At 41.9% G+C, this 144,179-nt stretch overlaps 1 protein-coding gene and 1 long non-coding RNA gene across 2 annotated transcripts; one reads left to right on the top strand and one right to left on the bottom strand.

Moving 5' to 3' along the window:
• Window positions 1-63,987: 63,987 nt before the first annotated feature.
• On the bottom strand, window positions 63,988-116,100 carry MTPN (myotrophin). Its single transcript, XM_044989673.1, has 4 exons — window positions 115,672-116,100; window positions 90,832-90,945; window positions 89,518-89,601; window positions 63,988-66,152 (listed from the first exon to the last, which is right to left on the bottom strand). Exons 1-4 carry the CDS (start codon window positions 115,741-115,743, stop codon window positions 66,066-66,068), a joined length of 357 nt encoding a protein of 118 aa, XP_044845608.1. The 5' UTR covers window positions 115,744-116,100; the 3' UTR covers window positions 63,988-66,065.
• Window positions 88,413-103,821, top strand: LOC123350868. Its single transcript, XR_006573863.1, has 3 exons — window positions 88,413-88,531; window positions 90,152-90,267; window positions 103,504-103,821. It is a non-coding gene; the product is annotated as an uncharacterized LOC123350868 (long non-coding RNA).
• Window positions 116,101-144,179: the final 28,079 nt, after the last annotated feature.

Raw genomic sequence — 144,179 nt, 5'->3', positions numbered from 1 at the left:
CTCTCAAGAGTGGCAGCAAAACAGCCTCCCATCTACTCCTGTTCCTGTCACAGTAACTCAGAGAGATACAGGGCAATGCTGAAGCTCACTGAAGGGAAACCAGACTTTAAAGAGGGACATTTTTCATGTGAAACATACAATACTTCAGTAGTCTGAAATAATGTCTGTATTCTATATGCATGTTCTCATTCTATATGGGTGTGTTTGTGACATCGCTGTTACTCCAGAAGGATGGGAATATATGGGGGTACATCGCAAACACAAGGCTGGGATAACACCACTGTGGGTTTTTAACCCAGAAAGTTTAGCTTTTTAATAGTGTGATCATCTCAGGAAAATGACAATTTAAGATCTCAATGTTTTTGTTTGTTAAAGCATCCTGGCATAAAAGTGTTTTAAAATCCCTAAATCTACCACCTGCCCTAGCTCTGTTTCTACTCCATCATCTCCAGCTCCATCTATCCCCCACACACCTGCTCTCTCCCCTTTTTATTTTTCCTGCTTCCTCCTATTCTCTCACTGTGTCCCAGGCTGACTGTTCCTGCTCATTTTCTCTTTATGACCCAGACCCATCTCTTGTCCTGTCTCTGCTTTTAACTTGCCTGAAATGGAACAACTAACCTAAGGGTCTGGATTCCCATCTTCACGTCCGTGCTTGCTACTGATAACATGCAATCTGCAGTAGTAGCCTGAGTCCCGTGAGCTGACACTGCCCAGTGGCGGGTTTTTTATTGCAGTGTCGGCATACCCTAAACCCCCAAATCCTAAAGACACTGGGAGCATCAGGATAACTGAAAAGCCCCTTCCCTCCCCTCCCGATTCTGTTTGTGGCTGTGTGTATGCTACTAAGAACATGAAGAGCCAGTGAGTGTTCCTTGTATGGGTATGAGGTAATATGGGGGGAGGGAAGAAGTAGATGGCACAAGAAGCCTCTCTCCTCACCCTTTGTGAACCTTACTCAAGGGTCTCTCACCACTGTAGTCCCTGCTCTCTAGGGGCACATGTCATCCAGCTACCCCCTGCCCCTCCCCTTCATGAAGAGGTCCAGGTGCAAAGAGAAAGCAGGAATCACTATTTTAAGGGATGATTCAACCTTTGCATTCCCCGTACACCTGGCCGATTAGGGCAGAAGCAATCCCTCCTTCAGCTCCCAATGGTGTGAGCGGACTCTGCACCATCCTCAAAGCAAGCCAGTGGCTGAATGTCACAATTTCTCCCTATGAACAATGCACTCTGTCCTATCCTTACTACAGTTTAACCAAATGTATTCAGCTAATTCTGTGTGTAAGTGCTCATCTCATGCCACTACCAATTTCTGTTGGACAGCATCAGCAACATTGCACTTTAATGTACCCATGGCTGTGAAAGGAGCATCTGTAGTGAGTACTGTCCATTTATTCACTACGGCCAAAATCCCAACCCTCCTACTGATTAGGCAGGGAGCTGGACCAGACCTCCACAGCTTTTGGGGCTCCATTGCTGCAGATCATCACTGGTGCCATGAGGGGACAAGCCCAGTTAGGCAGCAACAGTGGAGCTACTCCATGTTTACTTAGTCCCTTCCCTCTCCCTGAGGCAGAGAGTTTGAGACTCCATCTCTGTGCGTTCAGATATTTATGCCACACATCACTTGGCTACGTGAACACCGAGTGGAACTGTGAATCCAAGAGGGGTTTAAATCTTTTCTCCCTTTCTGGTTCTCTTGCCTCTTCCCCATCGCAGGGAAAGTAACTTTAAAATAAAAAAGTATATTATAAAGGACTATTAATCTTATTTCTGTGAGGAAAGGTAAGGCAAGGAGATAGGCCTTACTTTTCGTTCAGACAGTGCTAAGGTTTGGGATCAATCTTAGCTCCTGTGGGAGCAAGTTCCATATGATGAACCAGGAGCTGAGTGGAAGCCGGAGCCTTCTAGTCTCACTCGACTGCAGATAGTTTGATTTGTTCCTCTGGCTTACAGCTAGCAGGATGGGCTTGGGCACCAAGGGAGAGGACAGGTGGTCCTTGAGTAAGCCCAAACCTAGTCCATTGAAGACTTTGAAGTTCAAGATGAGGACCCTGAATTTAAGTTGGTATTGGACAAAAAGTCAATGTAGAGATTGGTGCACTGGAGTGATGTACAGGTAACCCTAAAACCCAGGGTGAAATTCGCCAGGCCCTGTGCTGTTACTGTACATGTGACTAAACTGTCTGTCGCTCTTGTGTGAAAAAAAGCAGAAACCTCGACTTGAGCTCTCATGTGTGTCTCAAATAAGAATTCAAGCAGAAATCACTCAATCGCGTCCTATGAAAGTAGATCTCTCCTTGTATTTTGGGGTGAAGATTGAAGCCACTGAGACTTCCATAAAGCTGTTAGTATTCAGTGCTGGGCTGAGCTTACTGTTCTGGAGTCTGGAGGGGAAGATCATACCCCTCTCCTGTCAGTGATGATGTTTCTCCAGCAGGGAGACTGCTGTTGATGAATTACTTAATCCTGCTGTCCAATCCCAGACAATCTCTCACTCTGTTTAGGATTCCTCCTCTCCTGTGCAATTTACAGGGTCTCTGAGATGCAGGGCAAAAATGTTGATGAAGTGGTCAGATTCCTCCAAGATGGGGTGAGCAGGTGGAATTTTAAACAGTGGGGCACGTGGGGACCTGCAGACAAACAGCTTTTGTTTCAAACTAATGGCAGTGTCAAGTTATTCCAGCAGGACCAAAATTACAGCTCACTGTGTAGTATATCACAGGGAATCAGTTCTTTCTGAAAGCAAAAAGGACTGGCACGGAGACTCTGTAAGCACTTCTATTAGGTTACCAAGGGTCACCTAGTGACAGATTTCAGCTGATGACTAGATTGCAGAGAGAGAGAGAGAGAGAATGACAGAGCATATAAAACAAACCTTGCAAGCAGGCAGTGCAAAGCCAAGAAGGAGTGCTAGGTTTGCAGATACTGAAATGTCTTCCCTAGGAAGGCTGACTACTGCTCTTTGGGGCCTATTTTCTTCTTATTACTTCCCTGCTACATTTCATCTCTTCTCTTCATTAAAAAGAAATTCCATTATGTGGTGGGGTGGGGGCAGGAGAGACTGAGCCTGGAGAACATAATCAAATAAAGAGAGCAGAATTTTTAAAGAGAGAATGAATGAATGAATGAATGAATGAGAGGAAAAATGAAAGGGGGGGGGAAGGGTAAAATAAAAGCCTTTCCACATTTCAGATTGAAAGCAGGGTTTTATCCAGAAGGATCTCGCAACGCTCTACAGTGTATATACCATGCCCAGTGATCCCGCCTCCTCTTGGTAAAATGATGTAACTGCTTAACACCAAAACACCAAACAACTTAGGGCAAAAAAGTGAAGTAGTGTTGTGTATTTGGTTGTCATGGGTTTTATTACTATGGCAACTGAGTTAGACTATTAAGGGATAGCTCAGCCGGTTTCAACCGGCTGAGTGAGCTCTCTGTGTCTGTAAATAAAATGGAGGTTTTGGTTAGCTGTCTGCTCTCTGGCCTCAAGTGATTGCTTCCTACACCGGCTGCCCCAAGGACTCAACACTGGCGACGAGGATGGGATTCCGGTGCTGCTCCAGTAACAGAAGGAAGTAGAAGTCAAGATAAAGACCAAACAAAGAAAAAAAGCTGCTTGTTTGCACTGACTGTGAAAGTGAAACTAAAAATCATGGCTACTCTGACCAGGCCCCTGGAGCCTTTTGATGAGAATACAGAGCAGTGGCATGTGTATACTGAGCGTTTTGAGCTTTTTGGTATTGCAAATGACATTACAGAAGCGAAGAAGGTGCCAATATTCTTAACTGTTGTAGGGGCTAAAACCTACTCTCTGCTACGCAGCTTACTACACCCTGTTAAGCCTGAGACTAAATCTTACAGTGACATTGTGGAAATCCTGGGGTCCCATTTCTCCCCAAAACCACTGGTAATTGCAGAAAGATATAGGTTCCACAAAAGAGACCAAAAGGAAGATGAAACAGTTGTACAATTTGTAGCCATTTTAAAAAAGCTAGCAGAACACTGTGAATTTAAAGAGATGTTAAATGATGCCCTGCGTGACAGGTTAGTGTGTGGCCTCTGCAGTGAAGCTATACGGAAGCGCCTACTGACAGAGGCTCAGCTTACATTACAGAATGCTGTTGATATTGCTGTCTCCATGGAACTGGCTACAAGGGAGGCACAATACATCGGTGCACCCCCTAGGGTGCAAAAAGTGTCACAAGAACCGACCCACAAAACTGTGCAGAGTCAAGAATGTTACCGCTGTGGTAAGCCAGGACATCAGGCATCAGAATGCTGGTGTAAGGACCTGGTGTGTCGACACTGTGGCAAAAAGGGACACATTGAGTGTGCCTGTAAACAAAAGAAAAAGAGGCCTGTGGTCTGGCCGACAAAAAGAGGAACCTTGCATACCCTAGAGCAGACCCAGGATGATCAAGGTGACACCGCCTCACAAGAGGAAGTGCCACTGCATGTTTTGTCTTTGGCAGCGGGCTCACATGAATACTGGGTAACCCCCTTATTGGAGGGCAAACCTATACGCATGGAACTAGACACCGGTGCAGCTGTCTCGCTGGTTCCTGAGACTGTGTATAAGGAAAAGCTACAGCATCTTCCGCTTAAGGCAACAAAAACTGTTCTGAAGACGTATACAGGTGAAGCTGTGCCCATGTTGGGCACTATTGATGTTAAGGTGGAGCTCAATGGACGGGCGGCTAAATTGCCACTGTTTGTGGTGAGAGGTAACTACCCAGCCTTAATGGGTAGGTCTTGGCTTGGGAAGATTCAGCTGAACTGGGCAGAAGTGCACCGGATGACTAAAGAAGAAACTAGTCTAACCCCTATACTAAAGAAACATGCTGCTGTTTTTGGAGATGATTTGGGAAGTATGAAGGGAATCACTGTGACATTGAACATTAAACCTGGCAGTCCACCAAAATATCTGAAAGCCCGAACTGTGCCATATGCCATCGGGCCAAAAGTTGAAGCAGACCTGGAGCGCCTGGTCACCAATGGAGTCCTAATACCAGTTACCCATAGCTCATGGGCCACTCCTATCGTTCCAATAGTGAAGAAAGATGGCTCTCTCCGGATTTGCGGTGATTTTAAAGTCACTGTCAACCCAGTGTTGTGTGCAGAGCAATACCCGCTTTCCCGCATCGATGACCTCTTCGCAGGCCTGGCTGGGGGACAAAAGTTCAGTAAGATTGATCTGAGTCAAGCATATTTACAGATGCACGTCGATGAAAAGTCCCAAGAGCTGTTGACTATTGTGACTCATAAGGGGCTTTATCGATACTGTCGCCTACCCTTCGGAATCACATCGGCTCCCGCCCTGTTCCAGAGGGCTATGGACCAGATCTTGTGTGGCTTGTCAGGAGTTCAGTGCTATCTGGATGATATCCTGGTCACTGGAAGAAATGAAGAGGATCACTTAAAGAATTAAGAGGCTACCCTACAAAGACTGGAAGAGTATGGCCTACGAGTTCGCAAAGACAAGTGTGAATTCTTCAAGCCCTCTGTTGAATATTTGGGACACATCATCGATTCTGCAGGTCTTCATAAGGCCCCTGCAAAAGTTAAAGCTATTGTGGAGGCTCCCCCACCTCGAAATGTAAGCCAGCTGCGCTCATTTCTAGGACTCCTGAACTATTATGGAAAGTTCATCTCACAGTTAGCCACACTGCTAAAACCACTTCATGAGCTCCTTGGGCAGAACAAGGCCTGGAAGTGGACTGAAGCCTGTGATGTTGCATTTAACAAAGCTAAGGATGCATTGTTAAATTCTGAAGTTCTAACGCACTTTGATCCATCCTTACCCCTGCAATTGGCCTGCGATGCTTCCCCTTATGGAGTGGGAGCGGTCGTGTCACACATTATGCCTTCGGGAGAAGAAAGACCTATTGCTTTTGCTTCACGCACTCTAAGCAAAGCAGAAACTAACCCACAGTGGTGTTATCCCAGCCTTTGCCCAGCACGAGCTGATACCACCTCCTCCCCTATTCGTGCTGCGGACCCTGAGCCCCTAGTACTTTCGGGTGCAACAACACCAGAAGTTCACCGTAATCCACCTAGAGACAGAAGGCCTCCTCATCGGCTGGATCTTTAGTTAGGGCGAACCCACGGTTATGGGGCAAAATAATCCCCAGGGTTTAGCCGGGAATGGAGGCAGTCTACCCTCCTTCTCTAGTTTAGTGTGTGTTTTATTTTGGGGATGTTCTTATTAGGGGGGGAGGGATATGTTGTGTATTTGGTTGTCATGGGTTTTGTTACTATGGCAACTGAGTTAGACTATTAAGGGATAGCTCAGCCGGTTTCAACCGGCTGAGTGAGCTCTCGGTGTCTGTAAATAAAATGGAGGTTTTGGTTAGCTGTCTGCTCTCTGGCCTCAAGTGATTGCTTCCTACACTGGCTGCCCCAAGGACTCAACAAGTAGGAGGGATGGTCTTCTGACTAAGGCACCAAACTGATACTCAGGTAATCTGGATTCAGTTTCAGGCTCTCCTGCTGACTCTTGGGACCTTGGGCAAATCACATACTCTTTCTGTGCCTCCGTTCCATATCTGTAAAATGGTGATACTACTACTACTTCCTTCCTCGTGGGTTCTGACTTGCTTATTTAGACTGCAAGCTCTTTGGAGCAGGGCCTGTTTCTCATTATGTGTATGTACAGTGCCTGGCATAAGGGGCCCCAATATCAGTTAGGGGTTTAGGCACTACCACAACATAAGTAATTAATAAGTTAAAATACTCTGGCTCCCTCCAGCAATGGTATGGGTTGGGCAGGATAAAGCGGCCCTGCAGCTGCCACAGTAGAATGGAGTTGGTGCTGGGAGCTCCAGGATTCCTAGAAGGTGATGGTGCCAAAGTGGAAGGTTTGTAAAGTAGGAGCTAGGGACAAATACTCCTGCATAATCACCAATATTTGGCAACGAGGGAGGGAAGGGATGACCAGGAACCTTGAACAGAGGCAAATGGATCAGGGATTCCCCTCACCACACGTTCACCTATCTAGGGTGGAATACTGTCAAAGATGTGTCTTGCACTGAGGCCTCCAGATGAAGACACACAGGTTCTAGTGAACCAAAAAAGGGTTGAGAACCATCCTTCATTAATAGTGCTTGGAGTTCAAATCTAGGGGCCGGCCAAGCAAGCACCTCAGTGGTCCTAAATTGTTGGGATGGTGCTTGGGGAGAAAAAGAGCTTTTAGGTAGCTAGGATCCAGACTATGTAGGCTTTACAAATGTAAGCCAGCATGTAGAAGCTAATAGTGACCCAGTGCTGCATAAAGATTACAGGTGTTGTCATAACTATGAAGGGAAGGGTAACAGCCCTCCTGTATACAATGCTATAAAATCCCTCCTTGCCAGACACCAAAATCCTTTTACCTGTAAAGGGTTAAGAAGCTCAGGTAACCTGGCTGACACCTGACCCAAAGGACCAATAAGGGGACAAGATACTTTCAAATCTTGGTGGGGGGAAGGCATGTGTTTGTGTGCTCTTTGTTTTGGGGGTTGTTTGCTCTTGGGACTAATCCGTGCTCTCTAAATCTTTTTGAACCAGTCTCTCATATTTCAAACTTGTAAATGAAAGGCGTGTTAGTTTTATCTTTGTTTTCTCATCTTGTAAATGTTCCTTTTTGCTGAAAGGATTTCATCTCTGTTTGCTGTAACTTTGAACCTAAGGCTAGAGGGGGTTCCTCTGGGCTCTATAAATCTGATTACCCTGCAAAGTTATTTTCCATCCTGATTTTACAGAGATGATTTTTACCTTTTTTTTTATTAATTAAAAGCCTTCTTTTTAAGAACCTGATTGGTTTTTCCTTGTTTTAAGATCCAAGGGGGTTGGATCTGCACTCACCAGGAATTGGTGGGGAGGAAAGAGGGGGAATGGTTAATTTTTCCTTGTTTTAAGATCCAGGAGTTTGGATTTGTGTTCACCAGGAACTTGGTGGAGAAGTCTCTCAAGGTTACTGGGAGGGAGATAGTCTGGGGGGAAGGTAGACAGAGTTTCTCAAATAACTCTTAAAGGATTTGGGTGGTGCAGTAAAACCAGATCTAAGCTGGTAATTAAGCTTAGAGGTTCTCATGCAGGTCTCTACATCTGTACCCTAGAGTTCAGAGTGGGGAAGACAGGTGTAAAGAGCACATTACACCTGACAACATTAAGCAAGGGGGTTGCCTATGTTCTATAGTAGCTGAAGCTCTAGAATGGTCCAGAACACATTGGACTAGATGGACCAATGCTCTGGCAATTTCTATCTTTCTAAGACTTTTCTGATTAAAAGTGAAATTCTATTCCTGTCATTATAGGGTTAAATGTTACTCATAAATCCAGAGCTGCCTCCAACAGGGAAGGCAAAAACAGCTAAACTTGCAGTCATACTGTACACAGAAAGTGAAATAAATACATAAATTATGCACACACACACAGTTGATCTTGTTAAATATTAATGCTCATGATATTTTACCCATCTCATAAAAAGAGCATTATATCTGAGCTCCTCATATTGGTAGAAATCAATATGTACCTGAATATTTATGGGATCTCACATATTTTTAGTAAAAAAAAAAACATCTTAACATGACAGGGACATGTTGCTATATTTATCCTTTATTCCTAAATTCCTTCTCAAGCCTTTGTATCCATTTTTTGCCCAGCCTTCCAACCCTATGTGTTTGTGAGAAAGATGCAGTATCATCCAATTCAAGAAGTCCCTTAGCTCCATGATGTAACTTATGAAGCTTTGATTAAGTAACAAGAGAGGACAGTACAAGGAGAAACCCTGATACTAAGGTTTAATATCAGATAACACAAAACTCACTTCATGTGTTACCCAAACAGGTTTTGAACCAGTTTTTTATTATTATTATTTTGGCAGGGAAATGGCTGGTGCACCAACCACAGTACCTTCAGTGTCTCCACTAATGCTTATCTCATGAGATGAGATGCACCTGCTTTGGCTGTCTATGTAAATATATAAACAGATCTGAGCTTTCAAAGACACGTCTCTCTATATTTTCTTTTCTGTTTGCAAGTTGAAAATATAGATGCCTTGAGACGCCTAGTGTCAGTCACCTGATTCTGAACTGGAGACAGGATTTAATGACAACATTTAATCTTCCCAAGTCTTCTACATCAATGTAATATCATGGCCCTAAGATATTTCCTGGAATGACTCATTTGTTGAATATTTTTTACTCAGAAAGGCCTTGCACTGTACATGTCTATGTATTCCAGGAAAACGTCATTAGTGACGTTTAAGCACCAGAAAATGAGGATGTCAACACCAGGGCCCTGCTGCCTTAAGCCAGTCCAAACTCCAGCTGGAAGAGGGGATGTTAGTTTTCAATTAATGCCAATGTTCTTGGAGACTGTAATGCTTATTGTATTTTACTTTAGGGATTTGCCACTTCTAGACATCATATGACCTAAAGCACCACAAATAGAAAGCGTATTGTTTTCTTCCATAAGCTAGACTTTCCATTTGTGACAAGCATGAACAACAACTTGCTGTGTGTTTATAGTCTTCCCAATGCAGGCACACAGACAACTGTTAATGTGGCATTGCTTATCAATGTATAATCCTGAATTTTGCTGTTACACACAGGGATGATCTCTCCTATATAGTGAAATTACAACTGAGAGACTACTTATAGAGACAAGGTGGGTGAGATCTTTTATTGGACCAACTTCTGTTCGGTGCAAGAGACAAGCTTTTGAGCTACACAAAGCTGTTCTTCAGATCTGGGAAAGGTACTCAGAGTGTGACTTAGGGAATCCCACTGCAGCAAAGCCATCCACTATGACCTACACATTTCCCAGAGTCACAACCTTTTGTAGCAGCAGCTTAATGATTGCTTTGGCTACTTGCATCACAGCAGCCCCCACAGTAGATTTGCCCACTCCAAATTGATTCCCGACTGACCGGTAGCTGTCTGGCGTTGCAAGCTTCCACAGGGCTATCACCACTCACTTCTCAACTGTGAGGGCTGCTCTCATCTTGGTATTCTGGCATTTCAGGGCAGGGGGGACAGATAGCTCAGTGGTTTGAGCATTGGCCTGATAACCCAACATTGTGAGTTCAATCCTTGAGGGGGCCATTTAGGGATTGGTCCTGCTTTGAGCAGCGGGGTTGGACTAGATGATCTCCTGAGGTCCCTTCCAACCCTAATAATCTATGATTCTAAGTCACAAAGTTCCATGAAAGTGCCCATACACATGCGAAAGTTTCACAGCCACTGGGAATCATCCCACACCTGCAACACTATGTGGACCCACCAGTCTGTGCTTGTTTCCCGGGCCCAAAATCTGCATTCCACGGCATGAACCTGCTCCATTAACACCATGATCTCCTAAGCGCAGGGGCCCACGCTTTGAGAGAATTCTGTGTCCATGTCCTCATCACTCTTGTCGCCGCACTGCCATAGCCGCCTCCTCCTCGCCTGGTTTTGCAGGTCCTGGTTCAGCATAGACTGCACGAGAATGTGCAAGGTGTTTACAAGGTCCATGACTGCTGTCTTGAGCTGAGCAGGGTCTATGCTTGCTGTGCTATGGCATCTGCACAGTTCACCCAGGAAAAAAGGCACGAAACGGTTGTCTGCTACTTGCACGGAGGGAGGGGTGAGGCTGTACCCAGAACCACCCACGAAAATGTTTTTTGCCCCATCAGGCACTGGGATCTCAACCCAGAATTCCAATGGGCGGGGGAGACTACAGGAACTATGGGATAGCTACCCACAGTGCAACACTCTGGAAATCGACACTAGCCTCGGTACATGGACGCACACCGCCGAATTAATGTCCTTAGTGTGGCCGCGTGCACTCGACTTTATACAATCTGTTTTAAAAAAAACAGTTTCTGTAAAACTGGTATAATCCCATAGTGTAGACATACCCAGAGTGTTTCCCTGACCTTGTCTCTCTAATATTCTGGGAACACGACTACAACACTGCAACACTCTAGTTATGGTCTACTGCCAGAAAGGTGTTGAATGAAATTTTTAGGAGAACAAAGGGAGAGCTAATTGAACACTTTGCAAAGGATTTTGTAATTTTCTTTAAAGGTTGGAGAGTCCTTAGGATTATATTTAAACAGGGAGACAATGGGAAAACCCATTTGAAATGCACAGAGATATCAGTGTAGATTAGTATTAGTTCATTTCCCAGTTATAGGTCAATGAAGGTTGCAAGAAGAAAAAGCTAGTAATTATCACATGTATTCTCTAAACTTCAAAATAGATTGGTGACTGCAACAAAAAGTTAGTGTGTCTTTTGTCATTCAGATCAAAGGAATAAGCTGCAACCACAAAGAAAAACTCACTTTATAGGCTGGATTTTCTAAAGCTCAGGGCATTTGTTTCTCTGAAAAGAAGCCACTTTCAGATGTAGTATAGTCCTGACATGATTTCAGAGGCCAAACTTCTCTCTACAAGTCTGCACAGTTCAGTAATCTTGCATAATGCGCCTTAAGTTAGAGTCCATTTCCTTGGTCTCAAAGACGTCCTGTAAAACCTGTTCTGCTTTTTAACTACTAGTTACTTCTGTTTTCCCTTTTTCCTTTAACTGGTCCAAAATAACCTCTTAACTGAATTAAGTTTTCACATATTGGAGTGAAGGTTTTAGCTGGAACCCTCAAAGAGAACAAAGGCTCTTTAGCGATACTGACAGGTGAATGTGACTCCTTATGTACAGGATCAGGTAACCAGGGAAGAATGCTCCCTTCCTCCAGAACAGTGCTGCAGATGGCTTGGTGACAGGTATATGGGCCCTGATCCAGAGCCTACTGGAGTCTAAACTACTCTCTCTCGTCACTAGAGGCCAAGGTGCATTGGTGGGACAGTGTGAGGTAAGCTTGTACTGTAGCTTCTTGTCCTGTGGCTAAATGAGACTCAGTCTCCCAGGCTGTTAAGATGCTATTTTTCACTGGCAATAAAATTCACTTAAAATGAATAGTTGGTTTTGGAGATTGTGGGCGTGGAGGGGCAAGATGTAAGTTGATCTTTTCTAACTCCCTCAGATAATATTTAGGGGTGCTGGCAGCAAGTGAAGAGAAGTAGTGGATTTTCAAGGTGCTTGGACCATACCTGATTTGAGGTTAAACAAATGATTCTGACAGAGGAAATCTCTTGAGAAAAGAAGCATGAAAGAAGACTAAGCAGTCCAGGGAAAAGTCCCTTTTTCCATTGTTTGTAATAGACTAAACGGACTCCATTTCCCAGGGCAATAAAAAATATTCCTTCTATATGTAAACTATCTTCTTATTTCTAGTACAGTGATTTGATCTATTATACTACACAGATAAATGTAAACCTCTTTGATACACATTGAGGAATATTGTACTGATTCAGTGGACAAAATACAAACAAAAATCCCTCTCCATCACTAAATTAAGGGGGTTGAAAAATTGGAGCTTGAAAACAGGGGAACCATGAGCTAACACTATAACTAATCTATTTGTTGTAGGCAACTGTTTCTCCCTTGTCTTATACTTAAATTATAAGCTCTTTGAGGCAAGGCCTGTCTTTTTGTTATCTGTCTGTACAGTTTCAAACACAATAGAACCCTGCTTGGGGCCTGAAGGTGCTACAACTATACTAATAAATAATAATTTAAAAAACCCACAATAAATGATGAGGACATATGATAGAGAGAACGTGGAACAACCAAAAGTGAAAAATAGTGGGAAACTTCTTTCACAAACTTGAAGCAATTTTAATGAATGCTTGAGAGGAAAACCTCTTATTGAACTCCTTGATTTTATAGCTCAAGAATAAGCAGTAAATATCATGGGCCATCACAGAGGATATCCTGAACATGAAATGGGGGAAAAAAAACCCACAAACATTTATAAGCCTTCTGCTTCTCAGGCATTCCTTCCAATCAAACTCTCCTGAAAAAATACCTTTGCCATTGACCATAAACGTACTCTACATAGTAGACACTGTCAGGAAAACTAAACATAAAAGTTGGATTAAAAGCTTTTTCCTGTTCTAGGAAGATGTGTTACATCCATAGTAGAAAAGAGAAAAGGCAATTCATCACCCTGTGTCACAGGACAGGATGAGATTGCTGAATTAGTATGGGGTTAGGAGGTTCCTCCTCATGCTAGGAAGTGGAGCTCTATTTCACAGAAATCATTTATAACAAGAGACAAGCATTTATTGGTCTGCAGCTCAGGTCTTTTATGAGACATTTTGCTGTCCTACAGATCAAGATGAAATTAGCAGCACTCTCTAGGGGTATGTCTACACTACGGAATTATACCGGTTTTACAGAAACTGGTTTTTTAAAACAGATTGTATAAAGTCGAGTGCACGCGGCCACACTAAGCACATTAATTCGGCGGTGTGCGTCCATGTACCGAGGCTAGTGTCGATTTCCAGAGTGTTGCACTGTGGATAGCTATCCCATAGTCTCCCCCACCCATTGGAATTCTGGGTTGAGATCCCAGTGCCTGATGGGGCAAAAAACATTTTCGTGGGTGGTTCTGGGTACAGCCTCACCCCTCCCTCTGTGCAAGTAGCAGACAACCGTTTCGTGCCTTTTTTCCTGGGTGAACTGTGCAGATGCCATAGCACAGCAAGCATGGACCCTGCTCAGCTCAAGACAGCAGTCATGGACGTTGTAAACACCTCGTGCATTATCGTGCAGTCTATGCTGAACCAGGACCTGCAAAACCAGGCGAGGAGGCGGCGGCTACGGCAGCGCGGCGACGAGAGTGATGAGGACATGGACACAGAATTCTCTCAAACTGCTGGCCCCTGCGCTTTGGAGATCATGGTGTTAATGGGGCAGGTTCATGCCGTGGAACGCCAATTTTGGGCCCAGGAAACAAGCACAGACTGGTGAGACTGCATAGTTTTGCAGGTTTGGGACGATTCCCAGTGGCTGCGAAACTTTCGCATGCGTAAGGGCACTTTCATGAAATTTTGTGACTTGCTTTCCCCTGCCCTGAAACACCAGAATACCAAGATGAGAGCAGCCCTCACAGTTGAGAAGCGAGTGGCGATAGCCCTGTGGAAGCTTGCAACGCCAGACAGCTACCGGTCAGTCGGGAATCAATTTGGAGTGGGCAAATCTACTGTGGGGGCTGCTGTGATGCAAGTAGCCAAAGCAATCATTAAGCTGCTGCCAGAAAAGGTTGTGACTCTGGGAAATGTGCAGGTCATAGTGGATGGCTTTGCTGCAATGGGATTCCCTAACTGTGGTGGGGCAAAAGATGGAACCCATATCCCTATCTTGGCACCGGAGCACCAGGGCACCCAGTACATAAACCGCAAGGGGTACTTTTCAATGGTGCTGCAAGCACTGGTGGATCACAAGGGACGTTTCACCAAAATCCACGTGGGATGGCCAGGAAGGGTTCATGACGCTCGCATCTTCAGGAACACTACTCTATTTAAACGGCTGCAGCAAGGGAATTACTTCCCAGACCAGAAAATAACAGTTGGGGATGTTGAAATGCCTGTAGTTATCCTTGGGGACCCAGCCTACCCCTTGATGCCATGGCTCATGAAGCCATACACAGGCAGCCTGGACAGTAGTCAGAAGTTGTTCAACTAAAGGCTGAGGAAGTGCAGAATGGTGGTAGAATATGCATTTGGCCATTTAAAGGCACGCTGGCACACATTACTGACTCGCTCAGACCTCAGCCAAACCAATGTCCCCTTTGTTATTGCTGCTTGCTGTGTGCTCCACAATCTCTGTGAGAGTAAGGGGGAGACCTTTATGGCGGGGTGAGAGGCTGAGGCAAATCAACTGGCCGCTGATTATGCGCAGCCAGACACCAGGGCGATTAGAAGAGCACACCAGGAAGCGGTGCGCATCAGAGAAGCTTTGAAAACGAGTTTCATCACGGGCCAGGGTACAGTGTGACTGCTGTGTTTGTTTCCCCTTGATGTACCCCCTCCCTTGATTGACTCATTCCCTGTAAGCAACCCACCCTCCCCCTTCGATTACAGCTTGCTTAAGGAAATAAAGTCACTATCGTTTAAAAATCATGTATTCTTTATTAATTCATTATAAAAAGAGGGAGAGAACTGACAAAGTAGCCCGGGTGTGGTTTGGGAGGAGGATAGGAGGGAAAGAAAAGGCCACTAAAAAAAATTTCAAAAAATAATGACAGCCTTTTGATTGGGCTGTCCACGGGGGTGGAGTGGGCGGGTGCACGGAGCCTCCCCCCACACGTTCTTACACGTCTGGGTGAGGAGGATGTGGAACATGGTGAGGGTGGTTATACAGGGGCTGCAGCGGCACTCTGTGATCCTGCTGCTGTTCCTGAAGCTCCACCAGATGCCGGAGCATGTCAGTTTGATCACGCAGCAGCCCCAAAGTTGCATCCCGCCACTGCTGATCTTCCTGCCTACACCTCTCATCTCGAGCGTCCCTCCTGTCCTCACGTTCACTGGCATCTTTCCTGTAATTTGATACCACCTCCTTCCACTCATTCAGATGAGCTCTTTCATTGCGGTTCACTTCCATGATTTCCGAGAACACTTCATCTCGCATCTTTTTTTTCCGCCGCCTTATCTGAGATAGCCTTCGGGATGGAGTAGGGAGGCTTGAAAAATTTGCAGCTGCATGAAGGAGGGGAAAAAAGGGAGAGAAGTATTTAAAAAGATACATTTTACAGAACAATGCTTATACTCTTTCACGGTGAACAACACTATTCACCTTACATAGCACATGTGATTTCACTACAAGGTCGCATTTTGCATCTTAATATTGAGTGCATGCGGCTCTGGTGTTAGAGATCTCACAGACGCAGGTCCGGGCATCAGAATTCGGCTTGCATGCGGCCATGGTAAGCCATTGTCTTTCGGCTTCTGCAGCCTTCATATATCCAGCGCCCTCCTTTCCCAAATAGCAAGCAAAGCCCGTTGAGTGCTGCTTCTTTCCTGTTAACATGCAGCAGCAGAAACCACCCCCCATCCAATTCTCTGGGATGATCGCTTTACCCCTCCCCGCACCGCGCGGCTGGTATCATGGAAGATCACTGCTAGCCAAACGCGAAAAAGGTCAGCGCCAGTCACCACCCCCCTTCCCCCTGCTCAGCTACCTGCAAGGAAGGATTTCTTTTAAGCAACAGGCAAACAGCCCAGTAGGAATTGCCATCCCTGTCCCCTTAATTAAATTCCTGAATTTCATCCAGGTTACCATGAACGATATCACTCTCCTGAGGATAACACAGCGAGATAAAGAACGGATGTTGCTTGAATGCCAGCAAACACCAGGACCATACGCAGCTAGGCTTTGTCATGCAATGATACCAGATTACTTGGTACATGCATGGCATGGTCAAGTGTCCTACCGTGGAGGATGGAATAAGGCTGCCCTGCCCAGAAACCTTCTGCAAAGGCTTTTGGAGTACCTCCAGGAGAGCTTCATGGAGATGTCCCTGGAGGATTTCCACTCCATCCCCAGACATGTTAACAGACTTTTCCAGTAACTGTACTGGCCGTGAATGTATCCCAAGTCCTCAGGGCAAATTAATCATTAAAAAATGCTTGCTTTTAAACCATGTTTTATATTTACAAAGGTACACTCACCAGAGGTCCCTTCCATGGCTTCATTGTGTGGGATAGTGGCTTGGGAGGGCTGGGAGGGTAATTCCGTCAGGGTGAGAAAAAGCTCCTGGCTGTTGGGGAGAATGGAGTGCTGTGTGCTCTCCGCAAGCTCGTCCTCCTCCTCATCTTCCCCGTCCGCAGAATCCTCAGCCATACGCTGCGATTACCACCCCCACCTCAGAATCCACGGACAGGGGTGGGGTAGTGGTGGCGGACCCCCCTAGAATTGCATGCAGCTCAGCGTAGAAGCGGCATGTTTTCGGCCCTGCCCCGGACCTTCCGTTTGCTTCTTTGGTTTTCTGGTAGGCTTGTCTGAGCTCCTTAACTTTCACATGGCACTGTACTGAGTCCCTGGTGTGGCCTCTCTGCATCATGGCCTTGGAAATTTTTTCAAATGTTTTTTCATTTTGTCTTTTGGAACGGAGTTCTGTTAGCACGGAATCCTCTCCCCATACAGTGATCAGATCCAGTACCTCCCGTGAGGTCCATGCTGGAGCTCTTTTTCGATTCTCAGGAGACTGCATTGTTACCTGTGCTGATGAGCTCTGCGTGGTCACCTGTGCTGGTGAGCTCTCCACGCCAAACAGGAAATGAAATTCAAAAGTTTGTGGGGCTTTTCCTGTCTACCTGGCCAGTGCATCCAAGTTCAGATGGCTTTCCAGAGCGGTCACAATGGTGCACTGTGGGATACCGCCCGGAGGCCAATACCGTCGAATTGCGGCCACACTAACCCTAATCCAACATGGCAATACCGATTTCAGTGCTACTCCCCTCGTCGGGAAGGAGTACAGAAATCGGTTTTAAGAGCCTTTTATATCTATATAAAGGGCTTCATTGTGTGGACGGGTGCAGGGTTAAATTGGTTTAACTCTGCTAAATTCGGTATAAACGCGTAGTGTAGACCAGTCCTAATATGCAGTAAATTAGGTCTTCAACTGGGAACCCTTGAATGTCAGGTGAAATGTGTGCATTCTGGGATCATGTTGCTTTCACAGACTGTCACTGATTTGCATGGGATGTAGAGTATATTGTACATCCATAGAGCCACAAGAAGAGAGCTGAGCTGTAGGAGCATTGGTCAATAAAGGGTTAGGGTAGAGATGGAACCCTGACAGTTGAGAAGAGAAAATTGGCTCCTTTCTAATGTTGTCTCCTATGGAGCAATAAATGATATCCTGCTTCAAGGACTCTATTGATATAGAATTGCCTGGAAAGCAGAAAGCACCCTGCAACTTCAAACACTGTCCAATGAGGCCCACACATAGGACATTGCAAAATACCCCACAATTTCGCAAAATAAACGAGAGCTAAAAATCCTCTGCAATCCATTGGTCACCTGTCCCCAGGGACATGCTGCACTGTGAATTAAATTTTGTGTTATACATGGGTCAGCTCCCTGTGTGCACAACAGACTGCTGCACTATAGTCTTTTTTCAATGTGGCAATGTAAGTCCCAAATCCTTTCTTTTAAAAGGAGAATGGTTGTGACGAGGAAGCCATGTTTTTTTTAAAATTGATTTTTTATTTAAATAGGATTTTTTTAAATTTAAATTAAATATAAGTTTATTTAAAAAACTATTTAAAATTTAATTTTTAATTGACAACCTATGTTAAGGCCTGTACTTATATAATCTATTAAAATTGTTTAAATTAATAACAAAAATAATTAGACAGTACATGTATGCTGCCAAGTTGTAAAGAAGGTCAAACCACTGAACCAGAGGAAATCACTGGCCAAGCATCTGGAACCAGAGTCTGTTGATGCACTAAATCAGCTTTTGACAGCAGTAGCCTCTTCTGCAGGTTCAGAGAGACTATTTTCTTCATTTCAGTTTATTCAACTAGTTCAGTTCAATTACTAATTCATTCAAAGTTAAGAAACCAGTTAGGAATTCAAAAAGTAGGAAAGCTTATTTTCCTCTTCCAATCTATTAATATAAACTAGGTGTGAGAGGATGAGATCTACTAGCTCTAAATTCTGGAAGGACATGGTGACCAGAACCAATGCGTTCAGTATACTAACTGCAGATAATGCTTACTTTGTTTAATAAATCGGTTAGTTTTAATTGCTTATTTTTTTATTTCTTATGTGTCCAGCACATTTAAGGTAATTTTATTCAACTAATAAATAAATAAAATGCTGTTTCAGTGCATTTTTAATTGAATTCTAATTTCCATCTACATGCAGTTTAACACAAATCATGAGTAGAAAATTAATCTAATACATAAAAATATCATTCACCATTTTCTAATATAATAAAAATGTAAACAATAAAACAATAAAATGTAAGCACTAAAAATCTGAACAAGTTAAAACTATAAAATTGCTTAATTAAACATTAATAGTGCACAGAAATAGTGTATTTTCCTGGCTAGCAAAAAGAACCACATTTAATATGAAAGCTATATTTAGTTGCAGTGCAACATGTTTTAATGATTACCAACCAATGAAAATCAACCTTTCTTTAGAAAAATAGCTTAAAAGTACAAATGCAAAACATGATTAAAATTGATGATTTAAATAAAGATTTCCTGCTTGCTTATTTAAAATCATGATTAAAATTATTATTTTGATTTAACTCAATCCACCATGAAGCTATGTACCGCATGAGGTCAGAAACACAGTGTGATGGTAACATTTGTGGTATTGTATCTCAATATCCACCTATCCATTCTACTGTTCCCAAGCTCCCTCTTATTTTTATAACTCTTTCCTCTTAATACACACTCGACAGGACAAATCAAGAAGGTCCCTTCTATAGTTTCAACAAATACAACAAACACTCTAAAAATAGCACCACCCTCATATAACTGAGAGCCAGTTCACTCTGGTGTGGCTGATGACTGTGATTGCCAACCTCAAGGTAGACTGCCAAGAAGCAGGGCAGAGACCCCAAACTGGTTGTATGTTCTATAATTAGTTTTCACCAACCTTGTAACAAGTGTGAACTCCTAAAGCATTATAACAGTCTTACCATGGAGTCACAAACAAACCCCTTGGGCATTGCAGTCTATCCTGCCACCAAAGCAAGCTGGACTTAGTGATAGATGGTTGCTATACACCAAAGATCAAAATATTCAGGCCACTCCCAGTCCCAGAGGACCAGTCACTCACCCCAGGTCAACTTGTACCTTAGATCTTGCATGAAAGACAACACTAGTAGCCAATCCTATAGTGAACTATCTAAGGATTTATTAGATAAGAAAAGAAATGAGAGAGTTATTACAAGGTGAAAGTAGGCAAACATATGTTCACAAATGTGTTATACTCTATGGTTTCAAAAGGTGACGGTTGTTGTAATCTGTCAGCCCTGAATGTCTTTTAGTTGACAGTGAAGATCTCTGCTTCTATTTTGTAGCTCCAGTCTTTTGAGGGTATGTTTACACAGCAAAAAAGAAACCCACAGCTGGCCTGTGCCAGCCAACTCAGGCTCACAGGGCTCGGGCTGCGGGGATGTTTCATAGCATTGTAGACTTCTGGACTTGTGCTGCAGCTCAAGTTCTGGGACCCTCCTGCCCTGCAGAGTCCTAGAGCCCGGGCTCCAGCTCAAGCCTGGAAATCTACACAGCAATGAAACAACCCAACAGCCCAAGTCCCGCAAGTCCAAGTCAGCTGGCCTGGGCCAGCCATGGGTTTTTCTTTGCTGTGTAGACATACCCTGAGAGTCCAAAAACCAAAAGAGGTGAAATTTTCTTGTCAGCTATTTTTATTTCCTTTTTCCACAATTCAAGCTGATGGGATGAGCCCTTTTGAACCTAGCCTCTTCATGAGTGAAAGGGGATAATTAACAGTCTTTATATTGTGACATCCCACAATGGCCCATTTAGTTTTGACAGGCCTTCTTGATGAACGGGCTCTAAGCCCTCCTGACTGGGTTCACAGTTTAAGAGCAAACATTTTTTACAGTTAGAAAAGCAAAAACTTAAATATTACCTCAGAAGTGAGATTAATGCAGGCAGCAATTTATGAGCATTACATAAGGTGTACACACTAAACACATTGTTATAAGTCCAATACCCATCTTAACCATACTAACACACAGGTGAAACAGACTGGTTTCCAGCAATGAATTTGCCAGTGCTCAACTGAGGCCTAAAACCTTGGCAAGAGCTGGTATCTGGGCTGCCAGCATCACAGTCCGCTATAATTTGAGAGAAGAGGTAGGAATTGATTATTGAATGTATAACTGCTGTCAATTACATAAAATAAAAATAAAGTCTTAAGAATGTTTAGCTATTTGAGTTCTCCAGCTGATTGCACACTCCTTTGTGGTTTACAATTGCATAGCCTAGCATACCACAGCATAATTATCCTACGTTGTCTTTGGACACATTGGATGGTGTATCACACAATAAAGTGTGCCAAATAGTCTCAGGTATTTTTCCTGTTTGTGGTGACCATTATATCATATTTAAGGTACTTGAGGCATTTCAAATTGGCTTAACCTCAGGAGGTCAATCATGGAAACGTAGGGCCTGATCCAGAACCCATTGTAGTCCATGAGAGTTTTGTCATTGTCTGCAATGATAGCAGAATCAGGTTCACCAATAATATCTTTCATAATTAACATTTCCCAAGTTGGTGTAAGATAACTTCAGCCACAGGGAACCTGCAGCAGGAGTTTAAGAAAGTGGTAGGCAAGCATGGGTGGGACCAGACTCTGAATCCTGATTAAAGATGGACAAATACGCTTAACAAAATAAGAATGAACTAGGACCTCCGACCAAAAGTCAATGGCAAAATAGCCTACAAAACACTTGACATTGATTAGATATCATGTCCGCTGTGATCATTGCTTATTAAAAGTGGGGCTAATACTGTAAACTTCCTATTATAAGACCCTGTTTTCAGTTGCTCATAACATTGTCAAATTCAACCATTTGGGCTGAAATTTTCCATGCTGGATGTCTACCTCAGGCTGAATGGTTTTTCTGTTTGTTTTTTAAAATTTCAGCCAAAACTTTTCAGCCAATTCTGAGACTGAGACTAAGGGAAAATACATTGTTCTGGAATGTTAAACAAATTCTCTCAACCTTTTCTTTGAGCAACTCTATCACCCCCATGGTTTGGATCAGGGACTTGAAATTTGACAAGGAGGTAGCTTTTCTGTCAAGGACATGCCTTTTGCTGTTCCTGTGAAAATCTGCTCAAATTTGACCAAGTGTATAAGCCTTTGAGAAAATCTCAATTTGCACATGTTCAGTAGAGACTTCTTAGCATTTAGCAGCTAAAATCTCTGAAGATTCCATATGCACGGAGCATGCTGGAGCCTCTTACAGCTTCTAATGCTGATGAGACTCCACAAGCACCATCCCCACAGAGCAATTGGGCAAATTCAATCCCCTCACAGCTCTAATGTGACCAGACTGTGTATGTGCTATCCCCACAAAGTGATGTAACATGGGTGGGGTCAGGGTCTGGTACTAAGAGCAGAGAGCCTGTCTCTCCTGTGCTTTCAGTGACACCGCCCCTCCCACAAGTCAGCAACCAGGTAAAGTGGAGGAGAAAGCTGCCTGATTCAAATCCAGAGGAGACAAGAACCAGACTGGGGGAAAGTGAAAGTAATAGATTGGGACAAGGAGCCTGGTGAGCCTGGGACTGGAGTGGGGAAAGAAACTGTGACTGTGAGTCAGGTGATGAGGGAAACTGAGCCTGGGAATGGGGGTTGGGGTAGGGGTAAGAGGCCAGCAGACTGGGACTGGGTGGGAAAGAAATGCTAGGGTTGGTTGGGCAAGAAGACTGGGAGGGCCAGTGAGGAAACTTGGGTGGGAGAACAGTATGGGGAGGAGGAGAAACTGGGAGTGGCTGGGCAAACAGACTGTGCACAAGATGGACCTGTTCTGGGGGGTGGAGTAGGGTTGTGTAGAGAAGGAAGCTGTTATTTTTAGGGTCCATTGCCTCATCTGTTGCAGAAGTTGGGTAGCAAATGAGGCAGGGGACTGCAGGAAAAGAAAGGGTGAACTCATGGTTAAAGCAGTTGAATGTTGCCCTGGAGATCTGCATTCTATCCCTGCCTCTGCCACAGAGTTCCTGTGTGATGCTGGACAAATCCCTAAAGCCAAATATTTCACAGGTGGTCATTAATTGTGTCTTCCTCATTTTCTGGGTGCTTAACTTGAGACCCTGAGGTCTGATTTGCAGAACTGCTAAACACGCACAGCTGCAACTGAAGTCAATGGGACCTATGCTTTGAATCTATAAAGTGCTATATAATGCTAAATATGCTGAAAAATCAAGTCCCAGGCATCTCAAATTGGAAACCCAAAAATTAGTTGATATTTGTTACCATAATCTCTCTGAATCTCAGCTCTCCATCTGTAAAATTGGGATAATACCACCTCTTCACATCACAGGGATTTTATGAAGATACATTAATTAGGGTTTATGAAGCTCTCAGACACTGTAGTAGTGAGTGCTGTGGAAAAGTCCATGAGGAAATTAATAATTCTGTCTTCCAAGCAGGATTTGAGTAGTAGGCAGTAAATAAAGCCTGGGGCCACACATTGAAGAATGAAGATAAAATAAAATATTGAACGGCTCCTGACTAAGTGAGCACCATCCACCCTGTGCACTGAATAAGGCAGGTGTCCTGTGGAAAACTAGTTTGTGATCATGTAATTCAAGACTGACATCATGTGCAGGCAACCTTCATTTTGGCATTTCATAACTTTTGAACACATGACTCTACAACTTTAATATAGTTTTGTGTGTAATTATTAACTAAAATTGTCTCACTGTCTGTCACCTTGTGTTACTCCCCTGTGTTTTTTGTATCCAACTGTTGTCCCTCATCCCCTACTTAGTCTCTGTCCCAAAGAGCTTAAGTCTTTTAGTTGTATGTACAGCATCTTGCACAATTCCTGACTGGGGACTCCAGGCTCTACTACAGTAAAAATCATTAACAATGATAATAGGTACTTATGAAAATTGTACCCAAGTAGCTTAAGTGCCTAAGTCCCATTGACTTTCAATGAGATCGGTTCCAACGTGGCTAAGTCAACATTGAAAATGGGGCTTAGGTTCCTAACTCACTTAGGTGCTTTTACAAATTGTACCCAATAATAATTAACTTTAAGAGAATTAGGTTGCATTCAAATGGAACCTTTCACCATAGTTTTTTGTTTTTTTAAAAAGAGTCAGTCTGGCTAGCTTTCAAATAGCAGTTTTTCATTTTAAAATGTCTCTGCACTTCCCAGTTTCAGTCAAGTCTGGAAACAGAAGTGTTGAAATATCTGTTAATACAGAACCCTAATGGTATTTGTGGCCTGATTAGCAAAGGGAAGTACAAAATGGGAAATACTCTACATATCTTAAAAGAACCTGCTCCTGTGCAGTTTCCAGCCAACCCTATATTTCAGAGTCAGGAGGCTCACTGTTGTTTAGGTAAAGGCTAAAAGAGAATTCAAACCGTTGGGTGCTTACCCAAACCAAACCTCCAAGTCATTTGAAATTTGCTTATTCCTAGACATGTTGCTCAAGGCCGTGGCAACAGTAACCCTTTGAATGAAAAATTGATATGATGAAGCCTAGTCCTGGGTCAGAAACACCTGGCATTATACAGGTTGAGATTATTCTCCTCTAGCTCAGAGTATGTGTTGCTAGAACAAAGTTGTATTACTTACTTAGGTCTCTGATTCATCCAGCTAGATGAGCGGATGAACTCAGCTGCACTCTTACGGCCAGCGGATGTCCTTTATAAATATGCAGCTATTAAGGTGGTTGTTTTAAGAGCTGTCAGACATAATCAGGACTAAGCCAGACTTCCTGCACTTACATATGTGAGTAATAATTATTAAAGGAGCCCTGCAAAGGGGGAGGGAGAATATTTATTTGTGACTATTATTTGCATTAATGTAGCACGTAGGCGCGCCAGTGATGGACAAGGACATGATTGTGCTAGGTGTTGTACAAACATAGAATAACAACAAAGTCCCTGCCTCAAAGTAGGCTTAAAGTTTGAGGTTTTCCAAGTACTGTATATTTTTTTCTTTTTTACTTTAGAAATATTATCCGAAATGTCAAGTCTTGTCGTCTCTTTTTCTTGGAGGACTCTTTAAAGGGCTACTGAACTAGAATGAGAATATTTTCACTCCTTGAATGGCTGTTTGAATTTTCAACAGAGATCTTTCCCTCCCAAGAATGTGTTAGGGTCTGAGTTAAATATATGAGTAAAAACAAAGGATTTTATACAGTCTGATTAAAAATCCCTTCTCCTTTCAACTGGTCAGTTTCAGTCTGTTATGATATTATAATCCTTTTAATTCTCCCATCAGCGATAGCGTTCCCTGCAAAACTTGATATTTCTAAACTGAGAAAAACAAGCAAGGGAAAAAAATACCTGAAAACATATAAACCTCGAGGACTTCTTTATACATCATAAAGAAGCAAAAAATGGTTTCATGTACAGATTACATTTCATTACACTTGGAACTTGTGGAGAACTTTTCATCCTCAAAACATGTATACATTGAATAATTAATTGCTCCTATTATATTAACTATGAGGGCATATGGAGCAGTTCTGTAAATGATGAAACACTCCTTCCACCCCCTTCCCCTGTTTTCCAAATGCTCATAACAATAAAAATAATTTGGGGAACCTACAGCAGCTGGTTTGGCTTTGATTAGTACTGCTGCAAGCTGCAAAGATTGTACCTTATTTCTTTAGATTTGCAGCCTGGCATGTGAGGTGGCCAGAGGCACCTAAAGTGAAAACATACATTTGCCACATGACAAAAAAGCAACACATAAGGAGCACAACCTAGGTTTTCATGGAGTGAAGGCCAGCAAACAGTAGAAGCCAATTATCCCAAGCTGGTCAATAGTGTGTTTGGTTTGATTACTTCTGTGAAGTAAGAATATTGGCAGAGCCACATACAGCTCCTGACAGGCAGAGAATTCAAAGCACGCAGTTATAGTGAATACCCACTTGCTTTGAGTGCTCTGTGAAAGGCCAAAATGTCTTCAGCAAAGTGAAGAGTTTACATGCTGTATCTTGTGTAACTGCATGTATTTGAAATGTATTAGTGCTTTTATAAAAGCTCTATTTGGAATTGCTCCTAAACTCCTGTTCTCTTCTTACTACCATCTCTGCCTCCGCTTTTCTGCTGATTGTCTTGCACTTTCATAACCCAAGGCTTTTGGTATGAAAAAAGCTATAATAAAAAAAGGGGACTTGTTTGTTAGATGCTGCTGATTTTGTTAGCACAGTGAGTATATACGGTGTTTAATAAACACACTAACAAAAGCACATTCAGTGCCTGGAAGAGCTTACAGTCTAACTCAGGCAGATACAATATTAAAAAAAATAGTTCAAGCAGAGGAATATGTTAAGGACCTGATTCAGGAAAGAAAGCAGTTGCCATTGATGTTAAGCATATTAAGTGCTTTACTGAGTGGGGTCCTTATTGTGTCTCCAGACATTCCTATGCTTGAACTGTATTTCTCTGCATTGTTTTAATAATAAACTTTATTCCTATAAATTAATGCAATCCTTAGAATATAGCAGAAAAGCTGTTTGTTTGCCTACATGTTACCTGTATGGAGATAATTAATACTGCATAACAAAGTCATAAATTAATGCTGCGACCTTATCGCAAATCGAGGGGAAATTACCATTCAGATGCTATATGGCACAAGCCTCACTTCGGAATAATTTAGAAATAAATCCAGGCTAGTCATTCACACATGTGGGGTGTCCAATTACACTGGATATTAAAGAGAACAATATGTTATGCCGAAGATTAACAATAATTATTATCAGTGACAACTGCTGACTCCTCCCTCCCTCTTATTCCAGGAGAGGGTAGTACCACCTCATCTGAAGTAACTCAAGCCCTGTATATAGCAGGAGGAAGGCAATCCTTTGTGAGCCATCCTAAGTTTAGCAGGTTTCATTTCTGGCACTAATTTGTCTGAAAATACTTGGCAGTACTGGTCTCTGGCCTGTGTGGGCGTAGTGTACATTTTCTCTACTCATGGGAGTGCATGGCTAATTAACATTAAAATGGAGTAGGCTGGTGAAACTTCAAGTGAGTCAGTGAAAGTTCCTGCAGTCATGCTGGAGATGTGTCTGTCACAAATATTACACATTATTGCTCATTTGTTGCACATCTGCCCCAACTGAACTACATTCTCCAAACAGGTCTCTGAAAAATGCTCCACACTCCCCTGCCTCTTTATTTCTTCCTTCTATGTTTGTGTGCTGGGGTTTCTAAAATGAAATAATAAAGCCCCTCAGTCTCACTGTGTCACTCTTCAGATTATCTGAACATCTCTAGGGGCAAGAGGGAAGAGAGTCAGAACATCAGAAAGGGGATGATACATCACCCCTTTGGAGGAAGTCTGGAATGGTTAGAAAGACTACTAGGAATAATTGCCTTTCTGTGTATAAATTCAAATATATTGGTAAAGGAAGGGAATTATTCATTGTGTAAGGTACCACAATCTGACCTTTTTATTTAAGAGGTACTTGGGCTATTAATTTTTATCTTTTACCTTTTCCCAATTACCATTTGGAGCCTGTCACACTATTCCCTGATTGGCCAGTAGGGTCACTGTTGAGCACCATCAGCCACTCCCCTCTCTCAGCAAGGGACTAACCATGCAGCTTCTGCTGCACTCCCAGCCCTTGATAAACATTTAATTTTTACAGTTAAATATTCCTACATAAGAATACATAAATATATTGCATATCTAAATAAAGCAAATATTTATATTATATAAACATTCTAAAGAGAGTTAAATTTAGGCTTGTCCAAATTCAACTTTTTGTGTGTGTATATATAATTACAACAGATAATACTCGTTTATTTTTAAGCATTTTTTTAGATTTTTATCTGTTGACATTTTCATAAATGCAGGAGATAATGGGGGGAGTCGAACAATATTTAATGACAGATGCTGAGATTCAATAAGTTAAAGCTTTATAGTCATTAAAACACAACTTATCAACATTGCATGTCAAAATACAAAGTAAATATCCTTAAATCAAACTCCAAGTTCTCAAGAAGCTTTCTTCTTACTTTGCTTATTTGTAAATTTTGATGATTATCGATGGAAATATTTGTCAGTTTCTGTGTGTACCGTGAAATGGATGTTTGTACACAATTACCGATGAAAATCTAATCCTTCCAAACCTAGTTAAATTAGATCCAGAACAAAAAATGAACACTAAGGCTGACCAGACCACTACAATCAAAGTGTTAGACTAGTATTTATCTACTCCCAAACATAACTATTATACTCTGCAACAAAATCAATGCACCATCTCTCTCACCCCTCACCCCCCTTCTTCTATGAGCTCTCCTCTTCTTACCTATGTCTACTCCTCTTAATATACCATGATCTCTTCATTCTTTTACCTTCTGAACTACTACTCTCTTTCAGCTCTCCTTGTCATCTTCTTTTTCTTCATCACTTCTCCTCTGTTTTCTCCTTTTCTCTCCCTGGAGCAGATCCTTATCGAGTGTAAATTGTCATCGCTCCACAATTTGCACCAGTTGAGGATCTGCCCCCCGCCACCCCCCACATTTCCCTATGTCTCCCCTATCTGTCCTCCACACCTCTTCTGGTTTTCTTCTTTTCTCCTCTCTTAGGGTATGTCTACACTACCTGCTGTATCGGCAGGCAGCGATACATCCAGCGGGGATTGATTTATTGCATCTAGTCTAGACGTGATAAATTGACCCCCATTTGCTCTCCTGTCGGCTCCTGTATTCCGGCACCACAAGAGACACAGGCAGAGTCGACGGGGGAGTGGCAGCAGTTGACTCACTGCGGTTGACTTTGAAGACACCGCAGTAAATCTTTCTAAGTACGTCGACTTCAGCTATGTTATTCACGTAGCTGAAGTTGTGTAACTTAGATTGATCTCCTCCCCACAATGTAGACCAGGGTCTGGACTCCCCTGCAGGATGTCACTTGGCACTCAAAGCTCACCAGTTTACTTATTTATTTACAATTGCCCCCATCAGAGCCTTTAGGCACAGACACTACAAGTCACAAGCAAAAAAACATGTTAAATTAACCATACTAAATACATATCTAAAAAAAATCACCTTTCCCCACCCACAGACAAACTCTGTTCCAACAGCCCCACACATCCCCTGGAACACAGTATGAAAAAGGTCAACTCCTGCAGCATATCCTAAACATCACCAAATCTTGGCTCTGACCAGCCATGTTTACTGGATATCTCATTACTAGAGGTGGTCAACACTTTTTTCATTAAAAAGTTTTTTTTTAAATGGCTGGTTTTTTGAAAATGAAAACTTTCACCTGAAAATTTCAAAAGCCACAAAACTTTTCCATTTTTCAGCAAAAACCTGAAAACCTGACTGGGTCTTCTATTTTTGTCTCCTCCCCCACCCAACTGTTTTACCATAAAAAAAGCCCAAAGGGGGAGGAAAAAAATAGGAGAAAGGTGGTCAGAAAAAAACCAGACAAATACTCAAAACTAAAATTTTGGTTTCAAAAGCTGAAAAACGTGCAGCTTTCAGAAATGGTCATTTGTTTTGCTTTTTCCATTTTTTTAATGGGTCAAAAATCAATTTCTCAGCAGTATGTCTGCTGATCACTCCACCAACCCTTTCACTTGGGATCAGGGTGGTCGAACCATAGAGAGGTCCTTTTGTGGGTGAATGTTGGTGGATTTGATTGGAAATTGCTGGAACACTGGGACTTCTAGGTCCATCTTTACTGGCAAAATTTAAGCAAAGGCATCTTGGGCTTATTTTGTTTCTATGTAACTCCACAAATCTCCTCATATTGTTATGTTTTTACTGAGATGGACATCAGTCTAATGATAGACCTCATATGGGAACAAAATGCAGGATCAAGGCACTTGAAGATTCTTGTCAAGAGAGGACTAGCTTCTGCAGCTTCACAGGAACTCTGGGAAAAACTAGCCACCCTGTTCCTCTACTTCCATCCTGCTCCAATAGAACATGAGGAGATTTGTGGAGGTACAGGGTGGGGAGGAACCTAATGATGGTTTCTAAGTACAGCTCTGACTACCTGCTGCCTAGATACTATGGGCCAAGTACTGACCTCACATCCAGTGCAGTCCTAGTAACATCAGTGTGATTGAAGTGTGTAGGTGAAGGCAAAACTGGAGAATGGAAATTTGAACTAATAATATGGAGGAGATAGCAGAGGATGGAAATGTATTTGTGCATGGTTGAGAAACAGGATAGAAGTAGAAATAATTGTATACTTTCTGGTCTTTTCTGGCAGTCATGAATCAAATGCCCTTTTACCCCAGAGGAAAGGGGGCTAAAAAGATGGGGAGGAAGCTAGGGAAATTGGGTAAGCATATACTTAGCCTGCAGTCAGCATGGTCCCGCCTCATCAGATGGCAACTCTCATTAAAATCTGATTTTATTTACAGCCTGTCATCTCCCATGCAGTATCCTATTAGCTTCACATTACCAGTCTATTTATCATGAATTAACTATGGGCTGACAAACTCTGTCCCTGGCATAAGCCTTTGCTTTCCCTTTAGATTGTTTACCATGATGTAGGGGAAACAAGTACTCGCCTCTAATTTTGTGCAAAGGGCTGGTGTGTTCTCCAGATCAACAAAAAGGGAGGATTTGAAGCAGAAAGACTATGTTCGTATTGATTGTGCAGGAGTACATTCCCTATGTAGTTTCCTGCATGACAAACTGTAGTTTATGACTGTTAAGATATACATGTATTGTGGCAAAGTACCTTCTTCTCCTCCTCAGCAGGCTCAGTCCTTTTTAGCCTTGGAGACACCAGCTTGGGCAAAGCAAATCCTTCCAGGTAGCACAGGGTCCAGCTAGTCCTTTCCTCAGTCAGTCCCTTGTGCTTGTTTCCCTTCCCTTCTGAGAAGGGAATACAGCTTTCCTTCCTAGAAGGGTTCAGTGTCTTGCTACACCCAACATACTTGCAACTGCAACTTCTCTCTCTCACCCACCCCCTTCCATGCAGGGGAGAGTTTAAAAAGGTCTCAAGCAGTTGGAGCCAGCTGAACCTAATTAGTTCCCTAGTAACCCCTTTTCCAGATGAACCTTATTTCCCCGTGGTTCTCTCTCCTCAGTGGATAGGCCTTTTAACCCCCTGGGGCTAATTACTACTGCCCCCACCCCCACCCCTTGGTAGCTGTTTGTCCTGGGTTTACCACAGTATGCATTAAAGTGTAAACCCTATATATTTTAAACATTGTATGTTTGATGAGCACTTGTGCTGTATTTAAAATACATGGTTCAAGTAAATGCATTGAGATGTCCAGTGGCAAAGTAAGGGAACATGTGAGTACAGTATAATAAAACAGGGACACACCACCAGAGTTTCTTTAACATTAATTAGAATTATTAGATAGAGTCAACAGAGGGGCATACAAAGTAGTTGTGATATGTGGAAAAGGTTACTGTGTTAAGATACAGACTCTTGTTTATTATATATGTTTGGACAGTGCCCAGCAAAATAAGACTCTGATCCTTGATTGGGGCCTCAAGGAAGTACCATTAAACAATAATAATTATTTGGAAAGGCAGAACCATCCAGCAGATAACAAACTAGACAGAATCCTGGAGACCTGGATTCTTTCCTAACTCTGCCACTGATCTTGGGCAAGCTACCTTGCCTATCAAACTCCATTCCCATCTGTAAAATGGGAATAATTATACTGACCTTCCTTTGTAAAGCACTGAGATCTCCAAATGCAATGTGGTGTATAAAAAACTAAGCATTAGTATTTGTGAATATAGTATCCCTCAGCTGATTGGCCAGAAATAGGTGATCAAACAAGAACTATATTGGTGAACTCTCGGCATAGATGGACTTAAAATATCTATCTATCTATCTATCTATATATCACAGAGAGTATTTGACACCAGAAAAAAATGTTTATGGCATATACAAAGAATAATGATACATTATCGAAAGGAAAGACAGACATTAGCATCTTTATATATGGGGTCTGGAACTGCTAGATTATTTTCAAGGTGCCTGGCTGTTTCATGTCAAAGCTATTAAATAGAGTGGAGATATAAAATTTGCTTCATCCATAGGTCCCTAGTATCAATGTTCTATCCACACTTGGTTTAGATGGATATAAAAGTCAAATGCTCTGAAGATGCCCTAATAGAAGCTTGTAATTGCACTGTGTGTTACTGCAGGAAAGAATTGATTCATTTATTGGTTAATTCCTTGAGTGCACATTTACCATGAAAAGGGCAGTTTGGAGAGTAAGGGCTCCCTCAGGACTTTTGGGAATCTCATAGAAGTCTTACTTGGGATTTTAATTGCCCAGGCACCAAATCTTATGAGACACTTGTCCCCACAGCTTCCACTGAAGTCAGTGCTCAGTGCTTTCAAGGACTGGAAGTTGCAAAATAAAGTATGAATTGCTGAGGGAGTTTGTGTTTTAAAAACATTTTGTCTAAGTTGGTTTTAAAAAAAAAAAAAATATATATATATATATCTTTTCCTCTGCTATCTTACAGATGTTAAATAAAGCAACTAGCAGAGAGAATTTATTTAGCCTTTCAAACGGCTTTTGATAAAATCTCTCACAAGAGTCTATTAAAGAAACTTGGTAAGCAGGATGACAGGTAAAGTCATGGCATAGTTTAAAAACTAAATAAGAGATAGAATGGCATAAATGGCCATTTCTCACCGCTGACAGAGGTTAATACTGGGGTTCCCGGGACCAATACTAGGAAGGTGTTCAATATACATATTAACAGCCTTGAAGTGCAGGTGAATAGTGAGGTGACTAAATGTGCCAATTATTTTAGCTACTCATAACCAGAAAGAATTGTGAGGAACCCCACAAAGACCTAGCAAAACCCGGCAATGAGCCAGATTCAATTTATCCAGGAGCGCTATATAAAATTTGTCCTCACTAATGTGTCTCAGGGCTGCATCTACAAAGTCTAAATAGTAAAATTTTCTTCTAAATAGTAAACATCAACCAAAATCCCTCACAATCTTTAATGAATTTTGCCTCACAACACCTCAGTAATGCAGGATAGTGCTATGATCCCCGTTTTACAGATGGGGAACCGAAGCATAGAGAAAAAACTAAGTGACTTGCTCAAGGTTACACGGGAAGTCCGTGACAAAGCAGAAAAGTGAACACAGATCCCCATGAGTCCCAGGCTAGAACTCTAATCACTAGACAATTCTTCCTGTTTACCGCAGAAAGCAGGACAGTCTGAGGCATTGTCTACTCAGGATTTTTTCAAAGTCTCCCACAGTTGCACTAGGCCGCACTGCAATGGCAGGAGTGCTAGGGTGGACAAGCTGCTGTGGATTTTATCAATGTGACACTTAGCTCTGCTGAGAGCAAAACTAGACATGATGGTTAAAAATAAATGCAGCTGGCCAGTCAACAATTGTGCACTCCCACCATTGCTAACACTGGTGGAGCTGCACCAATGCTAGAGCACGGGTAGGAGAATTGAAAACGGTTAAGCTGAGTTTGTTAACCTTCAGGGTATGCTGCCAGGTTCATATTTTCTCCCTGGCTTGCAAGGAGGAGAGTGACTTGTGATGTAGCATAGGGGGAGGGGTTGCTGATGATGTATTTTGTGGAAAGGCTGAAGTTTTAGTTTATCTGGAGTATTGGGCTAGAGTACTGATGCTCAACATTTTCCATATTGTGACAGTGTTGCAGTAGAAAAAAGTTTCAGGACACCCATTTAGCAGGGCTGCCCAGAGGATTCCGGGGGCCTGGGGTCTTCGGTGGCGGGGGGCCCCCGCTTCGGCAGTAATTTGGCGGCAGGGAGTCCTTCTGCCCCGGAGCAGAAGGACCCCCACCGGCGAAGACCGGGAGTAGAAGAAGCTCCGGGGGCCCAGGCCCCGCAAGAGTTTTCTGGGGCCCCTGGAGCGAGTGAAGGACCCCGCTCCAGGGGCCCCTAAAAACTCTCGTGGGGGCCCCTGCGGGGCCCGGGGCAAATTGCCCCTCTTGCCCCCCCCCGGGCAGCCCTGCCATTTAGTCATAAAGAAAGCCAGGGTGGTTGCTCCCTGCAGGGAGAGAGGGGGCCTGGAAACTTTGAGACTCCATGTACTAGGGTAATTGAGAATCTGGCTTTTCATTGTTCCAGGGTATACTTTTAAAACAAAATGTCAAAGATCCCCAGGTTTGGGGAGGGTGTTCTTATGTATGCTATAAATTGAAGGAATCAACAGTGTACATGTTCTGCCATATGTTTATTTCAAGCCGATGACATTCCAAAATGCGATTTCAATACTATAGCATTTCATATGACACTCAGTTTTAAAATTCAGTATTAAATAAATCACAATTAATAAAATAAACAGGGAGCGGATTAACTTCAGAGTTGCACCCTTCACTTCCCAAATGAAATTTCCTGTAAATGGCTATTTACAATAGTTTTAATGTTTGTTTTAGATCTCAATGAAAAATGTAAAGGAGTAAAACAATGAAGTGTTCATTTCAATTGTAATTTGCAACTAGATTCCAGTTAATGTCCTCAAGTGTAGACTTGTTTCTCTCTCTCTCTCAAATTAGAGCTGCATAAACAGCACACACAAACCTTCAATTGTTGTCACATTAGAATGAGCTAGTCAAAGTTTTCTGGAGCAGAACCCATTGGACTGTGCAAACTTACAGCTCATTAGGGAGTGTACTGTAGTGGAGAAGAATATTACCCATTTCTTTCCTTTTCTATATAGCCAAACTATTTCCATGGACCTGGCTACATAATAGGCCTGGGCTGTTGTCTGTCACTATGCATATAGTAATTAAGGAACAATGGCTTTTAACCTTTCTCTGTTTCATTCTCCTAACATTTCATCTCCTCACACTGTTTGTGACACAGATTTTGTATTAGTATTATTATTTTATTTTGCTTGATGGTTCTCCACTTTTGCGAAGCAGCATAGAATTCCCCAGTTTTCCCCTGCTTCCTATCTCTGTTACCGAGCACACTCAAAGATATGTGTTGTGACCACCATCTTTCATGCCATTTCAGAAACTCCTTCGAAACTGGGCCACTTTTTAAGCAGACAGAGAGATTGCTATGGAGAAATGTGAAGAACAATGTCCCCAACCAATGACACTCACTGCTTTTGCCACAGTCCCAGTTGGTCTCAGAAGTAAGATACCCAGACTAGTTTAAATCACAAGAGCCTCTTTTGTTGTTGTTTTTACTTGGCTGGTACAGATGGACCACTGGGGTCCCAGTTTCAGCTTCAACCGTGCACGAAAACATACACACACAATCCAGTCATAAGTTACAAAAAACGGTAAACTCTATGCCAGGGGTAGGCAACCTATGGCACGTGTGCTGAAGGTGGCATGCGAGCTGATTTTCAGTGGCACTCACACTGCCCGGGTCCTGGCCACCAGTCCAGGAGGCTCTGCATTTTAATTTAATTTTAAATGAAGCTTCTTAAACATTTTAAAAACCTTATTTACTTTACATACAACAATAGTTTAGTTATATATTATAGACTTGTAGAAAAAGACCTTCTAAAAACATTAAAATGTATTACTGGCACGCGTAATTCTTAATTTAGAGTGAATAAAAGACGACTCGGCACAACACATCGGAAGGTTGCTGATCTCTGCTCTATGCAAACACAATTGTGGGTGCTTCAGCAGTAGTAGAAATCACAGAAGGCTTTTCCTCAATCTTGCTAGGTTTTCTTTAGTTATTTCTGTCTTTTATGGAGTCTTCTTCACTTTAGCACTGTCACCACTGTTTTGCCAGATTTTATTGTACATCCCAATGCCATTGTCAAGCATGATATGGACAGTATAAATGAAGAGCAAATTAACCTTCTATATGATATGATGGCAGCTCTTGTAGACAAGAGTAGTGTTGAAACTCAAGGACATCTTCTGTTATTGATTAGCTCTCAAGGGCCCACTTACCATAGCTGCCAATATCAAAAAATGTTTTCAAGGAACTATGCACCAAATAAGCAGGAGCCAGAGGCAATGCACACATTCTGGGGAATTTTTGCTTATTTTTATTTGAATGTTAATTATTAAGATTTCGAATCTGATACAGATGTCAAGCAGTTCTTAACTATCTCATCTTCTACAAGAACAAGATAGGGAAAAGGCAAACTTCCACAGAAACTTCATCCACAGAAACCTACATTCTCTGCCCTAAATAGTGTATTGGAATTTTACATCAGTCCATGATATTTCATCACAATGATGCAGTGTTGCAAAACTATAGGAACAGCAGAACTCCCCCCTCCCCCATATCAATTTTACAAATATGCATAGAAAAACAGTGATCAGAGTTCTTATCCTGTTCTCCAAATATTACTACAGGAAAGAAAAAATTGCATCCCATGAAAGTAGAACACAAAAGAGCTAACTTGTTGAGAGGCACTGGCCTTCCTGTAGACACTCAGAATAAAGAACTCGATGTGGCTAAAAATCAAAATGATGGCACATGAAAACATTTGTTTGAAGATGAGATATAAAAGGAGATCAAGCTACAGTGTACAAACTTATGGGCCAGACTCTCCCACTACCTTCCAGCTCTGTAAGGAGAGGTTACTTAATTTGTACAGAAACTTGAGTTCTTCAAGATTTGTGTCCCTATGAAACACCTCCATGTGAGTATATGCATATGCCCGTGTGCTTTTGATCAGAGATTTTTGTCAGAAGTGCCCACAAGTCCACACGTGCACCCTAGACACCATCATGCCCCAATTCAAGAGTATATAGGAAGGGGCAAATCTGCTGCCACTCCAGTTCCTTCTCAATCACAAATGTCCAGAGAAAAACTCTGAGGGTGCACTCCCCCTAGGGATATAAATCTTGAAAAACTCAAGTTGCTGTACAAGGCAATTAACCTCTGTGAGTAGTGTCCCTTGCTCTTCCTTGTCAATTTATGGCAATACATTGCAGCTCCGTTATCCAGCATTATTCTGATTGGGTGGCTCTTGATGTATGATTGCTACACTTATCAACTGTTCCTAACTGCTCTGAGCTCCAATGTGCTGAATGGCGGATTGCCTCCTGACGGGTCCATTTGACCTGAGCTATGATGTTCTGGAAGCGTGTGCTTCAACCTATCAGGGGGGCATCTGTGTTGATAATAGTCAAGAGAGAAGGTTATAGGAAGGGAACTCCCACTCACATGCTTTGTGAGTCCTTCCACCAATTTAGGGAATAAAATTCTTAATCTTGTATATGGTAAAGTAGGTATACAAACACTGGTAAAAGGGTGAAACATTTGGCAGTTCCTAAGTCTTTCAGGTATCCTGAAGGTAACCCTCCAAATTCCTCTAGCTGGCCATCCAGGGAGGAATAAGATGTTGGCCTAATTTTTTCAGTAATTCTTTATCACTATGGTGATGGTAGCATTCTGCCAATGTTGCCAAGAGTGTCAATTTATTGTACCTGACCTAAATCAGAAAGAGACACTGATTCAAGTTTCCACTGTACATAGACCTTTGGAGAGAGTAGCACTGAATATCACCTTCCCACAGGGAATCCTTACATCTTAGTCATCAGTGGCTACATAACCAGATATCCAGAAGTTGTCACTGTGTATAAGTACAGACAACACAGTTGTTGAAGCACCAGTGAATCCTTTTAGTTACTTATATGAGCATATTCAGAGACAGCCTGAGAGAGTAGGGAACCAACTTTCAATCATATGTTCTAAAGAGAATTATACCAATATTCTGACATCACAGCAATTCCTACCTCTTACTACCCTCTCACTGATGGTCCACTGGGCAAAATGAATATTAGACTCTCAAAATATGCTTTAAAATGTGGAATCAGCATTACTGGACAGGATGCTGCCCTGTTTATTTGCATATAAGAAGTGTCCCAGGCTCTGATGGATATTTCACTAATCAAGGCAGTATCAAAGAATCTTATCAAAGAGAGCTGGGATTCAAGAACAGCTGATTCACCTAACAGAGTAAATTGTGACCACGAGGGAAAAGCTTGCAGTTTTCTGATATGACAGAAGAAAATCAGAGACAACCCAAATTAGATAAGGCAAGACACCTTAAGGTAAGAAGTCATTTTTCCCCTTTTTTATCCCTTTCTGTGACGAAGTTATTGGCCAAATTACAAAACCAATATAAAGTTGAGACAATTAGCCTTGTATTATTTAGCTAAATACCAAAATAGAGCCTCTTCTCTTACTAGCTACAAGCCTCAATCCTCAATGAACTTATATAGTAGAAAACATGCAGGGAACCTTTGGCTCTACACATTTCAGTTTCACAGCACATATAATTGATTCTCTTAGTACCACCATTGTCACTGGACTTCTCATTGCAACTTTTCAAAACAAACACCTATTTATTTAGGACATTTTAACAAGTTTGCGAATCCTTGCTTTTTAACAGCAGAATTCTTAACACCAGAACAAACACGCCGATGCCCCCCGTGAAAGAAGAAGATAACATGGCTAGTGAGTTGTAGAGTTCTAGTGTACATGCTATTTGCCTTTTAATGCTCAGGGACATTTCCTTGGAAGAAGATTCAGTGGAAAGCATTGAAATTGATACTATGCAGGTCAAGTTTAAGTTACCTCTTTCAAGACATCATTTGTTCACCTTGCAAATCATAACTATTTGAAGTTAAGAACAATCTGGGTGTGTAACCCTTTAAAAAGGCAACAGTTTTCTGCCTAAAATGGCCATGAAATTATTAAGTGGTTCTCACTGCCATTGCTGGGGAAAGTGTTATCTAGAAATTTACATTCTGATGCAGCTGTCCTCTACAGTAGGAACACTTGTGCACACAGCAGCCAGGTCTGAATTCACATGGCCCTTCAGTTCATATCAAAACCTAGTTCTATAGTGTACATTTAAAAAAAAAAGTCTTCAGTCATTTAGAATGGACACATCCACTGATTTACATGCAAATAGTCAAACTAAACATTTGGAAAAGTTAGTTGGATTATTTAGCAGTAAAAGTTCACATTAGTACTTACCCCGCCCCCAAGTCATCTCTGTTCTGCAGTCTGAGGTTAGAATGTTAGCTTGATTGCTGCCTTTGGCTTAGACCCAGGGGCGGCTCTAGGCACCAGCAAAGCAAGCAGCTGCTTGGGGCAGCCCATTTGCAGGGGCGGCAGCTAGCTGGGATTGAGCCTGGGAGCTGAGACCCAACAGGGAGCCCTGGGAGCTGTAGTTCCTTGGTTAGCTCCCTGCCTACAGAACCAGCGCTGGAGCAGGGAAAGAACTACCTTTCCCAGCATTCCCTTGGCCATGACCAACAGGAAAGGGGGGGAGGCAGTATGGTAGCTGAAACCTCATGCTGCAGCTTGCTGTGAATGGAGAGCTCACTGCTAGAGCGGGGTGGCACTGTGAATGGGGAACAAGTGTGCCCAAGGAGTAGAAGGCTTTGGCCCAGATATCCCCTTCAGAAGACATCCCCAGACTGGCTTAGGGATACTGATGTGACCTCACCTTGCAGCCCCCAAAGAAGGAATTGGGTGGACTAAATGGACAGTGCCCCTCTCTATCTGAAGCCTAGCAAGGGAGATATGTGGATCCCACTAGAATTTAAAATGAAAAGTAAGGGAGGGGAGGCTCTACTGGACCTGGGCAGCTTTAGATACAGTACCAGGCAAATAGGAGAATTTCCACTTCTGAGCCATGGAAGCAGAAATTGACTTTTCCTTTCCAGATTTAGCTAATATTCAGAAAGGGGATCTAGCACCTGCCGTCCAGATTTGAACACCTCAAAATTCAGGAGTGTTCAAGCTCAATTCGGACAGCTGTTACTTCATTTCTCCCAAATCAAATATACTGATCTACTGTAATTTGCTGTAGAAAAAGTAGATAAAATTGAGCAAGAAATGCTTCCCAGTGGTTTTTAGGACTGGAATTGCTATTTTCAAATGCCATTGCTTTTTTTTTTTTTTTTAGTTGTTTAAAAGGAAGACAGTGATATTGCATTGGCAAATTCCCCATAGAAACAAAGAGTGGAACAAAAGTATAATAAAGACACCTTGACTTTTCCTCATTTATGGAGGGCAGTCTTATAATATGCATCCAGATATCCTCCAATCACACAAGCTGAAAATTGTTCCACTTTACTGCAGTTCTGTAACCATATGGGAACCAATCCTGTCTGTGTTCTGTGCACATGCAAAATTCCTGCTGAATGACCCGCCCTGGGAGCAAGTCACCAGTGACCCAGGGCTGGAGCAGGAGGAGGGTGCAGGTGAGGGTGGGGGGAACATCCCAGGGCTGGGGTGGCAGGGAGTGGGAGGGACACTCGTGGGGGGGAAGAGGGGTGCGCAGAGCTGGTGCAGCACGGGGTGTGTGTGAGCCCAGGCCTGGCGTACTAGGGGGTACGGAGGGGGGGAGAGCCCGGGGCTGGGGCAGCAGGGGGGTGCGGGAAGGGGGAGGCCCAGAGCTGGGGCAGAAGGGGGTGCAGGTTGGGGGGAGAGCTCAGGGCTGGGGCAGCAGGGGGGTGGGGGGGAGCCCAGGACTGGAGTGGGAGCAGCCACATTTTATTTTGCTTGGGGCGGCAAAAAACCTAGAGCCGGCCCTGCTTAGAGCGGCTGTGGAGAAGAACTGAATTCTAAGTTTTAACTAGAACAAGATGTATGCATAACCGCTCAGTAGCTACAGGTCCTTATCTTTGTAACCTTCACTAGCCTGTCCCTTACTGTCTCCACCTATTGCTGTAACTCTGAGCTGTTGCAGCATGCTTATCATTAGAGTGTTCTTCCAGGTATCTGGAAAGCTCCAAGCCTTAGTACATTCCGTGGCTGGCCCTTGCTAGCTGACTCAGGCTCAGGCTTGTGGGGCTGTCTAATTGTGGTGCAGACTCTCTGACTTGGGCTGCCGCCTGAGCTCTGGGACCCTCCCGCCTAGTAGGGGCTTAGAACCCGGGCTCCAGCCCAGGCCCGAACCTCTACACTGCAATTAAGCAGTGCCATAGCTTGAGCCCAAGTCAGCTGGCACAGGCCAGCCCCTGATGTCTAAGTGCAGCATAGGCATTACCTTCTGAGTGCTACCACAATATTACTAATAGCAGAGATTAGTCTTGTAGCAACAGATCATCACTGGGGTCACAATGCAGAGGAAATCCTTCTATATTTGCTACTGGTTTGAGCTCTTTAAGGAAATAATCAACAAATCTGGGATATAGAGGAGAGATCTGCAGAGGTTTATGAAACTGCTATCATCTTGTCACCGCTGAAAGTTGCTCCAAAATATGTAAGGAGCATGAAACCTTTCAGGCACGGTCTCTGTGTATTGTCCATCCCATTAGGATTTTTCAACTTCTGCAGAGAAGTCTCATAACCATTACTCTCACTTACACTGGAAAGCAATATGCAGCAAAAAGTGGGCTTATGATGGGCATGCACTTAAGAGATTTCAGGTAGTAAACCGAGCTATTAAGACATTTCCCCATGTACTTGTTCAACAAGTATTGTCCAAACTGTGAACATTTGAATTGAGATGACAAGAAAACTACAATACTTGTCATCCTGAGCAAGTGAGAGTAGCAATGGAATTTGAAGTTGTCATCTAACCTCTGAACAAGAAGAGATCTGTATTAGCATTTCAAAAGGCCAGATGAAGCACAGATTGCAAAGACATCTCTTGAGCATATAGATATTTAATGTTATAGTGGCTTATGAGCCTGATTTTCTAAATCCTGGGAGCCGTGGGCAGCAAGCAAATATGAGCATATAGTTATCACCTACTTTGCAGTTATGTTGTGCATATTAAGCAGGATTTTGCATGCAGAGATAGTCTGCACACACAAGCTCAGTAGCTACACATATAAAATTAATCAAGCGACAGAGCACATTTTACATTTTTCATGATCCTGCATCAGTGCTAACACCAAGGGTAAGTGCCACAGAAGTGATGATGTAATTAAGGGGAAGGTATGCTAAGTCTCCAATACTTGTAACTAGAGCCACTTTAACTCACAGATATTAAGGGTCAAATTCTGCCCTTACATACCATACAATCCCACTGAAGGGCACGTAAGTCAGGGCAGAAAATAAAGATTAATTATTGCCAAGGAATAACTAGACAAACACTTCCCTGGGCCTTTCTGGAAACTTGATCATGATCTCTCTCTCTCTCTCTCTCCCCCACCCTCTCTCATGCTCTATTTAAGTACTATTCTCTGTGTGTTGACTTGCCACAACTCATGTCTGCCCTATGGTGCTCTTTATCTCATCTCTGATGTTTCCTTTTTCTGAAGTACAAAGCTTCCAAGGTTTGTTGGCTGTAGGTAGGAGACATTGATTTTGATAGCCTCCTTTTCAGTGAGGCTGTCATGTCGCTTCCCAGTACTGTAGGTAGATTAACTAAGTGGTGTGTGTCTTTCATGATTAAATGCCCAAATGTGACCTTTTTTTAATGTTATTTACTTAGTATGTAAAGATGGCAAAAGGGGATAGCTCTGCTATTTTAGAAGAATGACACTGTGTGTTACTTTGAGAAGAAAGAGATTCTTATCCAGAAGACTCAGTGTGAGCAGCATGTGCTCTTTCTATCCTCCTCAACATGGTCACTTGTAAACATTTCCCCATTCTAACAGTTCTCAGTAGATTGGTTATGTTTCCCATTAGGAATACTGAGGGAGCCTGGACAAATTTACACATATTACAAAAATGAGAACCATGTTGAGTAAAGTCTCAGCCACCTACAGAAAAACCTGGGAAAGGGGATAAGTTTTAGAATGGATTCAGCAGAACAAAAGATTTAGAATGTGTCATGAATTGACCATGCCTTAGCACTAGGCCCTCCTTTTTAAAAATCAAGGTGCTCTCAGATGTAGCCGCGCAGCTCCTCTTAACTGTTGCAGTATAAAACAAGGACAGAAACAGTCACTAAGATATTTGGGATCCAAACAATTTGGGCTTTAGAGGTCAAAATCAAATCTATTGAATTGCACCCAGAAACAAGTTGTAAGACTGTGCAGACCCGCTGAGAACAGGTGCAATAGGATCCCTATGGCTAACACTTCTAGGTAAGCAGACTGCTACATTCTGCACCAGTTGAAGTTTTGGTACTTTTCAGATATAGTCACAGGTATAGTATAGTACATTATTCTAGGATTGCTTCAGATGGGATTAATGAACCAGCATGCACATGAAAAGAGGAAGAAAGTGTCAATAACAAAACAAAAATTTCTCAGCTATCTAAAAAAACTAGTCAGGATAGAGCACTAGAAAATACATTGTATGAAACAATCTTGCAGCAGCAGGGAGCTATGAATCATAGAATATCAGGGCTGGAAGGGACCTCAGGAGGTCATCTAGTCCAACCCCCTGCTCAAAGCCAGGACTTTGTCAAGCCTGACCTTAAAAACCTCTGAGGAAGGAGATTCCACCACCTCCCTAGGTAACCCATTCCAGAGCTTCACCACCCTCCTAGTGAAAAAGTTTTTCCTAATATCCAACCTAAATCTCCGCCACTGCAACTTGAGACCATTACTCCTTGTTCTGTCATCTGGTACCACTGAGAACAGTCTAGATCCATCCTCTTTGGAACCCCCTTTCAGGTAGTTGAAAGCAGCTATCAAATCCCCTCTCCTTCTTCTCTTCTGCAGACTAAATAAGCCCAGTTCCCTCAGCCTCTCCTCATAAGTCATGTGCTCCAGCCCCCTAATCATTTTTGTTGCCCTCCACTGGACTCTTTCCAATTTTTCCACATCCTTCTTGTAGTGTGGGGCCCAAAACTGGACACAGTACTCCAGATGAGGCCTCACCAATGTCGAATAGAGGGGAATGATCACGTCCCTCGATCTGCTGGCAATACCCCTACTTATACAGCCCAAAATGTCGTTAGCCTTCTTGGCAACAAGGGCACACTGTCGACTCATATCCAGCTTCTCATCCACTGTAACCCCTAGGTCCTTTTCTGCAGAACTGCTTCCTAACCATTCGGTCCCTATTATGTAGCAGTACATGAGATTCTTCCATCCTAAGTGCAGGACTCTGCAATTGTCCCTATCTGTGTTCCATACCTCCATATGCATGTATTCCATGCACCTGAGTCCAGAAATTCTAATCATCAGTGTGGCTGGCTGGCACATGCACAGTAGATCTTGTGCTCCCACTCAAGAGCATATGAAGCAGTACAGGCTGATGCCTCTCCAGTTCCTCTTCTTACTATGAATCCAACAGGATCTGAAGCAGAAGTGACGGAGGGTGGATAGTGGAATACAGGTAGGGACCACACATCTCAAAAGAACTCTTCCAGTTACAGTAAGTAATCTCCATTTTTAACTTCAAGCACTGGTCCCTATGTGTACTCCACACATGAGCGATGGAAATGCAGTGTTCAGATTGAAGGGGAGTGTGAGGAAGCTGACAGCAAAGATGCTTGTAATATTGCACTTTGCACTGCTGCATCTGCAGTAGTGGCCTGAACTAGCATGTAATGTCTAGTGAACATGTGGATGGAGCTCCAGGTGGCCGCTTTGCATAGGTCTATTATTGGAATGTCCTGCAGGTATGCTGCAGAGGAGGCTTGTGCCCTGACTCCATCAGGAGGGAGTATGCCTGATAATCTATAACGCTTGATGCGCTTATAAATCCACTTAGAGATTCTTTGAGAGGATGTTGCTTGACCTCATGACCATTCTGCTATGGCATGAAAAAAATCTTGATAATTTTCTGATTGATGAGGTCCTTTGCAGGTAGAGTGCCGAGGCACATCTGACGATGAGGGAATGAAGTCTTTCCCTTCAGTGAAAATGTGAGGTTTCAGAAAAAAGGGCAGGTAAATGGATACTTTGGTTGATATGGAATTCAGAAATAACCTTGTGGAGGAACTTAAGATGGAGGCAAAGGGATACCTTTTCCCTGTGAAAAAACATATAAGAAGGATCTGCCATGAAGGCTCCCAACTCACTCACTCTCCTGGCTGAAGTGATAGCAACTAAAAATGCAACTTTCATGGACAGGTGGGACATGGAGCACATTGCTAAGAGTTCAAATGGTCATCTGGTGAGAAAAGTGTTGGCAGAATGAGATTGAGATTCCATTGAGGTGTAGGGTTTTACCACTGGTGGAACAGTCCTGACTAGGCCTCTCATGAATCTTACTGTAGTTGGATGTTCTGTTTCCACTCACCCATCTATGAAAGAGAGGAAGGCACTAATCGCTTTGAAGTGGACCCACAGTGAGTTAATTGAAAGGCCTGAGTTTTTTAGCGACAGGACAATCTAAAATGACCAGAATACCTGCAGTGTCTGGAGAAGACTGGTTATGTTGCACCCAGGCAGAGAAATGTATCCATTTAGACAGGTTGCAGGTCCTAGTTGAATCTTTCCTACTTTGGGTAAGAATAGCTTCCATGGCTGCTGAACAGCAGCATGCTATTTCTGATGCCATCCAAATCCTAGGCTGTAAGATGAAGCAAGTGTGGGTTGGGGTGTCTGATTCTACCCTCCTCCTGAGTTAGGAGGTCCAGGAAGGGGTAGATCCTGACTAGAGGGAGGGCAAACATTTTCAGGAGCGCTGAGAACCAAAACTGCCTGAGTTAATTGGGTGCTAGGAGATTGACTATGGCCCCATCATGATGGATCTTTCTCGGTAGCAGCAGAATGGGAGAAAAGGCATATCTGAAATAGTTTGTTCATGACAACAGGAAAGTGGCACCCTGGGATCTGTGGCCCATAGCTGCTCTGGAGCACTACACGGGAAGTTTTCTGTTTGTTTGAGATGCAAAGATATTCCATTGAAGTGGTATAACTGACAAGGTTGATGCCAAAAGATCTAGCAGCCACAGAAATACTAGTATTGGTGGTTGTGGGGATTGAGGAAGATTTATAGATATTTTATCTTTATAAATCTTTCCTTTAGAAGAAAAAAAGCTTTTGCCACAGTTGAATCTAGTTTTGCCCCAATAAAGAGGATTCAACTCACTTCTCACAATTTATCTGTAATCCTGGACTGGCAAAAAGGAAACATTTGATTTACATGTATTCACCCACAAAAGCTTATGGTCCAATACGTCTGTTAGTCTATAAGGTGCCACAGGACTCTGTTGCTTTTCGCTGGCTTATGAATTTATTAAGTGATCATCCAGGTATGGGCACACAAACATCTCCTGCCTTCTTAGAATTTTGTAAATACCCTGGGGGGTGCTGTGGACAATGCAAAAGGGATGTCAAATCTGAGACGTTGTTGCATTCCCAGGGTGACTGAATTGTAGAATTCTTCCTCTTATTACAGGGAAAGAATTATTATAAGACTTCTTCCTCTGTTCTTGATACTGAAAGCATGATACTGAGGTTGAGGATCATATTTCTCTTCTGGCACTGGTGAGGAATCAACATAGAAGGAATCAGATACTGGTTTTGATAGCTAGACATTGGAGCTGTAACTAATCTCTTATTCATACTAAAGAAGCCTAGATAAATAGCTGTAAATCTAACAGTTTTAATCTTTTCTAATGTTTCATCCATCTCTACATTAAATAAACCTTCCCCTTCAAAAGGAAGGTCTTCTGATCCTTATCTTTGTCTCATAAGGTGCACCGACTGAGCCATGCATGCCTCCTTAGAAATGATGGCTCAAGCTATTTACCCTAGCTGAACCATCTGAGGAGTCAAATGCTGCTTTAGTGTTTGGCAACATTCTGCCCTTCCATGAGTAGAGCATTCACTAATCTCTTTAGCTTCTGTGGTAGTGTATTTAGGAATAAAATCTTTCCCTACAGATGGTATTGGTATCTTGCTATGAATACCTCATAATTTGAAATACATGTGGCTAAAGTAGTAGAAGAAAACATTTTCCTCCCAAAGGCATCTAGTCTTTTCCCTTTGTTGTCAGATGGACTGGAGTGCAGTGGAGCACCTTTTGACATCTGTAAAGCTGCTTCTACTACTAATTAATTTGGAGACAGGTGGATAAGGAACACAGCCAGACCATTCTCAGGAAATTAGTACAATTTATCAGCCTTTTTCAATTAAGGTTAAGATGATGAAGGATTTTCCAGACTCGTTGCTGGTTGACACAATCCTTCCAATAATGGAATTATAACCCTTTGTCTAGAAGCTGCTCCAAGAATATGAAAAATTGGATGAGATTTCTCAATTGAAACTGAGGGAATAGCCAATCTCTTTGTTTTATGATCCATTAACTCATGAAATGCCACTGCATCTTCTGAAGGTGATGAAGCTGACTTACCTCCCACATTTTTATCTGGGGATGTCATTCCTACCCAGTCTGGATCCAACTCCTACAACCCCATTAATTCCTCCTCTTCTGCCAGAAAATCCTTTCCTGCTTTATAAGAGTTAGCAGGGCTCACACATTTTATCAGAGCCCTAGCCTTTTGTAGAAAAGTTACTCCAGAGGTAAGAAGCAGGAATGGGGACAAAATGGAGATGATGCAGCTGCCTTTTATAGTCTTTTGCCATGTGGCTTGTACTTCCTTTGTCCCAAACACAGGCTTTACACCACATGGCATGGAAGCCTTAGAATCCTCTGTCCACAGGCATACCACATGCCTTGCTGACTCATAAGGTGTCTTCCCTGGTTCCTTTCAACGAGCCATCAAACAGGCTAGGCAATGCTGATGCCAATCAGTGTGGGGGTGTCACCCAGAAACACACCACAAGTTTGGAAATACAGATATACCCTACATATCTATAACTCATAATACAAAGGTGATACAAACGTATAAACAAGATCATAATACTTGGCAAATTATAACATTTTTGCAGATACCTCATTTGGCATATCTCGTCAGATTTCTTGCAATTTTATAATATTGGCATTATGATATTGTTAACGTGTCCCACATATTCCACATAGCGTAACACCTTTAAATTCAGTTGCTGTACCTTGTCTCTGTACCCACTTGAAGAAGCCCTATTCCCATATGCTGGGAATTCTTGATAAAGAACGAGAGAAAGCCACTGAGGCCATTGCAGCCAATGTAGTATTTGCCAATCAGGCCAAGACCCCATGTTTAGATCTGGATGCATATATATCTTTGTATGAATCAGAGGAATGCAGATATCTCTGTGCATAATACTCCTTCTGCTGGTCCAATCTACAAATCAAATTTCTTTCTTTGATCCCAAGCTGTACTCAGTTCAGACAGAACCAGAGACGGCAATACCCTTGGCTGAAAAGGGAAATTGGAGAAAAATTCTTCTCTGGAGATCCAGAAAGAGTTCTTGGTGGTGGAGGAAGAGGAGAAATTTTAAAATCCTCTAAATGTCCTTTTCCTTCTGAAGACAAAAAAATTGAGTCTGTTGGAGTACATTCTCTTCTTGCTCCATTAATTCAACTGACTCATTGTCTGGCAGAACTGAGATCAGATTTGATCTATGAATTTGTGCCTGAACTAATATCCACTGTGGTGCTATGCTATCAGTAACCAGTTCTGTAGTATTCCCTCATCTCACCAATTCCTTAAATCTCTTTTCTGGAACTTGCTCATCCGGATCAGAGAAGAATTGATCTAAGGAAGAAGGTTTCTTCACCTTCCCAAGGGGATGTATATCGCAACTCGGCTCCTTAAAAGTATCTTGTAAAGATACATTTTTCACCTGTGGATTGGCTCCTTTAAAAAGAGACCGACACCACAGAGGGATAATTACCCACATCTGTCTTGGCAGCAGCCTTTATTAAGAGGATTAACTCTAGACGGAGGCTGACACCTTAGAGGTTCTCTTTTTATAGACCTTGTCACTGGACCTCTTAGAATTTGATGAAGATCATTTATCTTTCTTCTCAGTGGACCTCTCTAGAGCATATGATGGTCTATAGATTTTCCTAGGACCTTGTCCTCTGCCAGTTCCGGATGATTTCACCAACAATGCCTCTTAACATAATTGCTTGGAATCTATTGTGTCTTTCTTTGCTCTCCATGTAAGTGTAGCACAAACTTGGGGGGCAAATGCACTTCACCTAAACATGACTGGCACCTGTCATGTGTATCACATCAGGACCACCACTGGACAAGATACACCTCTTTTGAAATCATGTTTCTTCTTTGGTTCCATTACATATTAGCTAATTCTAATACTAAACAACCTATAATGCTATAGACATCTCATAATTAAGATTTAAATTAGTTAATCATCACGGATCTGGAAGGATTCCAGAGCTCCACTCAAGAAGTTCATCTGGTTGAATTTAGAAGGAAGTGAAGCATCTGGAGTGCCATGCCCCTTTTATACCCTTGTCCTGGAACGCTCCACGTTCTTGGAGGAGGAAAGAGGTGAGGGAGGCGCAGGAGTGCTCCAATGGCTATTGCTAGTTAAAGTTCTACTATTCAAGCTGCACTAGTCTGGAGCATCCCATGAGTGGGAATATGCAGAGGACACTTGAAGAAGCCCAAGGCCCTGCAGCCCCTGGGGCTCCTGTGTTCCGGGTGGCTCTGCCTGGGGCGGGGGAGGTGGCTTTCCCGCTCGCTCGTTCCCTCCCTCCTCCGGCCACCCTCCCCCAAACCACCCCCGGCGGCACTCCTCCGGCCATGCCCCCAATGGCAGCTCCCAGAATTGTGGCCATGGGGGCGGTGCCGTGCTGCACAGAGCCACCTGCACACCCCCTGCACCAAACAGGAGCTGCCTCAGGTAAGTGCTCTGTACCTCCTGCCTGCCCCAGCCCTGAGCCTCCTCCCGCACCCCCACCTTGAGTGCCTTCCCACACCCTAACTCCCTTTTAGACCCCACACCCCCACCCTGAGCCCCCTCCCAGACCCTAATTCCCTTCCAGACCCACACCCCACCCTGAGCCCCCTCCTGCACCCTAACCCTAATCCAGACCTTCAAATCGCTGAATCACAGTGTTAAACCAAGATTTTCAGAAATAATGAAGCATATTCAATCACATTGCTCTCATTAAAAAATAGTAATAATTTTTGAGAGAGCAAAAAGGGTTTTTGTACCATTAATAAATAAAATACAATAAACATTATTTTAAAAATATTGTTTATTTCATCTCTATCTCATCCTTTTTTAATTGCTATTTTTGTATGTTTTATAATGTACATTATATATTAGTATAGTAGTACTGTACATGTATATAATTTATACATAAATATACATATATTGGGGGTGCGTGCTCAAAATTTTTTTACTGATAGGTGTGCGCGATCAAAAAAGTTTGGAGACCACTGCCCTAGAGACATAGGAGAATACTGTAGCTTTGCTTAGGAATCTTTCCAGTAATGGGAATGTTAGTGTTCATGTTCCTGCTTTAAGCTGGGCTTAGAACTGAGCCATCAGCCCAGTTAGACAGCAACCAGTGGGTTCCAGGATTCAATTTGCTGTGGAATTGTGCTTCTATTTAATGATAGTGGTTGTCAAGATAACCTTCAAACTGGACTGAAGGTGAACTGATGCAGAGCTGTCTTCCTGAGGCAGCCCGAAACAATGGTTGCTCCATACACCTCGATGCATCATTGACTCAGTTTGACATGTCAACTCTGTCACTGCTGGTCATTTAAGCCAAAACATTCAGCTGCAACCCCAAACTGCATCCTGTGCCTTTGCAGGTACCAGAACCCAATCTGCCAAATCCTCCTCCCAAAACTTCTACAGTCTAGTTCTCTTTCGTCTGTACAGACGTCTGCAGTACTTAGAAAACTGCAAAGGTAGAGACTGAGATGGGTCAAAAGGGACCCTCTGACGGTAAGGGCGAGGTTGGTTATTAAGAGTAGAAGGGTGCGTGTTATGAAGTGGATAGAAGCTTTTCAGCTGGGATGTATTCCTGGCAGGGATGTGACTGCCTTCTCTGGGTACCTTCCTTCAGGGTGCATTCAGCCCAGCCCCACTGGCACATACATGGAGGCTGGTGGGCTCCGTGGTGAGAAGGGTTACGCTGTGTGCTCCTCCCCCAGGTTTTACCTGCCCTTGGTTTCTCGTTCCTCAAGCCAGCTGAGGATGAGGGCTCAGCAGAGCCACCGCACTCCACGCCAGAGGCCAGGGTTTGCCTGGCTGTGCTCCATTGGGACACCTGGCTGGCCTGTCAAGGCAACATGAACTAGGCCCTCCCACGTGGGAGGAGAATTGTAGCAATCTGGGGTCTGTGTAATGAGAGGGGGATGGGCAAAAGGAGGCCTCAGGAAGGTGCAGGTTGGGCTCCCCAGTATTGCCAGTAGCTGCATGGATCATTGAGGAGAACAAAACAATCAAGGACCGAGCAGTGTCCATCCAAGGTGAAAAGTGCCTGCTGCCGAAATGTTACCCTAGCGATGGACAAGGAGAACTGTGGGGGCAGCTCATGGACCATGGACCAGACCAATCTGAACAGGAGTGGCCTCTAATGCACACCTGCCACAGTGAGCCTGCCCTTCACATACCGTAGCTGTTGTGCAAACGTAGTCTGATCCGGATTCAGATCCCCGAGCAGCATTGCTCTCCAATAGACCAGCCAGTGTCAGGAAATGGCAGGTACTGCGGCAAGCCGTGCTTGTTTTGAGAGTCTCCTGGCTGAAGCCTGTAAAAATCCATCTTCCTGGATTTAGTCTTATAGAAACTATTGAGTTATTTTTCTTCAGAAGCTTGCAAATTAGGGAAACATAAACTGTGTTAATGACCTGATAAGGACGGATTTGGATGCTTTCCCAAGGAACAGCAACACACATGAAGCATATGTTTGAGTTTGGGTGTTCAGTGTGGATCGGAGCAATCTCTTGCATGCACCTGCACCCCTATCCATCCCACCCCCATCACTCTGGAAAGCAAATTGTTTCCTTTCAGGCTTTTCACAACTGTGCAGAAATGAAGGACTGGAGAATGCTTGTAAATAAGGAGTGCAACAGGGGTGGGGTGCTGATGATTGCAGGCTGGGTTAACATGAGCATGCATTGCCATTCCGGCTTCGAGGATTGACTGCTTCTGATACTGAGCCTGTTGGCTTGGCTCATTCACATCATAGGTGCATTTCCCAGCCCAGACTGGAGGTGGTGGGGTCACGCTGTGCAGCACTGCTTGGGTTTGACTTTCAGCTCCTTTTTGCATTGAACAGGTGGGAGTGCTCTCTGCTACACTGCCCCAAGCTATGAGATTGACAGCTCAAGGCCAGTGGAGTTATGATGTGCTGACAGTTCTTTAATCTGCCAAGGGAGAGAATGAGGCCTACTGGTACAGAGCAGGGGAATGGGAATCAGGAGACCTGTTGCCTTTATGACCTAGGGCAGGTCATTCCCTGTTTGGTGCTTTGGTTTCCCCTGGACAATGGGGATGATAGCTCAGTGGTTTGAGCATTGGCCTACTAAACCCAGGGTTGTAAGTTCAATCCTTGAAGGAGACAATTTGGGGATTGGTCCTGCCTTGAGCAGAGGGTTGGACTAGATGATCTCTTGAGGTCCCTTCCAACCCTAATATTCTATGAGAATATTTGCTTTCTTCCAATCTTCTGGCACTTATCCAGTGTTCCAAGACTTATTGAAAAAAAATCAACATTGATGTTCAAGAGAGCTCCTGAGCCAGCTTTTTTAAGTCTTGGATGGAAGTTAACTGGACCGGTTGATGTAAAAATGTGCTCTTGTCCATCTTCCAGTTGAGAGTTAAGGCTCACACAAGGACAGACTCATTCTGGATGTAATGCATGGCTGCGCAGATGGTGTTGACAGAAGGGCTTTGTCTTCCTCAACCATGGGATGCACATTCCATGAAGGAGGACTGCTGGGAAGAGATGAGGTGTTCCTGATGAAAGGGAAGGGCATCTTCCAACTTTCCAACCAAGTGAGTGCTTTAACTAGGTTCAAAGGGGGAAGCTGACAAAAGCCCTGCAGATAAGTATAAAAAGGTGACCTTGATAGAGGGCTGGAATTTATTTGGGGGGGGGGGGTGGTAGAGGAATGTAAAACTATAAGGGTCATAGAAGCAACAAGAGAGAATACAGTGGGGAATTTGCTCAACATCTTCAAAATCTATACACATGCTCAAAGGGTATGGGGAATAAACAGGAAGAACAGGAAGTCTGGACAAAACATTTGTACAAGAAATATCCAAAACACAAGACCTGGTAGTAATGGGGGACTTTAACTATCCAAACATCTGTTGGAAATGTAATACAATAAAGCATAAGATGTACAATAAGTTCATGGAATATGTTGGGGAAGCTTCTTGTTTCAGAAGGTGGAGAAAGTAACCAGGGAGGCAGACATTTTAGATTTGATTCTGACTAACACAGAGGAATTAGTTGCAATTTGACTGAAAATGATCATGAAATGACGACTTTCATGATTCTAAAGAAAGGAAAGAATGAGAGTATCAGAATAAAGGACAATGGACTTCAAAAAAGCAGACTTACAACTGGTAGGTAGCCCCCATGTGAATGAAATCTAAGGAGAAAAGGAGATGAGGAGAGCTAGTAGTTTCTGGAAGAAACAATATAAAAAAGCACACAAGCAATCTATCTCAATGTAAAGGAAAGATAGAAAGAATAATAAGAAGCCAGTGTGGCTGCATCAGAAACTTTTTAATTAAATGAAAATCAAACAGGAGTCCTACAAAAAGTGGACAAATTGCTAAAGGTAAATACAAATTGCTAAGATGAGTACAAAAGAATAGTGCAAGCATATAGGAGCAACATCAAAGACAGGCACAAAATGAGTGACACCTAGCAAGAGCCATAAAAGGCAATAAGAAGAGGTTCTATAAATACATTAGGAGCAAGAAGGACGAAGGAAAGTGTAGATACACTACTTATTGGGGAAGAAGAGCTTATAATGGACACAAAGAAGGCTGAGGTGTTTCATGCTCATTTTGCTTCAGTGTTCACTAAATGTTAATTGTGACCAGATGTTTAACACTATTAATATTGAAAACAAGAGAGAAGGGATGCAAGACAGAATAGGAAAAAACAAGTTAAAGAATATTTAGATAAAAGTTAGATGTATTCAAGTCAGCAGAACCTGACAAAGTTCTTTTTAAGGTGCTTAGGGGGCTAGCTGAAACTATCTCAGAACCACTAGCTATTATCTTTGAGAACTCATGGAGGATGGGTGAGATCCCAGAGGGCTGGAAAAGGACAAACACAGTACCTACCTTTAAAAGGGAGAACAAAGAGGAGCCAAGGAATTACAGACCAGTCACCCTAACTTAGATACCTGGAAAGATACTAGAACAGATTATTAATCAATTTGTAAACCCAGGAAAATAATAAGGTTATAAGGAATAGCCAGCATGAATGTCAAGAACAAGTAATGCAAAACCAACCCAACTTCCTTCTTTGATAGGAGACATGATATATCTTGATTTAGAATAATAGATTATTAGAGTTAGAAGGGACTTCAGGAAATCATCTAGTCCAACCCCCTGCTCAAAGCAGGACCAATTCCCAAATTGCCTCCTCAAGCATTGAACTCATAACCCTGGGATTAGTAGGCCAATGCTCAAACTGCTGAGCTATCCCTCCCCACAAGGCTGGTGAAACAGGCCCACATGAGATCATAAGCAAACTAAGGAAATGTAGTCTACATGAAAATAGTATAAAGGGGAATGCACACCTGTTGAAAGACCATACTCAAAGCAGTTATCAATGGTTTACTGTCAAACTGGGAGGAAATATTTAGTGGGCTCTAGCTGAGGTATGTCCTGGGTCCAGTACTACAAAATGGGGAATAACTGATTAGACAACAGTAATATTCTAGGGTGTATTAACAGGAGAATTGTACATAAGACACTGGAGGCAATTATTCTGCTCTATTCTACATTGATGAGGCCCCTCAGCTGGAAAAGTGTCCAGTTTTTGGTGCCACACTTTATTCTCCATGTCTACTGAAGGTAGAATAAGTAGTAGTAATCAGCTTGATCTGCAGCAAAGGAGATTTAGGTTAGATATTAAGGGGGGTGGGGGGCTATAAGGATAGCTACATACTGGAACAGGATACCAAGGGAAATTGTAGAATTACTGTGATGGAGGATTTTTAAGAACTGGTTAGGCAAACACCTGCCAGGGATGGTATATTTGGTCCTGCGTCAGCACAGGAGGCTGGACTAGATGATCTCTTAAGGTTTCTTTCAGCCCTATATTTCTATAATTTGGTCATTTCTCTCCTTTAAAAAGCACATCCTCCTTTTAATACCATTTTATTTTATGCCCACAGGCATTACAGAAGAGATTCTCTCAATGCTTTTGCTTTTACCCATTTCAAAGACATTGATTCCTCCCTGTCCACCTCTGAGGGTTTTTTTCCTACGTACAGTAACTCCTCACTTAAAGTCATCCTGGTTAATGTTGTTACGTTGCTGATCAACTAGAGAACATGCTCATTTAAAGTTGTGCAATGCTCTCTTATAACGTTGTTTGGCAGCCGACTGCTTTGTCCACTGCTTGCAGAAAGAGCAGCCCATTGCAGCTAGCTCATGGGGGCTTGGAACCAGGGTGGACCAGCTGCCCCCATATCAGCTCCCCTAAGTTCCCTGTGCGGCAGATGGCCAGCAGGCTATCAATTGCTGGAAGTTCAGCTGTCCCTCCTCCCACTGCCATGTGCTGCTCCTGCCCTCTGCCTTGGAGCTGCTTTATGGAGCCTGCTGCTTGATGTGCGGGGGGATGGGGAGGGAAGAGGGCTAATGTCAGGATGTTCCCCTCCCCTCTGCTTACCCCATCTCTATAGAGCGGTGCGGGGCGACAACCGACACAACAGGGCTCAGGACAGAGGGAGCTTGCTTGCAGCAGCTGCTGTCTCGACTTGCTCATCTACTTGAAAAGGCAGTGTACTTAGAGTGGCGTCAGCGTACTTAAAGGGGAAATGTGCAACTCTCTCTCTCTCTCTCACACACGGCGTGTGTCTGTCTGTGTGCCATGCTCTCTCCCCTCCCTCCATTTCTGCTGCCTTGTAGAGTGTGAGGCTACATTAACAACATGTTAACCCTTGAGGGCTCAGCCAAGTATTAGTTCATCATTTAGCAGTAAGGCATTCCCTGGGAAATATCCCACCCTCTGACTCCACCACCTCAAGCAAGCTTCACAATCGTCATTGCTGTGTATAGTATTCAATTTTTTGTTTAAAACGTACACACACACACACACTATATATATATATATATATATATATATACACACACACACCCCTCTACATCGATATAACACTATCCTTGGGAGACAAAAAATCTTACCGCTTTATAGCTGAAACATTGTTATATTGAACTTGCTTTGATCCACTGGAGTGCGCAGTCCCACCTCCCTGGAGCACTGCTTTACCGCGTTATATCCAAATTCATGTTATATCAGGTGGCATTATATCGAGGTAGCAGGGTGTGTATATATATATATATCTTTTGTCTGGTGAAAAAAATTTCCTTGGACCCTAACCCCCCCACCCCATTTACATTAATTCTTATGGGTAAATTGAATTTGCTTAACATCGGTTCACTTAAAGTTGCATTTTTCAGGAACATAACTACAACATTAAGCAAGGAGTTGGTGTAGTTTAAGATCAGTATTTATTTGCTTGTACAATATTAACACCACTGTTTAAACATGCTATATCTAGAACTAGCTGCTGCTGCTAAATTAGAAGGTGTTTTTCGGAAATCTTCTAGTGCACAGTATCTGGTCTGTCCAGTATCAATTCTACAAGCATGATTTAAATATTTTGTCTTGTTGTTAATCTATGCAACCAGTTAACCACCTGTGGAAGGGTCTACTATTTGCATAGTAACTGAAGTCTCAAAAAGATGATGGAAGCAAATAGTGGACTCATGAAGTTTCATACAATCCTCTTACACCCAGATAAAGTTGCACCCTTAGACTGAAAACCACTTCCAAAAAATATACACAAACTGTTTTAAGTGTTAATCCTTATTTTGAAGCCCTTCGTTAACACTGTGGTTTGCTTTATTTTAGTGTAAGTACCAATGAGTCTGGTAGAATTGATTGTGTGTTAATTTTACTGGGCAATTTTAAATGTAAGACAAGGCTGAACCTTATGTGAGCATCCTTTAACTTCAAAGGACATGAGAAAAACCCCAGACTGTCTGTAGAACAAGAAAGGCAAACTTTCAAGGACAGATACATATTTCTAATACTAAAATCCAGAAAGTGGCAGTAAAACTGACTAGACACAACTCTAACAGAAACATTAATGATCAATTACCTCTGATCCATAATTCAGATGGTTTTCTACAGCAGTTGAACAAAATCTAATTGAGGCTTCAGAAAGTAAAAGCATCAGTATTGGTAAATATTTTCCCAGCCAGAAAAGCAAGCGTTGTGCATTTATCAGATATAATTTTAGATGCAATTCTGAAATGATTTCTTCCAATTTCTCCCTCAAGGAGATGGAAAGGGGTGGGGGGAAGGCATAAAGGAGTGGAGCATCCCATATTATGAGGAATGCATCTCCCATAGAGCAGTGTCTCAGCCCTGCTCTGGAACAGAATTGAGGGAAGTGGGTGTTGTGCTGTGTGGCAAAAAAGTCTATGGTGGGGTATCCCCATCAGCTGAAGATGGGCTGAACTGCTCACATGACCAGTTTTGTGATTGTGGGAGAACCTCCTGCTCATTTGGTCCGTGGTGGTATTCTAGTGTCCAAGGAGACACACTGCTGAAATGACTGCGTTGGATACACCGGTTTCACAATTTGATTGCCTCTGAGCATAAAAAGTGGGACCTCACTCCACCCTGCCTGTTGATGTGATACATGCAGGCGAGATTGTCTGGTGTGTCTGTGATGGTACGATGTTTGAGTAGAGGGAAGAAATGGCAGGTGTTGTGGACCGCACGTAATTCTAGGGGATTGAGGTGGAGAGTGGATTCGGTTAATGATCATCTGCCATGTATCGTGTGATCATGGAGATGCGCTCCCCAACCGATTAGAGAAGCGTTGGTTGTTAGGATCATGGTCAGTGTTGGTTGGAGGAAAGGAACTCCGATACAGATCTTGTTGGGCTGTGTCCACCAAAGTACTGAATCCTTGACTCTCACTCGCATGGATAAGAGCTTGTAGAGGCTGTGTTTGTGAGGGAGCTATAACTGCACAGAGCCATGCCTGAAGACATTGCATGTGTAGTCTTACATGCCTGACCATGAAAGTGGCTGCTGCCATGCGGCCTAAAAGTTGGAGGCACATTCTAGCAGAGATCTGGGGGTAGATTCATACATTGGATACCAAATCTACTATAACTGAGAATCTGTGAGGTGGTAGGAAGGCTCTGGCTTGTATAGCATCCAACTGTGAGCCAATGAATTCCAGTTGTACTAGCATTGAAGTAGACTTTTCTATGTTCACAAGGAGGCCTAGCTTTGTGAACAGGTCTATTGTTATGTGGACAGCTTGGAAAGCGTCAGTCTTGGTTGAGGCCTTCAGGAAACAGTTGTCCAAGTATAGAAAAATGATGACTCCTTTTTTCCTAAGGTAGGCAGCGACTACCGCAAGGATCTTGGAGAACACCTGAGGTGCAGTGGATAGTCCGAAAGGCTGTACCTTGTACTGCTAATAGTTGTTGCTCATGACAAATTGGAGAAATCGCCTGTGGGCAGGGTGTATTTTAATATGAAAATATGCTTCCTGTGCTGGGATACTAGCGGAGAGGGTGACCTTCTTGAAGCATTTCAGTTTGACAAACTTGTTTAAATTGCAAAGGTCCAGGATGTCACCAGCCACCAGAATTCTTATGGACCAAGAAATAGTGGCAGTAGAAGGCCTGTCCCATGTGCTGGGAAGGGACCAATTCTATAACTCCCAGTTGCAGATGATTTATTTCTCCCATAGAATGGAAATGTAATAGGGGTCCCTGAAAAGGGATGGGGGAGGGGGGTGGCAGGGCAGGATGGATTATCCTTCCTTGATTATCTCTAGAACCCACTTGTCCAAGGTGATTAGGCTCCAAGATGGGAAAAACTGAGCTAGTCAATCACCAAACTGGTGGAATGTTTAAAATGGAGGGAATGACTGGAATAGGGGGAGGCTTCTCGGGGCTTCCACCACACCTTCAAAATTGTTGCTTTGGTGGGGGTGCATAAGAGGTAGCAAGCTGTCTACGTTTGGTAGGAGGCCTTTGCCTTCAGCCCTTGTACCTGTGGGGGTTCAACCCTGATGGAGAAGTGTAGGTCTCTGTCTTTCCTCCCTGGGAGGGTTCCCACACTATGCCCTGTACATGGCCCAAGGGTCCCAATATGGCCAGTGTAGAGGGAATGGAACATGTGGTTGCATCCATGGTGGCTCATGCCAAGATTATGGACCAGATGTGGAGTGTGAGGATGAGGTGGTGTGATTTGCCTGGTAGATGAGGGAGCAATAGAGCCCCTCCTCTTCCTCCTCATTGCTAGGTAAGGAAGGTGCCATCCTTGGCGGAGAAAAGGAGAGGTGAGAGTCCAGAGAGGAGGGGTGAAAGCATGGGGAGGTCATGTCAAAGAAGTGGAGACTCAGGAGTGTCAGATACCAGCTAGTCTTTAGGGTATCTATGGTCTTGTGGAGGGGAAAAAGCATTATCAGTGCCAGGGTATGACTCAGTGTTGAAGGGAGGGTGTATTTCCCTGAAGTGTCTGTAGATGGCACCAGAGACTTGCAGATAACAGCCAGTAATGACAGTTTCATCAGTTTTGGAAAAGGCGCCAGTGCTCGCATCTTTATCGGTGCCATAGTTCCTGAAGTAAGCCTGTCTCGTTTCCCAGAGCTGGGAAACGGTGCCAATGGTGACTAGTTAGGATCACTAATTTCTTCATGTTGGTACCAGAGGTACTCAGACAGACCCTAGAGCTGTAGTCCACTGGCAGACAATGCAACAGACCAACTCAGGGATAGTGTTCTGGTGGGCTGTGCCTCACAGTGTGAGGAAGGAGCCTGTTTCTTTTCATCCGAGTGAGAAAGAGAAGACTCTCTCTCTTTGAGGGATGTTGGGACTGAGGATTAGCAGATGACCTGCAGAGTGTGAGGGCCTCTCTTAGAAGTTTTAATCTCTCAGTCTTTTCTGGCTTTGGGTTTCAGGCCAAGGCAGTGGGAACACTTTTGTGGGACATATCCCTCTTCCAGGCAGCAAATGCACTGTGGGTGGCCTCTGTTACCAGAAGAGGGCCCTGTAAGAAACACACCTCTTAAACCCAGGGGATCCAGGCATAAATGTGAAGGAAAAAGCTTCCTAAACAGGAATGGTGGGAAATGGAAACCAAACCTATGAAATAACTGAAAGTGAAAAAAAAATTATATAAAAAAATTATATACATATATACACACATATATAGATGTGTGTTCTTTGTTATCTAACTACACTATACTAACAGGTAAGGCACTATTTAGTAAAGGAATAGGAGAAGTGGGCTCTGCTGCGGATTCTGTCCCAGACCAAAGGCAGTAGAGAAGGAACTGGGGGTGGTCAGACCGCACAGCATTTTTTATATGTCCCACTCACAATGTGGGGCGGGGAGATATGGGGGAGAGTTCACATGTGCCAACCGACGGGCACTGCTGATGAAGATCTCCTGTCCCCGGTGCAAGGGGCGCTGCCACACCTACAAGTGGAGCAGTCAGGGACATTGCTCTAAGAAGAGCTACGGTACTTTTCTTCTTAATAAAATATTTTGTTCTTAAATCCACATGACCACCATGGGGCTTCTTTTTTAACTCAAGTTCTGAGGTAAATTTAGCTATTAAAGTGAGTAATATACCCCTTTATAAGCAATCCACATATGCTGCAGATGAATTATAAGAATTTGCTTGGCACTACTGGAAGGCCACTGAGGCTAAAAGTTAGATGTGGATTATGTACAAAACTAACTCCTCTCTGCCCTCAACTCCATGCCAGACACTTTTTATCCACCCATCTGCATATACCGTACCCAATACTTTGTTCAAGGAAAAAAAGCTGTTGGTGAAGGAAAAGTGATATTAATCTGAAATATTCTACTATTAGTGCAACAGTATTGAGGGAAAGTGTTTTTAGAAGTTAAAAATGCCATTGTACAAATTCTCTCCTTCCTCACATTGTGCCATAAAGGTGGTTCTCAACCAGGGATTCAGGGCACATGTGCGTGTGTATGAGAGAGAGAGAGAGAGCGCGATCAGGTTTCAGGGGGGCTGCCAAGCAGGGCCAGTGTTAGACTCACTGGGGCCCATGGCAGAAAGCCAAAGCTGTACCACATGGGGATGAAACCCCCAGGGCTGCAGTTGAAATCTGAGCAATGTAGCTTTGTAGGGCTCCCTGGGGCATGATGCCCCAGGCAATTCCCTACTTGCTATCCCCTAACACTGGCCCTGGCTTTTATATACAGAAAGACAGTTGTGGCACAGCTGGGCCATGGAGTTTTTATAGCATGGGGGGAGGGGGGGGGCTCAAAGAAAAAGGTTGAGAAACACTGCCGTATAATGAACACGAGTACTTGTGGCACCTTAGAGACTAACAAATAAATAAATAAAATTTGTTAGTCTCTAAGGTGCCACAAGTACGCCTGTTCGTTATACAGATACAGACTAACACGGCTGCTACTCTGAAACCTGCCATATAATATGGGCCAGTAACTTGGCTGCTGTCCTCCCGAAAGGTGGTTGTATTTTGCTGGTGTAGAGTAGAAAAGCACTTTGGGTTGACCAGCACTATGTGTTAAAATTAACTTCCACTAACAGTGCCCTTTCAAGATATTAGTTACCAGCATAAAAATACCCTGTGTGTTATCCTCTTTGGATGTACTCTATGTATGTTTATTCAGAAAATGAGGTTCTGTCTTCCTTAGCCAAGTGGAAATAGGCTGACGTGAGTTAAGCTTCTGCAAGTTATCTTATAAACATCATCTGAATGTCAAATGACTGCATACATACCCATACAATTATGAATTGTCACTGGCAGTGGCACCATTTGAACTTCTTTGGAACGCTAACAATGTGTGGTGAATGGGTCCCACGTGCATTTACCACTTTTTAAGAAGTAGGCTGTGCATACAGAATTAGCAGATAAGTTTATGATTTCAAAATTGAAAACTACAAAAAAAAATCCAAATCTAAGTGAAGCTTCTCATTTTGGAATACTAGTTTGTCCCTTATAATGAAATACAATATTGTTATAAAAAATACCACTTTGTACCATAAGTTATTTCTTTTAAAATATGTGCATTTAAAAACTGAATTTGCTTTGGACAAAATTTAAATGAGACCTAGATTTCTCCTACTACAAGGAACAGTATTAACTACTAAAGTTATTTGTGTTATCAGTGCTTTCTTATAAAGATATAGAAATCAATACTAAATGTGAAGTTATACGCAACATCTACATACACTCCAGCTATACCTAAATGAGGTCTTCACTCAAATGTTCCAGACAGAAAAGTTGAGGAAGGAAGGAAGGAACTGCATTACTCTTGAAGGACAATTGAGGCAGGAAAAGTTTGTTTTTCTCCAAGGTCCTTTTAATCCACTCTAGAAGGCAATCTACAGTAAACGGATTTCAGGGACAGCAAGCCTTTAGCACCATGCATTACTATCTAACAGGGAAAGTACAGGCTCTGGGAGCAAAGGATTAATAAAACAACACTTCTTTCAAAGTGGGCATTGATCTAGTTTGGAAAGTACACTTGCACTTTGTTTCCATATCAGTCTCCGGTTCCATGTATTTATTAATATTCATTTTAATCTCTTAAATTCTGAGTTGTCACAAAACGTGAAGTGGAATCTATTTGCCTTTCAGGCAAATAAGAGTTGAAGCCAGTGCAAATGCAAGCATTCTATTAAAGCAGCAAATTTCATATGACAAATTATTTATTGACCCGTCAAAGTCTATGGGAGTCTCCATTGTTCATTCAGTCCCAATTTTTTTTTGGGGGGGTGGGGAGTGGGATGGTGGTTTGGGGAGAGAAAGAGAAGGGGTAGGAGAAGAGACAGCATTTATGTGCTCTAAATGATACGTAGCTAATATTAAGACTAGTGGTCAGTCAAGAGCAAAACTGGTTTCTCAGGCCATGTCTACACTACCAGCTAAATTGGCACTGCTGTGTTCAATGCAGTGGTGTCCATTTAGCAGATCTGGTGAAAACGCTAAGTTGATGGGAGAGCACTCTCCTGTGGATGTCTGCACTCCATATCCTTGAGAGGCGGAAGCTGTGTCGAGGGGAGAGAATCTCCCATTGACATAGTGCAGCATAGACACCGCTGTAAATAGACCTATGTTACATCAACTAGCGTAATTTAGATCGATTTACAGCATTCACGTAAACCAGCCTTCAGATTTGCCCACATTATTATATTAATATAGCTTAAGTTACTCTGCACAGTGCCAGTTAAACTGAACTACTAGAGCTAAACAGCTTTGTAGGTATGAGCAGAGATTAACAGAAAATACAGACAGGAAGAGAGTGTAGGGAAATAAACTTGCAGATTCTTCTGTAGCACAATTCAAGTTTATTTCATTCATTCATTCTTGCAACAAACTTAAAAATACAGTATCATTTAGCATTCTGATGTCTATGAACCATGATAACGATAAACCCAACTGTGTCAAAATAACTACACTGGTGAAAAGAGGAAGTTAAATATCAAAATGCACAAAGCATTAATTTTCTTCCATCACTGTGTAGAAAGATATGATTGTTTCTTCATTTACAAAATATAATTAAGACAGTTCATTTTGAAATTTTGCATGCAACACTGCAATTGCTCGAACTAGGACACTCCACTCTTACCAGCCTCTTCTACAGACAAACTAATGCATTCAATATTGTATTAAAGGAGGAGGAAGCTCCATTTAAGTCTCAAGAATTTATTTTAAATAAGGAAGAGGAGCAGAGGATGTAAAATCCAAGATACATTTTAGTTTTAAAACATTCAAGCCAAATTTGAAAGGGAGAGCAATAAAAACTATGTGGATTTCCAAATGTATGCATTTCCAGTTGGCTTTGACAAGATATTTAAGCCTTTGTGTTTGACTGTTCTACAGTTTCCTGTGCGTAAAAGAATTTACAGTTTGACAATTTCACCCATTGAAGGGCTAGTGAGAGAAACAGGTAGCCAGGCAATTTCTCACATAATGTGATGAAAAGGAAGTGAATGAACAAACCTATTGTCCAAGCACAAAACAGAAAGATTGAAGTATTTAATATTTCTTAAAACCTGGACAAAAATGACAACCCTTCATGTAGTGCAAAAAGCAAACAAGTTTTTCTTCTTTAGTAAAAACATACATTTAAATATCATCCTTTAACTATTCTGGCAAGTGGCTTGGATTCATATTATAATCAAATTAAACACACTCTTGTCTTGTTAGAGTGTTTGCAGGTTTTTTGTTTTTAATGTGAAAGAGGTCAAGAAAAATTCAAGTGTTTACATAATTGTAGGAAATGAAGGCTAAATAGCCTCCACTGTACCACCAGAAGAAGTAGTACAAAGAAGGTTCAAATGATCCAGTGCTACAATTATGATCACTTAGTAGGAGGCGGAGAGGCTAAGGCAAAGAGAAAAGGACAATAGGAGGTTATCTTATGGCCAGATAGACAATTTGTTGACACTACTCACAACAAACTTGAAATTTTTAAAAAAAGATTTCAAATTCCAGTTTTCTGGACTAGTTTATTTTAATATCATAAATAGAGACTAGTTTATGCCAACATAGAACTAATTACTTCAGTGATATCTTACAGAAAGTCAGAATTTGTATTCAGAGTCCACACTATCATAATGAGATGATAGTCCAGCATTGACTAGAGACAGATTACAGAGTTCTTTATTTAAAGACTTAATAAAAAACAGTTAGTCAAATGTGCTCATTCATTTACCACTTTCTTAGTGATTGATTACAGTTTTAAAAACATATTTAATCTTTCCACTCTTCTTTGCCATCCATACCTCCCATAAATCCAAGAAACCCATCAATAAATTTCTCATTAGTTTCTCATTGGCCAGAATGACACTGTTCCTGATTTTTTTTTATCCTGTGGGGATGCTGCATATAACTCGGTTTGTTCTCATTTTACATTCTAAATACAGGGTTGTTTATAATTGAAGTACATTCAATTTTATGCAACATGGTTAAAATATGAACCCAAAATGTCTCAGTATATATTTATCCGGATGGCAATCACCAAATACTATATTGCTCACCCTCCTGATATCACGTCAATTCCAGACATGAGAAATCAAAATAAGATTTGCTTGTTTTGTTTAAACATACTCTGCATTAAACATGATGCACCTTTTTTGCATGTTACCATAATGCCTGAAAGCTGCATATACTGACATCCCAAAGGTAAATATATTTTTATATAATGTATGCCTTTTTTTAAAAAAAGGTACTAATTGTTTGAGTGAGCTGGTATGTGTCTAATGCAAATTAAAGATGAAAATCAAAAGCTCAGACTTTCATGGGAGGAATGGGGTGGGAATCCTTTGTTACAATCTTAAATCTGCTTCCATTAGTTATCAGTTCTACTGCTGTAATATTTACTGGTATGTTAACTTCCAGATTAAATTTAAATATATTTGCAGGATCATACATGCTTTAGGAATGTAGCAGGAGCTTCAGAAGCAACCTATTGCTCTCCATGAACTCATGACATTAAAAAAGCGCCTTTTCAGCCAGTTGATGAGGAATCTTGGGAAATTCATTGGGGAAAAAAAAATCTTACCTTTTCTCTGGTGGTAGTTACAGATTTCAGTGAAACTGTATTTAAGTCTTCCTTTTCCTGACAGTAGAATATAGAAAGCTCTTCATATAACTATTTTTTGAAACTATAGCAAAAAACATTTAGCAACTTTGATATTTGTTTCTAGTGAGAACATCTAAATAGTTACCAGCAGCACTAAGTTTAAATCATTTAAGGTAGCAGAGAAATTCTTCTTGCGTACCAGAGGGCCTGGAGCTTTCACCATATGTGCCTATATCGTTTACAATTGACATGGTAAATGAGGAAATTCCAACTGACAACCCAAAAGGGTAAACTGCAGAGACATTTCTTATCAGACCCAAAAATATTACAAGTCAGATTGGTCAGCTCTGGACTAGAACACATTGGGGGGGGGGGGGGGAAGAGAGAGGGAAAACCCAAAGTTCAATCCTCCCAAGGTACCTTGGCAGGTCTTTTGGAATAGAACAAGGTCTTGCCTAAACTGATCTTTCCTGATTTACAAGGAGTCAAAAAAGGTTAGTGTGGCATCTGATTGATGGAGATGGAGATAGCTCCTTTAACTAGTATCAGAAGTCTTCAGAATTTCAACATATGCTTTAAAGCAGAAGGATATAGCTCTCAAGAGATAAGCAATCCAACTACCTCAATTACTACATTTTAGATCATGGCAGACACTAAGAGCACTGGACTACTGCCTCTTAGTTAGCATTTTAGAGTACTTAATACGGTACTTTTGTCTAAATTGATCTTTCAACACAAAACTTAATAGAACTAACCAGGGAGGCATACAACCAAATTTTTAAGTGCATGTTCTTTCTCCCTCCTGCAGAAGTTTGTTTTCGCTAGAAATGGAAAAAAGATTGTGCATGAAACAAATCCTGAAGGGCACTGATTATATAGATTTCCATTCTCTCCAAACAGATTATCTTTTTGATAGAGACCCTTAGTTAGTTTGATTCATTGAGAATTCCCCTCCCCCCAAAGTATTTAGCTGAAGAAGCTGGAAGATAGAGTGACAGACAGGCAGCAGTGTGAGGCCACAGAAAAGACATTAGTTATATCAGTCCATCTGTCACTGAAGAAGAGCTTTGATTGCCTGGTTGTCAGTGGCTTCAAAGGCAGTTAGTCCATCTGGGCCTTTCACAGTCTTATCAGCACCCTGTAAAAACATGAGAAGATTTGTCACTTAATAAAGGAGTTTGCATCTTGGTATCGGCAGTTTCTTGTGAAGGGGTTCTGGCATACTAGTAATTACTCACACTGGAGAACTATTTTGAACAACTGACTAAAAATTGCTCACAAATTTCCTTTACATGCTGTATATTTCTCAGTTAGAAACCACAAGCCACTTAGTTTCATAGCTAAATATAGTCAATCTTTTCATTTTGAAGTACACTGAATTTGAGCTAGTACACAAAAATGGTTGCCACTCCACTTTGAATGATACAGAGTGCTGCAGAAAGGTCACATTATAACTATTTTATGAATTACAGTACATACTATTTACTAACATAGCCCATTAGATATCAGAAATTGGATGAAAAACAGTATTTCATTATGCATTTGCTTTTTGTTTGTTCACATACTTGCTATGATGCAAAGTTCAATAAGTCACTATAGTTCCCCAATTTCTATGAATTAGTAATGTTCTCCTATATTCTCAAAAAAGATACAAACACCTTCAAAAAGCCTACTAAGATACAATGAAGGGGAATCAATTAAACAAGATAAAAGTGAGTAAGAAATACCGTCCACCATCATATCAAAATTCTCAAGAAGCCTGCTCACCAGTATGTTGCCCTAATTTCGATATATTAGGTCATTAATGATGGCCAAATGAGCTTTACAAGACCCAATGCAGCTTACTATTTAAATAATGTAAAATTAAGTACGTACTGAAATTTGGATGACAGAGGTTTTACTACCCAGCCTTACACAATGTTCTAGGAAATGGAAACAAAGCTAATGAATGGCACTACATGGTTTTGATGTATAAGACCCAAACATATCACAGTACAGAGTTTTCATCTGGTCAGTCCTAAACTACAGGAATATGAATAGGCTGTTCCACACTGCAATTCAGTGTTATTACTCGTCTCACTCCCCCCTCTCTCTTCTTTTCAAGATTGTCCAATTTTCCTTCCCCTATGCCATGTCATGGCAGTAGGTGTTCATTCTATAGTTTGGCAGAGGAGGCAGCAGAGGGGCGGGGGGTGAGGTTAGGACAGTATGGAAGACATGTTTTTTTCTAGACTTTTTAAAATGGCATTCTAAAAGCATGAAGCCATAAAAATTGGTAGAATAAAATGGAATAACCAAAAGCAACATGTTTCCAAGAAGGGAAGCAACAATACCTTTTCTTAGCATATCAGATTCAACTACACTTGCAATACTGTGTACATCCAGCCACATTAGGACCAAAAAGAAATTAGAGGAAGCTCAAAAGAGAACAAAAATCTCAGATCTGGAAGTAGAGATATCAGAAAAATTAGAAGTGGAATGGACCCATCTCCATTGCCTTGCACCTTGTGTAGTTAATTACACTGTACTCACTTTGCATTTTGTTTAGTCACATTGCACATGAGAGAGGAGACTAAGGACAAATTATGGATAGCTTAGCTAAAATACTAAGACGATATGGTAAGTGAACAGATTAATGGTGGAAATCCGAAAGGAAATGGAGGTGGAGTGAAAGAACTAATGGTATGAAAAGAAAAGTTATTCAGGAAAGATATTTCCTAAAAATGAGATATGAGACTGTGAAAAAGACTCCCTTGGGAAGAGGAAGAAGACCCATTGGTAGTGACAAAGTTAGATTGGACAAGGTGCCAGGAAGTATGCTGAGTGAATAGAATTACTCTGGAAATAAAAGGATTTCAGAGACTAACAGACCTTTTCCATCTTTAATTCTATTTATTAGCCCCATCTTTAAAATTAAAGACTATACTTTTTAAAATTTCATACTAAAACTATACTGATGGAAGAAACGTGTAGAAAAATACAGAATTATTGCTTCAGCTGTATCCTAGAGCAGCTATTATGCACTTGGAAACATTTAGTTGTTTCTATTTTTTAACAGACACAAAATCCATACATAAAACCTAAAATTCTAAGTTCCACACTTTATTGGTATTGATGAATACAAAGACAAGTCCCAGGGCCTCATTAAGATCCTTTGTCATTAGACCACCTGTGATAATTTGGGAATTTGTACGATTTATTAATGATATGTAAGATTATGAACTCTGCATATATTTCCACCACTCCCCTGGTCACTCGAACCCTAACCTGCCACCTGTACACTGGAACTTCCCCTCACCGCCCCCAAGCCCTGCCTCCCTACCCTGTGTGGGGCTGGCATCTCCACTTGCCCCCTGCATGTTCCTCCATACCACACCCCACTTTTTTTTTTTTTTTTTTTTTGACAAAAGTGGGAACTTGTCCCTTTTGCTCATATCAGCTATTCAAGCTGGCTGGGACAGGGCTTAAAAAGGGACTGTCCTAGCCAAAACGGGACATATGGTCACCCTGCCCTTAAGTAAACTTGGATAATGGCACTCTTATTTTTGCTCTCAAATTATAGTTGAAAATGTTACATTATAACACTGGCATTGTTCTGTTGATATGTTATATTTAATTGAAATTTACACAAATTTCATCTCTATACTTCATAGTTCTCACTGAAGTAATTTAGTTATGTGCTAATATTTTTTCCTTGTAACCCTCAATTGAATAGAATCATAAGTACAGTATTAATAGTTTGTTTTTATTTTGTTTTACATTCAGCAGGTTTGTGAAATTCATATAAAATACTCTATTACTTAAGACTAGTAGTATTTTAAACAGCATTTTCAATTTAGCTCATACATTTCAGTCTAAAACTGCAATAGCACACAATTTGCAAGACTGATTTAAATCAATCTCACACCAAGGATATGAATATCTCCAAGTGAGAACATAAAATAAGGCCCTTGCTAAAATGAAACCATGTTATAAGTTTCACACAAGCGAACACCTAGATGATTAAGAATAAGGAACATACGGCACTTGGAAGCAAACTCCTGAAGGCCTTCAGTATAAATTGTACATGTTTCTTTAAACTACCCCCAATAAATGGTAACCTTCCCCCCACAAAAAAACCCCCAACAAGTCTAATCTCAAGATACGAAGATAACCTCTCACATATTACTTCGTGGTCTACAATGTAGGATTTCTCCTAAAAAGGCACTTATTAGCCCTATTCCCAGTATCATCAACTTGATGCAAAATGCCAAATAGAGAGATGAGTGCTAGATAAATGTGTCTCTTTTGGAAATTTAACACTTATTTCCAGTAGAAGAGGAACTGTTTAAAAGGTTTAGCCTGTGGATAGGGGCCAAGAACTCGAGTTCTAACTCTGATTCTGACACTAAATTGCTATGTGACCTTCAGCAAACTACATTTGGTGGAACCTGAGTCTGAGGTTTAGTACTATGTCTCCAGGACAGGCAGCATAGTTAACATTTGTACATTCTTGTACTTCATTTTTAAAGCAATGTAAACTTTCCCTACCAATTGTAATTTGTGTACTGAAACAGCATGAACAGGCCCCTTCTTCTGAGATGTACACATTTCCTAGTGAGCTGGAGTTGAAAGGCTTTTTTTTTTTTTTTAAATTTTAAATCACCACCACCAGGTCATGAAAGCTTAGTGAGAAGTCTGGGTCCTCTCTGACATTTTGCACCAGTTTGATAAATGGTGTTGCATGCCTTCAATGGAAGATGGGGACAATATTTGCTAGTTCTTCAAATCATTTTCCCCTTTAACCTGCATCAATGCTGTTGCCTTGGTGCAACTTGAACCAGCTACTTTTCATTCACACAGTCATCCCTAGTAGACCCTGTGACATCTTAGCTGTGGCAGTGGCTGCGTGAGTGGTGAATGAAGCACAGTTGAGTGTCATGTCATGTTGTTGGCAGCTGACTTCGTGGCATCTCACATACGATATTAAACAATGAGGGATGGCATGAATCCCTCTGAGACTCCATAAGTAAGTGCATCTGAAGTTCCCCTGGAAAGGAACTACTGGAGCCACTGCAGTGCTATGCCTACATCAGGTAGCTGGATTAGCAACACCTTGCTGTTCACTGTCAGAGGTCCAGTAGTATGAGCATGGAAATTCTGCCTATGTCCATAGCCATAAGGTCATCTTTTAGTGCCATTAGGACAGGCTGTCATGACTGAGTCAACCCTGATTATGTTCGCAAGATATTGGCAGATGACATGCCGTAAGAGCTTGCAAGCTGACTGTTAATTAGGTAAAGGATTAACCAGAGATATCCTCATTTAAAAAAAAAAAGGTCAAAGTACTGGTGTGTTCAAACAATTGAGATAATCTGACCAGTGTTTATTCTAAACAAGTTCTAAACAAGTTATTAAAATGGTTAGTAAATATAAGCATCATTTAGCAAAATTAATTTTGCATTTGCTATAGTACACTACTTCAATACTAAAAAAGCAAACATTTACTGTATACAGAATAAATAAGAAACTTATCTAAGGTATGAGTTATAAAATTGTTTAATCACATGTAGAATAAAACCAACTGCGAATTACTTATGATACTACAGTCTAACAAAGGTCTAGGTTGCCTAAAACAAATGCTCTGGTTTTAAGAATGGTCTCGCCACTTGAAGGAAAGATTCCTGTTGTGCATTTCTGCACAATGCAAAACAGTCATAAGTTTAGGTCAAAATGCCTAAAGAAGCCAAGTTTTCAATTTTCAAAAGCACAAGACATTTTGAAAATGAGGGCAAGGTGATTCTACAGTTTTCATTTCTTTCCCCATCTGAAGCAAACAGGTTAAAAATTTTAAGCCAGCTTTTCTGCCCTTTGGTCTATTTCACTTTTCCCTCTTTTTGAGGAAGACATTCATTTCTCACCTTCCTACTCTAAAATGCTAGCAACATTAATCAAAGAGAGCATCTGTGTGCTTGTGCCCCCCAAAGATGTGCACCGCATGCCCCTTAGAGCAACAAAATGCATCTGCTGTGTACCACAGAAGTGTTGGGGTTCCTCAAGACCTTTTCCACTCAGCTCCCCATGAACTCAGTTGGACTCCAGTCTCGCAATTCAAGTTAATTTATTTGGCATACAGCACTGCGACGCTGAGTTGATCAAACTCAAGCAGAGGGGGTGGTTGTAGGGTGTACCAGACACCCAAAATTACACAGCAAATCTCTTTCTTTATATACACACTTACACATTACACTGAATATACTATATACATTGTAGTACATGTTATGGGATTGGCTTGGTTACTTGGTAGAAACCAATCCCTAAACAGCATGCTTTGTCCACAACACTGTCCATATATAACTTACTCTGTACCTCATCTTTATGTTCCAAACTTATTTCAATCGTTACCAGATTGTCCCACTGGGTGTTCCCTTCATCTTAGCTAGTTCAGATGTGTCCCTTAGCTCACTTACCCATTTACCTATCATAGTTAGCACAAACATTCTGTTTTCAGCCTGCTGATCTATTTACCTTCCTAATCCTGTCTTCTAAGAAATGAAGCCTCCCCCATACTTACTCACCTTAACCCAGCCTATAAGAAGTTATCTTTAGCTTGCAGCACCCAGAGACCCCAGTGGGCTAGGTGCCAACACAATGGGCAGAGTTAATGTCATTTTGAAAGATTCTAGTTTCTAGTGAAAAGTTGTGTCATTACTAGGGAACTCCACTATAAACATTCAGAATGGCAAAAGTTTAAGTGTGCCCAATGTAGTGAGATATACTGAATGATAAGTTAGAGAGGTGTCAAGCCCAAATGGTAACTAAGGTGAAGTCTGTATACATTCTGCTACTTTCCAACACATGGGACAGACATGCTGCAAAAGCTGAGAGCCAAATGGAGTGCTTTTTGAAAACACTCATAACACACTTTTCTGAGATATTGGACTTAGGAAGTTCATGTTACAGTAAAGCTAAGTTACTACTTCACACCACCTCAATCAGGCCAAGAACACACTTCTAGGGAAGATGAACATGACAAAACTTCAAATATAAACACACATTTTGGAAGTGAGTAAAGTGCTAAGATTCTTTACACTATCCAGGTTCTCTACACAGTTTGGTTTTAGCAATGGAAGTAACTAGTAGATAAGGATTAATTTTACTCCAAAGTTACAATATTCAACAACTAAAGGTATTGCTATAGTTCAGCTCCCCTTTGAGGAAACAGCAGCAGGTGGCATTGAAAGATAATGCTGTTTTTAACATAAGCCCTTTAATTGTTGCTGTTGTACAACTGGAAAATGTGCCTATTAAATGTAAGAATAAAACAAGAGTGACATCGTTAAAGCAATAGTAAGACCAAATGCATTTGTCTTTTATACTTTACAAAGCAACTGCACTTCTGTACCAAAACTAATTATTTTTATGTAGAACAATAAAACTGGAGCAAAGTAAAGTGTGGTCAACAGACAAGACTGACAGTGCAGTTTTCAGGACTGGATAGTATCTGAAAGGCTCTGTAGGACTACCTGAACCCTTTGTAGAGTTTAGAATATGAATCTCTACAAATCTGCATGAACTTTGTCACCTGAAAAGTACATGGTCTTAGACAAATCTAGGTTGGAGTTTCTGGATGTACAAATATGAAAATATTTGACATTTTATTTTAAGACTAATTAAATTTGAACTGGATATGATTTGATAACTTAAAATGCCTTGAAATGATATGACAACCTGAAAACACAAGTTATGAAAATTGCAAAATAAATCCCTCAAAGAATACCCTTTTCTAATAAAGAGTACTTTTAGAAAAGTGTCATACTGGTGGGACTAGAGACTCAAATTTTCTGGTGTGACTATGGAGAGGGCTGCTTCCAGGAGAGATTAATCTGTTTTGTACTAAATGCACAACAGCTGAAGATAATGCCTTTGCTGCCCCCAGCACATGGGAAAGCACTATTGGGTAGAGGAACAAAGGGTATGTCTACATGGCGAAAAAACAACCCATGACAGAAGTCTCAGAACCTGGGTCACCTGACTTGGGCTCGCTGCTAAAATTTGCAGTGTAGATATTTGGGCTCGGACTGGAGCCCAGGCTCTAAGAGCTTGTGAAGGCAAAGGATCTCATAGTGCGGGATCCAGCCCAAGCCCAAGATGTCTACACTGCAGTTTTATAACCCGGAAGCCGGAGTCCCCTGAGCCAGAGTCAGCTGACCCAGGGCAGCTATGCTGTGGGTCTTTTAGTGGAGTGTAGTTGTACCCCAAAAGAATACAGTTACCAAGACCGCAACCATTCTGTTTGCATGTTGGAAGGAAACATTAGGGGCAGTAATGGTAGCACATATGCATGTCTAAGAGGGAATTTTTAAATATGTTCAAGGGCAGTAGACTTTCAGGATTCCCATGATGCCATACCAAATTACACTTGTGGTTTGGATGTTAAAACCTGTGGAGTAGGAATTGGAATACTATCAATTCATTTCATACATTTGAGAGTTTTGTCACAATTAATCTGGGCAAGATTAAAGGGATTTAGCAGTGTGCTTTTACAGCTATCCAAATTGACAGTGACACTGACTAAAATGTTTCCTGCACATATAATGTTCTGAGTCAATTTTGCTTAGATTTCAAACAGTTAAATGTTCTTCAAAACTGGAAGGTTAGAATTTTTGGCAAGAAAATCAAACTTTTAAGTTCTGGATGAAACCAAATCCTGAGCTCTTGTTTCTAACTGTGCAGCACCTAAGTAGTGTAAAAGACAATAAAATAAGTTTTCAGGGAAGAAACATTTAGTTTTGTATGTGGGCATAAAAGTATTACTACAATGGAAAGAACACAAATAAAGGATGCCATTTGCTTCCAACAGTAAAGTAGGTTCTGAATATATTAATTTGTATTCCAGACTGAAAACAAGATGTTATATGTAAACAAGCTGAGTCAGAGTTTTAGGTTAGAAGGACCACCAGATCATCTAACCTGACCTCCTGTCTACCACAAGCCACCAACACCATCCCAACACCTGCACACTAAACCCAACCGAAATACTAGAATACACTAGAGATTAACCAAAAGGAACTACAAAACAGGGAAGTTTCTGTCCATCGGACCTTCTGTACCAATTACAGATGTTCCATCTCTGCTCAACAGATGGAGATTTGATTCAGAGTCGAGATTTGCTTCCACCGACTTAAGACGGGCAGTGAATGGGGCTGCTCCCACCCAGCTCCCTGCCGATAGCCCAGCAGCTGCCCGGGATCTGTCTGGACTCTGGATGCGGAACTCCACACCAGGAGCCCGGCTATGGGGAGCTGAGAGCAGGGTGGGAGGACAATACCAAGGCTCCCCGCAGCAAGCCTCTGTGCACAGCACCACAGATCCCCGCAAGGAACCTCCAGGCAGCAGCCCGGCTGGAAGCATGGAGTGGGATGGGGAGCCTGGGGGCAGCCAGGCTCTAGCTGGAGACACCCGCCCATCCTGGTGACAGCCTGGCTTTCTTGTCAATTTCACAGCTCCAGCACAGAGCCATTAAATTGACAAGAATGACAGCCGAGAGTCAATGTAAGTAATGCAGTGTCTACATGGACACTGTCATCCTAACTACACCAACATAAGCCCTACGCCTTTGGTGGAGGTATTATGTCACTGTAGTAGGGCACTTGCAATCAACAGGAGCAAGGCTGTAGTGTGTACACAGACATAATAGCTGCCTTACATTGACCTAACTCTATAGTGCAGGCCAAGCCACAGGAATTGGGACTTTTCCTTCTGAGGAAAAGCACTGCCTCCTCATGCATTAAATTTTAAATGACAAAATAAAGTTCAGGATCCAGTTGAATGAAAGAAGCTGTATCAAAAACCTTAATTGTTATTCTTACCAAGGATTCTTTCATGTCTAAATCGTATGTGAATACCTGGAACCTACAAGACAAAGGGATCTGGGCAATGCTATGTTCTGTGGTGCTACAAGAGTGACCTACTGGAGCTGTCCACAAGCTGAAAGGCAGACTTGCAAAGCAGTACTCCTTGCCCACTCCCTCTGAGTCAGAGTGCAGAGTGTCATTTATTAACTGTGAAGAAAACTTTTATTTAGAGCACTAATATCGTTTGGTATTTATTAACTGCTTTGTAAATTAGTAGTCACCTAGAACAATTACAGACCTGCAAATTCTTTAAGAGTTCTATGAAAAGACTTGCAGTAAGTCCCTTAATTTTAAATATATACATTCTTGGGAAAATGATTTTTTTGAAGTAATAATCCAAATGGCAGTTCAAAAAGATTTAACTTGGCAACAACAGAGCATGTTGCCCCATAAGACTCACTGTGGTACTGAGTCCCCAGACAGATTACATGAAATGCATCAGAGGTGATCTGCTGGAACTCAAGGTGTGAGGATACTTCCTCACCTTCTGGTTAAATCATGGAGTAGCACTGAAGAAAATCAACCTCTTAAAATCTCAGAAGAAGCTGTTATAGTCCCTCAGATAAATTATCTTTTCTTCTGGTTAGATTAAGTGGAGTGGGGAAGAAAAAATAGGTGCTGTCTAACAAGCCTTGAAGAATTTACTGTATTTAATCCTGTCTCATTTCATCCTTAGACTTTTTTGGGGTCAGTACAGTGTTTTCATGCTCAAAAATAAGGGATTTTTGGTGATGGTCTGAACCAAGATTAACTCAAGAAACTGCGTAGGCATTGTCCATACACTTTTGCCAAGGCACTTCAACCTTACAAAGCTGCCGTTATTTGAGCCCTAAGACTTTTTGGGAGTAGAAAGATCTTTGAGAAACTGGGATTCAGCCACATGCCCACATAGAAGGAAAAGGCCAAACTAATTTTCAGTTGAGACCCAACTAGGATTTGAAACTAAGCTTTGATAAGTAAACCTATTGGCTATTAATGAACTTTTATGGACTTCAAAACAAGAGGTTTTCTATTAAATATATGTCAAAGTAGTTAGAAACAGCATTAAGGAGACCAAACTTGCTTGCCAGGGAGTTCGTAAGTGTGCATGTCATGACTAGTGTAACTTTATTTATATGCAAATCTAGAGGATTTACCACACACTTCCTGGCAAAGGAGAAGTACAAAAAAAAATTACCCTCTATTGTAGTGATACTCAGACTGAGGCTCATGAGCCTCAAGTGGTGCTTTAATGTGTCTCCTGTATCTCTTTGCAGCTCATAATATTAAAACACTGATTTAATTATTAACCAATCAAGATGCTTTTACTATGTTATTAACTGACTGTAGTTGATAAAATAATAATACCTGGTCATTTTGCTGTGAGAATATATAATTATTCTCACAGCAAGATGACTAAGTATTTTAGTATTACTTTATATTCTATATAAAAATAATCACTAAATATTTCCCATCATACTGTTAAATATAGTACTACAGTAAATTAAACAATGAATTTACACTACTGTGGCTCTTTTGGGTAACACTGATCACTAATTTTGCTCCTGAACTTTTGAGGTTTGAGTATCACTGCTCTGTTGGAAGGTTATTTTTAAAATTGCATCTCCGGTCATGTCTCAAACTCATTTGAAACTGCAGTCTCACAGTTAATGTTAGTTGCATACTCTGTCACAAAGGTCTTGCTGTGCCACAAAAGAGAGGATTATTTCAGAAGCCCAACTTCCCTTCTAAATGGGTATGACAAAGTGATAATTCATTGCGGAAACCCAAGTATGTTGACCCCCAAATTTTGCACTGCACCGCAGAATGTCAACATTTCACACTCCTACTTTAAAACTTCACATCAGTTATATTACTATCCATTGTTGAGGTATTGGACAGTATAAGACCACAATTGCCTTTTGTTAAAACAGGCAAATACAGTTCTATTTTTCCCTAGATACAACTTTTTCATATCAAAACATTAATTTAGAACATTCTTAGGAGCCTGGCATGAACCAGTGGGACTTGTATCTACTACTCTGATTAGTATTTCCTAGCCAGCTGTGCTTTGCTAACAGTTTTGATGGGAAATAACCAGTATATCAAAGAAATAAAAGAAGTGATTTTGGTAACCCACCATTTTGGTTTTGTACCAGAGAAATTGGCATTCTCCCTCAAACTCTCTTTTACTTTTGTAATGGACAGAAAGGAGTTTGCATACATTTAAATGTCCCCCACCACAAAGTCTAATTTTTGCCACTTAAATCTGTTTTCAAATTGCACAATTAGTTACAAACCGAGGGCTAGAAACACTAAAGAGTTTTGACCCTTAAAGGTTTTAGGGTTAACATAATTCGGAAGGGTTCTCAGCCCTATCTATCAGTAACCTGAAAGAAAATGTACTTTTGTCCCTCAGGTTCAGCTTGGCAACTTCCTGATGGTTTATCAGTGCTTGCGTTTCAAGTGATATCAGACAGGCCTGAACCATCAGAAAAAGACAACTGATCCGAAAACATTTAATGAACCCAATCTGTCAAAATCATGCCTGTAATAGACTGCAGCCAATCACTAAGATTAGTGTGACAGCAACGCCTGAGAACACTCAATCACCTGCAATCTAAAAATTTCCAAAATACACCTCACTTTGTTGAAAGTAATAAATCAAACTGAGCAAATCAATTTCTACTTTTTTGAGGAAAAAAAGTCTGAATAGAAACACAGTAGAGTGTTTCCACTGACGCGAGTTCTAAAGGGCTAAGACTATGAGAAACAGACACCTCTAACTTTTACAGAAGCATGTGGCCTAGGGAAACCATGTAGAAAGGGAACAGAAACCATGCACTTCAGACGAAGTGTCTCAGTGTCGTAAGCCTTACGCGAGAGTTTTATCAGATTTATACTGAATCACTCTCAAATCTCACACTAAATATCAATAGGTTCTTTTGTATTTTATTTTGCACATTAAAGAAATGTGCATGTCTTGTCTCTTGTATAGATTACATATTAATTATTGATTACATTTGACTTTCATATTACATGAAAATGCTTGTACTTGTATAATATCACCATCTTAAGATATATTGATGTATTAAACCAAAAGTTCAAATACCTTAACCATAAGGCCATGCTTCCATAACACATGAAAAACATTTTTGCTCTTCTTAAAAGCTAAGTCCAAAACTACTATAGTAAATTTTGTTCTACATTTTCATTCCCCCAGGAACTTCAGTGCAACTACATTAGGTCAAAGCCTGAGAGAGAATGCTCCCTCAGAAGCAATGTCAGTACTGTTAACGAAATGACCAGACGTTACTCCTGAGGGAATTCTGCACCACTGCACATGTGCGGAATTTATATCCCCTGCAAATGTATTTGTTTTTCTGCATAAAAATGACTTTCTGACAGAGAAGCCACAAGAGTGGTCATGGGACCCTCCCCAGCAGCATGTTTCAGGGGCTCAGGGCAGCTGGCAGAGAGTGGGTCAGACCCAGATCCAGATTTCTCCCCCGGCTGAAGGAAGCTCTGCAAACTCCCCCTCCACCCTGCTTCCTGCGCCCATTGCCCCTCAGCTGCAGTGGGAGGGATCCCAGCACAGGGAGGTGCTCCCCCATTCAGCCAACCCCCGTGCATCCAGATCCTCTCATACCCAGACCCTCTCGCCAAGCCTCACCAACCCGCACTCAGACATCCCCTCCCCAAATGAGCCCCACTTCCCCTGCACCACCCAGAGAAACCACCCGCAGCCAGATCCCCACACCACTGCATCTGGACCCCCCACTAAGCCCCCCACACTCAAACACCCCTGCCAAGCTCTATCCCCCCTACACCCAGACCCCACCTGCAGAGCCCTAACCACCTTCACCTGAACCCCCCTCATAAAGTCCCATTACCCACTGCCCCCAGACTCCCCCCCACCTGCCCCCAACAAGCCCCTGGGCATCTAGGATCCCCCTGCACCCAGATTGCCCCACAGAGAACCCTCTCAACACACACCTAGATCCCCCAACACTAAGCCCCTCCACACTTGGATCCTGCCTTTCTGAGCCTACCTGCCCACACCTGGTGCATCTGGCATAAAGGGGAGGGCCCTGGGGTGTTTCTGGGGGAGGCCCAGTCCTTGTGTTGTGTCAGCGGTGAGGCTGCACCCAACCCTGAGACCGTGTCCCGGGGGGAAGTGAACAATGATCTCCTACCTCTGTGCAGCCAGTGGCCTGTGCTCCCCAATGCCATGCTGGAGCCTCCATATTTATTTGACAAAAGAAATTCGCAAAATTTTTCAGAATTTTAAATATTGTGCGCCTAATTTTTATTTTTTTGGCACAGAATGCCCTCAGGAATAAGCAGCAGCAACCATAGCAGCATTAAAAGCGGCATATTTGACTAATTTCAGGCTACATCTTTTTGCTCCCAGAAAGTTCTACTTATACTCCACTTGAAATTCCACTGAGCATTTCAAGTCCATAAAGATATAAGTTCACCAAAATTTCAAGTGTGTCGTTTACTGATGGTTATTCTCCAAGGCCAATCAAATGCTGCAAAATTGCTTTTCCATTCTTACCAGGGCCAACACACAATTCCAGAGATTGCTTAAACTTTATGCATATGAATAGATTCTAATAAGAAACAATGTAGAGTTAAGGATGTATGCACTCAATGCTCTATTCTCTTTGTATCTTTCCAGAATATGGGAATTCAACACTCAATGCTTAAACGTTAGAAACCAAGAAATGCAAAGTTAAGACACCATTTTCCCCACACCAACTGGCAACCTGAACTCTGTTTACAAAGTTTCTTGGTGAATTTTACAGATGATCAGAAGGCAATTCCCCACCTGTCCAAGCCCTGGAAGTAACTCCCCTCCTGAAAGTAGGGCCTGTCTGAGGAGCCTGTCAGACAAGTAATTCCACTACTGGTAATCTTCAGATAGATCATAGTCAGGGGAATCAGAGAAGCCAGATTTGGCACTTCAGCTCCTGTAACAGTTTTAAGTAAACTGGAAGGGGAGTGGAAGCTGAGGACTTCCTGTTAACTGTCTCAGAAACAGCTATTATTGTGACTCAGGCAGCATGCCAAGCCTGGTGAATCACAGCTGGTTAGCTAGTTGGAGCTGCTGCAAATGCAGCCAGAAGTGCCTGAAATCAGCTCTGCCTCCCTGCCACCTCTCCCTTCCCAAAACACATCAGGGACCAGGAGTGCTGGTAGGGAAAGAGTTTTCAGTTCTGTTCCTCTTGCAGCAGCTCAGGGTGTGGTTCATCAGCTAAGATATTTCCTATAAAAGGAAAATATAAATAATTAAATATGTAATTTAAGGGACAAGACATTTACTTCGCTTGAATTTTAAAAAAAGAAACCAAAAGGCTCTAGTGATTTTGTAGTGTCTAAATGGATAGAACAAGAGTACTAGTGGCACCTTAGAGACTAACAAATTTATTACAGCATGAGCTTTTGTGAGCTACAGCTCACTTCTTCGGATGCATAGAATGGAACACACAGACAGGAGATATTTATACATACAGAGAACATGAAAAGGTGGAAGTATGCATACCAACAGGAAGAGTCTAATCAATTGAGATGAGCTATCATCAGCAGGAGAAAAAAAACTTTTCAAGTGATAATTAAGATGACCCATAGAAGGTGTGAGGAGAACTTAACATAGGGAAATAGATTCAATTAGTGTAATGACCCAACCATTCCCAGTCTCTGTTTAGGCCTGAGTTAATTGTGTCTAATTTGCATATTAATTCAAGTTCAGCAGTCTCTCTTTGGAGTCTGTTTTTGAAGTTTTTTTTGTTGCAAAATTGCTACCTTCAAGTCTGTCACTGAGAGGTTAGAGAGGCTGAAGTGTTCTCCCACTGGTTTTTGAATGTTATGATTCCTGATGTCAGATGTGTGTCCATTTATTCTTTTGCGTAGAGACTGTCCGGTTTGGCCAATGTACATGGCAGAGGGGCATTGCTGGCACATGATGGCATATATCACATTGGTAGATGTGCAGGTGAATGAGCCCCTGATGGCATGGCTGATGTGATTAGGTCCTATGATGGTGTCACTTGAATAGATATGTGGACAGAGCTGGCATCGGGCTTTGTTGCAAGGATAGGTTCCTGGGTTAGTGTTTATGTTGTATGGTGTGCGGTTGCTGGTGAGTATTTGCTTCAGGTTGAGAGGCTGTCTATAAGCGAGGACTGGCCTGTCTCCCAAGATCTGTGAGAGTGAGGGATCATCTTTAAGGATAGGTTGTATATCTTTGATGATGCGCTGGAGAGGTTTTAGTTGGGGGCTGTAGGTGATGGCTAGTGGCGTTCTGTTATTTTCTTTGTTGGGCCTGTCCTGTAGTAGGTGGCTTCTGGGTACTCTTCTGGCTCTGTCAATCTGTTTTTTCACTTCAGCAGGTGGGTACTGTAGTTTTAAGAATGCTTGATAGAGATCTTGTAGGTGTTTATCTCTGTCTGAGGGATTGGAGCAAATACGGTTGTATCTTAGAGCTTGGCTGTAGACAATGGATCGTGTGGTGTGTCCTGGATGGAAGCTGGAGGCATGTAGGTAAGTATAGCGGTCAGTGGGTTTCCGATATAGGGTGGTGTTTATGTGACCATCGCTTATTAGCACAGTAGTGCCAAGGAAATGGACCGCTTGTGTGGATTGATCTAGGCTGAGGTTGATGGTGGGATGGAAATTGTTAAAATCAAGGTGGAATTCCTCGAGGGCTTCTTTTCCATGAGTCCAGATGATGAAGATGTCATCAATGTAGTGCAAGTAGAGTAGGGGCGTTAGGGAATGAGAGCTAAGGAAGCGTTGTTCTAAGTCAGCCATAAAGATGTTGGCATAGATATCCATGGATAGAGCCCTTCACAGATATCCGTGGATTTGCAGGGCTCTATGGGATTCTGATAAGGGCAATGGACCTTCTGAGGCCCTTCACATCTCAAATTTGATGAGGATGATTGCCTTCTAATCTTGCTTAGAATCTCCACCTCCACCAACAGTTGCAGCAGGGAGGTTACTGAAGACTCAGGGCTAAGAGAGCCGAGTTCCAGGAACACTACAGAAGGGGCCCCTTGACTGCACCTCCAATATTGCTTACCCATCTGTCCCCTCCCCTCTTTCCTCCAACCACTTCCCCCAGTCAGATGAACCCAATGTTGGTGACACTGTAGTTTGATTAACAGTGAAGTATTAAAAACCAATTGGTCCAGAATTTTTTTGTCCAGAACTTTTTTGTCCTGCAATTTCAAGAGGCTGTCAACATTTTTGCAGTTACAATCTCATCTTGATGGATCACAGCTTGAAAGCTTCTTGCTTCAATGGACCTTAACTACTTCTATACATTTAGTAGCCTATGTGAATAAGTTGTGCCTAAATGCTTTTACTGCTTCCAAATAGAGTAATCTTTAAAACTGTGTTTTTATGCTCTGTGTAAGAGCAAACAGTTTTCCTGCATGAGTTAAATCATTCTCCTCCAGAATTTTTAAAGCTTTCAATTACTGTAGGTCACCTTGACTAAGCTTAACTTTCTTCTTTATAACTGCACTTTCATACTAGCATACATTTTGCACTCACTCTTTGAACAGTTCTTGGTGCACAGAATGTACTCTAACCAAGGTCTTCTCAGAGTCTTATATAAAAAGTAATGTATTGACACAGTAAAAATCTCAGGTTTTAAACAAAATCTTTAGTATCCACATACTGCAGCAAGTGGTAGGAAATTAATTGGCCTGGGGGCATTTATGGTTCACATGCTTCAGCACCTTTTCACTTACAAGATACTTCTTAGTTATTATTCACTTGGATTCCTTATTCTGGTTTAATTACCATAATTCAGTTACAGGTATGAAAGTGATCTATATTCTTCTTGCTTCACTAAACTGTTAAGTCCCTTTACTTATATCAACTATCCACTTAGACACATTATTAAAAGCAAAAATATTAAAGTTATGCAATGTTAAGGTAGCACAGCTCAGAGCAAAGAAGTCATGAAGTGCGTAAGTGAACATTTTAGAATTTCCACATCTTGAATAAAAATAAACATTATTTAACAAGGTAGTTAAGTTCTGATCCTTTCCCCTCCAATTTTGTATTTGACATTGAATGTGTGTGGAGAAAGGGGTAGGGCATATTGAGTTCTAGGAATTGAGTCAACTGGGTTTCAAAAAAATCAAGCAACAGAAGAGATCTTTTCAATCTGAACAGGCAACAGTAACTAAAATGTAGCATGCTGAGACAGTGGAGGGTGCAGTTAAAATAGTATCTTTCGTAGCTGCAGGGTTACTAAATTTATGGAGAACTGGTCCAGAAGGCAAATCTGTCACTGTTGTTTACCAGTCCTGCTACAAGTTTACTGGTCTTCCAGCTGACATTTATACTATTCTGGAAGAATCATCACCCATTAGGGTTATCTGGGACAGTATCAATTCTACCCCGAGTCTTCAAAGGTCTTCACGTTTTATCCCTTTTGTAAAGTAGTGGTAAATAGAGGGTCAAAAATCCTATTTTGTGATAAAAATATTCAGTATTAGAAATTACTTAGAAGAAAAAGATAGAAACACTGAGTACTGCTGCTGTTTCCTCCCAGCCTTGATGCATGAAAGCAGGGCTGCCCAGAGGATTCAGGGGGCCTGAGGCAAAGCAATTTTGGGGGCCCCTTCCATTAAAAAAAGTTGCAATACTATAGAATACTATATTCTCGTGGGGGCCCCTGTGGGGCCCAGGGCCTGAGGCAAATTGCCCCACTTCCCCCTCCCCCCCGGGGCAGCCCTGCATGAAAGTCTGTACTTGAGCAGCTGGGAGATCAATCTTTCAGCTGGGACCTAACTGCCTTCAGCTCAACCAAGGAAAAGGAATCAGTTAATTACATAGGTTTACCAGACAGAACATTTTCACAAAAAATGAATCTATGTTCAAGCAGACAGCTGAAAAAGAGGCCCTCCACCTCAAAAGCTAACCTTATTTCTATTTCCCACAAAACAACAACAGGTTCTGAACGCCACTTGTATAGCTACCTATTGGCCACTTATATCAAATGTTCTGTCAAAGCTATGAAGATAGGGTAGAATGGATTCCCTCCCATTGTGGAGAAAAAAAAAAAACACACACACTAAATCTATGTCTTTACTATATTTGGAACTATGAAACCTCTTACTTTCTTTCTGCAACATTACTTCACTATATTTGCAGAGGCAGTTAAATACAACTCCAGCTCAGAATCCTGAACGGTCTGATGGTAGGGACACAGGGGAATCAATATCAAAGGATCTCTTTTGCAGGAGGAAATATTACACAACCAAAATAAAAGTTGATTTTGTAATGAACGTGACAGTCTTGGTTTAGCCACATACAAAAGTATAAAGCTAAGCAGACAGTCCTCTGTGGGCTTTGATGTGAAGTCTTTTAGAAGTGTTTCAAAATAAACTTAAAGCACACAGTGTCAGATCCAGCCATCAAGCTGGAAACTCTGCTTTGCACACGCTAAACCCCATTATGAAGGAGTCTCTCCCATTTCACAACTCCTATATATTCTTGATTCTCTGCCTGATCTATATATAGCCTGTTAAATGGCCTTCCATCCTCCAGTCATTTTTCAAAATATAAATTATTTAGCTTTAAGTTAGTCACATGCAGACTTTACTACATTAAGATCGTTTCACAGTTTAAGTAACTACACTTCAAGATCATGTGCAATTCAGACCATGGAACAGACAAAGCATGGCAATGTCACTTGGATGAGGGTCCTAAGGTGTTTAATACATTGAACAGGTCTGTCTTATCACGGAGAACACCGCCTCAGACATTTAACTGATCTGGTCAGAAAATTCAACTACAGCTGAGTCCCAGTAAATGCAACATTTGAATCGACTGGTATTGGCTAATTGAGGGAAGTGGGAACAGTGGCAACACTAAATTCTGCCTGAGGAACTAGAAAACTGGTGCTACTTTCCCTGAATTACTCAGTTGCCTTGGGCTTGTTTATTAGAATGTAAGCATTTCAAACAGAAACAGCCAGAAAAATCTGAGGCGGATTCTGTGTATTAGAAAGCACACTATTTAAGACATTTGGTCATAAAATATTAAGTTCTTTTAAGTCATGAGCTAACACTGGCTGATGAAAACCAGTGTCTCCATTGTGTTTGGCAAAACACAGCCCAGTAAGCTTTGATGAATGAGTTTCATGGTAAACTTGCTGTTTACACAAAGGTGGTACTGCAGATTTGTAATTAATCTGGAGGTACACATACAAGGTTGTAACAGCATCATGGTCATATCCAGTTTTTAGGTTATCTGTCACTGTGTAAGAACTGGTTGACATTTGTCTTCAGGACTCTAAGCATATAGTCAGAACTCTATCATACACCAGGTGGACAGTGATATATTTATGAAAAAGCCTGACTCAGACAACAACGAGGGTCAATGTTTAACTTGGATAAAATGCACCTGAAACTTTTGGCTAATTAAGGAAAATCTCACAGCCCTTCCAGAATCATAGTAATGCAGGGCTGGAAGGGACCTCAAAAAGTCATCATGATTCCTGCCTCAGCTCAGGCTGGACAAGTAAATCTAGACCATCCCTGAGAGGTTTTTGTCCAACCTGTTCTTAAAAATCCCCATTGATGAGGCTTCCACAACCTACTTTGGAAGTCTATTTCAGAGACCAACTACCCTTTAGTCAGAAAGTTTTCCCAATATCTAACCTAAAAGTCTCCCTTGCTGAAGATTAAGCCGAGTACTTCTTGTCCTATCTTTAGAGAACATGGAGGTCAATCAATCACAATCCTCTTTAGAGCAGCCCTTAACATATTTGAAGACTTATCAGATTCCCCCCTCATTCTCCTTTTCTCAAAAAGGAACATCCCCAGCTTTTAATTCTCTCTCATAGGTCAAGTTTTTGAAATTTTATTATTTTTGTTGCTCTCCTCTGGACTGGACACAATACTCCAGCTGAGGTCTCATCTGTGCCAAGTAGAGTGGGACAATTACCTTCCACATCTCATATACAACTTTCCTGTCAATACACTTCAGAATAATATGAGCCTTTTTCACAACTGCATCATACTGATGACTCAAATTGCAAATGACTATAAACCACCAGATCCTTTTTAGCAGTACTGCCCCCTAGCTAGTTAGTCCCCATTTTGCAGTTGGGTATTTGATTTTTCTTTCCTAAGAATAGTACTTTGCACTTGTTTTTAATGAATTTCATCTTGTTGAATTCAAATTAATCCTCCAATTTGCCACAGTTGTTTTGAATTCTAATCCTGTCCTCTGAAGTGCTTGCAACCCCTCCCAGATTTGTGTCTTCTGAAGATTTTAAGGATACTCTCCACTCCATCATCCAAGTCTAATGAAAATATTGAATAGTAGCAGACCCAGGACTGAACCCTGCAGAACCCCAATAGAGATGTTCTCCCAGTTTGACAGCGAACCATTGATAACTACTCCGAGTACCATCTTTCAACCTGTTGTACAGCCACCTTATAAAAATCGACAAAGAGTCCTGTGGAACCTTATAGACTAACAGAAGTATTGGGTATTCTGACGAAGTGGGTATTCACCCACGAAAGCTTATGCTCCAATACTTCTGTTACTCTATATGGTGCCACAGGACTCTGTCGCTTTTTACAGATCCAGACTAACACGGCTACCCCTCTGATACCCACTTTATAGTAATTTCATCTAGACTGCATTTCCCTAAGTTGTATATGAGAAGTGCTATAGTACTTCACCACATCAGAACAGTTTAAAAAGGAAATTAACTTGGCAGAACTACTGTGATAAAAACCAAAGACATGTAGTCTTAATATTCATGTACTCTTTTAGAATTCATATTGCATGAGCTGTGATCATACTAAATTTTTTCATTTCCAGTAGTTACTTTACCTTTTCTTGGAAATAAAGCAGTTGGTAATCTAAATTAGAAGCAATATATATTCCAAGCAGAATCCTTTAAAACTTGTTTTTAATTAGTTTGTGAATAACCCATTAAGAGTTCTACTGCCTGGGCCAGGGAAGTCCTAACCATAATAGTTTGGCCTATATACACACACATGGAGAATTTACAATGTTAAATTGAAATTTACTTCTGAGGGCATTCTGCACCAAAAAATTACAAATTCTGCAAGCTTTAATTGTCACTAAATAAATGCACAGGCTCTAGCATGGCAGTGTGGAGCAGAGGCCACTGGTTGTACAAAGGTGGGAGATCACTCTGCAGCCTCCCCACCCCACAATACAGACTCAGTGGTGAGACTGCACCCAACCCTGACACAGCACAAGGTCTGGGCTCACCCCAGAAACACCCTGGGGCCCTGTCCCTCTGAGCCAGGTGCACCAGGTGTGGGGCAGGCAGGATTCAAGTGTGCAGGGGCTCAGTGAGAGGGATCCAGGTGTGGGGTGAGAGGATTCTATGTGGGATAATCTGGGTGCAGGCAGCTCAGTGGAAGGAGGTCTAGGTGTGGGGGCGGGAATGTGGATGCACAGAGGCTTGGGGGGACGGGGAGTTCCAGCTGTAGGGGCAATGGGACTCTACTGGGGCTTCCAGGTGAAAGCGGTTGGGTATCAGCAGAGGGGATGCTTGGTGGGGTGGTGGTCAGGGTGCAGCTATTTGTAGGTGAGTGGTGTGAGGATCTGGCTGTGGGTGCTAAGGGTGCTGCAGGGGCTGAGGCTTGTCAGGGTGGGGGGTATGAGTGCAGAGAGCTCAGTGGGGGCGGTGGTCTGGGTGCAGGGGTGGGGTTCTGGGTACAGAGGGGCTCTAGATGCAGGGGTTGAGATTCAGTAGGGCGAGTTTGGGTATGGAGGGCTGGGGGGTTCTGGGTTTATGAGGTGATACTTGGCAGGGGTGTCTGGGTATGAGGGGGTCTGGATGCATGGGGGTTGGGTGGATGGGGGAGCAGGTCCCTGTAGTGAGCCCTACCCCCGCAGCAGAGGAGCAATGGAGGCAGGAAGCAGGAGAGGATGCTGAGCTTCCTGAAGCTGGGGGAGGTTTTTTTTTGGGGGGGGGGGGGTGTCTGACATAGCCACTCTTGCAGGCGAAGTGGAAATCCCGTCCTCCTCTGGCTCCAGCTCAGCAGGGACTAGCAGCTGATCCTGGCTCAGGGTAGGAGCCACTGGGTGGGATGTCCCTAGCCTTGCGGTGATTTACCTCTCTGCCGGCTGTCCTGGGTGCCTGAAACGATGTACCTGGACAGCGTGGGAGTGGTGAATAACTGCTCTTACAGCTTTCCTATGCTTCCCTGTCAGAAAGTCATTTTTCTGCAGGAAAGCAAAGAAATCTGTGGGGGACATGAATTCTGTGCACAAGCAGTGGCACAGATTTCCCCCAAGAGTAGAAATTTTATAGTGAGATGCTGCAGATAAGCATTAAGCAAAATTATCAACAAGGGTATGCGGTGGGATAAAGATTAAAAAAAAATATATATATATATATGCCGCTGGGTGCACAGAAACACAGGAGCTTGGATTCCTGAATGGAAGGTCCATTCAGATTGCCTGTTTGGAACTCTGGGGGTTTTGAATTTGAAGGATTGTCAGTTGGTTCCTGAAGAAGATGGATCACAGAGCGAGTGGGGAGCTGGACTGTGATCAGGAAAGAAAGCACTGCTGGGCTCTTATAAGATTAGGCTTTCCCTAGTGGAGTAAATAGTAGAAGGTTAGTGAAAGCTATTGTGTTTAATCAAAGTAATTACAAATTTCAAATCCAGACGTTGAAGGTGGAATTAACTGGTGGGGTTTTGAAGAGACCTGCAGGGCCCTCAAAGTAGAGTTAGGAAAAGCAGCTAAGATCTCCTGATATTTTACAGGCATGTGCCCTGAGAGAAAGCTAAAGGGTAAAAGGTTGAACAAGTGTTGAACAAGGTATTCACCAGAAAGGGGGAGATCATAATAGCACTGTATTTTGAGATTTCATTCATTAAGTTAGTATCAGGAATACACTTAAATGCATAAATTAAGATTGCTCCAATAGTTTCTGAAAGTGCATCAGTTCTGTAATAAAGTTACAGCAACTGCAGAATGTCAGCAAAAAGACTAAGCCTGACAGTACATCTACACTTACAAGTCATTCAACTGAGAAAGTTGTACTCCATTTTGACAGTGATCTTAAAGGTTCAGTAAAATCACTTCTCATTATAACTAAATTCTACTGACGAAACAGATTTTCTATTTCTATTGCAACCAATACAGACTGTGGGGTTCTGGATAACAATGGCCAAATAAGAATAGGGAGATCAAAAGACATTTCAGAATTAAAAATAGTTAGAAAAGGGAAATTTTTTAAACAGGACTTTTCCCCGGTCACCCTTTCAACAAATATGCTGGACTCTGAAAAAGCAACCTAGTGTTGCATCTACCAAAATACAGAATGCCAAATGGTAGTCTTACATAAAATGAGCAGACATAAGCACTCTTTTTTTTACCTGCTCACTTGGCCCACATGCAGCAAGTCAGCAGCAGCAGCACCAAATGGTGGTTTCTGCATAATGAAGTGCCAGGCACTGGCCTGATGACATGTATGACTATCCTGTTCAGTTATTTTGAACGTACTTGGTCCACCTTATTATTGTTAAAGTCAGAGTACTGAACTTCATCAATGGGCAAGTTATAAGAGCTAGTACTGGGTAAACATTTAAGTCTCACCTTTGACAGAAGCAATTTCACACAAGTGACATGACCCTCATAGACTGCTGATAGGAGTGGTGTGATATGATGTTTATCTGGAGCCTGTAAAGACAGGAACCAAGACAATTATTGAAGCACAAGTTCACACTTTATTTAAAAAGGTTACACTTCAGCCTTTATGGTATGTACACTAGTTTTTACTACACCGCTACCTCGATATAACACGAATTTGGATATAATGCGGTAGAGCAGTGCTCCAGGGGGGCAAGGCTGCGCACTCCGGTGGATCAAAGCAAGTTCAATATAACACGGTTTCACCAATAACGCGGTAAGATTTTTTGGCTCCCAAGGACAGCGTTATATCGAGGTAGAGGTGTATAATGAAAAAGCCCATTTTTCAATGCACCCACCCTCCTGAACAAAACAAACCAAAAAAAAGCCAGGAATTTCAAAGTTATTGTTTTAAAGAGATTTTCCTGTTGCAGACTGATAACCTTCTGGGAAGCTTTCTTGGCTCATATCTCTACAACAGCTTGCCTACAAAACATGAAGTTTGTTTTATTTGCCTTGCTGGAAAGTCTGTTTAGTTTAGTTTTTTTTCCCTGGGGTGGAAGGGGAATAATTAAAGCTATATTAATGCCATACTATACAGAATAGCTACAGGTTCAGAGCAAGATTTAACAACGAAAAGGAAAGCAGAAGAGAGAACACAAGTGAAAAGGAAGTGTCCACCTCTCCCCAATGCAAGGAAGCAAAGAAGAGAGACTTGTAAGTTAAGTCCTTAACTGGTCAATTACAAAACAACTTTCTAAAGTTTGGGGGTTTTAAAGTGTGCAGAATTATTGAAGTGTACTGTTTACAGGTTCTAGCTGTAGTCCTCACAAACCTCTGGGTGAATAGGAGAGAAAAGTTTGCCTTAGCTGCCACTCTGTCATAACTTAAGTTTAAAAAAGAATCTTCTCCCAATATAGCAATGTATAACAACTTCACAGTATCTTAAACTCTCAAAAAGGGTGACTGCTGAATCCTGGTTTTCACTGACCAGACTTAATCTGTATTTTTAATGGAAACTAGGAAACACTGCACTGTGAGTAATTTACATGCTACAAAATGAATATGTAAATGTCAGTTTAAGCTTCAAGCCTGTTTTGTTCTTAAAACCTTTCACTCAGTGATCTCTCAATTACATGAAATTGATATATTTCATTTGATACATTTGCCTCAGTCTTTCACAATGAGTCTTCCACAAAAAGCTCTTTACACATCTAACTCAAACAATTACACAAGGCACACAACATAAGTCAAAGTCTTCCTGCAATTTCCTAAACATACATTAATATCAGCTCCTTTTAATAGCAGAAATTCCAGAATCTCAAGCTGCCCACAATCTGCTGCATAGTGAAGAGGTTTCCTCCCACCTTCCAGTGTCCGGTTGACATCTTCACCCTTATTAAAAAACAAAGTAAAACGTGTTAGATTTCCTTATTTATGCAATATCCTTTACAATAGAAACAGAAGGTCCAACATCTCAGATACACTGAACAATTCACCTGCCTCCAACCCCGCAAACATTAAGTTACCACTCAAGAAAAAACCCAAGAGACGGGGGTCCTTCCACTTTTTCAGATGTAGACAACATTCCAGAGATTAAATTGCCTTGCAGTCTACCTCCCCTCTTGTGATTGAACAACATTTATATGTCAAATACACCAATTACTTAATTGGGGAGTTAAGTATTGAGTATTTTTAGACATACTTAATCCAATAAACGTTTGTTTTCTGAAGATAGTCTCACATTTTATCTCCCCCATCTCCCTTTGCTCCCCTCCCTCTGCACATATTTTCATGCAGCTCGATTCCCTTTTCCTATAAGCCAACTGTGCAGCCTTCTAACCCTACTGCACATGCTGCTTAGCTGCCTCATTTTCTCCTCCTCTGGGCATTCTTCTGTTGGTGGATGGCAGCTACAGTAACAGCAAGAATGGCTCTTATTTCCACCCCCTTTTCCTTTCATATGGCAGCTGCCATACCAATCACCCCCACTAACCAATAGAGATAGCGAGGCTAACTTGTTCTGCTTGCTTCTAGAAGCTTTTACAGGTCTCTTTACAATGAGGAGCCTGGACTCCTTTAGAAGAGAGCCAGCATGATATGATCAGCACCCATCTAAAATCTAAATGGCAGTTTTTGAAGTCTTTCATTTTCTGTAAACTTAAGGAAGTACTGAAAACAGCCAACCAAATCAGGATTAATCAATGCCCTTCCTTTAACAGGACCAAGGTAAGTATTCACCCGTGAATTCACTAGATAAACTCAAATAAACTAATTATTGCAATATACCAGCTGTATTTCCCTCAGCCAATATACACCATTCAAAATAAAACCAGGTCATTGTCACCTAGCAACAACTGAAAGCTTTAGACTCTGAACACTGACAGGTGTCATGTGTTAAGTGAATTAGTGTGCATATGAATTTAGCACTTGAGGGAAGATGCTGGTTTTTACAGCCTTGCTGCAAATGTCCATCAGGTGTTCACAAAAAGATACTTCAAAAGCAGCAGCAATTCAAGGTTCCATCAAAATTCCCTGCCCGTCTACTCCCACCATGCAAATCTCATGAAGTTCACAAAAGCATGCCCCAACTTGCTCCGCTTCCAGCAGAAGGCTACTGGACCTCATCACCACCACCACACTGGCCTGGGAGTTCCAGAGATCAAGTTAAACATTGCTTTGTCACTAATTTGAAGCTGTATTTAAATTCACAAACTCAAATATTAACTAAAATTTTGGTTCTGTACATTAACTCTCATTCATGGGGAGTCCAGCAAACAAAATTCTCACTCTTGGGCAGTTTTGGTTACAGAGTGGCAAACAAAAGAGTTGTCTGAAAAAAACTATTTTTAGAGAGTTATTTCTGAACCCTTTGCAAATTTGCTTGGAATTTGGTAAAAAGTTCTACTTCTGTCCCAGTTTGCCCATTTTAAGGCCAACAGAATTTGTAAATTTTAAAAGAAGGCCAAAATTGGGCTTGTAATGGAACCAGTTGCAACCTTACCTATGGACACCTGATGCTGTGCCATAATTACATGTTTCCAGAATACTCCAGCTGTATCTTCAGGCACTCTAAACTAATTATTGAGTATAAAGTGCACTCTTACTTTATCCATAAACAAAGTACAAGACAAGGATATTTTCTTCTCCCTTATCTTTCCCTTGGAAAGCTTAGGCAACTAGCTTCATGGATAATCATTACCCTGGATATGTCAAGGGCTTAGTAAATTCCATAGTTAATACAAATTAGCCACACTGCTACCAGTTTTGGGTAGCTCAGCATAAATATTCATGGTCAAAGGTATGCAAATAACTAGGATCCTCCAAAACAGAGAAAGTTAAGCTCTCTCCATTCACCTCTATCTCTCTCTCCCATTCCCTTATAAAACAATGTAGTGAATGGCTTTATATTTTTGGTAGTAACTTTGTATTTGGAGTAACTTTGGAAGAGGCTAATTTGGGATAAGACACTTTTTACTGGAATGAAAACTTCTAACCATGTAGTTAACCAGGAACAAATAATCCGATAACTCCACTTTGTGGGCGAACACTAGATTAGAGCTGATATTACCCACATCAATTTAACTATCAATGGTAGCACAAATTGTACATTGTTGTACCACACCCTCAACTTGTAATAACCTGCTGCATATTGACTTGTCTCTACCTTAATATTTATTGATGATTTATACACAAGTATAACCAACTCAAATGCACTAAACAATTTTGTTGATGCACAATAGCAATAAAACCACTCACCAATGTCAATACATGACTCACCTTAATCAGATCTGCTCCTTTTATATATTCATACACTTTTCAGAGAAATTGGTAAACCCGCTGGAAAAAGTTCTGAGTAAAATTGTTCTTCTGGTACAAGAATTAGGAGAACTTCATAAGCAACTTGTCAATATAAGGTTATTAAAACCTTGGTAACCTTTTAAAATTATATTAATATTCAACATTTTATAGTTGAAGTCCTCTGTCCTTCATTGTGCCCCTCCCTTCCCTGACAGGACTCCTGAAAGCCTCAGTTCAAAACTTAACCACAAATCAAGTTCTTTCAACAATCATTCCAATTTTTCAAAATTAACAGGCCTCATTTTAGAGTTCTCCATTCTTTGAGAACAGTAGTCAGCAGGTTTCTGGAATGTGGCAATTCATTATCAATATTTCAGATTGTTTATTCATTGACAAAAATGTGGCCAACAGTATGCTTATTAAAACTGTTTAATAATACATCCCTGAGGGGGAAAATAAGTCAGGTTAGGCTGAGATTTCAGCTTTGGACAAAGTTCTGAACTGTACTAGGCAGTTTGGGAATTTATCAATTCCAGCCCCCATTATTTTCATTTGAAAAGCTCCCAGGACAGGCTTGTAGTATCTGCGCTTGAATAATTTTCTGATTAAGTCCAATCATTTAATTTGATTCTTCAATTCTTTTGCAGCTCAAATTGTAGAAGTGAATTAGATTTTATTGTCTTTGTCCCTACAATTCACTATGACATCAGCCCATTAAGAAGGCACGAGTAAGTTCAGTGATAAATTATAAATTCCAAGTCACACAATTAAGTGATAATTTAAAAGCTCATTATTTTCCTGCTAGCCTACTAAACCACACTAGACTAGTATCTTTCCATTCTGGCTCAGTGCCCTTTAAAAGTCACCAAGATGCAACTAAAAGACTGTTTGTTTATCTGGAAGCTGTGATCTTGAATAAAACTGTAAAGAAATGTTTTAACACCAACATCCAACCCCTCCTGAAGTAATTAAAGGATATATTTTTTGGATTCTGGGTTGCCTGTTCAAATCCTAAAAAGCAGTGTAACTTCACTTCCACATACCACCTCTTCCATTTCTCACTAATACCATCAGATGCAACAAGATCCCTGGTGACAGGAAGGGCATAATTTAGATTACTGGATAGACTAGTCCTTTCAAGGAAAGTAATATGACTTCACTGATTTACACTCAGAGTAAGAACAGTTTTTTTCCCCCTTAATTTAAATGACTTCCCTACAGAAAGGAATTTGAGAGGAAATAAACTGGGTAATAAATTCCAATTGATATGTTTCCCAAAAGTTCCCAATCAAGATTAGAGAATTTATTTTAAATCTTCTCCACAGATCTCTGTTTAATCAGATAGATATTCCCTGAAGTAAAATTTCAAGGAAAGCTTTCAGTGCTAAACACTGCATTTGAATTGTATTTCCAACTCCTTTTCTACTCTCAGCTGGTGACTGTATCAAGAAGGCCAAGGGGCAGTAATATTGGTAAATATTGGATGAACTTTGGACATTTGATTTTAAAATTGGCACCTAAAAAACTTTGAGATCTCTAATGTAAAAGCTAAGTAAGAAACCCCGAGTATTTCAAACATTTGATTAGGGTGCACTTGTCCAACAGGAACTATAAGAAATAAATTAAAGCTACAGGTGATATCAAAATGTTTTTTCCTCTGCCATTTCTCTGAATTCCCAGTTATACATTAGTGGGTTTTATGCAATATATTACGGTATATATACAAATCTTATGATTGTTTCTATTAGTACAGCAAAGAACTACAAATCATATTCCCCCTTGACCGAGCATGAGAGAAACAAAGACATTTATTGATGACAAATTTAGACTTGGAGTGGAGTAGCAGCAAATGTGGAATTTTGTATGTTGAAAATGTGGTGCAGCCAGTCTGCAGTGTACAGCGGGTGCAGGAATGATGACGCGTGGGTGAGAGAGTAGAGGGTACATCTGGCGTCTTAGTTTTGTTTTATTGTAGGATATTAGTAGGCTCCCCGCCCCATACCAAGGGGGCGGTCACACATGCCAGCTACAAAAGAATAAATCAATTTTGCCTAAAAACGGGATCTGTCACCTACACAGCATTCACAAATGTGAATAAAAAAAACTCATGTCCTGTGGTGGAACTTGGCACCTCTTATCCATTCTCTTGGAAGTGGGTGTCAGAATAGGGAGTTTGCTAAAGAATTTTCATGGACTAAGTGGCCTCTTTAATAGGCAGAGCCACTCTAGTATGTCCCGCAGAATGCAAAATATCCACTAACGTGCATGGATTATCCTGGACCAGTTCAATCTGAATACGTATGGAGGTGGCTACCTTTTCATAAATTCCTGGCACATTTTGTAACATCCAGTACTGGGGAGGATGGTTCCAAGACAGTGGCCTCATCTGGTGTAGAGTAAGTGTTGAGAGGAGGTACTGAGCTGGGGAAGGCTAGCTCAGTAGTTTGAGCATTGGCCTGCTAAACCCAGGGTTGTGAGTTCAATCCTTGAGGGGGCCACTTAGGGATCTGGGGCAAAAATCAGTACTTGGTCCTGCTAGTGAAGGCAGGGGGCTGGACTCGATGACCTTTCAAGGTCCCTTCCAGCTCTAGGAGATGGGTATATTTCCAATTATTATAGAGTCCATCTGCTCTGTTTTCTGCTGAACATCTGTAACAGGAGGGTCAAATTCTGGAGGGATAAGATGCCTCCATTACTGGTGTCAGTACAAAGAACAGCACTCTGATGGGGATTTAGAGAAGACTGATGTCTAGGAAAAGATGACCTTGAGTCATGGGAACAAATCCACACTCCTAAGCACCATTGCCAACCCGACCTAAACTTGCAGTTTAAGTGCAGCTAAGTCAATGGAATAATATTTCCATCAACCTAGCTACCATCACTCGGGAACACAGACTTACTACAGTTACAGAAAAAACCCTTCTATCACAGTAGTGTGTATTTACACCAGTGGCCCCCAAATTGTGATGCATGCCCCCCTAAAACCTTCAGTGGATGTGCAGTGGGGCCTGGGCCAGCCCGCATGGGGGATGGGGAAGGAGCACCATGCTTCCAGCCCCACTCCCACAACAGCTCCTCCCCCAACCCCGTTAAGGCCCTGGTCCCGCTCTTCCTCAGTAGCGGAGCTGGGGGCAGCCTTGACTGTGCAGTAATAGAGGGGGGCATGGACAGATTTGGTTAATGGTATGGGGGAGTGGTACAACTGGAAAAGTTTGCGTACCACTGATCTACACTATCATACAACATCAGCATAGCTATGATGCTATAGTTGTACTGTTGTAGCACCTGTAGTTGCAGATATGGCTTAAGTCTGCATTTTAAAAATATCTATTGTTTGTGTGGCTGCTGGGTGGTTCCACAAGCTACAACAGAATGAAAACTGGCTAGTCGAGTCAGTTTTCACTGATCTCTGATTCTTGTGTCTTGTGGGTGGGGTGGAGCAAGGCAAGGAAGGAAGCAATGATACTGACAAGATCAACTCAGTTTCAAGTTGGAATAGAAAGAACGAACTACAAGTAATACAGGAGGTTGGTCCCCTCCGCCTCTGCTTACTTCCTCCTCTACTCAGGTGCTCCTTCCCTCCTCCACCTATGGCTTGAGAAATACTTTTACTCCTAAGTGCATTCTGTGCCAATTCTTCAAGCTTTATTTGTCAATAAATAAATGTGGAGGCTCCAGCATGGCAGTGGGGAGCTCAGGCCATTGGCTGCATGGAGGTGGAAGATCACTCTAGACATGGACTCAGCAGTGAGGCTGCACCCAACCCTGACACAGCAAAAGGGGAGCGGGTAGTTGTGGGGGGGGAGGGTCTGGATGCAGAGGCTTGTTGTGGGCAGGTTCCAGGTGCAGAGACTTCCAGGTTCAAGTGGTTGGGGGTGTCTGGGATCTTGGAGAGTGGGGCTTGGTGAGGTGGGGGCTTAGGTGCAGCTAGTTGAGGATCAGCGGCTTGGGGGGCTCAGGGTGGTGGGTGGTCTGAGTGTGGGTCCGGAGGCAGGGGGTTTGGGTGCAGGGGGGTTCCAGATGCAGGGGTTGAGGTTCAGTGGGATGGGGTTCGGGTATGGAGAGCTATGGGGGTTCTGGGTGTACTGGGTGAGGCTTGGTAGAGGTGTCTGGGTATGGGAAGTCTGGATGCACCAGGACTGGGCAGATAGTGGAGCAGCTACCCATACAGTGATCCCCTACCCCTGCAGTAAGGAGCAACTGGGGCAAGAAGGGGAGGATGGTGAGCTTCCTGCAGCTGGGGGAAGGTTTCTGGGGGTGAGTCTGACACAGCCCCAGCCACTCCTTGGCAGGGGAAGAAGTTGTCCAGTGTTCTCCCACCTCTAGCCAGGACTCGCAGCTGATCCTGGTGCAGGATAGGAGCAACTGGCTGGGGAGTCCCCAGCCCCACGGTGATTTCTCTCTCCGCTGGCTGCTCCAGGTGCCTGAAACGATGTACCTGCACTACTAGGGAGGGGTGTGACACTGCTCTTGCAGCTTCCCCTTTCTTCCCTGACAGAAAGTCATTTTTCTGCAGGAAGCAAAGAAATCTGCAGGGGACATGAATTCTGCACATGCACAGTGGTGCAGAATTCTCCCAGCAGTAATAGTTTATATAGACTCTCTAATTTCTATTCCTTCCTCCTACAGAAGTGAAAGTAGTAGCAGCCTCTACCACAAGAGACAGAGTTCCGGAGGGCAGGCTCAAGAGATTAGCTGAGCAGGCAGACAAGGAGTGAGAGGAGACTGTTCAGATATGCAGAGCCAAGAAATGTATTTCTGGCAGTGAGAAGGTGAATACAGACAAGTGTTTACTGGGGTAGATTCAGAGCCTGTTTTCTCCAATTAGTTTCACTAGGCAGTGCATTTGAGGTGACTGAGGACAGGGCTGGTAGCCAGGAACTCCTAGAGTGCATCCACACAGGAAGATTGTTTGCAAATAGGTATGCAACCACCACCCAGATCTTCACATAGTGTAGCAACAGTATAAGTGCTAGTACTCAGGTCTAAGGCATTTTTATTATGTCAGAAGCAGGTAAGACCCACATCTACCCTCGCACTTATGCCTTGGCTGAAAAACAGGCATGGTATTTTCTTGATTAATACAAGGCCTTGAATTCAAGAAAACTGACAAGTTAAAAATACTTGCCCTATCTCTGTGAATCTTGCCTGCCTTCCAAGAGCATTGCCTAATAAATAAAAATTCAACTTTAAATTAAAAAAAAGAAAAGAGCATTGTAAAGGCTTTGAAAGTGCTATACAAGCACTAAGCACTATTACACCTCTGTTAGCTTATGACAACAAAAGGTAAGGTATAGTATAGAGGTCTACTTTGGTGGCTGTAATGTCAATGACAAACAAATAACCAATTTGCCCAAATCTAATCAAATGCAATCTGAAGTCCTTTGTCTCAATCTAAAGAACATAATTCCAGAAACAAACTGCTAAACAAACTGAACCACTGACCCATCTGTGTTTTGGCTGTTGTATCAGCATTTTTAGACAAAAAACCCTGCAAAGCATTTGTGTATTTCTATAGAACAAGGATGAACTCTACATTTTCTAGTGAGAGCTTCTAGAAGCTTGTCCCTCTCTGACTTCAGAAAACTAAGTAGAAATTTTACACACATATAATCCAAAAATGAAAATAACGCCCATACACTTTAAGCACTGGTATTGAGTTCAAAGGGTAGGAACTCACCTGGTTAGAATATTTAGCGACATATTTCCAAAGGAATAAATCTTAAATATACACCTAATAATTGACTGAGTGGTACTAATTCACAACATTTTACTGATAAATAAAGAGCCACAATGAACAGGCTCAAAGTTCACAGTATTGGCTGGAATAGCAACATAAATCTGTTATGAGTGTCTGATTAGCCGATAACAAGATTGTTCAAAGTAAAGTGTGAAATTAAGTTTCCTTTGTGGCAAAATTCTCAGCCTCTCACCAGCACTGAATACACTACATTTGCAAGCCAGAACAAGTAAGGCCTGATATACAGTTAAAATTTAGGTTGATGTATCTATGGAATGCCGGGGAGCACCATAGCTATACTGGCCTAAGGCCTGGCATAGGTATAGCTAGGTCAATGGAAGAATGCTTCCATCAACCTAGCTATCGTCACTCAGAGGAAAGATGTTACTGCTGCAACAAAAAAACCTTTCAATTGCTGTAGGCTACATCTACACTATGAGGTTATGTCAGTACAGCTACAGTACAATGCACCACCTTTAGATCACCAGGTGGTACAAAGATTTGATAAGTGTGGGATATCAAATTAGTAGAGGATAATTTGTTTTTTGCATGTTACTATGCAAGTGACTGGCACCCATCTTGAACTACAGTGAAAACACCTCAGTTTGCAAGAGATTATGTGTGTGACCAATACATGGGTAAGGGTTTAAATTGTTTGCAACACTACAGACATCATGCATTTTCCCCCCTTACCCACAATTTTGAGTCCCCACTCAAGTTCATTCCTACATATAATATTTTTCCCTGCAATGCAGTTATAGACTGAAATACTAACTTGGTCGATTTTACATTTTTCACTCCAGCTAGGAAAAAATATGCAACAAGAAAATGTGATTTGGAGGAAAAATGAGATCTGACAAAGGTAAAAACATCCTTGTACCTCTCCTGCATATGGTGCTTCCTCTGTGGCACAGCAGGAACAGGGTGAGACTGATTGGGTTAGCGTAGATTTCATTCTGGCATTTCTAGGGAAGTGTTGTGTACAGGAACAGAAAAAGAAGCAAGCCAAAAGAGGTGGCCTAGTGATAACAGTTAAGCTCAAGCATGGTCCCTCATTCCTTGAGCCATATTGAAGAGAAGCATCAATAGATTGAGACTGAAACACTGGCAGAAATAAATAAGAGGGAGAGAAAGGCACAAAATTCAAGGGGTAAAGGAGAAAGAGAAAAAAGGAATAACTTAATACTGTTGGGAAAAACTATTCAAGAAGTCTAATGACCAATTAAATAGTTATTTAATAGTTATTCAATAGCTCCATTGAATTGGGAGCTGAAGTCTCAGAACAGCCCACCCCCAACAATTGTACAGTGGAGGAGAAAAATGACAGTCAATTACCCCATTTCTTCCTTTGATTCCTTGTTCCATGTGACAGAAGATCACCTGGAACTTAAATGTCTGGGTAAGACATAGGAATCCATGGACCAGTGGCCTAGCTTCTCTCAAGCTACTTAAAGACATATCTTATACTCAAGGATTCCCATTTAATCCTTTGCCCAATAAACCTTGTATCAGACTTTCTTCTGAGTTAGAGAGGAGATTAGTTCTACTGAACTCTCAAAGTATCACCCTTTGGGTGAAACAGGAAGAGCAACAGAAAGCGGAATAGAAACAAGCTAAAATAATTCTGAGTATCGGAAGTAGAGCAACAAATGAGATTCTAGTGCAGTTAGTAGAGATGGCGACATGTACACTTTCTGTAAGCCATGTATTTTTTTCTGAATCTAACAGTATCATGACTGAACATTGAGGGATGGGGAAGAAAATCTTCACACCTGACATAACATCAACTGAGCATACTGCAGTTCCCAACCTCTTTGACAACCCTGAACTGCCCATCTGGTAATTCTATGTTCTAGTGATGTGGCTGTCCAAACTTAGCAAAGAATTTGACCAAAAACCAAGCACTGTTGCCGCTTTGAACTGTTTATCCCTCCGGGGACATACTAAGTGGAAAATGATATTTCAGTCCACCTGGGTGCCAGATGACAACTTAGTAAAATCCTGCAAGCCCAGAGGGCAACAGACATATTTGAGGCAGGAAACAGTTGAGGTCTGAGCAAGCTAGCTCCAATATCAGTGTTATTGATCTGCTCTAAGCCTACTGGTATGGAAAAGTAGCCTTCTTGTCTATAGAAAGTTAACCCCCCCCGTCATTTTCACAAAGTGTTTGGGAAACTACATCAGATAGTGGTGTGGCAAACAAATGTCTGGTTATAATGAGAATTAGGAAATGCATGCCTTTTAATTGTCCAAAGACATATCACTATGGCCCCAGACAAAGCTAAGGATTTCACTTTCCAGTATTGTCAATGATATCTTTGGACTTTGTTTCTTCTTAAAAAAACTATTAAGTGTCTATTTAAGAGTAACGTCAAATTTCTTGAAAAGAAATTTTGTACTGTATGGGAAACATGTAAATATAAATTACTACATCAACAGCAAATTTCTCAACATGATTTAGTAAATTAACAAATCTGAGCAATTTGAAAAAATACAGTATTTTAATATTCTGGAATATAATCCCTTATAAAAGCTTCTCAGCTCTTCACTTCTCCATTCTCTGGGAATTTACTCCTAGAGAGATAGTATGTTCAATTTATGACTTTTCCTTGCTATCCAAAATGTACCTGAGTCAAGACTTACTCACCCTTTAAAATATTCCACTGCTATCTCAAATCCAAACACCAGGTAAAAGAGTTAGAGAACAGCGTGATCCAAAAGTAAATTATACTGGTTTTTTTTTAGTTCTTATGCATATTATTGTCCTCTACATTTGTCAAGAGATTATTTTGGGATTTTTTGTTTTTGTTTTTAAATCTCATGTCGTTATTCCCTGGTGTTACCAATAACAAAGGGATTATTCACAGTATTGAATTATCACTATTCCTCAGCCAGATTAACAAGCACAGATGTGGAATTAAATTTCAGTGTGACTACATGCATGGAATCATATGAAGACAGAATGAAATGAAAATGCTATTCACAAAAACAAAATTCCTGGGTCTACACAGTCATTGTTGAACCTCATTCCAGTTTAGGAACCAAACAAGGTGGGACGTACAGACAGTAATATCCAAACAATACTAGTTTTTATCCCAAGTAGACATTTGATGTAAACAATTAGAGAATTCAGTTTTACAGCAATGACTCAAGCGTGTTTAAGTAGTTTAGAAAGTTTATCATCTTATCACATCTTAATATTAATAGATAGAAAATCCACAAGAAGCTATTTGAGCTTCATCAGAGTTCGGTACTGAAAACAGGTGCCCAGGTGTGAATATCAGAAAGGGTTTGACTATGGACTTTACTACCATTCACAAAAACTGAAAGAGTACAAGTTTCAGTTAGGAACTCATATGGGAAACTTTTTTTTAAAAAGGTCATTTCCTTCTTTAATATATTTGTTGTATGTATGATATCAATTTTCCAATAAAATCTTGCAATCAAGTTTGTTTACTGTTAATAAGAACTTCCTATCTTCATCACATGACTATAAGTGAAATGGTTAATGGTTTATTACAACTCCCATTCAAGGCTCTAAAAGATTACATCCTCTAGCCAAGGAGGGGTGAATGTTTTACAAGAAGGGCTAGCTATATAGTAAAGCAATACGCTTCCAAATATCCCAATTTTGGTCAGGTATGAAGGATCCTACAAGGCTTTCAAGGTAGAAACACATAAGCAGGAACCACGAACAAGGTGAATTTAAAAAAAAAATAATAAAAATTGTTTAAATGAAACTACATTTTTCTTTTTAAAAATAAACCTACTCCAAATTATGACACTCTATTAAGACCTAATTTATTGAAGTAATTTAAATAAAATAAAAATAAAAAAGCAGTACATGCTTGCTGCCAAAGTTTTAAAGAAAGTCAAATCACCGAACTGGTATAAATCACTGGCTAAGCACCTAGAACAAGAGTTTGTTGAAGACTATACCATCTTTTGACTGCAATCGTTTCTTCTTCAGGAGCAAAGAGAACATTCCTCATTTCAGTTTATTCAGGTAGTTCAGTTCAATGACTAGTGTGACGCTGCACTCCATAACATTTTATGGAAATACGATTATGAGTGTAAATTTGATGCAATTTGATTATGCCTCATGCAAAAGGTCTCTTGTAAGGTATCATTACAAAGCTTATAATCTACTGAGCGTGATCATCCTATTTGTATGTATGTATCATTCTTGTATCTGAAGCTAGAAATATAAAGTATAACTCTGAGGTTCTATTGTAATTATGCAAAGTGTGGGCCCATTGATGATGGTTTAGAATCTTGATGGCTCCTACTGACTAGGACAATTGGTTGTAAATGGCTCTGTTTACTTGCAAGCCTCCCTGTGTTCCTGTAAGCCAGCCCAGGAAGAATGGTGGAATCAGTCTTAAACCTGGTGCTTTTCCTTCTAAATCTAGGGGTGGGGTTCCAGAGAGAGAAGATTCCTGCCTTGTGCCAAACCTATAAAAGGGAGTGAAAGAGAACAAAGAGGGTCCCAGTCATGAGAAAGCCCCTGCTTTTCACCCAAGATGGCTGCTGGAACCAACAAGGACTGTACTGGGGAAAGGATGGGCCCAGACTAGGAAGGAGTCTAATCTGTGAAAAAAGCTTATTGGAACATCTCTCAGAGTGAGATTTATTAGTATTTGGTCTCTTAATGTACTAGGCTTCAACTTGCGTGTTTTGTTTGATTTTGCTTGGTAACTTACTTTGTTCTGTCTATTACTTAAAACCACTTAAATCCTACTTTTTATACTTAATAAAACCCAGAGTAAGTGATTAATACCTGAGGGAGCAAACAGCTGTGCATCTCTCTCTATCAGTGTTATAGAGGGTGGACAATTTATGAGGTTACCCTGTATAAGCTTTATACAAAGTAAAACGGATTTATTTGGGGTTTGGATCCCATTGGGAACTGGGTGCTGGAGGCAGGTAACTTGCTGAGCAGTTTTTGGTTAAAGTCTGCAGCTTTGGGTGCATGGACCAGGCCTGGGTCTGTGTTGCAGCAGGCTAGCGTGTCTGGCTCAACAAGGCAGGGTTCTGGAGTCCCAACCTGACAGGGAAAATGGGCTCAGAGGTAATTCCAGCACATCAAGTGACAGTCCCAAGGGGGTCTCTGTGACCGAACCCATCACAACTAGTTTATTCAAGGTTAAGGAACTGAAAAAGAAGGAAAGCTTATTTTTCTCCTCAATCCAAATATAAATAAAAACTTAGTATGAAGTGAGATATACTAGTTCTAAAATCTTGAAAGAAATGATAACCAGAAACAATCAGTTCAATTCACTAACTAGAGATAATACATCCTTTGTTTAATAAACCAGTTTTAAATGGAAAACATGTTTTGATAAACTTACTTATGTATCCAGCACATTTAACGTAACCTTTAACTGTTTCAAAATACTCATTTTGTGCATTTAATTAAATGTCAATTTAAAATCCAAATACAGCTGAACTGTACTAGTAAGAAACTAATGTAGCATACAAGAAATGAATCATCCATCATTTTCTCAATGAATGTAAAATTTAAAAAAATTCCAAACATCTTAAACTATACAATGGCTCAAATAAATGTAAAGATACTGTGTATACTCCTGGTTACCAAGTAGTACCAGCTTTTGTGTATAGATTAGTTGTGAATGTTTTAATGGTTGCCAACCAATCAGAATCAACCTCTCTTTAGGGAAAAAAAGGTACAAATGCAAAACAAGATTAAAATAAATTTAAATTTAGGTTTCCTGCTTGCTGATTTACATCATGATTAAGATTAGTGATTAAAGTCACTTTGATTTAAATCAATCCACTCTGATTCCCAGTAACTGCAGCCAGATCTAAAGAGCAGCTCTGTGTGGCTCAGAAGTTTGTCTCTCTCAGCAAAAGAAGCTGGTCCAATAAAAGATATTACCTCACCATTTTTTCTCTCTGAGTAACTGCATTGTGCAAGTATGGCCACAAAGGGCACCACCTCTGGATGAACTTCCCCCACCTTCAGCTTTAGACACACAGGATAAGTCTGCACCACAATTAAAAAAAAAAAAAATTGCAGCACAGAGTCTCAGAGCCCAGATCAACTCACTTGGGCTTGCAGGGCTCGGGCTGTGGAGGTATAAAACTGTAGCACAGATATTTGGGCTTGAGTTGGGTCCAAAAGCATATACTGATATTTTTAGCCCTACAGCCTCAGCCAGCTGATCAGGGCCAGCCACATGTATTTTATTGCATTTTAGATGTAACCCAAAGGGCCCAGCAGCTATGAAAGATAACCAGGATATAACTTGGGAATATTAAAAGTACTTGCTATAAATGGGGATTCCTGTTAATAGTCTGATTAACACTGAAATACAATCTTTAACTCATTTCAAACATAAAAGGCCTCCAATAAAAGTCCTGTGTGGATATGTTTGTATCTGCATCCGATCTGCAATCCACAAAAATAGTCCACGGATGTGGATATCTATGGATTTGCAAGGCTCTAATGATAAAAGAGCTGAAGGAACATATTACACTGACGTTTCCATTGGTATCCAGTAGATGACAAAGAAACAGAACTGAAATCAGAACACTGCCCCAACCAGAGGAGTCCAATAGAAAATAAGAAGATTGCCCTCCTCCAATGGACCCTGAAGCAGAGTATATAAACTTGAGACCACTGTGTGGACTCCATAGTTGATGAACCCCCCAAAGCTGCAGCAAAACTAGAAATGTTACTGGACACCTGGAACAGCGGTGAGGGCCAAATCTCTCCCCTGCAAGAGTTACCAGGACTGAGAAGTAGTGGTGAGATTTAATTTTAGAGATTCTCTTTCATTTACTTATTTTAAACAACACAAGTTCTTGATGAGTATACATCCTGTCCAATGAGACTCCAATGAATCATATTTTGACTGTTTTTGTAACTAATGTTATATCCATTAATTCCCTTTTATAAGCCTAAGTAAATTGTTGCAAGAATCACAAAGCACAGCTTTAAGCAGTTATTCTTAATACTTAAAATTTCTCCCATTCACACCAAACAATTCAAACAGGGACTACATTCCTAAGAGTGCCTTAAAATAGCATTACTGCTCAGAGAAGTACTGGAAGGGTGATAAATGTATTAAAGGTACTAAAGAACTGATAAGCAATCAGACATTTTGGTGATTTGTTACATGGTGTAACTACTGTACTTCAACCCTTGTCTAGGACTACTGCTCACAAGACTATTATATATTCAGTACATTCCTAGAACATTTGGTGTACCTAAACTTCAGCTATAAACTGCTGAGTCTATAATTAAGTGCATCTGGGTGAATTAATAAACTGTTGATTGGGTGTTTGGTGCTCTTAACCAATTTGAGAAATACTGTTCAAGACCTGATCTAAAAGGAACCTAGCATCATTATGATCAGTATGCTAATAATTCCTCAGTCTGCAAAGAGGGGTCTACCCTAATTAAATTAGATTCAAATATTGACCAACACTTATCAAACTGGCAGATTCAACTTTAGATTTCAGCTTTAAAAATATTTAGCTATAAATTAAATAAATTCATAAAATTGATGTCCATTCATGCTTACTTCGAGCACTTGAATGTAGGAAGTGCTAGAATTTAGGTTGCCCATGCAACCTTAAATTTGCCCCCTTATGCACATGCATTATGACAGTCTTTACAGGATCAATACCCCTACTCCCCACTCCCACCCCGGAACCTAGATCTTCCTACAAGATGCCTCTTCCCATGCAAGGACTGTAACCTGATTGACCTCAAATTGCTGCTTTTTCTTAATTATTAAAAGTTACAAGTGAAATAAACTTCAATAGCGTGTTAGTCTTCTCTTTGAGTTTCTTTCAGAATCTGAGCTATGAGAGGTGCTAAGCACATGTTACTAAAATGCTCAAGACTCATGTTCTTCATGGCTGGTGAAGGCCATCAGGATATTATTTAGACATCCTTGATTAAGGACATCCTTGACTATGATGAAAGCCAGCTACCTGGTTTAAGAATCACATACGTGGATACTGCACAAGAAAGTCACTTGATGCTGACAATCTGGCCAATTATCACCTTGTATCTAGACTTCCACTCTTAGTTAATGTTACTGAAAAGGATGTGTCAAAACTATTCTCAATCACCACCAACCTCGTCAGTTTGAGAACAGACATGGGGCATAGACAATGAATTGGATACATCTTATGAGGACAGATGAAGATCAGATGTCCATGTTGATACTGTATCAAAGAAAACTAGTTGATCAAATGTATTGATTCATCTGCAGTTCTAGCAGGACTGTACAAGGCTACCCTTTAGTAGCTCTGTTCTTTTTTGCCAAGCACTCAAAAGGTAGTGACATGTAAGTGCTTCTCTCCAAGGATTCTCATGTGGGGTTCTGCAGGGTTCCATGTTGTCTACTCTGTGCATGAAGCCATTGGGAGTGTTAGCAAGGAGACCTGGAATGTGGCATGGTCATAAATATCTCCATCACATTCAAAGCAGTCAATTACCTTTGTTCTCTGACTAGTTGAGGGCTAGCTGACCAATACCGGATCCAGAAAAGATCAAGGTGAGATTGATTGGTTTAGAAGTATTAGAAAATTAGAGAAGGTCTTCTCTTTTCATTGTGGATATCCACTCCTTGTAAGTGCTGCAGTTTTGGGGTCCAGATAGAGTACTACTAGCTGCAACTAGACAAGTGGCAGCAAAGGCCAATACTAACCTTTGTATTACCAGAAAGTTGAAACATTTTATTTTGGATATGGATCGTGGTATTTTATGCCTTTTGGTGCTGTGTGCTTTACATGAGTTAGAACAGATCTTAAGTCCTTCCTGAAACTGAAGTTGGTGCAGAATTCAGCTAAATTGTTGCTATGTGCATATTATATTGCTATGATATACATCAGTCACCTATCGGTTTCTGGTTGGTATTTAAGATATTGGCTTTGGCCTATAATAAAGAACTCAGCTACAGAGAGAAGAGGCACTTGACCCGTAGTCCTTTTGCTGTGGGGGGGGAGGGGTAGAATGTCTCCAGCAGGGCATTATCTATGAGGGCCTTTCAACTATGGAACTTGCTTTGACCTGAATTAAGTCAAACCTGTTGACCTTAGGACATGCTTGGAAGCCTATCTGGGCACTATTGTGGCAATTTACCCTAATTGTGGGTTTTAACTGTAAAAAATGAGTACATTCATAAAATGTCACAATAACCTATAACAGCTAATGTGGATGAGACCAGGTACAAGAAAACCAGACAGACAAACTGAAAAAAGGCAACACTGATATATTCCAAGGACTGTTGAAATTATGCATGTTAAAAACAAATGCTATGGAGCCAGAAGTTAATAAAATAAAACTGATGTCAGATAGTAGGCCCAATAGGTGGACAAAAATAATGAGGGGATGGTCTATTCCAATCATGATATCCTTTTGGGGTCCTTAAAAGAAAGATTTTGTGGATCAAATACAAAAGAATAAAAAGAACAGCAGAGGGGAAGGACAGACAGACTACTGGAACAAGCTTCACTATCATGGCCAACACCACCACCATTTCCAGAGACCTCGGGCCTTCATCAACCTGATCCTGAGAAATATCCTGACCAGACCAGGCCAGAGAGAGGGAGCCAGATAACATCACCATCCTGATCACCTCCAGCTAAATCATAACCACCAACTGGGATGAAAAGACTGCAACAGCTCCAGCTCCAACTAATTTATTTTATTTTCCCGAAAAGGACAGTTACCATCATTTAAGAGACTGTCAACAAGGTTTCCCCTTCCCCCTTTTAAAAAACTCTCTCCAGCTAAAAGAAAGGGAACAAGGGATGTTATTAAAATGAAAGCATTATTTAATACTTGACATTTCAAAGGCTTTACCTATTTTTCCTTCTTTTCTAAAATCTTTTTATTAAAGATACAATGATGTGTATGCCATGGTACTGAGCAGGCTATGGTTAAACTGGGTTTGGTATACAATGTTTATTGTTGGATAGTGACAGGGTTGTGTTAATATCTTTAGCTTATATATTCTATCTAAATTAATATATCTCCACCTGGGCTTTGGAGGTATTTACATTTTTGTCAGGGCTTTTCTGGTTAGTATTAACTTTTCTGTAGTCCATTCCTATACTCATTTGCAGGACTTTGCTTGACGCTCCCTTACTGCTGCATTCGTGTCCTACTCTGAGTTTGCCATCCACAACCAAACAGATTTAAGAAAAAAGTGAATGATTTGACTGACAATGTTTGAGTGCCTTTGTTTTTCTCATATTATAACCAAGTTTACATGTGCTTCTCCACATCATACCAGTTGTTGCTGGACCTGTCATTATGCACTATGATCAATGCTGTGTACTACGGAAAATTGTTTTACATTGGCCCAGTACAATTAAATTTTAATTTTAAAAGCCACAAAACACCACATTAGAATCCAGCATGATTACACAATAGCAAAAAGGTTTCTCAACCCCCATCCCCTTAGAAAACTGGGATGGTACAGACGTAACTGAACGTACTACTGAACACAAGAAAAACTTGGCTTATGTTACAGACCACAAAGTGTTGAAACTTGGGGCCGAATGTAAGAAGTATGTGGCGTTAAGAAAGCAGACAAGACAGCATCTTGTATGATATTTAGTTCTGTTTGTCCTGCGAATGAACAGGGAGATACATTGAGCAGAAACTCAAAAGAATTGAAAATATAATTTAAAATTAAGCAATTAATTTAATTCACATTTTTTGTCCTTTATCCTTGACTTTTATAAATTTAAAAAATCCTGCCATCCCTTTCCACCTACTTCCCACCCCCTTCTCCCCCATCCCTTCTTTCTGCTACTCTTTTTCTATTAAATTTACTTTCAAATCATGCCCTTTTCTTCAGTCTTTCCAATTTGTTTTTGGAGAAGCTGTCTGCCAAGATTCCTTCTCTCTCAAGAAGCCCCTTATGAGACTTTACTTCCTCCCTCTGTTCAAGTGCTGACACTGCTCCCTCTGGAACCTGTCAACAATATTCTTTCAGTCAACTAAAGGGAAGTTAAGGAGAGCAATATAAGGCTTTGTCTGTGCTGCATTTTCACCATTAAAACTTGTGTCGCTCAGGGATGTGAAAAAGACACCCCCTTGAACAACAAAAGTTTTAAGGACGAAAAGTGTCAGTGTGGACAGCACTTCATTGGTAGGAGCTGCTCTCCTGTTGACGAAGCTACTGCCCCTTGTTCGGGGTGGTTTTATTTTGTCGCCAGGAAAGCTCTCTCCCAGAGATAAAGAGCGGCTACACACTTACATTGTAAGGTGCACAGTGTAGCCATAGCCTAAAGTAATGCAGAATAGAGAACTCTCACACCTGCCAACTTTGGCTGTTTTCCCCAGGGTAGACATGCCCTACCATTGCCCCTCTTGAAAAAAAAGAAATTTAACTTGGTTTAAACCAGGTGGATCAACACGTATGACAAGGTTCTGGTGGCTGGTACTGTTCTTCTAACTGGTTTAGAAGTTTAAATATACCAGTTAGAGTAGATCCAGCCACCAGTGCCTTAGAATTTTATTGTTTTTTGTTAATTTGCATCATATTGAGACAACCTTAGCAATCAAGATCCAAGTTCTCTCCCATTCTAAGACCTAATAGTTTATGCTCCAAACAATTGTAATAAACGGGTGGAAGCAGTGTTCCACACAAGTCAGTGAACCTGTTTTAGTTTTGTCTTGTGTCCTCACTAGCACTGTCTTAATTCAATCCACGGCCCTCTTTGTACCCATGCCCATCACAGGGGAGGAAGCATAGCTACTAGTTGCACTCCACAGTAGCCTGAGCCACTGAGCCTCCTTTGTTCACTAACCAAGAATCCCCCACCAGCCATGCCCACCAGTTGAATGCCACCTAGAAATGTTGCCCATTTCCAACCTTCCCATTTCACTACGCTCAGTCAGTGAGCCAACTCTAGTTTGCTGGCTGAGCATTCCAGTTTCACAAACTACTTGCTGATCTCTCCTACAGCTGGTAAACTAGATGGTTTGCCAAATGAGGATACAAATTGCAGCACTTTTACGGGGGAAATAACATGGGTGATGTTCTAGGCCAGCCTGGAAAGGATGTCAATCTCAGCCATCAAAGTACAGAAGCTTTGAGAAGTATAGTGCAAAAGATTATTATAAAATGTTTGCACCAGTAATTCCATTCATCTGTCCAGTGATTAAGCCTGGAATAACAAACAGACTCAACAACTTTATCTAAATCCTTTACTAAACCAACAGGAGTACTTCTGTGTGGACACAAGGCTTATTTCAAAAGAGAGGGGGAAGTAAGAGTTACCTAGCCCTGCAAAATTCTTCAGTATATTCAAGGCTGTGTATTGCTCTGCCACAAAGCTAACCCCTACCCTTCACTTCTTTTGAATAGTCATATTTAATTCCCTACATGTGCCTTCCACTTCCCCATTCTGTTTGGGTTCCCTTCTGCCCAGGCAGAATCACTTCTACCCTACTGCACATAGGACCATCCCCAACAGAACAGTAGTGATCTTATTCCATGGGGCCTTTCTACAATGGAATTTTAAGAATTTGAGTGGGTAAAGCAGGGGTCGGCAACCTTTCAGAAGTGGTATGCCGAGTCTTCATTTATTCACTCTAATTTAAGGTTTTACGTGCCGGTAATACATTTTAACATTTTTAGAAGGTCTCTCTCTATAAGTCTATAAACCATTGTTGTATGTAAAGTAAACAAGTTTTTTAAAAAATGTTTAAGAAGCTTCATTTAAAATTAAATTAAAATGCAGATCTTATCACTTTAGTGCAGTGGTTCTTAACGGGGCTGCACGCATCCCCTGGGGCAGGGCCAGTGCAAGGATATTTTTTGCCCTAGGGGAAACTTCCACCTTGCACCCCCGCCCCCCCCCGCCCATCGGTTCATTGAAGGGCAAATCCCAACGAGCCTTTACAGACCCTAGGGGCCAGCCATGCCTAAGGGCTGCTCCCCAAACCAGGTTCCCCCCTCCCCACCCCCTGAACTACACTGGAGGGTGCACAGCCCCACCGCGAGCCTTCCCATCCCCACCTCACCCAGATGGCCCCCGCCCCGAGTCCACTCACTGGCTTTGCCGGGCTTGGGCCGCTGCAGCAACAGCAGGGAGGAGCCACCTGCCGGAGGCACCGGAGAGCCAGAGCATCCCGCTTGCGGCAGCATTGAGCCCCAGCCGTGGAGGAGCCGGTGCAGTGCAAGGGGGCAGCAGCCCTGCAAAGGCGGCAGCGCCGCTAGCGCGGAGCAGCTGCACTCCCCTGCCCTAGCTGCAGCCCAGCGCCCCCTCCAGGGGCTCCTGTAGATTGCAGTGGATGTATGCAGGCGCCAGCCCCCATGCGCTCCCTGGCTCCCGCGTCACCTAGGGTTACCGTATTTCAACAATCAAAAAAAGAGGGGAGAGCCCTGCCCTACCCTAGCCCCGCCTCCATCCACTCCCTCCCACTTCCCACCCCGATTGCCCTGGTCAGAACCCCCAACCCCCCGCTGCTCCTTGTCCCCTGATTGTCCCCTCCTGAGATCCCCCCACCCTAACTGCCCCCCCCCATGACCCTACCCCCTACCTGTCCCTTGACTATCCCAACCCTTATCCACACCCCCGCCCCCAGACAGACCCCCAGGGACTCCCACACCTCATCCAACCACTCCCCACCCCCTGACAGGACCCCCCAGAACTCCCAACCCATCCAACCCTCCCCCTGCTCCCTGACTGCGCCCTGGGACTCCCCTTACCATGCCCATGCCGGTCAGATGCTGACTCCACGTGGAGTGCTGAGGCAGCGGGGGTGGGGGAAGCTGTGGGAGGGGCAGCGGCAGCAGCTCACACTTCCGGGAGCTGCAGAACCCGAGCGCGGTGAGGGGGGAGCCGGGGGCGTGCCTGCCGCCAGTCTGGGGTCCCAGCTGCTGGCCCCACTCAGCCTCCTGTTGGCCTGGGGTTCCGTTCACTCAGCTGCACGCTAAGCGGGGCCGGCGGCCAGGACCCCAGCTGGCAGCCACGTGCCAGGCAAAATTGGCTCGCATGCCAAAGGTGGCACGCGTGCCATAGGTTGCGGACCCCTGCGGTAAAGCAAGAGGGGGAGATCACACAGAATTCTTACCGTCCCACCTAATCTCCAGCAAAGGCATATCTGAAGCCAATAGACACTATTCATTTTCAAAAAGAAAAGGAAAATGATTAGCCATAGACAGCCGAGGAACAAAGGTTCAAATTAAAAATTTGCTGTTGCTTGTTATCCAATGGCCTATACAATAAAGCACAAGAACTCCATCTCTAGTAAAAATGAGTCAGTCAGAATAGAAGAGTCAAAATAAAAGACTGCAACTGCTGAACATAACAATGTTAATCATAAAGGAAACATTAAGGAAGGCTTGAAAAATGTACTTGGCAATGGGAAGCTTTCACTGGCGCAAACGGGGGCCTAAGCCCACAATTTTTGCAGAATTTAAGTTTTCATTTTAAATAATGAAAATTTCTGATCTTTATAGTTAGACCAATAACCTTCCAAATATTAACTGTACATAAGCCAATGCAGTGTTGTCTCTCCAAGTATGCAGACAGGTGCTCTCGCGCTGCTACACTTCAGCTAAACAGCAGCAATGACAATATTGGCCTATGGATCCTTCTCACTTCTAAGCAGAAAATGAAAGTGTGTAGTTTAAGATATATTGAACATCTAATAGCCAGCCCAGCAGCTGATGTGAAACAGAACATCCAGGGTACAGAATCTTGAAAACCTACAGGGCCACGAGTGGAGAGGAGCCTGAGCTGCTTAACAAGGTTTTGCTTCTGTACCTCACTGGTGAAGCCCACCCTGACCCTTGTCTTTCATGATTATTTGTAGTTTTCTGTCAGGGCATGAAAACATTTACCAATCAGTTATTAACATGGTAGAAGACTGAACTCTTTACATGAAAAGAAAGGACATGACTGCAACATTGGAGGTAACGTGCACAGATAAGATTAGAACAACAAACTGGAAAAAAGGATGGTTTTGTTTAGGGCAACTGGAAGTATTTCAGAAGTGCTGATGGGAGTCACTAGGATTGAGATTAAGGGGAGAAAATGGAGCAGTACTCAGTATTCTGAGTGCACCACCAATAAAAAGCACTCTCCCATGCAGAGTGGGAATCTCTGCTACAGCAATATGAAGTTTACCTGATTCTGAGGGCTACACTATCCTAAAAGTGGGAAAGCAATGGGCCGCAGCAGATAGAAGTTCGATAAGCAGGGGGAAAGAGAACCAAAGAGGCAGAATGTGTGTCGGGGGAGAGAGGAGAAGAAAATATAATACCTCACAACAATCTAGTGGACACACCTAATAGGTAGGGGAGAAAGAAGGAATCATTACATCTATTAAGTCTTTCTATCACTAGCTAGTATGCTCTATCAGAAGCACTCAACAAAGAAAATAAAGGTGGCTTCAAACTGAGGTGAGATACACCATTTTCAGAAAAAAATAAAAATAAAATAAAACAGATCTCCTCCATGTTAGTTACTTTCCATTTCAAGATTGCTCCTAATGTTGGAGATGGCTAAAGTATCTTGTAGCATCAGTTTATATCTGACATTCTTCACAGGTGTTCAAATAGTGGTCCATGGAGAGCTCTCTATTCACACAGTGCTGGCTCCTTTCAACAGCTTTTGCAGGTATCCTGGATGTTCAGTGAAAAGAAGAACCTGGAGGCCTACAAAAGCTACTAGAAACAAAGAAATCAAACTGACCTAGTGTCTGACTACTTCTAGTAGAGAGAAGATAAATCAGCAAAAGATAATTACCTTTTTCAAATAAATTAAAAACTGATTGCCTGTGATACAATAAAGAAACATGTAATATGAGGGAAGTATTCAGTGTAAGCAATTGTCAGGATGAAAGATGGCCTGCAAGACACAGTAAGATGCAGGTCCATGCTATGAGTTTGAGAAACTCTGCTAGAATCCTCGCTACCAAGATGGGAGAGAGCATATCCACCTCCCACAGCATCCTGAAGATTTGTCAAGGCAGAATCCCCCCCCCCCCCAATGTGCGCAATTCCCAATCCTCGATGGTAGCTGCAACCGAGTGAGGGGAGAGTTCATCCCCTGCGGTGCTCAGAGCAGAAAGCCCTTACAGTAACTGCACAGATGTTTATTACCCTGTCGTAATAATCTTGTGCCCTGCTCCTGGATCTAAGAGACATGCCCCGCAGATCAGAATTGCCCCCGCTGTACTGTTGGGGCCCCAGTACCCAGAAAGGGAGCGGGACCAGCCCCAGGCTGTAGAGACGGTGCTGGTAAGTCAGGAGAGCCCAGCACCGAGCTAGACCTCAGCTCCCTGTGCAGGAGCCCCCAGGCACTGGCACCTCCCCACCCGCGCGTGTGCCCCGATGCTCCCTCCCTCCCTCCTCCCGGCCTCTGGGCGCGGCTGCAAACAACTCCCGGCCCGGCTCCATCCACGCCGCCGCCACCGCCCGGCCTGTTACACCCCCGCCGCCCGCCGCGCGATCACCCCGGCAAGCGCCCGGCCCGGCCCCTGGCAACGTGGGGCCAAAGGAGGCCAATTCTCTCTCTCGCGCGCGGGCACCGCTCTACCCAAGCGTGCAGCCGGGGCCCCGCCCGCCTCTTACCTTGGCCACATAGTCCTTCACCTCATCCAGGTCTCCATTTTTGAGGGCCCACATAAACTCCTTGTCCGACATAGCGGCCGCCTGACAGAGACACGGGAAGGCGGGAGCGGCGAGGGCCCAGCACCCACACGGAGAGGGGCGGGGGGAGGGAGCCTGCTCGGGCCGGCTCTCGCTGTCCTGAGGGAGGGGACACGGGCGAGCGGCAGTTAGGGCGGTTACACTACAACGTTCGGGGCCTGCAGCGCTCGCTTTACGCCGGGAGCAGAGACGGGGGAGGGGAATCCGCCTAACCGAAGGAAAAAGCGGTTTTACACGCAGCGTTTCCGCTTCCGGTTTTCATTCGGTCAGCTCGAGCCCGGCCCCCTCTACTCCGGCAGAGAAAGGCCACTAAACTACGCATGCGCCTCCGGGCAACTCTGGCTTGTTTGACTGAGCATGCGCCTCCGGAGCCGGATTGAAGGGGCGGCTGCCGCAGTGCTGTGCCTGGGGCTCTTAAACTCCGCGGGCTTCCCGCGCACGGTCTTGCTGCCTCGTAACTCTAACACGCACTGCGGCACCTCTGCCTCAGTGGATTCCCCAGGAATTGAAATGGGGCAGGGGTATCAGGGCTGATGAGTGGTGGGACTGTGAGTGCACAGGTGGGCTGTATGGCACCATAGTCAAAACAAAAATGTTTCATGACCATTTTATTAGATTTAACTCATGTTTTAAAATCACAAATTAAAGTTGGCTACTCAACCCTTCTATGAAGCCCTACGTCTACATCTTTCTTGTTATAATTTTGTTAACTCTGTTAATGAACTTCTTGAATGCAATGTGTTCATCTTTGGTGGCTTCTTGTGTGTCCGGTACTTCCATTCTTTTCAAGTGATATGCTCGTTAGTTCATTCACATGATCAGGCAGAAGGCGACTTCTTTCAGAACACAAAATTCTATTCAGTGATGAAAAAAAACGCTCAGCTGTAGCTGTTGTGACTGGGAGTAGCAAGAGATGAATTCCTACTTCTTTCGTCCCAGGAAACAGAACACAAAGATTGGGTTGAGCCACTAGCGATGATAAAAAAAAAAGTTGAAGTCAAATCTTTCATTCGTCGTATGATATTCCATTCTGTGTTCAAATTCTCTATTCTGTCCTGCGCACATGGCAGCCCCATTGCTAGTAGTGCCTCACTCCACTCAACTGTTGGTGTTTTATAAGACAGGCATCTGTAAAAGCTACGTAGAGGTTGAGTAGAATCTAGAAGTCGCTGTTGTAGATTTTTAAGAATCAAGTCTGTGTACTTTTTCAGTTGTCTTAACAAACACTTCTTGTCCTCTTCACTTAAGGATTCAATATAAATGCCTTAATTAGTCAACTTCTGGACTGAAGTCTTTGCTTCTTCCAGTACTTTTTCAATGGATAGCTCTCTGATTGATCCAAATTCTGTTGCTGGACAAACATGTACTACTGTTATAGCAGATCCCTGGATGGCATTGTTTAATGACCCAAGTGGTTTCAACAGTAGACTTACGAGAGAGAGAATGGCAATAGTCTTCTCTGAACTTGGTAGCAAAAGTAATCCACCAGCCTCACTACTTAGGCCTTGTCTACACTACAAGACTATTTCGAATCAACTTAGTTCGAATTTGTGGATTCGACCTTATGAAGTCGAATTTGTGTATCCATACTAAATACACTAATTCGAATTTCTGAGTCCACATTCACGGGGCCAGCGTCGACTTTGGAAGCGGTGCACTGTGGGAAGCTATCCCACAGTTCCCGCAGTCCCCGCTTCCCATTGGAATGCTGGGTAGAGCCCCCAATGCCTGCTGGGGGGAGAAATGTGTCGAGGGTGGTTTTGGGTAAGTGTCGTCATTGAACCGTCAATCACAACCTCCCTCCCTCCCTCCGTGAAAGCGCCTGCGGGCAATCTGTTCATTCACTTTTCTGGTCAGTGACAGCGCGGACGCCACAGCACTGCAAGCACGGAGCCCGCTGCGATCATCGCCGTTTTCTCCTCGCACTTTATCGTCCACGTCTTCCACAGTCAGCTGCTGAGAAATTGGGCTACTTTTCAATGGTGCTGCAAGCACTGGGGGACCATAGGGGACGTTTTACAAACATCAACGTCGGGTGGCCGGGCAAGGTTCATGATGCGTGTGTTTTCAGGAACTGTGGGCTGCTCAGACGCCTGCAGGAAGGTAGTTTCTTCCCGGACCACGAAATAACTGTTGTGGATGTGCAGATGCCTATAGTCATCCTCGGGGACCCAGACTGCCCGCTAATGCACTTGCTCATAAAGCCCTATACAGGCGCCTGGGACAGCGACAAGGAACTCTTCAAATACCAGCGAGCAGCGAGCAGCGTGACCTGTGACTGTTCAGTTTCTTTACAGAGAAGCTGAACCTGCCCCTGTTTCTTTACCCAGTTACTGTTGACTCTCCTCTTCGGTTACATACCCCGTTCACCCCGTTACCCCCACTTCCAGCACACGTGTAAAAATAAAATACATGTCCCATTATTATTTAACAAAGGTTTCTTTATTCATGACTTTTCGTGAAAGGGTTGAAACTGGGACGCAGGCTGTGCTGGGTAGGGTGTGCGGTGATGTAAAGACCGCCTCTAAACTCAAGGAATGACAGGCTCCTGCTCCTAGAGCGGTCCGCAGTGCCGGAATGCTTCTTTCAACGGAGCCTGCCATCCCTCTTTATGGAATTCTGTGTGCGGGCGGATATGTGACCTTGTGGTGGAGGAGGACGGATACAGATTCCTCAGCTGCGTGACTCAGCGGTCCAGGACAAGGACCGCTGTATAAGATCTGTAACCGCCCTCCCCCGATGCAAAGTCACATCTCCCCCGCCCACACAGATCCTGGAAACCACCTCCAAAAACCGACCAGGTTGCCTACTGACTGCACCGTGTGTGTGACCCGCTGCTGATCCTGCCCCCGTGTCTGTACCCTGGGAAAGGTTACTGTCCTATGCAATTAACCACCCCCTTCCCCACGCCCTCCATTCGAACACAGTCTTCTTTGAAAAAACATAACGGAAACAGTAATTAACAGCAAAGCATTTTTATTAATTAAGTAGACAGTTAGGGGATGGGACTGGGATTGGGACTACTGTGAGTCTGGAAGTGAAGGACTTCGGCAAATATAGGGTATGAGAGCTTTTGGGTACTTGAGCACTGTGCTGTGGTGCATTGACAGTATTCACGTCCCCGGCCGCCCCTCCTCCTGATTATTTTCGGTGAGGGGGGTATGGGACTTTGTGGCGGGGGAGGGCGGTTGCAGATACACTGCAGGGGGGCTCTGTCCTCCTGCGGTCCTGCAGAACATCCACAAGGCGCCTGAGCGTGTCCGTTTGCTCCCTCACTAGTCCAAGCATTGTTTCAGTCGCCTGCTTGTCTTCCTCACGCCACCTCTCCTCCCGTTCGCTGTGTGAGCGCTGGCACAGAGAGACGGTCTCCCTCCACTGGCTCTGCTGCTCCGCCTCTGCTAGGTAGCAGCCCATACGTTCCTCGAACATCTTGTCCCTTGTCTTTTTCTTTCGCCGCCTAATCTTTGCCAGCGTCTGCGAGGGGGATGCTGTGGCAGGTCTGGAGACAGTGGAAGCTGTGAGATGGGAAGCAGGGAGTGAATTCCTTGCAAAGATACATTTTTGCGAACAATTAACTGAGTCTAGGCTGTCTCTGTGAATTCTGGGTTGAGACCCCTGTGCCTGCTGGGGCACAAATCATTTTCGCGGTGGATTCTGGGTAAATGTCGCCAGTCATTCCTTCCTCCGGGAAAGCAACGGCAGACAATCATTTCAAGCCCATTTTCCCAGAATTGCCCTGGCATACGCCATAGCGTGGCAACCATGGACACTGTTTTGCCTTTTGTGTATGTCACCGTATGTGTACTAGATGCCGTTGACAGAGGCGGGCCAGCAGCGCTACACAGCAGCATGCTTTTGCTTTTGCATGACAGCAGAGATGGTTACCAGCCATATTGCACCATCCAAACCCTTCCATAAATTGGAACTAAGATGATCATGGCTACCAGTCCTTTTGTACCATTTGCTGCTGTCATAAGTCCCCTGGCTGCTCTTAGCCAGGGGCGCAAAAGCCAAAATTGGGAATGACTCCCTGAGTCAATCCCTCCTTTTTGGTATCTAAAAATAGAATCAGTCCTGCCTAGAATATAGGCAAGTGTACTAGATAACCACTGTATCATAGAACCAGAGAGCACAGCTGCTCTGTGTCCGATCCTGCATAAATTATGAGCTGTATGCTATTCACAGAGGGTGCTCCTGCAACAACACCACCTGTTCATTCCGTTCTTACCCCAGCCTTCCTGGGCTACCATACCATTGTCCCAACACTTGTGTGATGAAGTAATAAAGAATGCAGGAATAAGACACAGTGACTTGTTTGTGAGAAATGAGTGGAAGGAAGCCTCCAGCTGCAATGATAGTCCAGGCAGGACATTAAGGAGTGTGGATGAAGGAGCCCATCATCCCTCTGCTAGTCCAGGGGCAATTGAATCTTTTATTTACAATGAAGGGTAGGGGCTGATGGAGCTCAGCCCCCTTTTGCAATGATGAGGACGGTTACCAGCCATATTGTACCATCAGCCATCAAAAATTAGGGACAGGCGCCCTTGATTGACCTTACTGATACTAGTCGGCATGGTTACCAGCCCTTTTGCACTGCCCCATGTGCCAATAGGCTGATGGTACAAAAAGATGGAAATGCATCCTCATCATCAGCCATCCATAGCGTGGGGGGAGCAAGGATATTGGTGTTGAGTGCTGCACCACCGCGTCTATCTGCAGCATTCAGTAAAGATAGGGTGACATGTAAAAGAGTCAAGAGAGGATTGTTTTCACTTCTGGTGGTGGGTGGGGTGTGTGCGCAAATTGCCGAACTATGCCCTGACCCACCGCAGACACTGTGTTTGACCCTAGAAGCATTTGGAGCTCATCCAAGAATGCAAATACTTTTCGGAGACAGCAGGAACTGTGGGATACCTTGCGTCCTCATTCCCCCCTCCCTCCATGAGCGTCCATTATATTCTTTGGCTTTCCGTTACGCTCGTCACGCAGCTGCGTGCTGAGTCTGTGCTATGCCGTCTGTCCGTAGATTTTTTAAAAATACTTTGGACCAGACGTAAAATTACAGTAATTACCCTAATTAGATGCAGGAGTCTCCGAGCGAGATCACCCTGAGGAGGGTCACTGAAGGAGATAGAGAGCGCATGCTGCGTGGAAGCTAGCACGAACCAGGGCCCGATACAGCCGTGCTCGGGGAGGCAGTGCTCCCTGAGTACCTCATGAAAGCCTTGCGCGGAAAACTGTGCTACCACGGAGCACCCAATAAGGCAGCTCTCCTCAGGAACCTCCTGCTGATGTTTTTCGATTAATGCAAGGAGAGCTTCGTGGAGATCTCCAAGGATGATTTCTGTTCTATCCCCATATCTAGAGAGACCTCCTTTTCACACAGTTAAGATTCCTGTTATATTAAGAATAAAAGTTAACATGGTTAAAGCACTTACCGACTGCTCCTTCCCCTGATTCAGGGTCCGGGTTAATGGCCGGGGAGGGTTGTTGGGGGATCTCCGTGACGGTGATGAATAGATCCTGGCTGTCGGGGAAACCAGCGTTGTAAGCGCTCTCGCCTGCCTCGTCCTCCACAAACCCTTCCTCATCTTCTCCGTCCGCGAACATCACCGAGGAACTGGCCGTCGACACTGTCCCATCGTCAGAGTCCACGGTCACTGGTGGGGCAGTGGTGGCAGGCTCCGTAGCGTCCGTTTGCTGCTTTGATTTTTTGGTAGCCTTGTCTGGGGTCCTTGATTTTCACGCGGCGCTGCATTGCATCCCGCCTGTATCCTCTGTCTCTCATGGCTTTGGAGACCTTCTCGTAGGTCTTCGCATTCCCTGTTTTGGAGCGCAGCTCCGAAAGCACAGACTCCTCGCCCCACACACCGATCAGATCGAAGAGTTCCCAGTCAGTCTATGCTGGGTCCCTCTTTCTATTCACAGATAACATGAACTCCTCTGCTGGAGAGCTCTGCATCGTTGCAGGTGCTGCGGAGCTCGCCCCGATGTCCAGCCAGGACGTCAGATTCAAAGTGCCCAGACAGGAAAATGAATTCAAATTTTCCCGGGTCATTTCCTGTATGGCTGGTCAGAGAATCCAAGCTCCGACTGCTGTCCAGAGCGTCAACAGAGTGGTGCACTGTGGGATAGCTCCCGGAGCTACTAAGTTCGATTTGCATCCACACCTAGCCTAATTCAAGCTAGCCATGTCGAATTTAGCGTTACTCCACCTGTCGGGGTGGAGTACCAAATTCGAACTAACGAGCCCTCTAGTTCGAATTAAATGGCTTCCTGGTGTGGACGGTTGAGCGGTTAGTTCGAATTAATGCTGATAAATTCGAATTAAAGTCCTAGTGTAGACCATGCCTTAGATCCATCCCATCTTGATAGATACTTTCCAAAGCCAGTAATAATGGCAGAAGTAATTTTAAGACAACAGCCAAGGATCACTCATGAGAAAGCCAGCGGGTTTTCCCAGGTTGGACTAATTTGAACTTCAGTCCCAGTGTATCTTCTATATTTTGCAAGATATTCAGTCTTTTTGGACTCTTTCTGAAAAACAAGTATAATGAAGACATTAAATTTATAGCTTTTTAAATGTCTTTTGAAGAATCAGCAGCTCGTACTAGCGCTAGTTGGAGTAGATGGCCTCTGTAATGTGTATAGGAGAGATTAGGGTTACACTTTTCTCTGAGCAAAGCTTGTACTCCACCATGTCTTCCAGAGACGTTTGCAGCTCCATCAGATGCACAAGCAGCCATCTGTTTGGGGTCCAATTGACAAGCATTTAACTCTTCTACGATGTGGGTTGTCACAGATGCAGCCCATGTGTCTTCTATAACTTGAACATTGAGAATGCATCTACTGACCTACCACTGACATCAAGATAATGTACACAATGACTTAATACTTGATGCCCATTTGCATCGGTGCATTCATCAGCCATGTATGCAAATTTTTTGAATGTGTGAGAGAGTTCTTCACTTTTTCAACTGTTGAGGCTTTCACTGTTGCACCACATGCTTCTAGCCAGTCAGTTGAGTTTCTTGCAGAAAGATAGTGAGCATTTGCTGATCTTGTTCTGAACCAGTGTTCAACCTGAGGATGAACAAGTGACAATGCACTTAACATTGGCCTCTCAGTTTGTAGTGTGTGGTATCTCTTGCTTAAATAGAAAGTAGGATGCCACAGCCATGTTTGTTTGCATGAACTGTGTTGTGTCTCCAGTATTCTTAACAGCCTCATTAAGTACTTCTAAAATTGGCTTTGAAAGTGGGCTTATAAGGCTTTTTGCATGTTGATGCACTCCAGAGGCCTGGTGTTTTGCAGCCTTTTCACACAGTTTATTATCATTGGCTTTACTGATAGGTTTGACAAACCAAGCTCCTCCACTTTTACCAATTATAGAATTGGGAAGCTTTCCTTCTCGTAAGCTTTTTTGCAAGAGGTGCACCAGTAGCCATCTTTGTAACTTCAATAAATGGGCACACTGACCGACAAACATCAGGAACTCCCTTTAGATTTTGGAGACGCTGTTTCTTCAGTAGGTAGCTATATTTGTGCTTTGGGCTGGTTGGATGTAGATATACCACTTGAACCTTCAGATGACATGTTGATATATTCTTGGTTCTTGATGTGTTCTTCACCTTGGTTAGTTTTTGAGGCCTATGAGTGGAAAAATTGTTGTATTGTTTTTTGCCTTTTCATTTTCACCTTGACCTGCTACATATAAAAGAGATATGAATAAAGTAAATGTTTTGTTAGTATAATGCAAATTTAACATAAGGATAATGCAAGTTACACCAAAACACATAACAGGTCTAGATTTCTAAAAAAATACTTTTTAAAAAAAATGTATTTAATTTAAATTGACTTTTGAAAAGTAAGCCATCATGGGATAAGAGGGAAGTCCTCTCATGGAACAGTAAATGGTTAAAATATGCGGAAAAAAAGGTAGGAATAAATTATCAGTTTTCAGAATGGAGAGAGACAAATAGTGGCATCCCTGAGTGGTCGGTACTGGGACCATTACTCTTCAACATATTCATAAATTATCTGGAAAAATGGGTAAACAATGAAGTGGCAAAATTTGCAGATGATACAAAACTATTCAAGATAGTTAAGTCCCAGGCAGACTGCGAAGAGTTACAAAGGGATCTCACAAAACTGGGTGACTGGGCAACAAAATGGTAGATGAAATTCAATGTTGATAAATGCAAAGTAATGCACATTGGAAAACAATCTCAACTATACATACAAAATGATGGAGTCTGAATTAGCTGTTAACACTCAAGAAAGAGATCTTGGAGTTATTGTGGATAGTTCTCTGAAAACATCCACTCAATGTGCAGTAGCAGTCAAAAAAGCCAACAGAATGTTGGGAATCATTAAGAAAGTGATAGATAATAAGACAGAAAATATCATATTGCATCTATATAAATCCATTGTACGTGCACACCTTGAATACTGTGTGCAGATCTGATTACCCCATCCCAAAAAAGATATATTGGAATTGGAAAAGGTACAGAGATGGGCAACTAAAATGATTAGGGGTATGAAACAGGAGAAGAGATTAAAATGACTTGGAATTTTCAGCTTAGAAAAGAGATGACTAAGGGGGGATATGATAGAGGTCTATAAAATCTTGATTAGTGTGAAGAAAGTGAATAAGGAAATGTTATTTAATCCTTCACATAACACAAGAACTAGCAGTCACCCAAAAAAATTAATAGGCAGCAGGTTTTAAAAAAAACAAAAGGAAGTACTTCTTCACAGAACATAAAGTCAACCTGTGGAACTCTGCCAGGGCCTGCTGTGAAGACCAAAACTATAACAGGATTAAAAAAAAGAACTAGACAAATTCCTGGAGAATAGATCCACCAGTGGCTATTAGCCAGGATGGGGAGGGATTCAACACTATGCTCTGAGTGTTGTCCCTAGCCTGTTTGCCACAAGCTGGAAATGGGCAACAGGGGATGGATCACTTGATGATTACCTGTTCTGTTCATTCCCTCTGAAGCACCTGGCTTTGACCACTGTCAGAAGACAGGATACTGGGCTATATGGACCATTGGTCTAACCCAGTATGACCATTCTTATGTAAAAATTAATTCTAATAATAAAAATGTTGAGTACAGAAACTCCCCAACATAATGACCTCTCAAGATAGCAATGATGTGAGATAACAACCTTGGAAAATAATGCATTTTAACAATCTTGGCCTACTAGGAAACATATTTATATAAGTTTCCATTCCCAGTCACAAATCTAGCATTCTGGAGCAAAGTCACTAAAATATAGTCCAACAAACAAATGTTAATTTAATGTGCCCCTCACTTTTCCCTCCACCGCACCTCACTCACTGGTGTTGTCCTTGGTCAGTGGAGACTCAGAGTTCAGAGGTGCTTTCACGTGAGTGCACCTCTGGGGGGGAGGGGGGGAAAGAGGAGGCACCTTGCTCATTCCTCCAGCTGCTCACTGTTCGCTCTGGCCACTGCTGTTTGTTGTGCCACAGTTCACTCCACCACTCTGTTGCCAATGGCCCTGCACAGTCACCTTCCGCTGCCACCTGCCACTGTGACCTCTGCGAGTTGGTCTCTTGAGGTTCTACCCAGCTCTCAGTGATTTCAGCTGAGCTCTCAATGGGGGAACGTTGCTGCTAGTGCAGTCTGGGCTGTCTCTTCCACAGAACACTGTCCCACAGCAGGACTAAGCACTTAGACCTGATTATCAGTGATTTCAGCTGCAGTGATCACTTAATAGAACAGAAGATTATCTATGGAGCCTAATCAGCTCTGTCTTTAAACAGTGGAGAGGGACAGGTCCCCACCCTCTCTTTTGATGCCCTCAATCAGCACAGGCTAAGTACAGTTCTACTGCCCTTTACTCATACAATAAGAACAACAACATTTCATCCCCCTCCCCGTATTCAAGTGATTTGTAACCCAACCCCAGCCAAAATCTATCACTTGGGCAACACAGCTCTGTTTGCTGGATACCTAAGTAGATTAGGTGTGAATGTAAATGCAATCTGGTCCTGAAGCCTTTCCCACCAGACCCAGCTCATCACTAGCTGTCATGGAGAGCTCAGCTGGTCTACACTGGGGGGGGGTCGATCTAAGATACACAACTTCAGCTACTCTATTTGCGTAGCTGAAGTCAAAGTATTTTAGTTCGACTTACCTGGCCGTCCTCACAGCGACAAGTCGACCGCCGCGGCTCCCCCGTCGACTCTGCTTACTCCTCCTGCCGAGGTGGAGTATGGGTGTCAATTTGGGGATCGATTTATCGCATCTAGACGAGATGTGATAAATCGATCCCTGATAGATAGATTACTACCCACCAATCCGGCGGGTAGCGTAGACGTGGCCTTAGACTTTGCTTACAAATCGTCATTTGAAATTATTAGGTTGGCCAATATCACCAAAATGAATGCACTGACATTGTCATAAAAAACAACAGCTATATAAAGAAGCTAGTCTATGTTCATATTTTTCAAATCTATTATACTTTTTCAGACACACGTATTTTATCATACACTGTATATGCTTTTAAAGTGTGTATTAATGTTTCAATTTCAATTCAAATTTCCAAACAGTCACTAAATTGGCATGTAACTAGTTCACAAAACTGCGGGGGGGGGGCGGAATTGTAGGGAAATCACTGCTCTGTCTTCATTTGCTGACGAAGGTTGTTCCCTGAGCAAAATGAGGAGGACTTAAAATCAGGGGCAGAGATGGATGCAGATGCGGGTACAGACTGGTAAAATAGGGGAAGGTTCAGAAATGGGAACAAGAGCTTTTGCCCCTCTTTGCAGAGGATGGCTTCATGCTACAAGGGGAAAGGGTTTTGCACTCCCTTTCCTGATTTTTTTAAAATAAAGAAGGGCTGAAAAGTATGCTAATCTCTTTTGTTGTTGCTAGAACACCCAGACTTATATGTCCGATTTCCCTAAAGAGACTCTGTGGACAACTAAAGTTTATAAAATTCAAGAAGTAGCAAATGAAACCCAATTCTCTCTTTTCTATGCTGCCCCTGGTATCTGGAACAGACTCAAAAAACCTACTCAACCCAGCCACTGTCCTAAACCTCATCCAAGAGACTCCTAAATACTTGGTACAAAGCCTACAAAAGTGAACCATTTAAAATGTAAACTAAAAAAAAACTTTGCTAAAATTGTGCACAGAGTGACACCAACATCATATTTACATCCTTGTCCATTTCCCCTCTAATTTCTTTCGTCCCTCAATTGTTGCTTCCAGTCTAAAATTTAGGGCAGGATCCTGCAAGTGAACCCACATGGCATAAGGTTCTGCTCATGACAAAGTATGGGAGTTAGCCCAGATCTACAGATTCTGACTCCTAGATTTTAAACTCTCTGTAGACTGGGATTATGTCTACCTGTTATAGAAACCACCTTCTACACCACTGAACACAATATGAGTGATTGTGTTTTAGAAATGATGTGACAAGTTGTCACTTTGTAAATTTAACTGATTATTGAAACCAAGTAGTTTATATGTACAGTATGAGATGGTGTCTGTGTATGTACTTCAGGCAGATAAGAATTGGGGAGCACTGATTAGAGGGACTGTAGCAGGTTGACTATGTGGAAGATGCATGGGAAATGCTCGTATATCCCCCATGAGATTGGAGGAGGCAGCAGAAAGGTGCTGAGGCTCGGCATAAGAAGGTTGGTAAGTGGGTGTGCCAGTAGTTAATGCTGCTTTGCCGCCAGCCCCATTACTTCTGATGTTATTAAATTAATCCTTGTGCTATGTCCCACTTACACCCTTTTTTGAGGGCTTCAGTGGTTACTTAAGTGGTGCAAAGGCCTCTGCACATGCGTGAATTTCACTTCTGTTGAATATAAATATCTAGCTTAAATAACTTTTTTATTTATATTGTCATGAGCTGGGTGGAGCATTGTTATGAGGTGAGTGAAAATTCCCACCTAAGACAAAAGGAGTTTGTGAACCTGCCCAGGAGTGTTGGCTGAGTATTATTTTGGATAGAAGGAGGTATGTGGGGTGGGAAGGAAGACAGAACAGAACAACTGAAAAAGAGAGAGACAGCCTAAAGGAGCAGGTAAAAGCACAATGGGTGACCCTGAAAGAAACCTGGGGAGAGGTTTTTGGTTCAGGGTGCAGAATGAAAAGGGTGTTTTTGTTGCTCTAAGCAACGGAAACTGTTTCCTGCTATTTGATTCCTTCTGTGTTCAGAGACAGGACTTTGTACATTCTTTGTAAATAAAACTACATCAAAGAAAATACCAGATTCCATCAATTTCTACTTCCAACCAGACACCCCAAGGGCCCTGAAACGTTGACTAGCTGATCAGTTCAAAAAAGAGCAATAATATGGTTCAACAAATAAATAAATCATAAAGGTAGGAAGGAATAAAATAAGCACAATAAATTATTCACATTTTCTAGAATCAAAGAGTATCCAACTGTTTTAATTATCCAATTAAAAAAAAACAAAACAAGCAGGAGATACAGTACCTATTTGTACCCCTCCATGCTTTATTTTAAAAGTCCTGTTTGTTCAAGGGAGAACTACTCTGTTTGGTCAAGGAAGAAACGTACCATATACTACCTCGAGCCATAGCACCATAAAATTAATTACAGACAATATTTATATTAGAGGTAATAAGCATACATAAATACAAAATACAATCTCATGTAAAATTCTTTTCTCAAGAGAGAGAAATCAAACCATCTCAGGAAATAATACACTGAACTCTTAACACCACTCTAAATTCGGTATGGTTATTAAAATGTTACCGGAGTTCTAGGAGTGACTGTTGTGAAAACTGGGGAACATAATTATTTTCTTCTGGTAGTTTGCTACATTTCAAATGGATTTGATACACTTTGTCCCCCATTAAAATCACTGGAGAGGAAACTCTGAAGTATTCTCTGTACGCTGTGCATCGAGCAATTGTTTCACCTCATAATGGTCAGAACAAAGATTTTTTTTCTCCCACCAATTTGAACCCATAATTTAGCAGCATAGAAAATGGAAATAGCTCCTGTCTCCATAAATTCTTTCTTCAGCTACATGAATCTTTGATGACATGATTGAATAGAGTTTGTTGCTGTTGGAAATACATTTATTCTTATCCTTTGGAAATTCACTCCCCACATCTAAATCATTTTAGAAATAAACTCATAGGGTCCAATTTTGCTTGGCCCTAATGTAATATGCATTACATATTGCATGGAAGGAGGGGGGTATAAAATGTTCTTCTCTCCTCCCTTTTCTGAGGACAGAATTGCATTTCAAAGGTCAAAAACTGTTCACTCTATTCCCACAAGGGTGTTTGGCACAACAAAGGGGACCAGGATGAGATGAGGCCATGGCTCCACCCTCTCTTCACTGGCCCTATAAAGAAATATAAGAGTAGTTGTGCTCTCCTCCTGCAGCAGAGAAGGATGGTATTCTGCTTCCTTGAAATAGAAATGAATATGTCCTTGTGCTTCCCTGGGCTGGTGCAGCTTCTCACTGCCTGTAATCCTGGGCAATGCCTAATGCCCCATAACTTATCACTTAAGGGTATGTCTTCACTACTCAGCAGATCAGTGGGTAGTGATTGATCTATCAGGGATCGATTTATCGCGTCTTGTGTAGACGCAATAAATCATCAACTTCTGTACTCCACCGCAGTGAGAGGCGGAAGTGGAGTCGACAGGGGAGTGGCAGCAATCATCCCCGCGCTGTGAGGATGTAAGGTAAGTCGACCTAAGATACGTTGACTTCAGCTACACTATTCTCGTAGCTGAAGTTGCATATCTTAGGTCGATCCTCCCCCGCTCCCCCAGTGTAGACCAGGCCTTAGTGAGCAGTTACTAAATAAGAGCCTGATTCTGCAAATTGAGTGTATCAATACTCAGATAATTAGTCTCAGTAAGATCAATGAGACTACTCACGTGAGTAAGGGTTTGCAGAATCAAACTATAAATCAGTATGGTGGTCTTACGCATCATCTCATGAAACAAATATTCTTGCAGCCTTGCATTCTCTTCTGTATCAATATCATTTGTAGATGCCAATATGCTCTATAGACTGCTTTGTCAATCTCAGGTTTACAAAAGCACAGGTTCAAATCATCCCCTTCATCTCTGTGGGTAGAAAGGGCTAAAACCACTTAGGCCTTCACCCAAGGAGTCTGGAAGAGGAAGTCCTGCTTCTGTGACATAATTTTCCATTTCTTCAACACCTCATGGAAACCCCTCCAAGGAGTTGGGGATCTGCACATGGAAGGTTTGGGGAACCAAGGTTCCACATTAAAATTAATAATGACAGAGCAGTATTAACTTTTGTGTCTCACCTCCCTGTGCTGTGGAAACCACAATGTAATGAGGGAAGTTTCAGGCACAGCAGCCAGTATAAGCATTCCTGGATGAAGTCTTTGAAGGAGATAGGGTTTCCCAGGAACCAATGTGGCACAGGGTCTCTGAGTGAATGGCTCTTTCTTCCAGTGGATTCCTTGAGACGTGCATTTTTGGGGAAGGTTGCACCAAGGAAACTCCTGTACTACAAATTCCAGTAAAAGAATACATATAGAGAATTACATATTCTTCAAGGGTTTATCTATTTTGGAAAAACAAAGAGATGACTTGACCCTGGAACGAACTAAACAAGCATGTTGACGATGTTGTCTTCATTGGGACTTTACCCGGGTTTCAGTGATCAATGGCCAGGCACTGGTGTAATTGCATCAGTGCAAACCACATGTGTAGACAAAGTTGTGATTTGCACCAATGAAGCTTACCCCTTCTCAAAACCAAGATGAGCTCAACTAGTGCAAATTGTGCACTAAGGGTTTGCACCAGTGCATCTACATTGGTAATTATTTACCGACGGGTAGAATCAGGACAAATGCCTAAGGTAGATAAAACCTAAGTGTTTAAAATCTGAGGCTTAGTCCACTGAGCTACCTCTCTGAAATGGAAAAGGGAAGTAAATACAATACATTCTCCAGTATAATTTCTCTAAATTGGCTATAACACTGTTGTTATTAAGTTAAACATCAGGTAGCCTCAGGCTTGCATGAGAGAGATGGAGGTCTGTATCCGAAAGTGTGTGATTGTTCAGTGTAGCTGAAAGTAGCAATCAGAACTTAGCTTATAGTTTTACTGATAATGAATGAGTTGGAATAGAATGCAGCTCTCTTTTTCACAACTCTGTTGGCTTTGCCATTCTGACTATGGTCAAATCCCTTGCCAGTAAGCAAATAAGACTTGGACACATAGGGAATGTAACAAGATGATACACATCTGTAAAGTAACAAGATGATATTTTCACAATAAGCCTTTTCACCATCACCACTCTTAAAGCAATATATGGATCAACATCTAACTGCTAACCTAAGACACGATCCAGATGTGGTTTTTTTAAAAAACTAAAATACACTTTATAGTGTGGACATTGCCCAGTAGGAATTCCAAATGCTAAAATATTATGGCTGAAATTCTGCCCTTCTAGAAAAAAATGCTGAAGAAAAAAATGTTGACACATCCTGGTGCACTTTAGTCAGAGGAAGCATAAATGGTGGTGAAAGTTGCACTTTGAAAAGTGAGTGCAAGTTGTTGTAACTTACATGATAAGAGAGTGGAAGGGTGGGTTTTAGCAGAAAAAAAATTGAACAGAGGGTGTAAAGAAGTGCAAGATAAGCCAGTGTCAAGCTTGCTTTCTCCAACATCATCTAATATACTGCTTCTGGTTGTGTTTCCTGCCAGATGCCCCCCACTTCCATGCACTCAGTGTGTGACAGGATGATTAACTTATGTGTTACACACAACATTTATGTCACCCCTGAATTTGACCCGATATGAGCAGAGAAATTTATATTGTTTTCTGCCTTTTGAGGTTTCTGAAACTATAGTTAGAGATCTAGCTATGAGCATTTCTGGCAAATACAGTCACCTGGCCTATGCTTTTACAAGTTTGAATGTCTACTGTGATTGTCCCAGTAAGCACAGACTTCTGAGTAATATATGAGGAACATTTTTTGGAAAAACTACAGGGGCCTAAGATCCTCTGCCCACTCCCATGCCCCCTCTCAGCCCCCCAGAAAAGAATGACTAGGCAACAGATATATTTATTACAGTACATTCAAAGAGCTATAGACATACAATGTTAAAGGTGAGAATTCAAATTCACAAATGTTAAGAAATTTCTATGTTAAAATGCCCATCAAACTATACCTCAGTCTTGGTCCCTGATTCTGCATCCAAAGCTGATAGCAGGGATTCTTACACCTCTGACTTCAATGAGACGCTGCACATGTTCAGGGGATCTGTACTAGCAGAATTTCATGCAGAATTAGGTCCCAATCCTGCTTCGCATTTAAGCATATGAATAACTTTACTTACTTGAACAGTCTACCTATGTGAGCAATGTTATGTATATACTTAGGTGTTTTGACAGGATTGGATCTTTGACTGTAAGTCCCTCAAGGCAGGGACCATATCTTCCTTTGTGTTTTTGACACTGAAGATCACACTGTTGGCATTTAACAATCAATACATAATAACAAGCAGTCACAATGCCACAGTGAGACAGTGTTCTCCAACCTTACCTGTCCATGCCTTAGTTTCCCCATTAGCAATCTGAGGATGATATTACTTCCCCACTGTTGTAAAATGCTTTGAGAGTCTCAGATGAAAGGTGCTATGTAAGTGAAAAGTAATATTAATGCAGGGATGACATGGGAGATCCTGGCAGTCATATGCCAAGATACTTGAGATCTAGGTGTGGGGAATCAATTATTATTACTACTACTGATCTTTGGAGAAAAAGTTTTATAGAAATGTGTCAGAACATGTTTGCGAAAGGAGCATTAGCTTCCAAAATAGAAAGTATTCTGCTGTTGAAGAACATTCATGTCTAAGGACCAATATATATGAAGATATACAAGTCAAGAAAGTTCTTAGCCAACCCATAGATGTCTTTTTGCTGTTGATAGAGTATTTAGAAAATTTCTTCTATTCTAACAGATTTTCATCCAGTGCTTTCACAACTATTGTCCCCGAGTCCACGTAATTTTTATTACAAACCTTTCTGTTTATATTTCTCTCTTTGTAGTATGAATGTGGACAGGAGTTGGAATCTAAATTGTTGCTATAACATTCATTTCTCTCAGCATAAATATAACATTCATTTCTCTCAGCTATCCTAATATATTGCAAGTACAAGTGTCACTTTAAGTAGCAGGTGTTAGTTTTTAATCAGCAACTTTTGCTGGCTTCAAATGCTATCGTATTTATTTTTGTCTTCCTTGATATGTTTTCCTCTTTTCTTTATTTTTCCCACTCTCCTAGGCTGCTTATTATTAAATGCATTAGCTGTACTTCCTGTTAGCTGAGGCAGAGCTGTTACATCTATATATATACACGGCATAGGCTGGGTTTGCCTTTCACACTCTTGAAGAAGGGAATAGCTTTTCTGAGTAGGTGTACATCTGTGTTCATGACGTGGGCTGTGCAGATTACACAGGCAATGCTTTACATTTGGTGATGCTCTCCAGTCATAGATCTTTCTGGGGCTGTTTCACATTCTAGCCAAATATGGTCATGCTGTAGCCCAGTGGTTCTCAGGGTTTTTTTTTCATGGACCACTTGAAAATTGCTGAGGGTCTCGGTGAACCACTTAATGATCTTTCCAAATGTTGTTTGTACCGTTAGCTAACTATTGTAAAGCGCTTTGGCTAAAAGCACTATATAAAAACAACTTAATAATAATTAACTTTTTTTGTTCTACAAATAAAAACACACAACTCATATTTTAATATCAGTAGTCTTACCTTTCTGATGCGATGGATGTGCCCTCTCCGCCCCATCGCAGCAGCCCCTGAACTGGGTCTGGGAAGGAGGGGGATCTCTCCCTCTCTCCCCCACTGCAGCAGCCCCTGAGCTGGGTCTGGGAAGGAGGGGGATCTCTCCCTATCTCCCCCACTGCAGCAGCCCCCGAGCTGAGGCTGGGAAGAAGGGCCATCTCTCCCTGGCATTTGCAGCCGTGGAGCTGGGGAAAGTCACCTCTTTCTCTGGCCCCCACAGCCCTGCACATCCCAAATTTTCCCCACCACCTCTTCTCACCCCACTACCCCCTCCCACCTACTCTCTATTCCCCCCAAGGCCATCACCTCACCTTACCTGTGCATCTTCTCCAGGGTCCAGGCACCTAATTAGGTGGGTGGCCCTTCATTCTCTTGTGTGTGGCTGCCCAGGCACACACCTTAGAGGGAACTATCTGCGGACCACCTGAATGGAGCTCACAGACCACTGATCATCCACGGACCACAGTTTGAGAACCTCTGCGGTACCCTATACAGTCTTGGGGCTAAATAAATTATTCTCTAGTTTACACCTCTTGGTGAAATGATATCTTGGGAATGCCATTGCAGAGCCTCACACAATAATAATGTCCATCATTCTAATATTCTATATGAGAGTAGGTCAAGAGCCTTGCAACAATAACAACAGAATGGCCAAAGAATGTGCAATGTGTTCTGTCAGATCACTTATGGCCTCAACATGGATGATGCCCAACAAGCTGGGGTCATAGCGTTTGTGGCAGTAAGTACAGTACCATACAAGAAAGAGCCATTTGTACAGTTAACATACTCTGCCTTTTCTTACTATTTCTAAATATTTAGAAATATGCCCATAATAGTTAACTAATGCAATTTTTAAAATTTCTCAGCAGAGTCTTGAGATATTGAGGGCTCAGTGGAGACTAGAGAGGGTCGTGTATCCAGATCTCCTCTAGAAGGATGACTATTTACAATACTGGCTGCTCATCCACTATGAAGTGATGAAGGTTCCTGTCATTCATGCTTGGCTCACATAGATCAAAATGCTAAGTTACTGTGTCACTATAGTTGTATGAGTTTACTTTAAAAATAAACGACCTACTTCCCTCTGGGTGATAGCGTACAGAAGTGGCATGGCTATGCCATAAAAGGGTAAATAGACACATACTGACCACTTGTTGTGCATGTCTTATTGCATATCCATTCTTTTGTTGTTGTTGTGTCTTCTGTTATTTTGCAGGAGCCCAGAGCAGCAGCAGACTGACTGTTAGGAGTATTAATCACAGTTCACTTTTAAAATTTGATTTCAGATCACATTTGTATATGCTAACAATTAATCTTGAATTTTCCTATGCAAAACTTTGTAATACTTGCTTCTCTTTCTATCCACCAGGTGTTACTCTCCAACTAGAAACTGCTGCGCAGTGTCAAACTCAGCATTGTTTCACAGTGGAGGTGGTGACAAAGGCAAATGACAAACTGTGCATTTCACTACGGCTTGACATCTGCTTGCATCTCTCCATGGAAACTGCCAATCATTTGGCCTTACCTGGTATTTTCCTTGGAGGAATTCAAGGAGGATTAACATTACAGAGACATTTGCCTGTGCACATGACTTGGCTTTGATAAAACTGCAATGCAGTGTATGTGAAACATCTACAAAGGAATACAAGAATAAGAGAATACCTGAACAGAACAGATGCATATTCTGCAGCATTTCAGAACAAGATTTTTACTGTAAACGCTGGGCCTAATTCTGCAATCCTTATTCACAGTGACTATAATAGAACTATTCATACAAGTAACTACTATTCAGGTTGCAGGGGCAGGCCTACAACATTTACATTTAGAATTGTTGGGTCTTGTGATTCCCCTGCTACAGTTAATGCTATTTCTAACACCTAGAGCAGCCATATGGAATATGTAAGGCTTACACTTCTGTAGATATTAGAAATGATTAAGGAGGAACAAGATTATGAAGGCTAGCTCACAAGTATTAATAAGTCACTAGCCTGTCTTATCACTGGTAATATATGTATGTGAACTGAGCATTTGTACACAGGTCTTTTGTTTATTATTTTACATCTTACGTAATTGTAAGTAAACCTAAATGTCCTTTGTAATACATTGGTGTGCCTAATAACCACTAAAGTTAAAACGTGGTTAAAACATAACTGATTCATTACACAGTGGATAGAGAACCCTTATGATGGTCTGCCTTAACTAAAACCATACATCACCTTCATAGCAGACAAATCTATCTGCTGTGTTTTGGCAGAGTTATCAGTTATAGATATTAAGCAATATTCAAGAACCAGAGACCAAGGATCCCACAGGCAACTGTGCATATTAAGAAGTTGATACCAAATTAAAAAAAAATATTTCCCTTCTTTTCACTTTGTGTGCAGTGTATGATAGTATGTAACCTAAGAATGTATTTCAGGGAAGTAGCTGTTCACGATTTCAGATATTATTAGAATTTGATATCTTCTGTATGTATACCCCAAGGTTGGGGCTGCATTTCTCATTGAGACAAAAAAGTCAGAAGGTTTTGTTTTCTTGTGCTAAATGTATAAGGAAGGTATTCCAGTAAAATATTACCTCAATTGGGACGGCAACCCATGATTGGTTAATTCTTTCAATTTTGGATAGATTTGAGGCACTGTGAGGATTGGGACCTTTGCTGTGCTAGTTTATACTTTCAACTGCACATAGGCTTTATATTTTATAGAATTGTGTTTGCCTAACCACTATATTGGTATCTAATGTTATGAGGTTTCAAGAATACAATTTTGTTTTTTGATGGGAAAAGGAAGGCCTTTTCTTCTTATATATGTATTACACCCGTAATATACTTTTCTTGCTTGATGTATTTGGAGATATAGTCCTGTTAGTGATACTACATCTCATCATGCTATATTGTCTGATGTCTAGTGGTAATATAGGTAAATTATATATGATTCTGTTATGGGGCATTGTATGATATATTAAGTATCCTTTTATGGTTGACAGGTACCTTGTTCATGAACATCTAGTTGATAGTTAAGGAAAATAGGTGGCTAAAGACATAAGATCAGTTCAATCATAAGGTAAAGAGATTCCATAAGGCCTGAATGAGGAGAAGGGATCTGGATGTAATGGATCTCATACAAACAGGGTAATCTATTCTGTGCAGACTGTAAGAAGCCACATCTGTAGATGCATGAGCAGAACATCACTTCCTATTCTGTCAAATGTGTTTCCAACCCCAAAAAGTGTATGTGAAACATATGCTAAACACATTGTTCTGGGAGTTAGCATATGTGGTTTATTTGAAGAGGGTTTTAAAAAAAATATATACATGTAGTTGCAAATATACAAGACTTTGAAGGATATCCGGAAGTGCAAGTAAGCTACACATTTACAGACTATGGTACATACATTCTTGAGAGCACTAAAATGAGTGATTAGACCCCACCAGTTGGGAGGCAATATGATATAGTAGATAAGGGAGCAGACTAGGAGTCAGGATTCTTGACCAGATCCTCAATCTGGGCCAAATTGGTGTTGCTCCATTAACATAAATGGTGCTATGCTGATTTACAATAGGGGAAGATCTTGCCTTATATTCCATTTTAGCCACTGACTCACTGTGTGAGCTTAGGCACATCATTTAACTTCTCTCTGCCTCCATTCACCCTTCTGTAAAATGGGGGCAGTAATGCTTACTCATCGGTGAAAAGTGCTTTGAGATCAATGGATAAGTGCTATATGAAATATTTTATATCACCCACTAATATGCAGGTAGGGCACAATTGAGAAGATATTTTGACCTGAAATTATAGGCAGTAATGGCATCCTCTAAATCCATATATGTATAAACTGAGTGAGATTCTTGCATGATATAATCCTATTTCTGTAAGTGTAAAGTTGATATGTTCTGAAACTTACTGTTATCAATATATTAGTTATTATACATTCCTAAACAGAGAATTGTGTGCAGTTACATTTGAGTGCTTCATAACTATCTTCATACTTAACAATTACAAGTGCTGTACAGAACTGTGGACGAGGGACATACATTTTGATCCTACAAGGACAGACACAGTGACCTACAGTTACCTGATAAGGCCAGGGAGCATATGTTTATATTGCTGTACTAGTGATTTGTGCCTTACCAAATCCCAGTGACCTTCCAGACACTGCTGCAATCCTCTATCTAGAATCCATTTTGGTATAGTGGCCTCATCAATCGAACAAATATCTTGAATACAGTATATCGGCAAAGGTATAACTGCTTCCAAGTGGGTACACTCTGAAAAAGAGCCTTTTTTTGTAGCTGTTCTTTTCTGTGAGTGAGCTATGACAGCAGATCATTAAATGTCAGCACATGCTATTTTTCTATCTGCTGCTAATCACTGCTGGGGTTTCTGAGGTTATAACAAAGGTAGACCAGCTTCACAGCCATGCCTTTTTGTGCTATTACAGCTTTCCTTAGCAGGAGAATTTTATTTCTCTGGTGTACCGTAGGCACTGCAGTTGGTGAAAAAGGACATTCTTCTGGTTAAAGCACTCAGCAGGGGCTCAGGATATCTGGATTCTGTTCCTGGATGCGCTGCAGCCTTCCTGTGTGACTTTGGGCAAATCATGTAAATACTCAGTGCCTCAGTTTCCTCATATATAAAATAGAGCTAATGCTTCCCAGGTGTGTTATGAGGGAAAATTCATAAAATGTCTGTGGGGCGCTTAGATAGTCTTGTAATAATAAATACATGGGTGATTCAGGAAGATCTATTGATGTTAGGTTTTCTATAGAGCCCCTCACTCTAGTACCTAACTGCTGCACAGGTAAACTAGATCCTAAATGGTTTATTCTGCTCTTTTATGCTGTGAAACTGATGGTACAGCTCTGATACTGGCTGCGTTAGCTTTGTCTATAAACTGCAGTTTTGGAGCAGAGAAGAAGCTTCCACATAACACTTCACAGTGACCTCAGCAAAATGGAGCCAAATTGCATATGGGCCAAGGCTGGGGGAAACATTCTGTGGTTATCAGAGAGAGGGATAAAAGGGACACATTCATGCCTCACATGAATACTATGGAAAACAAAGAGAGCAAAATCTGACTTAAGAATTACATTTAATAGAAAGGCGTGTTCTAGTGGATTGAGCATGAGGCTGGGAATCTGGGATTTGTGAGTCCTAATGCTTCTAGCAGTCTTGAACAAGTTACTTAACATCTCTGGCTCAGTTCCTCCAATCTGGAAGTTGTGACATTTAATTAGATAATGTTTTGACCCTGAGGAGTAGTAAACATGCTATACATTATTAATTATGTAAAAAACCCAAACCACTACATTAAAAGGATGATAAGGTTGCAAAGTTAAATGCTCAAAAGTTAAGAAATGCTTGAGTTAAGGTTGCCCAGGTAACAGGGGTGCTGGAACAATTTGTATAGTGGGGGCTGAAAGCCATTGAACCAAACTGTAAATCCTGTATATAATGGAAACCACTTCAAGCCAGTGGGTGCAGCAGCACCCACAACACTCCTAGTTCCAGCACCTATGCCAGGCAACCAATGATTAAACCACTAGTTTCACCAGTGGTTAAAGCTTGGCAAAGTTACAAGCAATTGAAAACAGGATTTATAATGGAAGTATCAGGCAACCTTAACTATAGGCTGTGCTACCAGCGCTATCTATAGTAAGAAGGAGATGACCTAGAATAGATTAAATTCACTTTTGGTCTTTTCAATAGAGCCTTGGTTTTGATGATGCTGTGGATTCATTTTCTAATTTATAGTCTAGGGTGAAAAAAAACTAATGTAAGAACTGAAATGTATATTGCATGCAATGTGCATTGTGTTCAAAACAAAATGTGAATAGTTAATAGTGTGTAGTCCTAATGCAGTATATTACTTGAAATAGTATTTATTGGCATGCAGGTTTAATTATGTTCTTAAGATACAGACTTTTTTCCCTTGCTATTGATTTCTTATTTACCCCAAAAGATACAGACCATGGGAGCATTTTTATTTATTTATTTTATATATATATATATCTTTGTTGCCCTTAGTGGAGTGGGCCAGAGGGCAATATTTTCAGTTTTGATTGAAGGCAACAGAAAGGGTTAATCCATCCTTGTCAGCAAAGCACATATAATGGTGCTCACATGAAGGGGTCTTTCTGTTGCTTCTTTTGCCAGCCCAAACAACGTGCATGCAATGAAATGTCTGTACATTGTTAGACTGAATGGACTCAGCATTGTGTTTTTTGGTTTTTTTTGACAGCATCTGAACAATGTAATATTTAGTCATGTGCCCATCACTGATTCAACCTTAAACTAAGCATTCTGTGGACTTGTACAATTGTTGGGGGTGGAGGAGAGGGGAAGAACATGTGGAGATATATTTTGAGGATAGGATGCTGACTTGGTACCCTACTTAATTGATGAGAGGACATTAGACACTAGTGTCAAACTTCCATTTACCCCACATTTGTGAAAAATGAATTGTGTGTGTGTGTGGTGGGGTGAAGCTCCCTTTGATGGACACCCAGCCAGCCAGTTATCTGTAAAATCCAATTTGGGAGCTGTTTTCTGTTTGCTTTTACCTGTGGGCTTGTTAACCCTTTACAGGTAAAGAAAAGGAGTGGGCACCTGACCAAAAGAGCTAGTGAGAAGGCTAGAACTTTTAAATTTGAGAAAGAAACTTTCCTTTGTCTATTGTTCTCCAGAGATGGAGACACGGAGCAGCAATGTTGTGTAAGGCTTGAACCAGGTATGAAAATTCATCTTCCATACCTAGAAGAAATTATTTGGATAGGGAATGTTTAGTTAGACACAATCAGGTTTATTTTTTATTTTGGCTTGTGTATTTTCTCTGTGCTAACCCCTGATACTTTTGTTTGCTTGTAACCTTTAAGCTGACCCCCCAAGAAAGTTAGTTTGGGTGCTTAATTTTTGGAATTGCTTTTTAAAAATCTAGCAAAAGCCTAAATTCCAGAGGTATTTTCTTCCTTTTTTGTTTTTAATAAAATTTACCTTTTTTTAAGAATAGGATTGGATTTCTGGTATCCTAAGAGGTTTGTGCATATGCTGTTTGATTAGCTGGTGGCAACAGCTAATTTCCTTTCTCAGCTCTTCCCCGGAGGGTATGTGTGAGAGAAAGGGCTTGAGGGTATCCCACAGGGAGGAATTCCCAAGTGTTCCTTCCTCAGCCCAAGGGTTTTTTTTGTTTTTTGTTTTGTTTTGCATTTGGGTGGTGGCAGCGTTTACCAAGCCAAGGTCAAAGAAAAGCTGTAACCTTGGGAGTTTAATACAAGCCTGAAGTGGAAAGTATCAATTTTTAGAATCCTTGAGTGCCCCCACTTTCTGCACTCGGAGTGACAGAGTGGGGATTCAGCCTTGACAACATTCCAAAGAGAAAAAAAGGAAGAATGAAAATATCACTGCTAGAGCTCTCTGCCCAACTTATATCCAGGTGAACTGATGATGCAGAAAAATTAACAGGACATCAATCACAGTTTTGCCTGCATGAAGACTGCAAGATCAGACCCTAAGAATTCTCATTTCTTTCTCTGGATTTCTCCTGGCATCTCTCTGAGTAATACTTCTTCCACTTCAGATTTAAATTTGTGTTTTCTCCTGCTGATTGCTTTTGCTTTATTAGTAGTTACTCTGTGAACTGTGGCTGAAACATGTTTTACTGACTGGAAATTTGTTGGGCCTTTCAGATGCAGGAGACAGTGCCAAGTTCTATAAACACAGTGCATTTGCATAAAACCCTTTTGTATACAATTTTGATCTTTGTTATTTCCAGATCAGACACTCAGATTTCACATCATACATTACAAGTGATCTCTAGCAAAACATCAGTAATGAGATGTTAAATGGACAGAACATTTAAAATATTATCTGTAATATTGTAATGTCAAAGGAATGAAACATACTTAGAAATTAAATGAAAATGCATTAATACTGGATTTTTAAAAAACTATAATAAAATAATGTTAAGGGTTATTCAAATGCTATCAGATGAACAGTGTAAATGGACTAGTTTGACAACTACATATCACCTGTATTATCCAAAGTAGCCTCTTCTCCTAACTTTCCATTAATTTCAGTGGCACATGAATTTAAAGTGTCTGTACAGGAGTTGGAAAGAGGTGAAACATCCAGCAGTGAAGAATATAAATTAAGGAAATTTAGAATAATGGATGATATGTCATCCTTAAAAGGAGACTTTTACTTTGCAGAGAATTTTACATAACATCAAAACTAAAAATAAATCTGTTTACCATTAAGAGGCCAGATTCATCAAAATTGGAACAGTTAGATGTAAATTAATCTTCCTATAACCATCTTAAACCGTTGTGTCTCAAGATTTGCATTGAGGGAGGGTAGAAAGGGCTACTAACACTCTTTATTTGGATCTCAGGACTGGGGATGAAGAGTGGAGTGATTTATCTCAACAGCAGGGGCTGCTGAAGAAATATATTGAATCCAGTGTTCCAGGTTGAATCCATTTTATAAAAGATGGACGGGCCTATGCCGCAAAACTGGGATCTGGATTCACATGGTCAGAATAGATGGGTTTCAGATCCAGTCTCTTGGTTTGAGCCTATCTATATTTTTTTTTTCAAAAATCTCCCAAAGGCTGTAGGTCAGGGGTTCTCAAACTGAGGATCGGCACCCCTCAGGGGGTTGCAAGGTCATTACTTGGTGGGGGTCACAAGCTGTCAACCTCCACCCTAAACCCTGCTTGCCTCCAGCATTTATAATGGTGTTAAATATATTAAAAAGGGTGTTTAATTTATTGGGGGGGACCGCACTCAGAGGCTTGCGATGTGAAAGGGGTTGCCAGTAAAAAAGTTTAAGACCCACTGCTGTAGGTAGTCCCCATTATAGATATTAAGTTTCAATCTAGGGGGAAAAAAGCTCAGCTTCTAAATAATCAGAACTGTCAAAAGCCTACCAATGCACATAGATATTTTGTGATTTAATACAATGTTATAGATACTGGTTAACTTCCTTCAGTCAATATTTACTATCTTGTCACTTGTCTTGAAATGAAAAATGCAACCACTTTGATAAGTGGATTTGAAAAGTTATCTATCTTCACAGTAGCTTCCACAATTTAGCATTGTACACTAACTTTCTCTCTCTTGCTCAGTATAGAGGTGGGTGGGTGAAGGTGTTTATTCCTCCTTTTTATCCACAGATGATTGTTAACAAGTTCTAGTACTCTGTGCACTCATATGTGGGTCTCGCATTTAAAGTTTCTACTTTGGACCTAAAAATACCCTAGCCAATTTTCTTTACATTTGACGAAAATTATTTACTCTTATTTACATGGAGTAATTATTTACTCCATGATGCTTAATTTCAGTCCAGGATAAAAGTATCAGTCAAGAGATAAACAAAGGTACAAAAGAGTATGTTTACAGATGTTGCACCTCGTTATTTTTTTTTAAAATAAATTTGAGTTAGTTAGATTGTAGAGCTACTGAATGCATCAGGAGGGGAGAATCAAGCTATAGACAGGTGAATGAATAGCTGGGTCATAGGTTCAATCATAGAATCATAGGACTGGAAGAGACCTCGAGAGGTCATCTAGTCCAGTCCCCTGCACTCATGGCAGGACTAAGTATTGTCTAGACCATCCCTGACAGGTGTTTATCTAACCTGCTCTTAAAAATCCCCAATGATGGAGATTCCACAAACTTTCTAGGCAATTTATTCCAGTACTTAACCACCCTGACAGTTAGGAAGTTTTTCCTAATGTCCAACCTAAACCTCCCTTGCTGCAATTTAAGCCCACTGCTTCTTGTCTTAGCCTCAGAGGTTAAGAAGAACAATTTTTCTCCCTCCTCCTTGTAACAACCTTTTTATGTACTTGAAAACTATTAACATGTCCCCTCTCAGTCTTCTCTTTTCCAGACTAAACAAACCCAATTTTTTCAATCTTCCCTCATAGGTCATGTTTTCTAGACCTTTAATCATTTTTGTTGCTCTTCTCTGGATTTTCTCCAATTTGTCCACATCTTTCCTGAAGTGTGGCAGCAAGAACTGGATACAATACACCAGTTGAGGCCTAATCAGTGTGGAGTAGAGGGGAAGAATTACTTCTCATGTCTTACTTACAACACTCCTGCTAATACATCCCAGAATGATGTTCACTTTTTTTGCAACAGTGTTACACTGTTGACTCATATTTAGTTCATGGTCCATTATGACCAGATCCCTTTCCGCAGTACTCCTCCCTTGGCAGTCATTTCCAATTTTGTATGTGTGCAACTGATTGTTCCTTCCTAAGTGGAGTATTCTGCATTTGTCCTTATTGAATGTCATCCTATTTACTTCAGACCATTTCTCCAGTTTGTCCAGATCATTCTGAATTTTAATCCTATCCTCCAAAGCAGTTGCAACCCCTCCCAGCTTTGTATCGTCCACAAGCTTTATGCAAGAATCTGTTGCAGCTGGGTTGATAAACTTCAATTAATGATAACATTTAATTGGAAGTTTGTTTTTTTTCCAGACTTTGTGGACCAAGCTAATCTTTGGTATAAAACCATTTACTTCAATGTGCTTACATGAGAGATGAATTGATCTATAGTTCCAATGATAGGTAGGGGAAAGAGAAATTAATG

The sequence above is a fragment of the Mauremys mutica genome, chromosome 1 (genome assembly GCF_020497125.1).
Source record: "Mauremys mutica isolate MM-2020 ecotype Southern chromosome 1, ASM2049712v1, whole genome shotgun sequence".
Taxonomy (NCBI): Eukaryota; Metazoa; Chordata; order Testudines; family Geoemydidae; genus Mauremys; species Mauremys mutica.
Note: the sequence above shows the minus strand (reverse complement) of the source record. Positions and strands in the feature narration are given on the sequence as shown.

Bases quoted from the DNA above. Each gene is read 5' to 3' on its own strand.
- MTPN (XM_044989673.1), bottom strand. From the start codon at position 115,743: ATGTCGGACAAGGAGTTTATGTGGGCCCTCAAAAATGGAGACCTGGAT. The intron at 89,602-90,831 runs GTATGTTTAGGA...CTGTCTTTACAG, and splicing joins TAAAAGGAGCTGATATTAAT to GCTCCAGATAAACATCATAT. The intron at 66,153-89,517 runs GTGAGACTTAAA...ATGTTTTTACAG, and splicing joins TGAAATTGCTTCTGTCAAAG to GGTGCTGATAAGACTGTGAA.